The 116,898-nt window shown below is 36.1% G+C and overlaps 5 protein-coding genes and 1 long non-coding RNA gene across 7 annotated transcripts; 5 read left to right on the top strand and 1 right to left on the bottom strand.

Annotated features, from left to right (window-relative positions):
• Positions 1-5,872: 5,872 nt before the first annotated feature.
• On the bottom strand, positions 5,873-26,041 carry LOC121418897 (arylsulfatase-like). The gene is made up of 8 exons (XM_041613090.1): positions 25,953-26,041; positions 22,027-22,175; positions 21,494-21,633; positions 18,870-19,019; positions 9,219-9,331; positions 7,913-8,135; positions 7,299-7,463; positions 5,873-6,705 (listed from the first exon to the last, which is right to left on the bottom strand). Exons 2-8 carry the CDS (start codon positions 22,161-22,163, stop codon positions 6,056-6,058), a joined length of 1,578 nt encoding a protein of 525 aa, XP_041469024.1. The 5' UTR covers positions 22,164-22,175; positions 25,953-26,041; the 3' UTR covers positions 5,873-6,055.
• On the top strand, positions 10,216-18,804 carry LOC121418899. 2 transcript variants are annotated; one of them, XR_005970528.1, is made up of 3 exons: positions 10,216-10,896; positions 11,970-12,348; positions 12,543-18,804. It is a non-coding gene; the product is annotated as an uncharacterized LOC121418899 (long non-coding RNA). The 2 variants fall into 2 exon arrangements; XR_005970527.1 differs by having other exon boundaries at positions 10,219-10,858.
• Positions 26,042-26,183: 142 nt separating the features above from the next.
• Positions 26,184-27,537, top strand: LOC121418898 (tubulin-specific chaperone C-like). Its single transcript, XM_041613091.1, has one exon. It carries the CDS (start codon positions 26,394-26,396, stop codon positions 27,453-27,455), a length of 1,062 nt encoding a protein of 353 aa, XP_041469025.1. The 5' UTR covers positions 26,184-26,393; the 3' UTR covers positions 27,456-27,537.
• A 20,540-nt stretch (positions 27,538-48,077) lies between these two features.
• LOC121418091 (photoreceptor outer segment membrane glycoprotein 2-like) lies at positions 48,078-50,957 on the top strand. Its single transcript, XM_041611797.1, has 3 exons — positions 48,078-48,682; positions 48,960-49,194; positions 50,413-50,957. Exons 1-3 carry the CDS (start codon positions 48,078-48,080, stop codon positions 50,572-50,574), a joined length of 1,002 nt encoding a protein of 333 aa, XP_041467731.1. The 3' UTR covers positions 50,575-50,957.
• An 897-nt stretch (positions 50,958-51,854) lies between these two features.
• Positions 51,855-57,607, top strand: LOC121417995 (trithorax group protein osa-like). Its single transcript, XM_041611701.1, has 3 exons — positions 51,855-52,417; positions 53,218-53,452; positions 55,935-57,607. Exons 1-3 carry the CDS (start codon positions 51,855-51,857, stop codon positions 57,552-57,554), a joined length of 2,418 nt encoding a protein of 805 aa, XP_041467635.1. The 3' UTR covers positions 57,555-57,607.
• A 21,530-nt stretch (positions 57,608-79,137) lies between these two features.
• LOC121418896 (monocarboxylate transporter 9-like) lies at positions 79,138-84,483 on the top strand. The gene is made up of 4 exons (XM_041613089.1): positions 79,138-79,892; positions 81,342-81,482; positions 82,152-83,186; positions 83,781-84,483. Exons 1-4 carry the CDS (start codon positions 79,694-79,696, stop codon positions 83,918-83,920), a joined length of 1,515 nt encoding a protein of 504 aa, XP_041469023.1. The 5' UTR covers positions 79,138-79,693; the 3' UTR covers positions 83,921-84,483.
• The last annotated feature ends 32,415 nt before the right edge of the window (positions 84,484-116,898 follow it).

Raw genomic sequence — 116,898 nt, 5'->3', positions numbered from 1 at the left:
TTTATCCTGAATATTTGGGGAATGATGTGATGTGTTGGGAGTGAATCTTAATATAGGTATTTAATCACGATTTTGTAGTTTCCTTACAGAATTCAACTTTACAGTGTTTCATCTATGTGGGTAATGGATAGCACCTCTATTTCAAATTGTGTGCTCTATGTAGCTAATAAGTATTGTATTTATAGGTTTAGATAGATGATTTAGCAACTGCTTGCCAGAGCAATAGATATTACAATATTTATTTTACATATAAAATACTATTTTTTTTTTTGGAGCAGTTACAAAATAGGGAGATTGTAGGGTAAATTTTCCAATTGCTCAGTGTGTTATTTTAGTTCACTATTCACCTGAAGATGCATTTTAACATCTGACTGAGGATGTGTTTTAACATCTGATTTTTCATTGTGGGTTGGTATGTTAACATGCAATCATGCGTATCATTGTCTTCTTGTGTTTGTATGGAATCCATGGTATGGATCTTATTGTCTGCTTATGCATGTACATGTAAGTTAAATGTTTATCAATAAGTATTAAATCCTCTGTCTTCCATTCCTACATTACAGAAATTCTCTATTTTGAAAACAAGCATGTATTTCCATCTGTCCTTGTAGAAATATATATTTTCAGATAAAGTTGCTACTGCCAATTTCTGTACACTTAGAAAGTTGTTGCAGGATGTTACTCTTTAATATTGTTAGGATTTTGCTCACAAAGCTGATAAATAGTTGGCTTGAACCTGGCAAGAAGTGTGTCATTATACAAACTAGAAGAGTACTAATCAGATTTTACTTAGAAAGGAACAGGCCATGTGTCACTGTACATCATTACATGTATGTAGCCACCACAGTAATTTCTGAGCTGCATGGTTTATTTTCCAAACACACTCCTCATCAAGCAATGGGGAATGTCCAGATCAGACTGGAATGACTTCCTATTGAGTTTTGCTGAATTAGACAATATTTCCTGCTCTCATCACATCTTCTCTGCTAATATTGATGTAATATTGTATTTCTTTAGTAGAATACAGGGTTTATTACGATCATACAATCAGTCGTATAACATTTGCATCAGTAAGATATTAGTCTAGACCTATGAAGCTGTATAAATTGCATTATTTACATAGGTTAGAAGTAAAGTACATGTTCATTGTGAAAATGTACCAGTAATCTGTTTCATTGACCATTTTAGAATTACTTGCTGCTGTAGTTCTGAAGGTAATAATTGTAAGGGTCTAAACAATGAGGGTACCATATGGGCACCAGTATTCAACCTGGCATAATTCAAAGAATTTGACTTATTCCCCCAATCGTACCTTTGTTATTTCCAGTGTAATCTGTAGTCGGTATTTTCTTTATTGATCTGTCGACTGTGCGCGTGGAGGATCGAATTATGCTGCGATGGCCTTTTGCACTGAATGGCACTAGTATTCAACCTAGTGAGGATAGATAGCGAATCTTAAAATTGTTTAGATCGCTAAATTAGATCTATGTAAGTCTCTTTGATTAATTCCCTGTTTGGTCTCATCTCAATTGGTCTAGTCCATAGTCGGATGGGACAAGGGCAGATTGAGAGACAGGGCCATCTTTCATCGCTAGGTTGAATACTAGTGCCAAAAACCATTGCGGTATAATTTGATCGCCTGTGCACACAGTCGATGGGTTGTAGAAAAAATAACAGAAAAAGAATAACCAGCATTTGCTCTTGGAAATAACGTGAGTCTGAAATTCAGGTAAATTTCATATTTTCTATATATTTGAGGAAACTCTCCAAACGGGTTGAATACTAGTGCCCTTACGGTAGTTCAGGATTCATTATGCTGGCAGTAACACAATCTTGGTAGAAGACTGACGTCACTGAAGGAATACCTGAAGTAAAGAAATTTTAACCATTTAGCTTTATACAGAAGTGATATGACAAGGCTCAGCAATATTTTTACAAACCTTTCTTAGAGATTGTGAAGATGATAGTTCTCGTGAAGGAAAGATGTTTTCAGACTGCTTAAGGGTACATTTTGCTTTCACTGATATCACTGCTATAATTCCGTTACTGAACTTTGTCCTACCATTTCTTATTTTGACTTCATGACCATGTTATTGGGAGCCTTTTTTTTTTGGGGGGGGGGGGTGGTATAGTTACTTTACAATAAATGTACATAATTTTCTTATTGCCATGTAGGAATACAGTATAGTATATATAAAGTATATCTTGATCTTTTCAATTGGCAGATATATTTTATACAGATTTACTTTAGTATCTGTGTTGAAATTTGTATAGTCAGGGGATTTGGATGCCAACTTCTCATCTACTTTCTTAAACATGATTACAGAACCACTTCATGTTAATTGGCCTTGTTTCTATGGAACGCTCTCAGTGGAGTCGTACAATTTTCTACGCACAGTGCGTACTTAGCGCAAAAAAGAACGTTGGTGTCTCACTTACGACGAAAACCGGGTTAACAAGGCAAAAGCGATCTTGAAAACCACATCTCACTTTTCCAAGGAGATTTTAGAAGACTGATTTAAATCACTTCCAAGACTACTTTGAGGCCCCCATTACACAAGAAAGTGGTTGAGAATGAATCGAATGTACTTACATGTATGATCAATCATTCAAATTCACAAGCAGTGTCGCTTTAAAAACAGAAGTGTATTTTATTTATTTGCAGATACCAGGGAGATATAGGAGGTAGCATTGCATTATATTTGAGTAATGTTCAATCAGTGCGATCTTTGATTAGATAATATACATGATATTGGAAAATGCTTTAAATCAATATACAGTTTGCATTCTCAAGTAGTAATGAGTATCTTACTTAAATCACACCTACATTGATTGCTATTCGTGTAAAAATGTTGATCATGTCTTATTGTCTCTTTTGATTTTTATAATTAAATCCTTGTGCAATGAATAACTTGAATGTCTTTTCTTTCCTAGGTTTAGTTTGCAATTCAATTGATCATCAATTTTGTTTTGCATAATCCTAAATATTAATTTAAAATTACATGCAAGTATATATGACAAATTTAGGCTGTCGCCTCCATTTCAAATTAATCATAAACCACTTAAGGGTAAATGCTAATTTTGATATCAAAATGAGTTCGTACAGAATCCAATAAAATGACCACCAAAGGATTCTGGAAGAAATTGTGTAATTGCTGAAAAATAAGCACAGGATTCGGGTAGAGCGTCTAAGCAATAATTATACATTGTCCCACATGCGCTTATCTGTGTTAGGGATCTTCGGTGTGAACATTTTTCAGCTTAGATTTCAAGATTTCACAAAGTTCAGTTAATGTAACTGTTCTAGATCGATGATATACTGACAATTAAGCCTTGTTTTACAGACTTTCTCATGAAATCAGTGTTTACTGCAACTACTGGAATTTCTCTTTAAGACATGTGGGGCCCGTTTCATAAACAGTTGAAACTTTGGCATTGTGGCAACTACCATGATATTTTTGATTGGCTGCTGAGACTTATTAACATGGTAGTTGCCTTAACTTTTTACAACAGTTGCAACTCTATGAAACTGGCCTCTGGACCATTGTGGAATCTAAGAATGATGGTATTTGCTTTAACTTAATCAAACAACTTTCATAAGGCTGAAAAATCTTGAATAACATCGTTCTCAAATGATTTAACTCAAACGTGCCAAGAGAGGGCACTACACAAGTATTCTTTTCCCCCAAATCAGTACTATTTTCTGTGCCAAATATATCTTTGGCTAGAGGTCCAATTCTGGGTATCTTGATTCTCTCCACTACATCCTGAGCATATTTCAGGCTATCTCCCCCTCCAACTCATACATGCATTTTATAGTTCAATTAATTTCAAAGGACTAGGCTACAATCCTCTAGTATTAATAATTCGTCAGTGGATCTATTATGGTGATAAATTCATATAGCACCAAGGGTTACAAGGAATACAATGCCATCAGGCCTACAAGCCCGGTACTCACTAGCACATGCCACAGATTTTATTTAAAGAAAAAAAATATGGGTATAATCAAAAGACAAATGTCCCAAATCACATTTTCTAATCGCTTATGTGTCAAAAAGAGTTTTGAAATATGCCATTTACTTGAACAAATTCCAAATACACAACCTTAAACAGGTCTATTCCCTTTATTTTTGCTGTCTCTGCCTCCAAACTTTAGTTGACATGGCATATGCACCACCCATAAACTTATAATAATATAGGGTATTTATATTGCGCACATATCCACCTTGTTAGGTGCTCCTATATTACTAGGCGTTCATAGCGCACACAGCTTTTTAAGGAATAACTTCCTACCGGTACCCATTTACCCAGAGATGCCAACCTCTTGACACAAAAAATCAGACTGAATATCCTCAAAAATCATATTTTTTAGTAAAAAATCAGATTTTCACGAAAACTCAACATGACCAGTGCAAGCCTTGAATTAAGCAAGGCTTGAAAAAAAATTGCCCCGGCTCGCGGGCTTTTTACAGGAACCGGGGGCAATTTTCTGGAACCAGGGGCAATTAAAAAAAAGAATATAACTGTGAACCACACCTCAAATTTGCTTATAGTAAGCGCAGCTCCTGCAATTTTTTAATTAGTACAGAAATAGCATGCTAAGTAATAGGCTTATTCAAACAACTAAGAAATCAGATTTAAATGTTTAAGTGTGTTTTGACACCCTCACTCCACATCCCCTTTACATGGGCTTATTTACTTTTCATCTTTAATGAACCACAAACAATGAACCCCCCCAAAAAAAAATCTAAATAAATGAATAAAATAAACATAAAAAGAGAGAATTCAGATCAAATAATAAATTTAGAAAAAAAAATTTAAGGTTTTTTTTTTCATGGTTAGAATCACGGTTGTGGGTGTTTGTGTATGATTGTGACTGTGAGGTGCACTTGGATTGCATATAAATTATGTTAAAGAAATGAAGAAATTAAATCAACATCTAACTCAGTCTATTCAAATTCCAGCACATAGCCACAGGCTACATGTGATTTTTTAAATGTACATGTATTGTAGGTTCATGTACCTTAAGTTTTTCACAAGTTATTTGAAAACGCAGATCTTCACAGAAAATGCCTTTCATTCAGGGAGAGTCTAAATTCTGTGAAAATGTATTCATTAATAACTTAAATATTCATCACAATGAAGGAATCATGAAGTTTTTTGACAGTTTTCAAAAATTAACATGAAATCTAAACTCTATCTGAAACAGAAAATCACCATCACTTAGGCCATTACTGATAGAATTCTCACCCAGAGCTCAGGCAGAGAACTGGCTAGCTAACAGCATACAAGTACCACACTCAAGTGCACGGCGTCCTATTTTTTTTTAGATGGAGCCTTGTTTGTAATTTATTGTCTGATATTTACCCCTCACCAAGAAAGAAATTAAAAAGCTATAATTCACAACTATTGATTTTGGATTAATAAGGCTCCGTTTTGACAAGCAAAGTCGGCGACTGTGAGGATAAAAGACTCGAACATCCTATGTGCTGAGAACGGGGATTTATCTCCTGTGCAATTCAAATTACTATTTCACAGAATTGTGATATCCCGACTGGAAATGTGTGCATTAGAAATTGCACATGGTGAAGTAGGGAAAAACTGTTACCGCTACTGGAAGCATGCGCGTACATGTATTACAGGAAAAAAAAAAAAAGACGGACGTCGCTCACTTTTTATGGTACTGAAAAAAAGACACACTTGGCAATTTGAAACTGTGCTTATACATAGCACACATATATGGGACAAAAACAGGACAATCACAGAAAGTCAGGAAATTGTATTTTTGATGGCCAAAATCGTACTGTCGTATTTTACTTGTTTTATCGTACTAAATACAATAAAATCGTACTGGTTGGCATCTCTGATTTACCTCACCTGGGTTGAGTGCAGCACATTGTGGTTCAGTTTCTTGCAGAAGCAAATCACGCCATGGCTGGGATTCGAACCCACGACCCTGCATACACCTGTATGTAATTGATTTTCCCCTTGTATTATAAATACATATTGCAGTAAGAAAATATATATGAAACATCTCTTGATATTATAATTCATTTTATGAAAGCCCAAGTTCCTTGAGATATAAAGTTCTATCATAATTGCACATACAGTATGGAGGATTGCAACATGGATTCAACCACAAAGCTCGCTCTCGTATAAACAATGAGTCGCCTTTCACCAGAGTTTTCTGATGCTCTTCTACGATTCTTTCAACTTCACTAAGGACATCTAGATATTTCCTAGTATTCAGGGGCGACAACTCGGAAGGATCGACCCCTATGTTGTATAGTAACGGTGGTTCATGATGTACGGCACAGGGTGGGTCACATGAAAAGCAAAGGTGGTAAGGTCCTGTAGGTATCCAACCTTTCCTACACTTGGTTGCTAGTTGTTCCAAGTTCATTGCTGGTTTGGTGTAAAAATGAGCTTTGAAGACACCGTACGTGACAGCCATCAGCCTGTCACTGCAGTAGTGGAACAGGACCTTCCGATGCTCTGCTGATGTTCCGGTGAGTATGGGTAAGAAGCTGCTGCTATCCATGATGCGATCTTGGGGCAGCTTTCCTCCCGACAGATCTGCTGCAGTGGCGAATATATCCATGCTGCTTATGATGGCTTGAGAGTGGCTGCCTTGTGCTATGGTATCTGGCCATCTTGCTATAGCAGGAACACGGATACCCCCTTCCCAGGTGGAATCTTTGGAACCTGCAGCGCAGATGGGAATAAATATTGAAAGGAGTGAGATAAAAGAGGCAATAGCGAAAGATGTAAGGTCAATTCCATAAAGTAAGCACATTCAACCCCAACATGTCGGACCTACCGGTATGCACTGCTCTGACCACCCGATTCACTTCTCAACAAACTCCCAACATCTGCAACATAAATGCACACCACTAATTGCCAAGGATTGCTTGAACTCTGTAATTCTCTGTCACTTTGTTCTTTAGCTAATGGTGATCCGCTCAGCCCCTTGGCTGATAAAACTTGAAAAACCTTACTTGGACCTCTTGCCTAGTGATGACAGCAACCTGCCTCAACTGTCAATAAACCAGACATAACAGCTCCAGCACAATGAGATTTTTTTCAGTTCCATAGGTTCTCCAAAATAGAACTTTATTTTTTTGCTCTTAAGACCCTGCTCACTGGGCTTTTTAGGGTGTAAAAAACCAGAAGTTTCCACAAGTCTCAGTCCTTATGTTGCAAGTCTGACATATGCCTGCCCACATCCACAAAAGTTGAGTGCCCCCTAACCCCATGGTAATTACATCAATTAAAATAATGTCATTGCATGCACATACCTTTCAATATTCCTGATGATCCCCCTTCATTGCAGACCTCTGTCTGTGGTCCATGATCAGATAGGAAGAGAGCGAGTGTGTTCCTCTCTAGACCAGCCTCCTTGATGGCTGACAGGGTCTCACCAACAGCCCAGCTCATCTCATTCAATGAATCACCATAGCGACCTGTAAACAAATCAATGAATGGGTTTTCTGGATGAAAGCATGAATCAAAAGCCAAAAGAAATGATGTATCCCCAAGCACCGAATGAAGAACCAACAACTTCCAGTTTTCTCCATTTTTGGAAAAGTTCTCAAATTGTTATTTGATGGATGCTCTAAAGTCTTCTCTATCACTCAGATGGCACAAAAAATGCATTTTTTTCATGCATAATCAAACACTGATTTTTTTGCAGGGTGTCAAAAATAACTTGCTACAAATCAAAATGAAGGAAATGTGCACAGTGAAGCAGCCAACCATATTGAGCACTCCCAATCAAAAGCCTTTCTCTTAGAATTCATTTATGATTATGCTGTAACTGTGTGTCAACATATTATCATGAGAGATTATCTGCAGGCTTTATTATCAACAAATGAGAAAACTTTTTCAAAAATACACTGACAAATCATATTACCACGTTTAGAAGAACCACTGAACTTTGGACTGCTGAACATGTCAGTGTGGACTTGAGGGAAAGAGAAGTAGAAAAAGAAAGGCTCATCCTGATGATCAAAGATGAATGATTTAGCATCTTCTACCAGTCTCTCGGTCAGATTTCTATGGCTGAGCGGTTGCTGGATGATTGTATCATTGTAATAAAGCAGGCAGTAATATCTATCTGGTGCATCTATGTAAATCTAGGAGAGAGATAAAGGCAGGTAAAGAGAGACGGAGAGATAAAAAGAAGTGAGAAAGAAAAGTTTCATTAGACGTTAAGATTACAATGTGTCTCACGCAGTCAGGTTTTTCTGACAGGTTAATCCATATGTTCTATTACCTGAAACAGTGATCTGTTAGCACTTGCTTATCCTTTGTGTAGAGTATCAAAGACCTTTTAGAATAGGACTGAATACTCTGTCTCTACATCCTGTGCACTCATTGTTGTGAGACTAGGTGTGAATAGATGACACCTTAGCTTGCCTCCACATGCACAGGGCATCTCCCATTGATGATCCCCAAGAAGGCAGTGACTCAAAGTAACAGACGCAACATGTGTCAATACTGACAATTACTAATGTAGAAAACTATATGTACAGTGATTACTATGTTATTCAAATTTATGATTTTAAACGTTTTATTTTATCATTAATCATTTTCATGTCAAGTTTCCAGATGCAAAACAGATCTTAGCAACCATTTAAATACATCATGAACTTGAAATATACATAGCCTTGGTCAATGTATAAACGCATATAGCAAATGCTGATTTTTTCCCAGTCTCTAAATATTTGACCTACAATCAATACGACACCAACATTGAGATTATGAGTGAAGGTATTATAACATACATATCAACAGTATTTATGGTATCACAACATTCTAAAGCAGCGCTTCTCAACTTCTTTTTACTCGAGGACCACTTTGACTCAAAATTTGAGCACAAAGCTCTGAATCACATTTTAAACAAAGAGTTTGGAACTTATCAGCATTCGCAAATGTCCGGTAAATGGGTGACAATTGCATTAAAACCATCATAGTGTGCATGTGCAGGCTTTGTAATATGCATGATACCTAAGCGTGCTTTTTGTTTGACCCGCATAGACTGATCGGACAGGTCTGTGAATTATACTATAGTTTTTCTCCCATTTTTTTTTCTTCTCCTGAAGCTTCTCACAGCCCACCTGAGAGAGCTTCACAGCCCCCGTTTTAGAAGCGCTGTTCTAAAGGATACACATAAGATAAGACAAGTCAGAATTTATAAGTCAACATAACAAACTAACCTTGGTTTCATCGCACATCCAATGATTAGTGAAGGGTATAAGATGACCAACAAAATCAAAACCATGATGATGAGGTAGATGGTTACCATCATTGTGAGAGAACTCGTTGATACCTGCACAATAAGAGATCAGATTATAATTGTATAGGATGTTATTGATAAACACAATTCATATGCCTCAGTGATATATGCTTGACCATATAGTAAAAATGTTGACTAACACGCAAGAATTTCATTAACATTTTTCAATTTTTGCTTAGTTTCCCAAAATGGTGATATTCACATATCATCTACAGTATGCAAATAAAGGAGCAAATGATATCCTTTTCTATTACAAATTATCAAATATTTCATATTTGCTCCAACAATGTAAACCTGGTTTGATACCTCATTGAATGAGCAAAAATCATCATTATTATAATCTATTGTGAATCAATTAAAATCACCAAAGCTATATAAAAGCAGCATTGAAATAATACACAACTTCCACACTTTTAAAATGGCTTCGCAAGCCACTTGCGCAACCTAATTTTCAGATCTTTAGAAAAATTAAAAGTGATCACCCAAACATTATTTTTTCGTGTAGTATGAATGTTAGGTCCATGAAGAATTCATACATACAAACCTCTCCTCCCAGAATAATTATATATTTTTATTTTGCTGCAATTTCATAAGTGTATTATCTTCTGAGATATGTGGTAGAATGTGTTAATTAGTTCTTTCCGGTTAACTATAGGGGTGCAGGTATTCATACTAAATGAAGCATCCTTCCAGTTTCTTCGCTGATCCAGGAGCCCTTTTACTTTATTAAAATAAATCACAGAGGGGAAGGGCCATCTGAAGAGACAATTTTTTTTACATGATGTGTAAGGGATTGAGAAACAGGTAAAGAAGATAAAGGAAGCGGGATCACAAGAGTGCAAACATTGGGTTTAATAGAATACATTTGGTCATAATAAAGAGAAGGGGGGAGAAGGAAGTTGGCTACTACACTCTGAATAGTGGCAAGACCCATAAAGGGAGGAAGTGCAGTTTAACCTTAATCGAGACAACAACAGGATGTAGAAGACATGAACAATACATATACAATATAGTGTACAGTCAAACTGGATGGGCCAGAGGGGGATAATGGGAGGGAGGAAATCAGAAGACAAAAGAAGATGAGAGATACTTTGGAGGTGTGACCAGTGCAGGATATTGAACAAAAGAACATGGACCCATTCCAAAGAGTATGAATATTATGTAAGTGCGTCTCAGAGAGTGGGTGTGAGGGTGTGCATTCAACCAATCAAATCTTGATATATCTTAAGACACTCCCTTCTTCCAATGGTAAGACTCCTGATTGGTCATATGTCTGTAAGCTCCAGGTGCAGTATGACCAGCAAAACAATATTTGCACTTGGACGTTTGCTTTATATTCGACTCATGCCTTTTGATGTGAAGCACAATCAGAATTATCCCATTTGAATAAGGAAGCTACATGCCTGCTTGGAGATGTCCAATTTACAGGAAGAGTACTCAGAAAACTTGGACTTGAAACAGCATGCCTTTGTTTTTGCAAGAACTAGTTATTTTGTAGCAAGAAACTAGAGAATACATTACATGTATGTAATGGACAGGGCAATCTAGAGTTTGAAAATGGTAAGTGCCTATCAAGACTGACATTGGAAAAAAATAATGTAAGTTTGTTTGCCTTTGTTTTTCTTTTAAAAAAATAATTCATTAGAAAAATACATTTTGTGTGTGTGCAGCATCTATGACAAAGATATATGTCTTTTACACATGTTATTATTATCATCATCCCGGTTTTATAGAGAAAGAAAAAAGAAAGAAAAAATTGAATGCCCTAGGCAGCCTCACCTGCATTACACAATTCAATACAGTAGCAGTGTTAACATTTTAACATGATCTTTTTTTTATTACCCCAGCCACCAATGCCAATCTTTGGATGCCCTGTATAACAGACTCTATTTCAACATTAACCTTGAAACATTTGTTGCACCCACATGTATTAGTTTCACCCATTTGAGCTGTAACACTAATAAAGAATTATGTTTGCTATATCACAAAGTGGCTTTGCCCTAAAATTTAATCCAATGTCTGAAATATACTTACACTTATACCTTTGTTTCATGTAAATTGTGATATCTGATAACCATCTGACATTAATTCTTTTATAAGTTTCATCAGATTTGCTAAAATACTTTTTAAGTTGAGATGCCAATTTTCATCGAAGTAAATTGACCTGTAATCACCTATAACCTTGATCTGAAATTATACAAGTACACATCCAATTGCTGATGTACCTGATAACCATTAGATCTAAGTTTTTATAGAGTAAGGATTCTTCATTTCAACATTATCTTGGCCTTGTGACCTAAAATTACATTAACTAATTTGCTGATAATCAATGACTAAATGTATGATATCTAAGTTCTACCAAACAGGAAATAATTCAAGTTTTCAAATTAATGTTTTAATTTCACATCTTTACATTCTGTAAATTTCTGTTTAAAGTTTTTGTCTTGCTTTAATTATGTAGTGAGGCAAAACGTTGAGATTGTTTAAAAATTGTGAATACTTTGTTTGCTATGAATCCATTTTAGTGAGATCAATCACTTCAATTGTATATTCTTCAATTGGGAGCAAGTTGTGTCAGGATCTAGGATTACAAAGAGATGAATCGAAGAAGATTTGATGATTCTAAGTTTATGTATGTCTCACTTACAAAATACTGGTGTTTTTTTTGTAGATATCAGAGATGAAGCATTGCATGGAATGGATCTTGCCAACATGATATCTGGCCTTGAAACTATAACCCATCAATTAGTCCACCATAACTACATGTTTCATGGCAACCCCAACATGAGTAGAAATAAACATCAATGGATACTTGGCCAGGACAAACCAACATCAACAAGACGGACATCAATGACAGCAATGCGCATTAATCTGGCCTATCTGTGCCATGGAAGAACACAAGTACCAGTCATACTCTGAACCTTCTGTCTAGTGAGCCAAACAAGAGTAGATAACAACATCAACAGAATTACTTTCCAAGCCCAACCAATGGGGACAATAATGATAGCAAACTGGATCTCTCCATCAAATTCATGCCCTTAGAGATGGTGGTGAGTATGTCTTCTTTTTTTGTATTAACTGTAGAATGGATACAATGAATAAATACATAGTCAGAAAAGGGATTAATTAATAAATCATGAATAAAAGAAATACTTTGAAATAACATCAATTTTGCAAGGCAGATACTGTGTTTTTAAAAAACACTAAGCATTTTTGTTTATATGTTTACCCCCGTTACCTTCAGGGCCTGTCAACCGATCTACCCATCTGGTGCTGACCCATCCACTAGCCACTGTGCTTCTACCAACTTTGGCCATCTACTAGCCTTGATCCTTCCTGCAGCCATGGCCATCCACAAGCAATGGCCAATCCACCAGCTATGGCCAATCCACCGGCTACAGCTTATCCACTAGCAACATTGGAGGATCCTCTAGGAAAACACTGCCGAAACGTTTCCCACCAGAGAAGCTACACTTCCTAAGCATTTAGCATAAGGTAGAGTAAGTCAAAGACACACATAAGGAATAAAATGCCCTCATCAGGTCATACTACTGTCCCACAAAAATGTCAGCCTGGATGAAAACATTCAATTCAAGGTTCACAAAACTATGCCAGAAGGAGATAGGGATCCAACAAGTAGTCTCTTCCAGCTAGGATGTCCACCAAGAAGAGCAAATGTTTTTTTTCAATAACTATACCATACCTTTTCCCCTTTTATCTGATGGAAAAAAACTCATGCAAAGTTGGATAACACTTCAATACGAGTTGAAAAATGCTTGTATGATCAGGATAAAGAATACATACCCATAAATCAAATTGCTATAACTCATCCATGGTGTATTATGTCACCTGACTCTGCAAACTCTGTTCCATTAAGCTGACTAATGTATCAAGCCTGACTGCCTACCAACCACTCCTATACTTGTCTAGATGCATCACCTTGTACAATCCATCCCTTTTCTCTTTACGGTACAACTCCTCAGCTCCTCCAGAACCCTTCTTATTCTCTTGATCTCCCTGAATCTTACTCAAGTACTTATCCATTTCTTCTTACAATACCTCATCCATTCAAGAACAAACAAGTATCACATCAGCAACAAAAACCAATGCAAATAGTGAGCCAATGACCATAGTAAAAAAATAATAATAATCCTCAAAACAACAACAACCATTAAAAAAACAAGTATCCCAATAATGAATCACAATGACGATTAAATTTGAATTTCATTAATAGTACATTACACGCAATGAAGAAAGGATTTAATAAACAAATGGGAGAAAACGGTTTGCACCGGGTAGTATCTTAAAACAGTGTATAGTTATGTGTTCTTTCCGATGTTCCATAAAACCATGTCTTTGATGATGTCCTTTACCCTCCCCTTTTTCATGTCGACAGCTAAAAATTCAGTAGCTTCCACAATATGGCAACATCCAGTTCACAATCAAACATCATGTATGTATGAGGTAGACTAGATGAAGCTTGGAAAGAAGCACTTTATTTGCCAGTCTTTCCAGAGCTATTGGAAAAGACATCTCGTCTCGTTCCTTCCAAGACATCAGCATGCACTGAGGATGGTCAAGTTGTCCTCCGTATTCATTACTACACACTTCACGGTTCTCTGTGACCACCTCATGCATGTGAGAATTAAGGGCCCTCACTGTTATTGTGGCTGGTGCTGCAGAAAGTTGTTGAGCCATCTCTTTAGTGTCATTCTGTATATCAGTCTTCCCTCTCCTCTTCCTAAATACGACTGCATCAAACTTTCTCCAAGGCAATAGAGTTCACTTTTCATCAATGTTATCCTACTCCACCATATACATGTAAGGCTGTCATTCCTCCTCCATTCTCTCCTCTTCTAGCTGCAGTCAGTCCTCCTACTAATGTATCAGCTCCTCCTCAGCTTTAGCTGCAATTTTCCTCCCACTCCTGCACAGATTTTTCCTCAGATCTAACTGCTAGATGTCAAATTCTACCAATCTTCTGAAGTCAGATTGATTTTCTCTTAGCCCTGGAAAAATCCTGTTGTTACTTTTGTGTTTGTATAGTATCAATAAAATATGTCAAACAAAATGACAAAAAATAGGTTTTAATAAATTAATGGGAGAAAACAGGTTGCACAAGATAGTATCTTAAAACAGTATATAATCATGTGTTCTTTCCGATGTTCCTTAAAACCATGTCTTTGAAGATGTCCTTTACCCTCCCCTTTTTCATGTCGACAGCTAAAAATTCAGTAGCTTCCACAATATGGCAACATCCAGTTCACAATCAAACATCATATGTATGGGGTAGACTAGATGAAGCTTGGAAAGAAGCACTTTATTTGCCAGTCTTTCCAGAGCTATTGGAAAGAACATCTGATCTTGTTCCTTCCAAGACATCAGCATGCACTGAGGATGGTCAAGTTGTCCTCTGTATTCATTACTACACACTTCACGGTTCTCTGTGACCACCTTATGCATGTGAGAATTAAGGGCCCTCACTGTTATTGTGGCTGGTGCTGCAGAAAGTTGTTGAGCCATCTCTTTAGTGTCATTCTGTATATTACAGTCCTACCTCTCCTCCTGCCTAAATGTGACTGCATCAAACCTTTATCCAAGGCAATAGCGTTCACTTTCATCATTTCTCCACCAATCCAGGCTGCCCTTCATCTCCTCTTCCATGGCAGCCATTTCCCCCTAATCCTGCATCAGCTCCTCCTCAGTTTTAGCCACCATTTCTTCTAACTCCCCATCTTGAAGGTGAAAAACAGGTAGTTCTTGAGACACTTCCACTTGGGACACAGAATGCAACAGTTCCTCTTCATCAGATTCATTAGTGATGACCCAATCTTAACCCTCCTCTTAGTGTAGGATGCACCTGATGATGTCCATATCAACATGGCGACTTGGTGACCATGCATGTTGTCTTGGTGCCTCAGTGACAGGTGTCAGGTCGACCCTCAAATCCCATTCCATTTGAGAAACAATCTTGACATTAAATGGAGAAAAGTGGTGCCAACTTATACTAGTCTTTGCTTTTTTTTCTTTTTTACATCCACAAATATCCGCTCCCATTTCCTTTTTCAGCACTGACCTATTACTTTCCTCTATGAGTAAGGCACATTCAGCATTACTGATGCCCAGAAAATTGCTCGTCTATTTCCTACAATCTTCTAAGTCAGATTGATCCCCCTTTGCCTTGGTAAATTCTTAATGATTGATGTTTTTGTCTATGTTTAGCAACATAGCAACATATTTAACCCCACTGTATAGCAAAATAATTCCCACATAAAGTAAAAGATCTTGGCCCTGCTTCAAATTCCTGAACTTCTAACACCATGCCTCTTCCCACTCTTCCAATGACATCATCATTCATTGTGGATAACCAAGCTGCCCTCCACAGTTATGCAGCCCTTATAATTCTTGGTGACTTCTTTGTGCATGATAGAATTAAGGGCCATCAATATTATCACATTAGGTGTTGTGGGAAGTCATCAAGCCCTGTCTTCATTGTCATTCCATATCACTCCCTTTTTCCATCTCCTTCCTGCTCCTGCCCTTGTGAAATACTGACTGCATCAATCCTTTTCCTGAGGTTATGGAGTTCATTTATACCAGTCTCTTCCTTCTCCTCCATCTCAGGCTGCTTGTCATCCTCCTCCACTTTTCCCCTTCCATGGCAGCAAATTTCCTCCTAATCTTACAATACCTCTTTCTCAGATTTAGCTGCCATTCCCACCCAATCCTGCATCAGCTCTTCCCCAGTCTTAGCTGCTATTTGTCCCTATCTTGGAGGTGAACAACAGGAATTTTTTGTGACTTTTCCACTTGAAACACATCACCCTCTCCTCTTCATCAGATACACTAGTGATGACCCAATCTTAGCACTCCTCATAGTGTAGGATGCGCCTGATGGAGGTCCATATCAACATGGAGATTTGTCTGACGGTACAGTGAATGAAAAGGTGCCCATGCATTTTGTCTTGGTGCCTCGGTGGCAAGTGTCAGGTTGGCCCTCACATCTTGTTCCATTTGAGAAACAACTGCCTGAAGTTAAGATGAAGAAAGGTATTTGGTTTTTTTCTTTTTCACATCCACAAATATCTATCCTTTTTCATTATCATACACTGTGGAAGACCTAGCTACATGTCTTCAGAATTATATATGCAGTCTTCACAATTCTTGGTGACATCTTTGTGCATGATAGAATTAAGGGCCATCAATATCATCACAGCAGGTGTTGTGGGAAGTCACCAAGCCCTGTCTTCATTGTCATTCCATATCACACCCTTTCCATCTCCTTCTGCTCCTGTCCTTTTGAAATTCTGACGGCATCAATCCTTTCCCTGAGGTGATGGAGTTCATTTATACCAGTCTCTTCCTTTTCCTCCATCTCAGGCCGCCTTTCCTTCTCCATCTTCTCCTCTTCCTTGGTAGCCATTTCCTCCCAATCCTGCATCAGCTCTACCTCAGTCTTGACTGCCATTTCCTCTAACTCTCCATCTTAGAGGTGGATAATGGGGAGTTGTGACTCTACTGGAAACACATCATTCTCTAGCTCCTCATCATCAGACTCCGTACTGGTGATCCCATTCTTGTCCTCTCTGTAGTGTAGGTTGTGCCTGATTGGGTCCATATCAGCACGGCAACTCGTCTGATGCTACAGTGAATAAAAGTGGTTTCCATGTATTGCCTCAATGCATCCAAGAAAGGCATTTGATGTGGCCTACTAGGTCCATCATGCTTCTTTCACGAAACAATGTTCTGAAGTTTAGATGGAGAAAGGCAGTGTTGAATTATGCTTTGTTTTATATATCATTCAATAAAAGGTTTGTCTTTTTTTCTTACCGATATAAAAACTCACTTCCATTTTTCGTTTTCGTATCAGAGGCCCAACAATCACTTTCCTCTCTGAGATTGTGCAGCTATTACCAATGTTCCAAGGTTAAATTGATCCCCCTAATCCCTGGCAAAATGTTGATGTCTTTTCTGCGTTTGCTACTGCGGTACATACATGACCCAATGAATTTATTCCTGTGAAACGATTCCCACATTCTAGTAGATGAAATTCTTTTGAACCGGTTTTAAAATTTCATAACTGTTATGATGCCCAGCCTCTTCCAGCACCTTTCACTTTATTCCTATCAAAGTTCACATCTTCTACATGTACACAAAAAAAAATTATATACATGCACTAAATGAATTGATTCAACAATTAAAACATACTCAAAATCATGCAAGCCAAATACTCTATACTCCAAAATAAAGAAATGTAATGAGCATTTAAATTAAAAAAAAACATGTTATGGTTTTTATACACAAAATAAAAATGTTAAAATGAATAAGAGTGTTCACTGCTAAAACATATTTGGGGAAGGTCAAGAAAGCTCCTAGTGATGTGTAATCTGTCATTTTTAAGATGGCAAACCAAATAATTCATCGTCCACGGGTACTAGCTTCATAATGGAGTGTTAAGTGGTGATTCCTCTGAGATGCTTGATGGTTTTCATCCAGCCATCATGGTGTTGTAGGTTGTAGTTGGTGTTTGATTTTGTATATCTATTGTGAATACACTTTTCTTAGTATTTCAGTTTTTCTTTCTATATTCATTTATGGAAATAGCTAATTTTTAATTCTATTATTTTATATGAAATTCAAATTCTTATTTGACAGGGATGTTACAAGAAGACTCTCCACATTATTTGATCTTATCAGTACATACTATAATTGCATATTTTAGATAACATTTTTTTTTCAAAATGGAGTGCTTGATTATGACATGCATATGAATTAATGTTGATAATGAAAATGAATAAACTCTCTAGAATGTACTGAGTAGCAGAAGTAGTACCATAGTAGCAGTAGTAGTAGTAGCAGCAGCAGTAGTAGTACGTAGGTGGCTATTACACAAGTGGTACAAGTGTCCTGTTTACCTTTGCTCCTTCCCTTACATGTAGGTCGTGCAATCAATTACTGTGGTCTAATTACAAGGCAAAGAACTACAAGATCCATGCAATCTAACTGGTACACACATACACCAACAGACAGACAGACCTACAATTGAATAAAGTGCATTTCAGGAAGCTATGTGGTTGATGTACTCAGGTCTCTGTCCAAGACGGCCACTCCCTCTATCATCCAAACAAAAAGATGGGTTTCTAGATTAGTGAAGTCACCAGAACAATGCCTCACTTTTATGAATATTTGCATCCCCTTTGTTTATTGGGAGTCACCAGGATTACATGAATAAATATTTAACTCCTTTTATAGGACAATTCTATGCTGCTGCTATGAAAAAGCAAATGTATATAATGTACAAGTAAATGAGCGCTGTGATAACATCAGCTCCTTCCTTTTTTGTACAGACCTTATGTACTTATCACTGTTTCGTAAAACTAAGCAAAAATTGGAAATGATATGAAATTTCAGGTGTTATTCTTATTTGAATGATTGAATCTTCTCTATTTATCCATTTTTTTGTTGGGCTGAACTTCATCCTTAAATTAACACTTACTTGTCATTGATTTCTAGTTTCTTGAAATGCTTAATTGGTCTTGGAAAAATAAGAACCTTTATATGTTCCATGTACCTTGATGCCATTTGCCCACCATACCGGTATGATAACCCTGTTCCTTGAGCATTTCAGCTATGGTCGTCTCTGATTTGGGTAGGCCATAGCTTGTAGACATCTCAAACACCCTGGCTGGTCCGTAGAGTCCAACACGCACTGGTAAGCGTCCTGGAGAGATCAAATGAAATGGATGTTAACAGACATTCGGGTAAATCATGACTTTCAATGTACCAATTATGCATGCAGTAGTAATGCATTATTTTCTGTACTTATCAATTATCCAATATATGAAAAGATGTTGTATTTGAAAGTCAGACTGCAAAACATAAAGTCATTCATAATTTGAACAGTTGTAGCGTATTTGAAAGAGTGGGTATGTAATAAGTGGTGAAGGCAATTGAAGAAATAGAAATAGGAAGTCTACTGGACTCTCGAAAGTGAGTGTTGAGATGGTCATTATGAGTAAAGAGACAGGGGTTGGTGTGATAATGGAGTTTCTATGCCAGAGTGTTAGATTGAAATAAGAGGTATGCCGGAGGAGTGTAGTGGTACCACTTAAAGGAAAAGTGGGTGCAATGAGTTTATCCCAGAGGGGTGTGAAGTAACCGGAGCCCGGGGAAGGGGGGGGGGGGCACTTCCATTGATGAGTGGATACCTTGCGTGACCATGGGGTCTCGAAAAGCACCAAAACAAGTGTTTTCCATATTCTGAAAATGCATCCCTTAACAAGTATTGGCGTGTGAAACCATACCCTTAACAAATATTGGAAACAAAACAATACTCTTGCGAAGTATTCTCTAAACAAGTACAGCGATATTTTAATTGTTATATGTCACGGACGTCGGTTTTACCTTTACCTACATGTACATCATTGGGTTTAGTATGGCCCCAACTCCCACATTTCGTGCAAATCAGACTCTAAACATGTAGCGTTGAATGTTGGGGCAAAAAGTACATCCTTTGTATAACATTTTAGTCTTTTTATAGCCTCGCAAATTTGTCCCTAGCGAAATAGATGCTCTTTAATTTTTTTTAGTGTTTTTGACACCCTTATTACGTTACGTTCGTAACATGCCCTATCTTAAAAAAGACATCCTTTTCACATGTTTTTGGGGTCCCGCATGGTATCCACTCGTCAATGTAAGTGCCCCTCCCCCATTTGGAGAGGCAATGAGAAGTGTGGAGAAGGTATTTTGGATAAAAGTAGAAGGATGTGATGGAATTTGGTGTGTCTAGTGAAAAGAACGATAGATGCGGAGTGATGTGAGACAGCTGCAATAGCTTAACCAAGTTTTGGGTGGGTGAAGTTTAGGGAATGTGTAGAGTGCTGAATTTACATGGGATTTTTTTTCTTTGAAAATGAAAGGAATGGTGCATAAGAGTTGTATGAGTTTGGTGATGCTGTATGGGATATAGACATAGTGATTGAGGGAAGAGATGGGATTTTCAAGCAAATGCAAACAGGCAAAGTTGACATAAAAGAAAAATACACAGTGTTTGGGGAAGGGGATTTAGCTGAGGAAATGCTCAAAGAGCCCTGGAAACTAAATTGGAAATCCCTATTCATTGCAATGTCAGAGCTTATCCAATGTTACAGATTTAGGCAATAAGTTGTGAAAAGTAGCTCCCGAAAAAAAGAAAAATTGCCTGGCTGACATGGTCACGTTCTATTAGGAGGGATAACCAGCACGTTTTAAGAAGGGCTTTGAGTTTGAGATGGATGAGAAGGAGGAGACGACCACTGAAGTCACGAAAGAAAAAGTGGAGGTAGAGAGTAGGAGGGTTTGATTCAGAATGGAGGATGCACTGAATCCTGCAAAGTGGAATGAAGGGAAAAGGGTAATTGCCAAAAGAGTGAGGTGAATTTAGCCATCCCATTCTTCAGAGACAACCGGATTGAAAACTTCTTACTACGTTATGGAACACCCCTACACTTGTCTTGGGTCATAGAAAGGCTAATAAGAACCAATGTTCTTGGTTTAAAGTTCATCCAACCCCTTATATATTTCAAAATGTATACATACAATACATCTACATAATTTGATTGCATTAAGAATATATCAAATTAGGGTTCCAAAATAACTTTCAAAACATATTGTCGATATTGTGATTGTTTTGAGATTGACTTTAAAAACACAAATATTAAAAAAAATCCAAACATATTGATTGTAACAAATAAAGTTTTGGAAAGCCATAATTTGGATGTCTCATAAAAACTTATTAATTAAACAGCCAGATGGCTAATCTCTAAAGAACTATTAAAACCTGATGCTTCACAAAGGCTTGGGCTCTGGTGTTCAGAATCAATTTGAAACTAGCTCACCACTAAATGGGCCCAATAACATGAAAACATTCTATTGATAGTGTATCAGGACCTAAAAACAAGAACAAGAGTTCACTGCTTTCAAAGCCATCAAATTCACTTTGGATCAACAAAAGATGATAGGGGAACGATTGACATCTTAAAAGTATTATGTGCACAAGACTCAAGAGATTTTATATATTTCTTTTCCTTTGAGCAGACAGCCACAAACATACAATGATAGATCAACAGGAGTGAGAAGGGTCTTTTGTATCTAGTTTTGAATTGAACAATATGATAGTCGAAAGATAAAAAATGAGAATAGCACAAATGAAATCACCTGTTAGCATTGCGCCTCTACTAGGACTACACAATACATCTGGACTGTACCATCGACTGAACTTCATGCCTTCTCGGGCCATCTGGTCAATAGGACCAGATTCTTGACTGGGATGACCATAGGATTCAAGATCTCCATATCTGTAGAAAAAAAATGAATTCAAGAATTCATCACAAATTTCAATATTCAAGAAATGCTATCCACACTTGTATGGCAGTCAGCACAAATCTAATTCAAATAGCCTTAGGAGAGTTATGGTACAGTATATCATTTGTAAACATAACTTGCTGTTGCTAAAAATCTCTTCCAATGAAAGATAACAAAAAAAGAGGAGAAACATACAAGGTTAAATGCCAGAGATTCATCACATGGACCATAAAAATTGCCATGAGCACTTGGTAACTTTCTAATGCTATTTTTCTTTGTATCAATGTTCATATTTCTGCAATTTAGCATTCATTTTAAAATTCTGTCCCTTTCAACATTTTCCTAAACTGTCACATATAGATGAACAAGTAAATCTGCTTACCTACCCCATATCATCTGCAAGGAAGAGCAATATATTTGGTCTATCAAGAGGCTCTCTCACTGTATCTGCCATGATACAACATCCAGTACAAGAGATAATGACAATGGCAGAATAACATGATCTCAGAAGTGTCATCCTCATCTCAGCTCATAACTGGGAGGGGGGGGGGGTAAGGATAGAAAGAGAAAGAGAGAGATAAGGTAAAACAAGGAGAAAAGGGAGGAAGTCATTGAGAGAGAGACAGAGAAAGAAAGACAGAAAAAGAGAGCAATAGAGAGAGAACAAGTTAGAAACAGGGGGATAATAAACAATTAGATGTACAAAAAATGACTCTGTAATTTAGAGCTCCAGCACATATCAAATCAATATACGCCACACATGAGTCTGCATGAGTGGTCAATACCTTGAATCTTGAACCTCTTATTTATATTTTATTTTCTATACAGGGCAGCCTATCAGTAGTAAAATATTGTTTAACTTCAGGCCCTGTTTAACATAAAAACACTTTCAAAAATAAATGCATACAAAGGCGAACTGTCCTTGAACGTCTAAACCTTTGATAAGAATAAGGTTTCCAGTTCCAATTCTATAATAAGTGCAGTGTCCATTGAAATTTAGCCAGTAACCTGAAATCAGAACTACCAACAGGCAAACAAACATTAAAAAAATTGCTAGAAATAATAGCTTGAATTAATAATAATAATAATATAGGGTATTTATATTGCGCACATATCCACCTTGTTAGGTGCTCAAGGCGCTCCTATACACATCATACAGCTGTCAGACTAGATGGGTAATAATGATAATACTGACTGGCATTATTTTTCTGGAGATACCACATTATAGCTCCTTAAGTAGACCCAATTGCCCTTGTCAAGACTCATGGAAATGAGGCAATATGAGACTACTTTGGGAAATATATGGTAGGCCTATCTACATTAAAGCCAGTCCAGTCAATATTATACAAATATCCCCCTGAATGTGTGGAATTGGAATTATTGAACAATGTCTACTTAGCTGGTTGTACGCGAGCAAATGGGAGGCTGAATGTCAAACATTCGTACCATTGCACACAAGACGTACCATCCAAAATGTACCGTAAACACGGCTTTAGGAGGTGACATCACAATACGATTTAATTCATTGCGCTCAGTAATAATGAAGGTGCAACACGCATATAAGCCTGTTGGCTAAATGCGCAATGCTGCCCAAGGTCAGGTGCACTTGTGGGACTTTGGTTTCAATATTTTTGCTCCCTTTTCATAGATTACTGAAGGGAAAAACTCATTGTGTTTTTCATATTTTTGCTGAATTCCGAGACGTTGTACAACACAAATAGTGAATATTCTTATTCGTGCAATGGTGCGAGATTTTGCATTCGGTGAAAGAGACGCTCTATTCACCTCATGCAAAATCTAGCACCATCGCACTCATGCCTATTTGCTATTTGTAGAGAATCTACATTTTCAAATCTACCCCAAAGAAATGACATAAATTGTATTCCTCAGATAATAAATTTAAAAAAAAAATATAGGTAGCATGAACTCATTTGGATATTTATTGTGAAGCATACGCAAAATCTTAAATGTCACAATTTTCTTTGCATTTTACATCAAATTTCAATGAATTTTGAGTGTTATGATTGTTTGACTTCCAATTTAAGCACTGGAATCTCTTTCATACTTTCTAATCCAGGTAAAGCATCATTCTAAAAGAAATTAGTCAATTTTTCATGAACTCATTGAGATGAGATCTTTTATGATAAAAAATGTCAACATTCAACAAATTAAAGTAAAAATATGAGATGTGGTATCATAATTTTATTCTTCTCTTCACAATTTGATAAGTTCACATAGTCTACATGTACTACACTCTACAGATTGGACTACATTATTCAGCATTTCTAACATAAAGTGATGGACCATGCACACACCTCGAAATCTGTCATTACTTTCAAACAATTTGTGTAATATATACATATTTCTAAGAATTGCTGTCTTTCTGGCAAACATTACAGAATAAATGTGATTTTTAGACAAAGTTGCACTTAAATGGGAAGTTCATCCTGATAAAAAGTTTGTTTGTATAAATACTAGAAATACAATATATTATTGGTGAAGGTTTGAAAAAATCCATCAAAGATGAAGAAAGTTATTAGAATTTTTTAAAGTTTTTAATTTGTGACATATACAAGCAGTTGCACCATATGTTGTGTATTAAATATAAATGCAAAAATTTCTATTTTTCAATAGTTCATGATGACTATACATGTACATGTTCTTCTTAAAGGAGAGGGTGTGAAATTATTTGTCTATTGTGATATAATTCGTAATTTTCAATTTTCTGAGAAATTTCAGAATTATTTTTTTTAAATTCACAATAAATGGGAAGCTGCTAACATATGAAGTCACAACTCCAAATAAAAAGAAATACCCTTAATAACTGTTTAAATCTTTGATGAATTTCCCTCAAACCTTCACTAATTTTTTTCTTATGTTCACAATAAACCTTTCTTCAGGGAGAACTTCCCCTCGTCTTGAATTGAAAACAGAGCACATTTAGAATCCAATGTCATAATTGATTATGAGAACATGGTCCATCAATCAAGGATACTAACTGTAGAACGAGGCACCACAAACCATAATTAGAACGAGATATATCATCTACATGTACATCAATCACATCTGTTATCGATTCATGAAATAAAACTTTTCAAGCTGAATATTAATGAGAAATAATGAGAGTTCATACAATTTACAATTTTTTTTAATATAAAGTCCAGTCGAGTCTTAGACAAACAAGTTCTTCTTCTTCATCTTCTGGAAACAGTACAGTCCACCGTCTGGTATATTATCGTACTGGCCTACTGGATTCATGAAGTTCATGAAGTTAGAGATGTTATCTAGGCCTAGATAACATGTTTTGTTGGGTGTAAATTGCCGCTTATGTTGATGAGGCAAGTCAATAGTAAAAAAGATTGATGCCGACGTTACATTGACGAGTGGATACCATGCGCGACCAAAAAAACACGTAAAAAGGATGTCTTTTTCACGATAGGGCACGTTACGTACGTAACGTGATAAGGGTGCCAAAAACACAAAAATAATGAAAAAAGGGTATCTATTTCGCTAGGAAAATTACGTGTTTAGGGTCTAATTTGCGGGGATGATAAAACAAAATTAAAATGTTTTATAAAGGATGTCATTTTTGCCCCAACACTTCGTGTTTAGAGTCCGATTTGCGCGAGGTGTAGAAGTGGGGTCGTACTAAACCAAATAAGGTAAAGCCGACGACCGAAGAAACCGTAACAATAAAACATTCCTGTACTTGTTTAGGGGTTCATTTCAGGAAATATTTGCCAAGAGTATCGTTTTTGTTTCCAATACTTGTTAAGGGTAGGGTTTCACACGCCAATACTTGTTAAGGGGTTCATTTTCAGAATATGGAAATTACGTGTTTAGGGTGCTTTTCGAGACCCCTTGGTCGCGCATGGTACATGTATCCACTCGTGAATGGAAGTGGCCCCCCGGGGGCCGACGCGCAAACTAGCAGTAGTGCCATCATGGAACTGTGCTATATACGGTATACCCAAAGGACATTGGTGATTAAGAACCACATGCGTCTGTAATTAGAATGGTTAATTAGACCAGGCTGTTGATCCAATATGCAGTGGGAGGGTGTAGACTGTCTGTAGTCCACTCCACGGCCCACATCACGCAGGATCAAAATCTGAACTTTACGGTACGGTACACGAATGTTAATTGGTGGGCCCTTACATTAAATTTCTTCAAAACAAAATCAGTTCATTCGCTCTTCAAAGTACCATAAGATCCCACAAAGTCACAACACTAGTCTCGATACACGATATCTATATTCAAATTCAAATGATCACTGAAATAATAAATAAATCAAATAAATTTGGTTGTTTACCTTGGCTCCGATCCTCCCAAATCTCCGCTAACGTTAGTCTGGAACCAGAAATATCTTGCAATAATTTTAGACAAAATATAAAATATAGTCATATTCTATCTCTAAAATTCCTTATTAAAGTTTCATATTTGTAATTCAACAAAAATGATTTTAAAATTCCACTCAGGGCCGTGAAATTCGCATCTAAATGCTAAACAATGGTTTTGGAAAATCACAAAATAATGGAACAAGACTAGTTTGAGCAACCGATTTGGGGCTGGTTTCTCAAAATCATCGTAAGTGATCTGCTTGAACTGTTCTTGCAAAAATGTATTTAGTGATAACCCCCTTTCTTTCAGGATGTTGATGAACATGGACCTGTGACTTTTTGTGAAAGAGCGCTAGTTACGAGGTTGTTATTTCTAATATTTGATTTTGAATTGAGTCATTCGTATTTTTATCATGGCGACCAACGTGGAAGAAACCGACTCGGCACTGAGAGACAACCATCAAACCACTTCAGTCAACAAAAATGGCAAAGAAATCAAGAAAGATAAGATTCCTGCAGGACTTCTTCGGCGACACGAAGAAAGGTTAGCCAAAGTTGAGAAAATGAAAGAACAGCGTGAAAACGAAAAGGTGATGCAAGAGAGTGCCGAATATTTTGCAAAGACGTTCAATGCGGAGAGGTCGAGTATTGAAGAGCGGTTGGCGACTGCGAATAATGTTGGAAAACCTAAACTGCGAGATTTCTTTGATGACATTACAGAGGCAGCTGAGAAATTACTGAAGTATATGACAGACATGACCCAGTTCTTGCCCGCATATGATATTCAAAGTGCTCAACAAAGCTTAGGGAAGTTGTTTGAGAGCATCAACGAAAGGCGAGATGAGTTGTTGCCAAAGAAGAAGTTCGCTTTCAAAGTGCGGAAGAGAGGAGATGGACAGGCAACCAAGCAACAGCAGACACAGAAGATTGGTCTGGACGATGTAGATGCTTCTAAATCATCTCCAATCATCACAGTAAACGCTGTTGGATTTTCAAATCGGACATCTGAGTCATTATCATTGCCTGCGGAAGAGATTCATCAAAAAGATGTCAATCTCAGTAACCTTTCATCATGCACAATCAAACTACCTGGATCTCCAAGTGCGCTTCAAATCAGCAACCTCTCTGACTGCAAAGTCTTCTGTGGACCGATTCCTGGGTCTGTGTTTGCTGATAAGTGCATCGATAGCACCCTTGTCCTTGCATGTCAACAGCTGAGGGTCCACAACTCCAGAGATTCCAAGTTCTACCTTCATGTGACGAGTAGAGCCATCATCGAGGATACAAACAGCGTTCTCTATGCTCCGTACAACTGGGCCTATGATACCTTGGAGAAGGATTATGAGGAGAGTGGTCTTGACAAGAGCAAGAACTCTTGGAATGATGTGGATGATTTCAACTGGTTGGCTCATGACAAGCACTCACCTAACTGGGGACTGATACCTGATAATGAAAGAGTTCAAGAATGGGACTAAGATTTTAGTTTTAAATTTTGGTGCAGTTGTGATCGATGTGATATATAAATGGTAATTTGCAATAAGGTGATCAAATTGTTTCCAAATATTTCATATTTCAAATTATAACCTTCAATCTCTTAAGTCATGACAAACTATTCAAAATGTCACTCTAAATGAAATGAATTCATTTTTTGTGTTGATTGTAATTTATTTGTAAAGATACTTTATAAATCATAATTCTATATTGAGTTTATATACTTGTAATTTGTATTTGTTTTGCAGTGTTTTTATGCATTTATACTGGCAATCATTATTATACCCTTGTGTTGTTTGATATATTGTAACTTAAACTTGGCGTAGTTGCAGAATACCCTACAATTTTCTGACTAAGCTATGTGTATTTTCATGTACATATGCCATGACCTCGTTCTTGAAGTATGTCAGCTCTGTATTCTGGGCTCAATTTGTTCAAACATAACACTGAAAATTTCATCAAAATCAGATGTAAAATAAGAAAGTTATGAAATTTCAAATTTTCACTTAATTTCAGAAAATAGTTATATGCACATGTATCCTGGTCGATATGCAAATGAGGAGAATGATGATGTTATCCACTCACCATTTCTTTTTTATTTCATTATGTGAAATATGAAATATTCTAAATTTCTCCCCATTGTCAAGTGAAAGAAAGATTGATTCCTCCCTATACCTGTGGAATTAGCATCGTTTGATATCTGTTTCAGTCAAGTTTATCCTTATTGTCAAATCTGTAAAAAAATGAAATATTGTATAATTCAAACAATAAAAAACAAAAGAAATAGTGAGGGACATCATCGACTGTCTCATTTGCATGTCACTGAGTTGTGCATATCACTGTTTTGTGAAAAATAAACGAAACTTTAAAATGTCTTAACTTTCTTATTTTACATCCGATTTTGATGAAATTTTCAGAAATATTCTAGTTTGACTTTTTTCTTTTTATTCAAATCAATTTTTTGCTTGGGTGGACTTGTCCTTAAAGTTAAGAAATTGGCTGTGATAAAGTTCTACTTAGAGTACATTGTACAACGCCTACTTAGCTTGTTGTAGGCGAGCAAATGGGAGGCTGAATGTCAAACATTCGTACCGTTGCACACAAGATGTACCATCCAAAATGTACTGTTGCACGGCTTTAGGAGCTGACGTCACAATACGATTTAATTCATTGTGCTCATTAAAAATGAAGGTACAATACATACGCGTATAAGCCTGCTGGCTAAATGTCCAATGCTGCCCAAGTTCATGTGCGCTTGTGGGATTTTGCTTATTGCTTTCAATATTTTTGCTCCATTTTGATAGATTACTGCAGGGAAAAACACTTGTTTTTTCATATTTTCGCTAAATTCCGAGGTGTTGTACAACACAAATAGCGAATATTCTTATTCGTGCAATAGTGCTAGATTTCGCATTCAGTGAAAGAAAGAGACGCTCTATTCACATCATGCGAAATCTCGCACTCATGCCTATTCGCTATTTGTATACATGTATTTATTGTTCTTCCATTAATTTTATGTACATGTATATATGGTTTAACGATTACAGTGGCTTTGCACCATGTGATCCTGTGATAAAATGGTCAAGTACAAATCAGAAAGATGTAGATTTTAATCAATAAGTTTATTAAGGAATATTAAACAAGCACAACACTTCAAATTTCTTCAAAATTAGATTTTTAAAAAGTTATGACATTTTTAAATGTCGCTTGTGCACAGAGTCAGTGATATTCAAAAGAAAGAGTTGATGATCCCCCTCACTTGCTATTTATAGTTTATTGTTTGAATTATACAATATCTCATTTTTTACAAATCTATTTGACAATGAGAACCAACTTGACTGAACCACAAAATGTAAAACAATGGTAATTCCTCATATGAGGGAGGGTTAAATCTTTGTTCACATGACAATGAGAAGAAGATGAAGTAAACTATTTCATGTTAAAATATAAAAGAAATAGTGACTGTTTTGTGAAATTAAGTAAAATGTCATAGCTTTCTTGTTTTTTTGATTTTGATGAAATTTTCAGTGTTAAGCTTGTTGGATTTTTGTTTCCTTTTATTTAAATCAACTGTTTGTTGGGGTGGACTTGCCCTTAAATGTATGTACAATACATAACAAATAATGCAGTTTCTTACATGACTGGCTTACATACATGTAGGTGGAATGTATGTTTTCCACTCTTTTTACATTTCTACAACCAGGTATTGTTTTGTGATATATAATCCAGAACAGCCAAAAGTCCATAATGATTTGCTTAAAATGAATCTCAAAAATTTCGAAAGACAATTCCATGACAAAGCCCACTTACCTTATGTGATGATGATATTGACGTACATGATTAGTTTCTTAAAATCTGTAGAAGGTACTAGGAGTGATAAACGAGTACAGTAGATACGGTTGTGTAGTCCACAATTATGGCCCAGATTGTGACTGAATAAATACAAATTCATTTCCCCTACAGGTGCATGCATGTACAATTGCAATGAGAATGTTTCCTAACACAAAACTAATAAATTACAGATGTTCTCCAACATTTATTTAATTCATTCCTTTTTTTTACATTCATTCTTCCATGAAGGTTCCATGTAAATGTTTGTTATTATCCTCTACAGAGGTACATGTATAGTGGCTTTCCAATGTTATAGTTGGCCTTATGTATAGAAAGTGGCTAGATTTGTTTATATTCCGATTTACTCACTCTGATGGAAATTGTACAGTAGTTCAATGATAGAAAATATACCACAAACCAAGATAAATGATGTAACCTGTAATAAGCTACATGTGGTTTTTGTAGATTTCTTGTTCTCACAAGCCATTCAAAATTGAATTTAAGACACTGGCTTTTAATATGTCATTTTTGAAGAAAGAAAAAAAAATGCTTTAAAATCGCTTCATGATTTTTTTTTCCAATCCTTGCCTGCGTCAAGTTTTTAATACTGATTGAGTAGTATTTTTATCCAGTACTGAGAAATTTGTTTTACATTGCAATGTACATTTACTAGGCCTATTAGCTTCTAATTACTATTACAGTACACTGTACCAATCTGGGGAAAAATCATAATTTTTTTTTAGTGTCAGTGTTCAAGGCGAAGGAATGATGTTGCTCCAATTGCTCATACCATGGTACTTACATTCAAGTTTTCACTGACAAAGAGATTGTAATTTTCTTGTTAATAATTGAATGTTGGACAAGTATTAATTAGATTACAAAAAAAGCTCCGAAACATTGATTTATTTTTCATTTTGGTGTGTTGGATTTCTTATTTGTTAAGCAGAGTTGAAATCAAAAGGAAAGCAGAGAGAGAGACATGCGGAGATATGGAGGGGGGGGGGGAGTAAGGCATGGTGCCCTTGGTCTGTGCAGTGCCCCTTGTCTGATAAGGGTCTAATGAGGTGGTGGTGATCATGATGATCACTGACAGTACGGGGGGGGGGGGGAGAAAAGCCTTTTGAGAGGCACATTTACAATTTGTAATGTATTAATGCTGTTAAAACAGAAGTGTGCCCCCCACCCTTTGAAAGTGAAGACTTTTTTTTGCTCGTCAGATTTTTCCTCGGGAAAATGCTCCCCCCTTATTTGGGAAATCCTTGATCTGATCAGCCCCTAATGATGATGAAGATGATGATGATGGCAATGATGTTGGGGTTTGGGATGTTGACGTGTTTTCTTGCGCTTCCTGGGGGCTGTTTCATAAAGCTGGTCGTAAGTTAAAAGCGACTTTTTGAACGACTGGTGATCTTTTCTTACCCCCTAAAGTCCTTAACCATTGCCAATGAATGTACCATTTACCACAAGAAAGGATCACCAATCGTTCGCTCCTCACAAACAACTTTATGAAACACCCACCAAAGTGGATCCTCGTATACAATTCGTTTTTCTTTCAGTGACAATTTTCATTAAATATCGCCCCCATTTTCATCTCCTTTAACAGGCCCTGCTCATGACCATTTTAATAATCTCTCTTCTCTTCAGATCGTGTCCCGTTTATTTCTCGTTAACAAAAGTACCCTTAAATCACTTGCCACACTGCCTATTGCCCCGTTTTTCTCCTACGAAAATGCCTATTTTACCTTGTACAAGTTTATTCAATCACTGTGGACTTTCTAAATTTGTCTTCATATACCGCCCTCTATCTCGTTAGGTCATGCAGTTTCTTGCTGGCAAAGACCGGTGGCAAAGATGTTTCTCTTATTTCAGTTAAAATTTCTCTTAAATAAGCTGGATAAGGGTGACGAAGCGTCCTTCAAAATGAAAACATGAAAAAGTACACCACCCTGAAACTGTATGATACCACCGTGTTTTAAAATTACATTTTTTAATATATGTTTTCTTTACTGATTAACGCATTCATGTTTTCTTTATAGTAGAGCGGATTAGCCGAACAATTGTGCAAAATTTGACTAAAGCATGAAACTTTCACAAGTATTAGTATATGCCGTAAGATTTATTTTAAAGATGGGAGGTAAATTTAAAAATGCCATTTTCGGCCGTTGCCATGGCAACGGAATAATTTCTCAAAAATGACATACATTCCCATGTAAATGGTAAATAAACATGATATAGATGAATAAAATGATAATTTTCAAGCTTCTAATTAAATATATATAAAATTTAGAAACATTCAAAATCAACAAGATAGTTCCATTTGGTACGTTGCCATGGCAACGGCTTGTTTTTCCCCAGAAAAATAAAATTTTGATTAAAAAAACGTTGTAGAATATGATTTATCTTTAATTTCCCCTAATTTTACAGTGTTAAACAAAGATATTTTGGTTGCTAGATGTATAAATTATATCTCAAGCCATTGCCATGGCAACCAAATAACAACTGATTTACAAAAATAACATGGTTGACAAGACAATGGGCAGGTGGAAAAATCAACTGGAATTGACTTAATCTGTATGCTTTAGTTTTGACCCCCTGATTTGAACCAAAAATACAGAAAGTGTTCTGCAGGAGTTCTTTATAAATATAAAACTTCATGTTGCATTGGTAATGCTTGAATTAAATTAAAAAAAAAACAATGTTGCAAAGATCCCGTTGCCATGGCAACAGCTTATTTCCCTCTAGTAAAGTAAAAATATTGATAAAAATGTAGAATACATGTATGATCATCAGTCCATTTTCAACCATTTTTGAGGTACTAATCGGGATATGCTTGTGACTAAATTTATAAATATAACATCTTAAGTCATTGCCATGGCAACCAGATAACATCTAATTAAAAACAACAACAACAGGGATGACAAGGTTATGGAAAGGTGAAAAGTACAATAAACATTAACTTATATATACATGCATAAGGTTTGACCTACTCAATTAATTTAGGGGAAATAATACAGTGAGTGTTCTGCATGAACTAATTGGAATGATACAGATTGATGTTGCCTTGGTAATACTTGAATTAAATAAAAAGAAACAATGTTGCAAAGAACCCGTTGCCATGGCAACAGCTTATTTTCCTCTAGTAAAGTAAAAATATTGATAAAAATGTAGAATACATGTATGATCATCAGTCCATTTTCAATCATTTTTTAGGTACTAATCGGGATATGCTTGTGACTAAATTTATAAATATAACATCTTAAGTCATTGCCATGACAACCAGATAACATCTAATTAAAAACAACAACAACAGTGATGACAAGGTTATGGAAAGGTGAAAAGTACAATAAAAATTAACTTATATTTACATGCATAAGGTTTGACCTACTCAATTAATTTAGGGGAAATAATACAGTGAGTGTTCTGCATGAACTAATTGGAATGATACAGATCGATGTTGCCTTGGTAATACTTGAATCAAATAAAAAGAAACAATGTTGTAAAGAACCCGTTGCCATGGCAACAGCTTATTTCCCTCTAGAAAGGAAAAAATGATAAAAATGTAGAATACATGTATGATCATCATTCCATTTTCAATAATTTTTTAAGTACTAATCGAGATATGTTTGTGACTAAATTTATAAATATAACATCTTAAGTCATTGCCATGGCAACCAGATAACATCTAATTTAAAAAAAGAAACAACAGGGATTACTAGGTTATGGACAGGTGAAAAGTACAATAAACATTGACTTATATATACATGCGTAAAGTTTGACCTCATCAATTAATTTAGGGGAAATGATACAGTGAGTGTTCTGCATGAACTAATTGGAATGATTCAGATTGATGTTGCCTTGGTAATACTTGAATTAAATGATAAAAATCAATGTTGCAAATGGCCTGTTGCCATAGCAACGGATCATTTAGTACCAATTTTTATTAAAAAAGACTATAGAATCTTATTTTTCTTGCATTTCCCCTAATCTTAGTGTGTTAAACATCGATATGTTTGGTGCAAAATGTTTAAATAACATCTAAAGCTATTGACATGACAACCAAATAATATCTAATTTACAAAAATATTAATTTGGATGACAATATCATGGACAGGTGGAAAATACAATATAACTCAATGTGTGAAAGGTTTGGCCAGTCATTTAATTTTGGACAAAACATTTACTAAGTATTCTGCAGTTAATTAGAATAATAAATTGATGTTGCCTTGGTAATACTTGAATTTAACGATAAATATTAGTAATTCAAATGTTAGTAATTCAAATGTTCCCCTCCTCCCAGAAAAGTATAAGCAACTTTGATAAACAAAAACATGGTAAAATTTGATTTTTCTTTCATTTCACCTTTTTTTTTTTTTTTTGAAAAAAATGAATTTTTCCTCATTCTGTAAGGAACTGCAGAAATGTTCATGGTCTCAGATCCTTTCTGAAAATGATGTAAACACAGCCTACGATAATTTTCTAAATATGTATAATGATATCCTAAATAGGTTTGCACCTGTGAAACGTAAACGAATTCGTAAGAAAAGTGTTCCATGGATCAATGAACAGATTTTAACGATGATGAAGCTTCGTGATCAGTGTAAAGAAAGGGCTCGCTTATCTGGTGACCCAGATGTCTGGCGTGAATATAGACTGTTCCGCAATCGAGTCACGGCAAAGCGACGTAAATCCAAAAGGGAATATATAACAAAGAACATTCTTGAGAATTCTGGCAATAGTGCTGGGATATGGAAACTGCTAGGTAAAATCCTTCCAAACAAACGTAAAAGTCAAACTTTGAAATCTCTTGATATTGGTGGTGGTATATTGTCTGATCCTGAAGACATCGCAAATTATATGAATAATTATTTTGCTAATATAACTAAAGAACTTAAAGATGGTGCCCGGTTTACTCAGAAAACGTTTGAACCAACAGTCAAATGCTCGACTGTGTTTTCTTTTAATGAAGTTACACAGAACGATATAGTAAAGTGTTTTAATGAGATTCCAAAAAATAAGTCTCCAGGATTAGATGGTATACCTACCTGTATCTTAAAAGACTCAGTTTCACATATTATTGTACCATTGTTACACATAATAAATCTTTCTCTTAAACAGGGAATAGTTCCATTAGACTGGAAAATGGCTAAGCTCACGCCATTATTTAAAGGTGGTAACTTAAAGGATCCTACTAATTATAGGCCAATTTCCGTATTGCCTGTACTGTCAAAAATAATGGAAAAGGTTGTTTTTAAACAAGTTTATAAATATGTTTCTGATAATGATATACTTTCAAATAATCAGTTTGGATTTCGCCCCAATTATTCAACAAATACAGCCCTCTTTACAATTACAGAAAATATTCGTAAAGAATTGGATATTGGGAACGCTGTTGGCTTAGTATCGCTTGACCTTCGGAAAGCATTTGATATGGTTTCCCACGATATTCTGTTAACAAAACTTGATCTTCTGGGGTTCGATGAGTCAAGCTTACGATGGTTCCAAAGCTATTTAACTTTAAGAAAACATGTAACAGTTATCAATAATACATTTTCTTCTTATAATACAATTACCTGTGGAATTCCGCAAGGGAGTATAATTGGTCCATTGATTTTTATAATTTTCATAAATGATATTTCTACTGTTGTAAAGTTTAGCAGTATTTCAATGTACGCTGATGATACCTGTATATACTATTCCTCAGATAATGTTTCTGATTTATGTTCCTGTCTAAATGAAGATTTGGCACGGATTTCAGACTGGTTGAAATGTAATGAATTATTACTGAACCCTAAGAAATGTGAATTTATCATATTTGGATCAAGGCGTAAATTATTAGCATTTGCAAATGCACAAGTTCAAATTGACGGTGAAAAAATCAGAAGAGTGGAAGAGTGTAAATACCTTGGCGTTATGCTCAGTGCACCGCTTAACTGGAATGCACATGTTAAATTTGTTAAGACGAAAGCAACAAAAACCCTGTATTGTTTGAAACGGCTCAGGCCGTACATCAGTCTGAATACTGCTATAATGCTTTACAAAGCACTTTTTCAACCACACTTTGATTACTGCTCTATAGTATGGTTCAATGCAGGGAAAGTTTTACTTAAAGAATTAAGTGTTCTCCAAAATCGAGCACTGCGTATGGTCTTAAGAGTTGATTATAGATACAGTTCCAATCTATTGTATTCTACTCTGAACATTGATAAGTTAGAATTGCGATGGAAAAAACAGGCAGTTTCCTTTATATTTAAATTACTTCATGGACTACTTCCATCTTTCTTGTGCTCCAAAATAAGCATCAAGAAAAGTAATTATTCTCTTCAAAATTACCAGTGTAGGATTAATCTCGAAAAACCCAAAACTAATTTTATAAGGGACGGTGCTCTCTATATAGGTATTCAATTATTTAATTCTTTACCAAGTAATACCCGGCAACTGGATCAGTTCTCTTTATTTATGAAATCAGTTAATTCCATCGACTTCTAACTCATCTGCGGGGGGGGGGGGGCTAGAGAATTTCTATGATTTCTCTTCGCACTGCGGTTTTATGCAGTTTTACTTATTGTTTTTCATTTTAATTATGTATGTCTTATATTATGTGTTACTGTAATATTTAAAATATTTTCGTATTGTCTCACTATTACATGTTTTTTAATGTTCACGGACTTGCTGAAAAGCAGTCTGTTATGACTGAATGTAAGTTTTACCGTGATTAAATAAATACAATACAATACAATACAATACCTAATTTTAGGGTGCTAAGCATATGTGCTTCTTGTTAATATGTAGATAACATCTTCAGCCATTGAGATTAAGATGTAATTTATAAATACAAAAAATTACACTGTTGAAATGATAATGGTCAGGTGGAATGTAAAATAAAATTTTACTTAATCTACATAATGTTTGAACAGTCATTAAGTTTTGAACAAAAATTACAGTGAGTGTTCTGCATGAGTACAATAGCATGATAAAACTGATGCTGCCTTGGTAACGGTTGAACTTAATGATATCAATGTTTGCAAATGTGTGTTCGGTTGCCATGGCAACGGATCATTTTTCCTCCAGAAAAGACCATCTTTGATTAAAAAAATACCTAGTAGAATCTTATATTTCATTTATTTTTTACTAAAGTTAGGGTGCCAAAGATACGCGTACATTTTTGTTTATAAATAACATATTGAGTCATTAATATTGCAATAACATAACATTTAATTTACCAAAAAAAACTATAGCTGACAAAATAATGGACAGACGGAAAATACAATAAAATTAACTTAATATGCACAAGATTGGACCTGCTCTTTTACATGTAATTTTGAACAAGAGTTACATTAAGTGTTATGCATTGTTCCATTAGGTTGACAAAAATACTTATGTTTTGGTAATGCTGAACATAAAGATGAATATTAATGTTGCAAATGGCTCCAAAAAAGTACCAATTTCGATAAAAATATGTTTATTTATTTATTTTTTCCTCTTTTAGGGGGGTGCTGAACATAAAAATGCTAAATGATAAGCACAATCTTGTTTCATTATACATGGCATCGAAATAAGACCAACAAAACTTGTATCAGAGTTTTGTGGGCTCAAATAAATGCCCGAAACTCGATGCTGGACAATTTCGTTCAAAGTATTCGCAGGCGGCCATTTTGAAGAAGCGTCTTGGGGTGATATGTGTTTTAAAGCTGTTCAACATATCAATATATAAGGGGATTATAGGGGTTGATAACTCAAAATCTTAGGTCTATGTAAGGAGTCGACATGGTCTTGATATCCAAATCAAGGTAAATACAGTAAATCATCTTTTACATGGAGATCATTGAAATCATGCCTTGTCTGACTGTTTTAGCATACTTGGCTTGAAATATGATAGCAAAGCACTATTAAGCATCATCTGCCAGGATATGCCTATTTCCTGCATATAAATATCAGAAAATTGTTACTTTTTGAAAATTCCCATCATCTTTTTTTAATTCCTGAAAATTGCCAAAAATTAAAAAAAATTCCCACAAAAGTCAAATTTATTCCCATGGAAAGTTTCCATCAAGAAAATTCCCAGTAATTTAGCAACCCTTCTCCCCCCAAAAAAAAAATCATTACTAAAAAATAAAGAGAAAGTGAAAGAGAGATGGATGAAATATTATTTTACGAATAATGTACCCAAAATGAAAAACAAAATGAAATTTTTTGCTTTGTCGCTGGCTCGGTGAGAACATTTAAAGTAAATTTTGCTCGATACGTCATATCTGGCCCCCTCAAAATTACACTGCTGATTTTGACGAAGAAAATTTTGTAATACTGTGATAATTTTTAAAGTAACGTTTGAATCTATTCAACACGAAGTTTAATCTATTCACTGGTTATTTTACATGAAAAGTAGTCTGGTCAAATACGATAAAAATACCCTTACTGGTTGAAAGGTTAAAAATAATTTAAGCACTCAAGGGTGTTCCAAGATGATGCCCTCACTGGCTGCCGTGAGCTAAAAATCCACAATTTATCCATTACTTGATAAAATGGCTTTAATTTGGTTTCTATTCATTGGTTTTAAGGATCAAGTAGTACATTTGGCCAAATACAAGGACAGCCAGTGGTTTGGAATGTCCAAAAATCCAAGATGGCTTCGAAAAATTGAATCTAGAATGGTTGCTGATACCTAAAGCGTACATAGCTCATTTCATATTGGCCTAGAGGATGATATATTGGTGTCTAAATCATTGGTTTCAAGAGTCTAACAATATTAGGACAAGTTACAATGACAGGTGTGTTTGAAAATCCAATATGGCTTCCAAAAACTATTCTAAAACGGTTGCTGATACTTGAAAATGGAATAGCTCCTTTTATATTCACTTGTGAGATATGATTTTGGTGTTGAAACCATAGCTTCAAGAGTCAAATAATAAATTAGGATATAGTTTGCTCAATATCTGTCTGGGGAATATGATTTGTTATTTCAAGGGTCAATACATAAGGACAAGCTACATGGACAGTCAGTGGTCTAGTATGTCCACATTTCCAAGATGGCTTACAAAAAAAGTTTTGTAAAACCATATCTAATGTTACTTACAAATAAACATTGGTTGTTCAATATCTGTCTGGGGAATATTATGTTGCTGTCTAAACCATAGTTTAAAGGGTCGTGTAATGCATTAAGACAAGTTACAAGGACAGTCATTGGTCTGGTATGTAAAAAAACGCAAGGTGACTTACAAAAATGGGGTCTAAAATTGACTGTTTTTAATCAAATCTGACGTAGATCATTCTATATCCGCCTGTGAAATGTGATTCTGGTGTCTAAACCATAGTTACAAGAGTCAAATAATAAATTAGGACATAGTTTGTTCAATATCTGTCTGGGGAATATGATCTTGATGTCTCAACCATTATCATAAAACCATTTTTTAATGCATTAGAACAAGTTACAAGGACAATCAATGGAATGATATGTTAAAAATCCAAGATGGCCTACAAAATGGGGTCTAAATTGACTGTTGTTACTTCAAAATGGACATATAGTTCATTACTAATACACATTGGGGATATGATTTTGGTGTCTACAGAAGTGTTTCAAGGGTCAACTAATACTGTACATTGTGTCCAGTTGAACAGACAGTCAGGCGTCAATATGTGTCCAAAAATTCAAAGATTGTTTGAAAATGGGGGTTTTAATGTTACTTAAAAGTGGACATAGTACATTAAATACACATTGAGATGTTGTTTTGGTGTCTACACTAGGATTTCAAGGATCAAATGATACGTTGGGACTAATTGTCCATTTTGCCTGAAAATCCAAGATGGCTTCCATAAATAGATTCTAAAATGGCGACTGTTACTTTGAAGTGGATATGATATCCACTTGTGAGAATCTACCTTGGATTTTGGACAAAATTGAAAACTAACCATCCTTGTTACTTGTCCTAATGTAATAATGGACACTTCATACCACAGTGTAGACACCAAAATTGTTTCTTACAGGTTTTATGAACTCTGATAATTTTTGAGTGATAGAAGTCATTTTGGATGCCATTTCGGAAAACCCCTCTTGGATTTTTAGGCAAAATGGACAACTGGATATCATTGTAACAAGTCTAAACGTATCTTTTAAAACTTGAAACCAAAGTGTGAACACCAAAATCAGTTTTCCTTGGTGGATTTAAATGAACTATGTCAATTTTTAAGGAACAGGCTCCAATTCAATAGACCCCGATTGTTTGAAGCCATCTTGGATGTTGGAACATACTGGATTACTGACTGTCCTTGTGTCCTTGTAACTTGCTCCAATCATGGACCTAGAGTGGTAGGTCCATGCTCCAATGTACATGATGTATTTACTGACTTTTAAAACCATGATTTAGATATCAAAATAATATGCACTTGGCAGATATTACACGAAATATGTCCATTTGTTAGTAACAGGGGCTATTCTATATTCCATTTTTTGAAGCCACCTTGGATTTTTGGACATACTTGAACACTAACTGTTCTTGTAACTTGTCCTTATGTATAATTTGACACATTTCACTATGGCATAAACTTATTCCAGGATATTAAAGAAACTACGCTTTTTAATGCAGCAACAGCAATTTTAGACTCCATTTTCAAAGCCATCTTGGATTTCTTTTAATATACAGGACAACTGACTGTCCGTGTAACTTGTCATAATGTATTACTTGACCATTGAAACCATGGTCTAGACACGAAATCATATAATTATCCCAGACGGATATGAAGTGAGCTATGTCCATTTATATATCAACAGCCGTTTTAAACTCCATTTTTGGAAGCCGTCTCAAGGTCTTGGACACATCAGACCACTACAGTTTTTTTAATCAAAACTGGTACTTTTCTTGGGAAAATGAGCAGTTGCTATGACAACAGATCAGTTGAAACGTTGATATTTATCATTGAATTCAAGTATTACCAAGCCATCATCAATGTTTATCATTCTAATTAGTTCATGCAGAACACTCATTGTATTGTTTCCCCTAGATCATGTAGATTGAGGTCAAACCTTATGCATGCACATTAAGTGAATTTTTCACCTGTCTATAGTCTCCATACCCTTGCCATCCATGTTGTTTTTGAAAAAAATAGATGTTATCGGGTTGCCATGGCAATGGCTTAAAATGTTATATTTATAAATCTAGTCACAAACATATCTTGATCAGTACCTTAAAATAATTGAAAATGGAAAGATGATCATACATGTCTGTATTCTACATTTTTATCAATATATTTACCTTTCTATAGGGAAATAAGCTGTTGCCATGGCAACGAGCCCTTTGCAACATTTTAAAAAGAATTTAATTCAAGCGTAACCAAGGCAACATAATTTTTTATCTTTCTAAAGAACTCCTGCAGAACTCATTCTATACTTTATGTTCAAATGAGGGGTTCAAAACTTAAGCATATACAGAATAATTCTAATTGCATTTTCCACCTGTCCATTGTGTTGTCAACCATGTTTTTTTTTCAAATTCGATGTAATTTGGTTGCCATGACAATGGCTTCAGATATTATTTGTATGTTAACAGCAAACATATCAATTCTTATCACAAAATTAGGAGAAATGAAAGAAAAATCAGAGTCTATAGTCATTTTTCTAATCAAAACTGGTACTTTTCTTGTGTAAATGAGCCGTTGCTATGGCAACAGGTCATTTGCAACATTGATATTTATCGTGGAATTCAAGTATTGCTAAGGCAACATCAATGTTGGACATTCTAATGAGTTCATGCAAAACACTAACTTTATTATTTCCCCTAAATTAATTGAGTAGGTCAAACCTTATGCATAAAAGTTATTTTCATTGTATTATTCACCTATCCATAACCTTGTCATCCCTGTTTTGTTGTTTTTTAAATTGAATGTTATCTGGTTGCCATGGCAATGACTTAAGATGTTTTATATATATATATAAATTTAGTCACAAACATATCTCGATTAGTACCTAAAAATTATTGAAAATTGACTGATGATCATACATGTATTCTACATTTTTATCAATAATTTTACCTTTCTAGAGGAAAATAAGCTGTTGCCATGGCAACGGGTTCTTTGCAACATTGTTTCTTTTTATTTAATTCAAGCATTACCAATGCAACATAAAGTTTTATCTTTATAAAGAACTCCTGCAGAACACTTTCTGTATTTTTGGTTCAAATGAGGGGGTCAAAACTAAAGCATACAGATTAAGTCAATTCCAGTTGATTTTTCCACCTGCCCATTGTCTTGTCAACCATGTTATTTTTGTAAATCAGTTGTTATTTGGTTGCCATGGCAATGGCTTGAGATATAATTTATACATCTAGCAACCAAAATATCTTTGTTTAACACTGTAAAATTAGGGAAAATTAAAGAAATCATATTCTACAACATTTTTTTAATCAAAATTTTTATTTTTCTGGGGAAAAACAAGCCGTTGCCATGGCAACGGACCGATTGGAACTATCTTGTTGATTTTGAATGTTTCTAAATTTTATATATATTCAATTGGAAGCTTGAAAGTTATCATTTTATTCATCTATATCATGTTTATTTACCATTTACATGGGAATGTATGTCAGTTTTGAGAAATTATTCCGTTGCCATGGCAACGGCCGAAAATGGCATTTTAAAATTTACCTCCCATCTTTAAAATAAATCTTACGGCATATACTAATACTTGTGAAAGTTTCATGCTTTAGTCAAATTTTGCACAATTCTTGTGATTTTTGGAGCTTATCCGCTCTACTATTACTGATTAACCTATTCATGTTTTCTTTACTGATTAACGCATTCATATTTATGCTTCAGATATTAACTTTTGTCTCGTTTCTGATCATGTAGGACCCAAATGAAGAGCATGGATATCTCAAATAAATATGTCCTATCAATTTAGCTAAATTAACAAGGGAACTTTTGAAACCTTGGAGAGTACACTTATTAAAAGAAGAAATTAAAGAGAGTGAAAAGTTCAATGAGAAAGTGGACATTGTAGAAAAAAGGGAGATATTTTATGAGAGGAAAGTGAAACAGACATCTGAAAATTATGAAAGTGTAAATCCAGGGCGTAAATACGGGGGGGGGCGGGAGATTAAGGGATATAGTGCCTTACTTTCTGGAGGGGGGGGGGGTGGAATGTGCTATCATTCCTCCCTCACTTATTCAAACAAAAATAAATGAAGTCAAAGTTCTTAAATTGGCCTGATTTTGCATTTAAAAAAAAAAATCTCGCGCGGTCAATCAATTATTCTTACAAGAAATTGACCATGATAAATCCTTTTACGTTTAGCTTATTGTACATCCGCTGCATCATGCGAAGTATAAGTCCATTTATGAGACCAATGATTTTTAAATATTGTTATAACGTTGATCATAAACCAATAACAAAATATAGGCATATACCCTATACTTCAAGTAAAGTGAATGATGAAAAACGGGGGCATTTAGGTCAGCAATATTTCCCACATAACTTATCTTTACAATTTTATCAATTATTCCTTTCTGCAATGTTTTTTCCATTTCATTATTCTGCATTATTGTGCTATTTCCACGATTTTGGAAGTTTATTATTGTGGCCTCTGATCAGATAATGGCCTAGATAAGGCTTATTAATCACCATTTATTTTTATTCTCATCTCACCTACTATTCAGCTAAAGAATTTTCACTGAACAAATATGAATTGCTCAATCCTTAATTGCTCTATATATTTCATTTTCCTGTTCTAAGATTAACGCTATTAATAATTTGCACTTATTATCTTATCCTATGTAATCTTTCAAATTAACGACTGAAACAAAACAGCCTTTTCAAGGTTCGCTCACTACGCTCACTCGCGGCCTTTCTCAAATAATTACGCACCCCTTGAAAGACGATTTTGGTCATCACTCTGTATTCTAACTATTCAAATATTGCTCGCTCGCTTTTAGATATAACCTTTGATTAGTATAAGTATTTTATATATTACTACAAAACCATTACCACAGCCATTAAAAAATCTAGATAGTCCTCTATATCATTTCCAAAAGTGATAGTTGGTAATATTATGTACACGGTTATATTATTCCCGTATGTACAGCCCTTCATGTGATAATTATACACCACTTGAAGGATGTTTTCGGACTATTCTAACTACTGAAGAATAACTCGCTCGCTTCGCTTCCTCGCATATTGATTTTAACTGTAATTTATCAGATCATCTCACATCAAATTCTTCATTTCATTTCATTTATTTTTTTCCATTTCCAACAATCATTTACATTTACAATAGTTTTGTTACATACATCTTGATATAATTATAATCAATAAAACAAAGAAACTTATTATGTATAATACTCAAGATAACAGGTCGGAAACGGAGGAGGCTGCTAAAAAGCGAAGCTTGTAGGATGCAGCCTCCTATAACATACGTATGAAGAATATAAACAAAACACAAACACAACATGGTAGAAATTTGAACGTAAAACTATCTGAATGAATAGTTTAAAAGAATAAAAAGAAAGAAATAGAAATGAGAGAAAATAGCAAGATCAGTGGTCTCCAGATTCTTGCCCCAACACTCACAGCGAATTTACGGATCAACAGGAAAACGAAAAATATCATATTTCACAGCTCGTAGTGCTGAGTATATATGAAAAGTATAATGTATGAGTGATGAAGAGTTAAACAAACTAACGAGTATCTTGGAGAAACTTTTTCAACTTAAATTTAAAAGAATTTAGGCTTGGGGAATCTTTGATAGTATTATCAAGAGTGCCCCAAAGTCGAGGGCCTTCGAAAGTGAAGATGGATTTGGCAAGAATTGTCCGGGGTAGAGGAAAATGAAATTCCTCGGATTGACGTGTAGGATATTTATGAATAGTTTTGTTTTTATTAAATGAAGAATCAAAGATTGATGGTAGCATATTATTATTTAATTGATACATAAATTGACCCAAGTTATATTGATATAATGTTTTTACTTTTAAGATTTTATTGTCAATAAACAATTGGTCTGTGTGGGATCTCCAGGACATATTAAAAATAACGCGCAATGCCTTTTTCTGTAAAAGTAATATTCGTTCTAGATAAGATGTATGTGTGTTTCCCCAGACAATTATCCCGTAGTTTAGATAGGGTAAAATTAATGTTGAATAAAGCATTTTTAGGGAGGAAGTTGGAAGAAAAAACTTGACCTTATTTACAACACCAATATTGCGTGAAATTGTACGGCATATAAAATCAATGTGTGTTTTCCAAGATAAATTGTTGTCTACTATCAGACCTAAAAATTTTGTTGTAGTGACCACTTCAATGTCAGCGTTGTCCAATTTGATATCGTATGGTAATTTATCTAAAGAATTGCTGAAAAGCATACATTTCGTTTTTTTTACATTGATTGACAATTTATTAGATCTTATCCATTGTACTAGCTTCTCCAGTTCAATGTTCAATATATTGACTAAAATATCGGGATTAGGATGAGAATAAAGTACATTTGAATCATCTGCAAAAAGAATATAAGATAACATTATCGAAGAATTGTGAATGTCATTTATATAGATCGAAAATAAAAGTGGGCCCAGTATGCTGCCTTGAGGAACACCCCAATTAACCTTTAGTGGAGAAGAATTTTGTTCGTTTATGTTAACAAACTGTTTACGGTTTATTAGGTAATTCCTGAACCACTCCAAGGCCTTTCCTCTGATTCCGTAATTTTCAAGTTTGTATAGTAGTATTTCATGATTTATAGTGTCAAAGGCCTTGGAGAGGTCCAGAAAAACACCTACTGTATGTTCAAAGTTATCAATAGCTTTTGTGATTTTTTCAACAAATGAAAGAGTGGCATGAGAAGTACTATGCTTTTGGCGGAATCCAAATTGAAAATCAGAAATTATGTTATATTTATTCAAAAATTTTAATAGTCTTGTATATATCACTCTTTCTAGAATCTTTGATAGAGTAGGCAATAAAGATATCGGTCTATAGTTACATACATTATTCTTATCTCCTTTTTTGTACACTGGTATTACCTTAGATATTTTCATATTGTCGGGCACGACGCCATTAATTAAGGATAGATTAAATATGTGTACTAAAGGATCAACAATATATTCAATGACATTTTTTAATAAAATATTATCAATACCATCATGACCACAACTCTTTTTGTTTTTTAAGTTATTCACTGTATCTATTATTTCATTCCTATGTACTGGTAATAGAAAAAGAGAATTAGGATTTGGTCGGTGAGTGAAATCGGTAAATTTCTTTTGTGTTAATGGTATATTGTCGGCTAGATTTTTTCCGATCTGTGAAAAATATTGATTGAATATGTCAGCTATCCGAGCAGAATCATGAATTTCGATATCATTGTGTTTTATTGTTTTTATGTTCGATTTTACGCTATACTTATTCAAGGCATTGTTTATAGTTTGCCATGTTTTTCTTATATCATGCTTGAAATGAATTAATTGGTTTGTGAAGTATTTTCGTTTTTCGCTGCGCAAAATTTTTGTGAGGGTATTTTTATACATGGTGTATTTGCGATGCGACTTCTCTGAACGATTTATTTTGTCGGCATAGTATAAGTTGTTTTTACGATTTATTGACCGTAATATTGATTTCGATATCCAAGGAAGTCTTGGACTCTTTTTATAATTGTAGCATTTATTGACTAGTGGTACGTGTCTATCTAAGTGTGTGGTTAAATTTTTAATGAATATATTATATGCTGTATTGGTATCTTGCGAACCGAACACCTCAGACCAGTCGGTGTCTTCTAGACCTTCTTTCAACCTCGCTATATTATTTGGCGTTACTTTTCGGAACTTATGCTGCGGGGAATGATTTTTTGTTAACCTAAACGGGACTCTTGAAAATATCGGAAAATGGTCTGAGATATCAGATAAAATAATTCCCGACTCGGGTAAAGGAGTAACATTACAAAAAATATTATCAATAAGGGTTGCAGATTGGTTAGTAACCCGGGTTGGTTTTGTAATTAATGGTAAAAAAGATGAGGATATCATTATGTCCAAAAATTCTTGTGAGGCATTATGGTTAGTATTAGATATGTCTATGTTGAAATCTCCTGCTATATAACAATCTTTATTTATAAAAACTGGATTTCGTAGAAAATCTTGTAAGTATTCTAAAAAAATATGTGAGTTGGAGTTGGGAGGTCTATAAAATACCGCTATAATAATGTTTTTAGATTTTTGGATTTGAATTTCAATAACGATAGATTCAGCAAATTCATTCATACAATTAAGATCTGTATGTATGAAATATTCTATTTTTTCATTAATATAGAGACCCACCCCTCCTCCTCTCCTATTAGCTCTATTATTTTCTACAAAGGTATAACCGGGAAGTGAGTATAAAGTATTAGATTCCTGAGATAACCATGTCTCGGTTAACGCGATTACAGACAAATTCGTTTGTGGAGATGTATCCGTTAAAAGACGTAAATTATCGAAGTTGCAGCTCAGGCTCCTTATGTTCATGTGCATGATTGAAAATGTATTCGCTGACTTTTCCGGAGATTTAAATTGATTTATGGTAAAGTAATTTGAACTGTGATAATTATTGTCATTATTATCGTTTAAGTCTACAGCTAAATTCATTTCCTTGGATACAAGGTTTTCAAAATACGGCAGGTTGCAATTTTTCTGTTGGGTTTCAGTATTCGGCCTAAACAAATGGTATAACTCATCATCATTCAACATTGCAAAAGGTTGATTTTCAATGACCGGGAATTTTGTGAGAATAACACGAAATCAAATTCTTTACAATATAGCCGTCGAAAAAAAAATCGGGATAGGCCCTGAAGTGAAACTTGGTATATGAACACGGCTATTAACAATATAGATAACATTTTGGTGGGGATGTCCCCAAAATTTGAATTTTCAGGTCAATATTGCTATCACAGCCCCCCCCCCTCCCCTCACTGCACTGCATGCTCGGAGCGGATTTACGCCAGTGATGAGTAGGCTAAGCGCGCAATATATTGCGCGATAAACTTGTATAACCACGCAATGACGTAATTAAGTTGTGCCCACGTCAGGTTTTGTTAAAATTGGTCTATTTTGTCACGAGTTGTGACTTGAAATGGAGGAATAATCAGTGTAGAGTCTTGCTTCGTGATCTTACGGGGAGAACATAGTTCTGAAACGCAAGTTTTTGCACCATTTCTGTACATGAAGCTCATTTACTTAGGATCAATAACAATAAATCGCCAGCAAATCTGATTGAAAATTTCCAAGAGCCAACAGATTTTTTGTTGCTATTGTTTGGTTGACGAGATGCCATGAAGCAAGCGGTCTTACCCTGCCACATAAGTGAGGAGTGTCGGCAACGTCTCATCTCATTCCTCATAATCCAAATCATCGTCGGTATCGTCTGTGGCACCTTACTCATCGGCATCGGCTTTTACATACGAAGTCACATCCGAGCCAAAGTCAATCTCATCGAAGGTTATGACTTCGAACAACTACCAATCACCCTCATGGTCGTCGGTGGCATCACCGTGCTCATGAACCCGGTCGTTGCCAAGATTGGCCACGAGGCGTCATTCTCATGGAAGAGGGAAAAGCTCCGAAGTGCATTGCTTGCTATGGTGGTCATCCTCTGTATCGTCGACCTTGGGTTACTTATAGGAGGATCCATGACCTTCATCCACGGTCACTCGTTGAAGAAATCATTTCACAATGGTCTCACTAGCGCCATGAAGAGATACAAGGACGATATTGAAATCAAGGAGGAAATCGATTCTCTCCAATTGGATTTTGGATGTTGTGGAAACGAAAACTATGAAGATTGGTTCAGAATACAGTGGATTAATGATGATTATATCGAAGGCTCGAAGAGACCTGCTCGAGATTCCCATCATGATGATGAACACGATGATGACGGGTTGGTATAATCAAAACATAGCCCTAGCCAGAGTACCATGTTGTGAAGTTGGAATACAGATTCAAAAGATTTTTATAAACACCAACAAGAAAGGTTTTTCTGCCAACCAAAAATTCAAAGATTCAAATATTAGAAAAATCCCATGTGGTATATATGATTTACGTTTTAGACGCATTATTTTTTAGATATTTTTCTTGCTCCAAATATTGCCGATATATTCTGATTCCATTCTCTTTTCGTTAATGTGGCTTACTGACCCTTTTATATACCCTTACAGAGGAACAGAATCTACAGAATTCCTCAACGATGATACGCCTTTCTCTTGCTGCCATCCGCGCTCTATTCGACCATGTATTCACCACAACGTACTCGACAACGATGCCCACTACCTCTACAACTTCGATCTTAGTTTTACCATTCATAAGACTGGCTGTAAACATCGGCTCATGGAGTTCTTCAACAGAAAACTCAATATAATCGGTGGATGTGTGATGGGTCTTTGCGGACTACAGGTAAGATGGCGGAGGTCGTGTGTGAAGATAAAATGAAACCTTCTTATTAAGAAATATTGGCTCAATGTCACACGCTTCATAATAACACCAAAGAGGGTGGAACTTTGAAAAGGAAAACCCTAAAGATTTGCATCCGTAAGGATGCACACATAGGAGCGGGGAATACTATGCATCCTTCTGGATGCCAAAAAATCGGCACCCTTGTAGGCACCTGTGAGGTCTGCAGATAGGTCTTATTGGATCCACAGCAAACGTGCTTATCATGAACCTTTTCAAAATAGACTGCCAAAATGCATACTATCTTCCTCCACATGCCCTGCAAGCTTTCAATATTCCTCGATGAAAGGCGGTCCCAATACATGTTTGTTGTTTTTGCATACACAGTAAAAACTCACTTTAAAATTTTACACAACGCTTTTTACTATGCTATGGACCTTACAGTAGTTATTTAACAGTTGAAATAACCATGCTCAATTTATTGAGAATTATATATTAAAAAGTGAACATTGTTATTTAGGATTTTAAACACCTGTTTAAACTGATACAAAGTTGTATACACATTTTTGAATGGCGTTTTTACAGTATTAAGTTTTTTATAGTATGAAAGTAGACACCTTCCTTAGCGGTTTCGCTATTGCCTTGAGATTAAAATACAAGCCGTCACCCGTCACCAATGGCACATTCCATGCATCAAATGCCACTGAATATCAAATATTTAAACTTGGCCTCAACCGATTAGCGACAAAAACTCGGACTGCCATAAGTCTGGGTCCTGCTGCATGATTATTGCACTTACTATTAATATGATTAACGTACCTATAACTTTGACATTTCTATATCATCATCATCATCCTCATCTTCATCATCACCATCACCATCATCATCACCACCACCATCACCACCACCACCACCACCACCATCATCATTATCGTCATTATCGTCATCATGACTATCATCACCATTTGCATCGAAAACCTCATCATCTTCATCGTCATCACTATACACCATCATCATTACCATCAATAGTTTTATCACCACAGTCATCATCATCATTATTAACAATGTCTTCATCATCTTCATCATCATCCTCCTCGTCAACATCATCATCGTCACCACTAATCACCATCAACATCTTCTCTCCTCTCACCCCCACCTTTCGCCGCCTAATTGTAAATCCTTCAATATCCTTAATTTCACCCCTTCCTCTTTTTTTCTCAGTTGAGCATCCTCCTGACAGCCCAATACTTGAATTCATCAATCTGCAATGCTCTGGATCGTGGCAATCCCGAGAGAACTGCCAAGGGATGGATCTTTGAAGAATTCCCTCTTGTCACTTTGTTCAAAGCAATCACGGCAATGATCCTTGGAGCCGTGATATAAAACTTGGGAATTTACATATTGGTAATTTTGGAAAATCATCAAGATGGTAGTAATGCACCCATCCCTTGAGACGATGAGCCCCAGTGGCTGTTCCATGACATTTGCTCCTACGACAATTGCTCTGATGAAAAATCTACACACTAAGCCAAACGTGAAACCAAACCTCCAAAACTAAATAAACCCCAATGCTTATCTCCACATTATTCTGAACCAGAAACTCTAAACCCATGCCCTCTGAGATCAAGACCGGATCAAATGTCACAGGAGCATATGTCGTGTCACCCCAAGCAGTGGGCTCTGAAGATATTCTTCCTTTCAAGAGCATGGTATCCTCGTTATTGAATGAGGTTCGGATAAGATCATAGAGATATATTTGCACAGGAATGAGCTAGTGATGGGAGTGACTATGTGTGAAGGCCACATAAAATAGCATCAAACTTTCGCCGTAACTTCTTGATGTTTTTCTTATTGCTCTTGAAAACAATGTTGTCCATGCTGATTACAAGTAACTTCATTATGTCACTATGGTATGAATTAAAATTCACTTCAAAATAAACAAAATGTTCTGCTTTGTGATGATATTTCTTTTCTTTTTTTTCTCAAAGAAATCGTTGACTAATGGATTTTGTGATTCCTATAGGCTTTGTAAAGGAACAAAATAAACACTGGCTTAGGTAAAATCGGCAATGGATTAACAATTCTTGTTGCGATGTTAGTCAACTTCCAAGCATCAAAGGTAATTAATCTTACCAATCCTTTTAATTAGATATTGTTGTTTTGGAGGGAAAATGATGATTCACATTTATCAATTTAAGAAAAAAGAAAAAAAAATTGTCGAAAGAACTTGCCTATTTAAACGTGAGTAATCTAATAGGCATATTCTACCAGCTTGAAGAAGGAAATTGATAAGGACTCCCGTAATTTTTTTTTTTTACATAAGGCTTATTTCAAAAGTGAAAAAATAAGGGGAAAAACGAGGAAAGAAATAAAATAATAAAGATAAAAGCTCGCAGCGCAGCTTGCAACAGCTTTACTCGATTAATTAGCTGAAGCGCATCTCACAGTACAGGCGCGTAAAACAAAGGATGCGCCTTTCCATAGACTCCATACGCAACTTCAACATTATTTTGCGCTTAGCGCTTTCAGCCTCCTATAATATTTCGATGACGTTATCTTTGTAATAAGTTCAAGAAAGGGTTAGGATTAAGGGGTCACCAAATCAGGTGAAAATAACTTATCATTCAACAATTTAGGCTGTTGGTTGTCCTGGGACAAGAGATATGATTTTAGCAATCAATTTGAATGAAGGAGGACGGCAGACAATCGCCGTACTCCTCGTTATCCTTCACGTCATCACTCTCTTGGGCGCAGTAGGACTCTGCACAGTGGGATTCTTTCTCCGTTTCACTCTCCAGTCTAAGGTCAGTTTAGTCGAAGGATACGACGGCAACGTCCTTCCCATCGTCCTCATGGTCGTCGGAGGACTCACCGCATTGGTTAACCTCGCCGGCAGCAAGGTCGCTTTCGACGTCGGGAATCCCGCGAATAGAAAACGGCTTCGCAGTCTGCTGATGGTGATCCTTGTGCTTCTCATTGTCGTTCTCATCGCCTTGCTCACAGCGGGAAGCATGTGTTTTGCTCACCGACACCATCTCTCGAGGTCTTTTCATAATGGTCTCATCAAGGCGATGGGGAAATACCACGAAGACAGCACTCTGAAATATGACATCGACATGCTCCAAATTAAAAATACATGCTGTGGTAATAATGGATATGAAGACTGGTTCGACGTTCAGTGGATTAACAACAATTTCTTGGATATCTCCAACAGCAAAATACAGAGGTAAAATGATATGATTAATAATCACTGGCAAGACATGAATAGATTTAATAATGAAAAAATAATTGCTGCTTACATGTTTTGGAGGAAGCTATCTAACCCTATTTTTTTCATAAGATCGTTTTTAACAGTTCAAGAAATAGCTATAGGGACCGTCGACAACATTGGTTATTATTAATAATAAAGAATTCCAATTCAGGAGGTTTTCAAATTTTTATTTCAATGATTTATTTCAATTCAATTTAAACATAATACAAAGTAATTCAAATTAGTTACGAATTAACGGATTGGCAAATTTAAAGAAAGCAGAATAGAATTGCCCATCAAGTCTGGGGAATTGGACGAAATCAACACATTTTTTTAATAGTAAGGTTTATTACAAATTCTCAGGTAACACCGAGAAAAATATGGGCTAAAGCCTTTGATTTTATTCTTGATAATCAGGGGGATTTTTTAATGAAAGCAATTATCGAATGTTTTATTCGACAAAGTATTATCCGACGTATTATCCAGAAGACAATATGTGAAGAAATGGATATTAAAGGGTCCTTTGACTCCAAAGATAATTTAACTCTTTACTTGAAAAAAAAAAAGAATTATCGCTATTGATGGGCCTAGTCACTGAATACTGACGATCTTTATTTGGATATAGGCCTAGATTCCATTCCCATTCAAGCTCACATGATTTAAGGACGATTATGACTCATACAAAGTGTTGACAAAACAAACAGACAGACAAACAAAATAATTTCAATTACCTGTAATATCTAGAAGTCGTAATATATTTCTTTGGTTGATGGCAGTAAGATGACGACGGGCAAGTATCTAACCGATGATGTTCCGTTCTCGTGCTGTCGACCGAAATCACCACGCCCTTGCATCCACCATCAAGTTCAGGATAACGACATCCACTACAACTACGACTACCAGACCGACCTCACTCTCCACCCTGTTGGCTGTAAGGAACAACTGATGGAGTACTTTGGATCGAAATTCAACCAGCTGGGAGCAGCATCGTTTGGTTTGCTAGGAGTACAGGTATGTGTTGACATTATTCAACCCCTCCTGAAAAACGACGGATGGTATACTTTATAAGACAAACTAATTTAAAGTGACTTTGTGAGAGTGTCAGCTTCACGTAGGTCCAACTGTTTTTCTTCATAAATATTCAAAAAGTTACCATTCGTTACTAAAATAATAAGTATTGTTTAATAGAAAATATATATTTCAATAACTTTAATTTATATATCATTTACCGGTCAGCTGACTGGTCAGTTCAAATTGTTTGATTTAGAGTTTAACAATAATTAATGTTTCTTGAAAATAGTATATATTTCATTTTGTTGTATGAACCTTCATTGAAGTTACTGAGAAATAAAGTTGAATGAATTAAATGAGAGTCACGTTTGATGGCATCCAAGGAGGAGGAGGAGGGGGAGGGGGGCTGAGAGTGTCTGAAAATGGCGCCAATTCCTAAGTAAAAGAAGTATGGGAATATTTAATTTACCATCGTTGTAATAACATGGCCCTTACCCATAATAGCATCATGGTTTGCATGGTAATTTCCATAATCTTAAGTTTTGTGAAGAATCAGGCTCCCTGTGCTTTCTTAATGAATATACAGTGCGTATCAAAAAAAAGTTTACACTTTGAAAAAGCCATGGGAATTAACAAATATACAACATGTGGGTAATTTTTTCACATATAATTATGGGTTTGGGGCTCATCTATCCAATGAAAGTAAAAATTTTGACAGAATGTTACACTTGAGTGAGCACTGTCCATTTTTGTAAAGCTCGCAGAAATCTGTTTGCGCAGAAATGCTTGTTTTCACGCTGTGTCAAGGGGAAAGGGCGAAATCATACTTAAGCATTTCTCATAAATTTCCCTAGCACTTTTAGCCAATTGACATAAAACGGATACATTCAAGCATTTTGTAACAATTTTGCCGCCCAAATTTGAAATTTCAACACTTAGTAAGCACAACCTTTACCCTTTTTGTGCCAGCTGGATCTGAGGACATAACTGAATCTGAACAAAAGTTTATATCAGACATCTCCAGCATTTTTCACTAAGTTTTTATCATTTAAAGTTGGTTTACATTTCATTTTTCATTTAATACTTGTTTCTCCACACTTTTCCCAAGCTTGGCAATGATTAACAAAATGAAAATCAAGCCTAAGCCATTTCATGTAAATCACAGCTCAGTGTAAAGCAAATATCGTCACGATGGACTCGGTGTGTGGGGGAGTGGGGTGGGGCGCAATGCACTCTTCGAAGTGTTTGGGCAAGGAAACAAGTTTAAAAAGGTAAAAGATATCTTCAAATCAATTTTACTAACTAATTTCCACGTGTTCTTCATGATTAAGGTCTACTTTTATTCTCATAACTATTTCAAAGTTCTGCGCAAGTCATTTTTCACCAACTTTTCAAAAGTAAGTGGTGCTCACTCAAGCGGAAATATATTTCGACAGTTATATCGTCATTTGCTTAAATGGATCTGTACCAATGCTAAAAAGTGGAAAAATCGCCTGGATATTACAAATATATAATTTTAAAGGATTTTTTCTAAGTGTAAACTTTTTTTTGATACGCACTGTATACACAACAGTATCAAATAAATGAATTCACACAGTAAGTAGCACCAATAACCTAATTTTTTTTACTATTGTCAGCAATTCTCTGTTCTATAAAAGTTGGATTTGGGTTTGGTGTCAGGCACCCCTCCCCGTGTATTGCGGTTTTAGATTTCCAAAATTTTAAGGATTGAAGAACACATAAAGGAAACTCAAATTTCTTCTTTGTGAAATTATCAAAACAATTCTTCAATACCGAAATTATGATTCTTCCAATTGAATTAAATTTATATTATTCAAATCGCCTTCTTGCTCGAATTTACAACTTGTCTGAACATGCATCTTCATGTGTGCTTCTTTTTGTTATGCAATGGAAAAACGCCTTCGTTTGTCTTTCTTCAGCCGAACCACCATACTTGTGAGAGCGAAATGAAGTTGAGTAACTATAAAATGATCTGGGACCCGCTTCATAAAGGACTTGCAACTGTTGTAATTTACCATGGTAACCTTGATTCTGATTGGCTGCTGAATCCTGTAGTTGTCATTATTGCAAGTTACTGAGAAATAAAGTTGAATAAATGAGAGTCACGTTTGATGGCATCCAAGGAGGAGGGGGGGGGGGGGGGGGGCTGAGAGTGTCTTCATAAAGGACTTGCAACTGTTGTAATTTTGCTATACTTTATAAGACAAACTAATTTAAAGTGATTTTGTTAGAGGGTCAGCTTCACGTAGGTCCAACTGTTTTTCTTCATAAATATTTAAAAAAGTTACCATGATTGGCTGCAGAGTCCTGTTACCATGGTAGTTGTCATTATTGCAAAGTTACAACAGTTGCAAGTCCTTTATGAAACGGGCCTTAGAACATAACATCCACGATCGTCACATTCGGGCGGAGAAATTCGTACCCTTAACTAATCAGACGCTGTCTTTATACCCTGTTTCAGGTGTTGGCTCTCCTGCTTGCCCGTTACCTTCAGACCTCAATAGCTGGTGCCATAGCCGAGGGTGACCCGGAGGCTCCTACACCAGGATTCTTATGCCCAGGGGGAGACGGACCACCTCCACCGCCAAAAGGAGACGGCCCAAAACCGAAGAAAGGTGGCGGAGATGTTCCTTCTGGAAAAGATAAAGGTGGCCTAGGAGGATCCATGGAAGATTTTGAAGATCATGACTTGGATGCTGAAGAAGGGTACGACACTTTATTAGATGATTCGACATTTGATGAAGAATTTGATGAGCCCGTTACTGCATATGCCTCTAATCAGACAAAAAGCTACAATCCATATGAGAACGATGGTCAGTACGGGAGTGAGCCAATCTACGAAAACATTAAGCTTTACGAGAGTGAACCAATCTATGAAAACATTAATCAGTACGAAAGTGAGTCCCCTTACGAAGAACCGATTCGCCGCGACGAAGAACATATCTATGACGACATTCCAGCTTATGTCCCTACGGCAGAGGAAGATCTTTATGAGAATATTCCAGCATATGCCCCTCCACCAATAGACGACTTTTATGACAGCATGCAAGCATATGCTCCAGGGGGCATGGCGGATTTTTATGATACAGCTCCCGATGCGCCGTTGCCTCCCATGCTTCCAAGTGGTCCACCAGATGCTCCGATGCCTCCTGCACTTCCAAGTGGTCCTCCACCTAAAAGACCTGGCGGTCCTCCACCAAAGAGACCAGAAGCCCCTCCACCTCAAAGGCCCAAAGGAGCTCCTCCGTCACGCCCAGCTACAGGTCCGCCCAAAAGACCAGACGGCCCACCATCTAGCAAGAAAGCTTCTCCAAAGAAACAAGCACCGCCTAGACCCAGCAAACCGCCATCGCAATCATCTCCGGGTGGAAAAACGAAGGCAGGCAAAAAGGGTCCTCCGAGACCTGACAAACCTCCATCAAAGAAAGCTGGAAGCAATCAACCAAAAACTAGTACCCCTAAAAAGTCAGCACCAAAACAGAGCCCCAAGAAAAGTGTGAAGTCATCTCCAAAACGAGGGGGAAGTGCCAGCCCGAGCAAGAAGAAAGGAAGTGCTAAAACGAAGCAGACTAAATCAGCTTCAACGAGACAGTCCAAGGCAAGTCCTAAATCGAGGAGCCCCACCAAGTCCAAGACAAGCCCTAAATCGAAATCTGTAAAGCGAAAACCAATGAAAAGTCCAAAGAGGAGCCCCCAGAGAAGTTCTAAGAGAAGTCCCAAGAAAAGTCCTAAGAGAAGTCCTAAGAGAAGCCCGACGAAAAGCATGAAAAGTAGGCAAAAATCCATGGGAAAGACCAAAAGTGCCCCCAAATGGAAGAAAGGCTCAGCAAAGGCGGGGAAAGGTAGGTCACCTGTAAAACGAGGTGGTACCAAGATGAAACGGTCGAGGAACAGAAATAATAATATTGTTGAATCTAGTGAAAGCGAAACGTCGTATAGCGGCAGTTCAGATACCGAGGAAACCATATCGTCAACGTCATCATCGGAAAGCAGCTCTCTTGATTTGGAAACTGGTTCTATTTCCGGAGACTCGGACGAATGGGATACAAGTATATCCTCAGATACACCACTATTACGATGATAGTTAGTGCTCAAGTTTCTCATCCATGGCAAACTTTTCAGCTACAAAATGCTGGGAAGGGAGGGTAAATGTATTACCTTATTATCGGATCTGTCCTTTGACGGAGAACAGGGAATGGTGGCTATTGGTCAAGGTTTTTGATGGGAGAAGAAGTGGACATGCTTTCTTACAAGACTTCCACCTTTTCTCTTCATAATGATTATATTCCGACTGACACATTATCGACATCTTTTTTTTCTATGTATAGCTTAATGTGAGTGTGCCGGGGTGATAATTTTCCCAAAACTCCTCATCGGGGGGAACAAAAAACTCAGGGATTTTCATTTACTATTGTTATAATCTGCCGAATTCGTTGTATCTAGTTGACGCAGAGGAATTTGGTAGTGAAAATCGCTGAATATTTTGTAACGGTACATTCCCCTTGTTGCTTGTGTTGTTTTCGAAATTTGACTATTTTGAGGGGGGAAAATTATTTGCTGTTTTCTAAATGGTTACAAACCCCTTTCTCCATTCGGATGTTTTGTTCGTTTTCCCTCGATCTCGATAAAAGATACCCTCTTCAAGTGTGAAGGGGGTAATCGATAATGGTTGTGCCGTGATCTGAATAACTATAATGCCCTCAAAGTAAGTGAAATAGTTTGAGAGAAGTTACAAGAGCTTCAGACACGCATGGACTCCAACATGAGTTGGCTACATAGTGCTCATGCGCCCCCAGCGGCAGTTAATTTGAAGTGTTTTCAAGATAGACAAATTGACGTCATTCTTCAAGTCCCTCGAAAAAAGACATTTATGTGATTGGAACAAGTTTAAGGTATATCCCATTACAGCTCATTTAGCGTTAATATTTGATTTTACAACCCTAGTACCCTTCTGTTACTCTGTAGAAATTTTCATTTAGTGATAGTATATTATGTTTTATGTATTATGCACACTAAGAAATGTGGGTTTGCTTTACAATTACATCCCCACCGGTTGCTGTTGTGCATCTTGAGTTGTGTCGTTATAATAGCTACAATAAAGTTTGCACCTTTTTAATTCATGAAGTTATACGCAGACTTTTAGTTGCAATGTCGCAATTTTTAGGCTAAAAATGAACATTTTCAAGCTAAAACAAGAACAAAAATGAATTTTTACACCTTTTCACCTATTGTATAAAAATAGAATGTACCCCCATTGAAGGTGTTGCTGTAGTGTTGCATTTAGAGTGCAAACACGAACCTTAATTTCTTAGTTTGTAATACTGATTTTTATGAAAAGACTTTGATGTCATGAATTATAAGACATGTATATGTAATCATTTTCTTCATTAAGTGTTTGTAGAATCGGGCGTATGAAAATATACTTCCCATTACATTTAAATGCGTTTGTATTTTAAAGTTTGGTGGTCAATGCATGCAAGATAACATGTTATTTTCTCGTGAACTAAACGATGCCCGGCTTGCGACGCGTCCGGTTGGCGTCAAGTCTACACCACTCCAAATTTAATTAGTACCCCATGATCACTCTCACCTTGACCCGATACACATTATCGCAATGATAACCGGTAATAATCGTTTAAAAGTAGATCGCTATCCATCATGGGAGACGGGATACCCGGTGTCAAGATTTGTCACGATGTCTTAAATCTTCTACTTTCCTCAAGTATCACATTTTCAATGAGCCTCTTATTTCTGATAGAGTATAGATCGAAGCTGTGGAAAAGCCTTCCCAATCTATCAGGAGAGCAGAGTCCCAATCAACTTTTGAGTCTTACCTGAAGACCTTTCCGTTCCCTACTTCAACCTTATTGCAAGAATAACTAAATTGTAGCATTACTATAGGACAGTACTTTAACTGAATGATGATCCTAAGCACTGTTTGAAGACATTGAAATTTGTGAGATAGTTCCTATTTTTGAGCAAGCGCCATGAGCGCCCAGCTGAGGCGGATACCGGCGCTTTACAAGATCCCATCATCATTGTTTATTTCAAAAAGGAGCCCTATAGGGTAGTCCAGAGTTAAACTTCAAACAACGTTGAAAGGGGAAAATAATTCAAGCTCAAATTAGAAGGTGCTTGCAGCAAAGTAAATGGTTGTGCAACGCGGTTTAAATAGGCGAAATAATACAGTGTCAATCATTTAACTTTTAAACCGAGATACGCGTTTTATTCGATGACTCAGTTTCAGAGCAGCACAATTTGTAACTATTCAAATTTTATTATGATACATCGATGGCATTTAGCCCCCCCCCCCCATGATTTGTATGTGTTTATATGGTTTAAATCTGACATTGGTTTTTACAAATACATGCACTACCGGGATTGATTCTTTGTCCATTGTGGAAAAAAGTTAATATTTATCTTGGTATTAGAAGAAATCGCAGTAACAAAAAGGTAGTTAAAGGGATATCTAAAGACAAGACCGTAATAACTACTCCTTTGCCCTAGAAAATCAAATTTCAAAAGTCGACCGTTTGTGGATTTATTTCCTTTTTATTGTGGACCCAATCTACCTCCATCATCAACTGTCTTTGCCCACTAGAACCAAATTACTGAAACAGAGCGAGTCCTTTTCAAATAGAAACAGAGCTTGCATGAGCTTCAATATATTTTTTGTTTAGTTATACACTATGAAATTTGGTTCTTTTTGACAAAACTTATTGAATTACTGCTTTTTTCTACATATTCTAAATAATTATACAAGACCCCCCCAACTAATCTGCAAACTGGGAACATTTAAAAGAGTGTTTCGTACTTTGAATCACCCGCATGGAGAAATAACTAAAATTTGTTTTATTGGTATGATGATCTCAGGAAGAAATATCGTTTCCTCAAACATCTTTCCATACTGTCTATTATGAAAACATATATTGATTTATCCAAACACTCGAATTGTCCCGCGTGGTATCTGACAAATTACACATTAATCAAAACCTGTTTTCTACCTAAACAGTAAACGACTTTCTTTCATATAAAGAGTTAGATGATAAGGAGGCGGGGTAGCTTGGTATAATGATCACTGCATGATATCCTTAGCTCACTGGCGCCTCGGCTATTATGCGATCTAAATAAGATGGTAAACTGTCTCACCGTCAACGATAACTCCACGAGGAAGAGTGAGGGGTAAAGCTATGTGGCCAGGGTTAGAGGAACCAAGTAGGTTTTCACAGATGAATGGAGATGGTGTTAGTGATGATGATGATGGTGATGATAATGATGATGATGATGATGATGATGATGATGATGGTAATGGTGACGATGATGATGAGGATGATGATGGTGCGGATGCATGATGATGTGAGATAGAGAAAACAAAGGGAAGTTCGTAGCCTCTAATATACGACGCTTCAAGAACTTTAGAGACCCATTCTAGATCAATCCTGATTGCGTCCCTTCAAGGGTACCATTGACGCATTATGTGACTCTGCATGACATACATTCCAAATCAAACCAAAACTTTCTATTTGTGTTGAAAACGTTTGACTTCAATAAGGGATAACTAAGGACACTTCAGTTTTAATCTCGGCCATTTATGTTTTTTGAGGGGCGATCAAGGACTCACCCGCCCACCTCTCCCCTCTCTCAATATCTATCTCTATCTTAAAACATGAGGGACAAAATGGTTCCCGAGCGATTCTTCAAAGCTTGCGAGCATCTTTGATTATTATGATTTGAATTATGGCCCCAGAACACAAATTTCAATATCAATTATAATGTAATATCAAGAAAAGATGCACATGCGATTCAATAAACCTGCCAAGCATGCCATTATTAGCTCACTAAAATTCCAGTTAAAAGTCTTGCCAGATATGTGTATACTACTATTAAACATCCTTATATAATTTATATGAGGACTGGTGTTCCCCACCCCCTTTTCATTCATTCCTATGACTTTGGATAATACCCTCTTTAGGGCATACGTAGCTGTGAAGGGGATACGTAATTCGTCAAATTCGTGCTAACAGCTGTAAAGCTGTATGGGTCCTTTAGGCCATGTTAGGCTGAAATCGTTGATTAAGTTAAGCAAAGAACGGGGTTAAGTCAGAGAAGCACACAGATAATCGGCCAACGAAAAAAAACCCCACACAGTTGACTATAATAAACACCATACAGTTTAAGTTGTAAAGAATACATAGGCGATTGTTCTAATTCATCTTTATGATTCTTCATCGATTAATGTCAAATAGGCATTCATTCATACAAATTGATTTAGTCCATAGTGACCGTTGACCGCATAATTATGCAGGATTACACGGAAGCAAATAATTATATTATTATCTACAAAACGTTCAAGAAAACCCAACAAGGCAGCGAAACATCCGAGCTGAATTTAACAATTTGAGGGGCATAGTTTGGGTATAAATTTGTGAAACATGCAATAAATTTTAGATATGATTTTTATTTTTACGGAATGCAACACATACCCTCAATCCACTTTAACATTGTTTACTGACATCATGATATAGGCCCAATAGCCATGATAACAGATTTGCAAACAGAGGAACAGAAATCAATAGACCTGCCAAACTTTTACCTGATTATAATAAAGGAAATGTCATCAAACAAACATCTACGTATACATAGCTGCCACTGAATTGTGACTCAGAGAAAGTAATGCGTATACTTTATAACCACCCTCCTCTTCATACAACCCCTTAGCTCATTAGTTTAATCACATTTAATCTACTTGTAACACCACGACTGAATGTAGGTTAATGAACAAAAGATAAACAGTTCAAATCTAATCGCTTACAATAATCAGGGATGCAATACTAAAGAAGTTCGTTACACTTTTGTGACAGATACTGGTTCGATCGATGTGCCAAATGCTGTGTGAGAGAAGAAATCTATCAAGACGACGGGAAAAGCCACCGCTGGCTTTCCAAGAATATACTAGAGATTGAATTTGCGAATGGTGATAATGTAAAATCAGCATAAACTCACAACAAACGAGGATGGCGGCGCAAGTGATAGGTCATTGACGCATTGAGCCCCCCGAAAATATGAAAAAAAAATAGTTATTTATTTTTATTTATTTATTCATATATTCATATTCCACAAATGTTTAAAGTACATTTCATAATTAATAATTTACAGTATAAATATACATCACCTGCATGTGCAGTTTTGAAACGTACAAATAAAATGAAAAAAAAAAAGTGGAGCGACTAGATATTAATTGGGGCCATTGTCTACAAGCAATTTGCTTGTTTTATAGTCCGATAGCCATATTTTGTACTATTTATTGAATAATTATGTACACTGTATGATTTGTATATACATATTTTCATGGTTGAATAAATTGAATTGAATATGGCGAATTGAGCGAAAGCTCTAAAAAACACACACACTTTTACCGTTCTTAATGCAAGTGTGTTGATGGATTTAGACAAAATATTCAGAAATTATATAATATTCCACTTTTCCTCGTCATTTTTTTATTCTTAAAAAGTTTGATCAATACTGTGTGGTGTTACTGTATCAAAAGAGAGAAAAGGGAGGGAGTATTTGGTGATGTTGGGAGAAGACAGCAAGCGATGACCCAAAATTGGTTCTCGGATTTACGTCATCAGACATTTTCCATAATCCGATTCGTCTTCCCGCTCTTGGTGGATGTATAAACCTGGGACATACGACCGTCTATGACGTCATACTTCCTTCCCGTCATCAGAACCTGGTTTTCATGTCACAAAAGTCGCGCAGATAGAAGGGCCGTGAAATATGAGGCTTAAAAACGTCAGGTAGTATTGGAATACTCAGGTAGGGTATGGAGGCTGGCAGCGTGGAAGGGTAAAAGTGAAATCCAAATCAAAATTTTATTATGGTTCTTATTCAGCTCTTATTGGTGGAGGCGGAGAGACAGAGATGGGGGTGGGGAGACAGACAGAAAGAGAGAGAGAGGGGGGGGGGGGGGGGGTAATCACAATGAATATCACGTTTTTAATCAATTTCTAAACAAGAAAATAACTGGGACATTACGTAGCAAAGTTAAGATATAAAGCCACATGAATGGGACAATCTTTTAGCCATGAAATTGAGTTGATAATTTGTTTCATTTCTTTTTGGTTATGGATATTTGATGATAATTATACAAAACTAAGTGTGATTTTGCGATTTTACTTCACCTTCCGGTCCGCCTCTCATAATCCTGGAATAAAGAAATCCCTCGTATAAAGTTGGGCGAATATACTTCGATTGATACACTCGCTCCACAACACAAATCTTTTCCAAAACACCCCTATCCAGCCTACTTCCACCCCCGCCATCCTATTGGAGATCGTGTGTAACTGAGGATGTGACCTTTCATGTCAAGTATTTTCTAGTTTGTAAACCTCATTAGGGTGTCCTGACACGAACAGCTGTCCAAGACTGCTTCTCATCCTCATCTCCATCTCGATAGAATCCTGAACGCATCACTTGGAAAAAACGACAACAACAGCGGCGACAGGAGCAACATCATCATCATCCTCATCAACAGAAACGAAGGATGCATTGCTGTCTTGGAAAGCACCCCGGGAGTGTGTTAAAGGGGTATGTGATGTCTAGTCGGAGGATTTGGGGGAATTGATTACAAGGATAGTCCGGGTTTTTTTTTCACTCCTGCAGAGAATGGAGAATGATTTGTCAAAATAAATTATTTAATGTGAGCTATTTTCTTGGAGTGCCTTGACTTATGTCTTCTCAAATCCATTAAAATAACAATTTTGATTGTTTCTTCAAAGACAAAGTCAAAACCGTTAGGAATGCTTCAGCTCTCAGTGGGGTCAAATAGTTTTGACGTCGACGATGAAGTTCAACTGGAGTGTACAAGTGTGGTTTGATCGTTTATACTCTGATGAGCCCAACAGTTAATGGTCTTTGATAGAATCCTTTCTTAAAGGGATTGCTCCAATCAAATATTGAGTTGACTAAAAAATATACAATAAAGTATCAAACAAACAGTTAAAACAATGTCAATTTCGACATCATTTGAAGAGCATTTATTTTGTAAAACAGTTGTATTTGAATATATTTGGCTGGTTTTAGAATGTGTTAAGAGTGTTTTTTTCTTAACACGAGAGAATTCGTGTACACTTTTAAAATAGAAAATCAAGTGTTGCATAACATTATTCTTTCATAATGAATTGGTTTTATAGGGTGGGATGTGGGTGGTTAATTGATACATTTTATCATTATCATTCTTAGGTGTATTATTATCCCGACAATTGATAAAAATAGTTACTTTCCTTTCGACTGTTCGTCAGTTTGTATCAAACAGCACACATATTTTCTTCTCACTTCTACTCACCTAATGTATTTGAAAAGGGACAAAAAAAAACCTCAAGTAATCAGTTTATCCATGTATAATAGACTTTGTACGTCCCTGGAACAGAACATTTTAGTCTTTTTCATTTCATGTTATACGAATGAAAACGAAAAGATGGCTTGGAACATAATTTGGAAACGATGTAAAAAAAAGTATCATTTTCAAATCTAATGTCAGTGAGAAAAATTACACCTTAATTTGATCTTCGGTTTGAGTATACTTCTTTCCACGCTTGGTCATGACCTCTCATAATAGAGAAATGCAAAATGTATAAAAAAGAAGAAAAGAAGAAGAAGAAAATTATCGGCAAACACAACCTCTGGAGAGTCAGAAACAATGCACTCTTTAAGTGGCTTCCATGAAACACTTGAAAACAGTCCTTAGCAAGCATTAGCGGTCATTTTCAGCTACTCTCTCCCCTTTCCTCATCCATTATCCACCCAATACTCCACCCTATACCTCCCCCGTATGGTCCAAATGTTCCTCGCTACATTGTTTTCCATCTACCCGTAACGGCGTACATTCCGGGAAAATGGGCACCCTGGCAACCGCTAATATTGCAATGCTTTTCAGCATCTCAGTGAGGTCGAAACGGGCTAGAGTACCAACATGTATATCTGGATACTCTAGGAAAGGTACTAAAATCATCCCTTATACCGCTGACGCCTTTACTGGCTTCTCATGTTGTTCATTAAATCCATCTTTCTCGTGTTTTCTTCCCGTTTCCCCCATCTATCTTATCCCCCTTTTTGCGTCAACTGGAAATGGGGGTCCAGACACGTCTCCCCTTGCCCCTAGATACGCCAACGCCCCTCCCCACGCAAGCCCCATTCGGTTACTGTTCATTCATATGCTTCCCTTTTTCTGCCTCCCTTTCTTGAAACTCCACTCACTCTTCGCCACATTCTTTTTCTTATTTTTTTTTTACCTTTCCTCTCCCCCTCTCTGGAATATCATGCACTTTTGATCTAGGGATAAGTCAGCTTAGGCCCACGGGATAGCATGGTATACGAGTGGTAAGTTTCTGTCAAGAGAGTGAAGGAGTATATTGCCTATGGGTATACTTCAGGGGAGTAAGTAGGGTATGTCGTTGCCCCCTCCTTCATGACTTAATGTCATTCCGGATACGATGATTCAGTTCGTATATCCCCCGGCATTTCAGAATGAATGGGTCAGCGTAGTTCAACCTCAACACAAAACATAATAAATGCTCAGTGCATCCTAGTTTAAAGGACAAGTCCACCCCAACAAAAACTTGATTTGAATAAAAAGAGAAAAATTTAACAAGCATAACATTGAAAATTTCATAAAAATCGGATGTAAGATAAGAAAGTTATGACATTTTAAAGTCTCGCTTATTTTCAACAAAATAGTTATATGAACGAGCCAGTTTCATCCAAATGAGAGAGTTGATACATCACTCACTCACTATTTCTTTTGTATTTTATTATATGAAATATGAAATATCTTGATTTTCTCGTCATTGTCGTGTGAAATGAAGTTTCATCCCTCCCTGTGGCATTTCATTATTTTAACATTTTGTGCTTCAGGCAAGGAGGTCGATCCTAATCATCAATTCGTAAAAGTTGAAATATTGTATAATTCAAACAATAAAAAACAAAAGAAATAGTGAGTGAGTGACATCATCACTGAGATCAGTGGACATCATCGACTCTCTCATTTGGATGTAACTGGCTCGTTCATATAACTATTTTGTTGAAAATAAGCAAAACTTTGAAATGTCATAACTTTATTATTTTACATCCGATTTTGATGAAATTTTCAGCATTGTGCTTGTCTGATTTTTCTCTAATGATTCAAATCAACATTTTTCTGAGGTGGACTTGACCTTTAAGTATGAAAAGGCTGATGTACTGAAGAGGGGGGAGTTAGGAGTGTAGTCTGATGTGTAAACCCTTCACTCGAGTTAAGGGTCTGAATGTGCAGCCTACTCATGCCTTGTGCACTGAAGGCCCTGTGCTAGTCTTTGCGTGGAGGTGCACTTGCTGATCAAAGTTTCAATCAGGGTCTGTGCCTGCAGACTACTAGGAGGGGGGGGGGGCTGCTGGGGGATGGACCTCCCTCAATATTTTTATACTATCTGATCTTTTTTGCAAAATCATTGTTTTGTATCATCCAATGTTATAATAAAAAAACATTTCATTGTATCTTTTGGCTTGCACGCTTAGCTCAATTGAATAAAAAAAACAATACACGGTATTCAAAATTAAGACCTCTTTGCCCGTCATTTTACCTCTAACCATTGGAGTACAAAATTGATCAACAATATATATTTTTAAGGTCACCACACCAGTCTACGTGATTATTACAAAGTAAACTTTGCCATGATTTTTCTTCAAATTTTATTTTGTGAAGTGCGACATGTAAATATGAGACTCTATAAAATACCTTTTCGATAAAAATTCAAATAACTTGAGCTGTTGATGAAAGAAACGATCGGAAACATTACTCCTAAACGCTTCCAGTGAAAGAAATACGTTAATAATATCTACAATGGAGGTATTGTTTAACTTTGTGAGCAGCCGATTTAAAAAATTCTCAAACCAAGATGAAACATGTGTACAAGTGCATGTATTAGAACTAATAAACCCTGAAAACAACCATTATTGAGAATGAAAAGCTAAAACTACAAGGCAAACCCCGATTTTGTAAATAGGCGTCTTATATACACCTAAATAGTACACATAAGTGTACAGGGGCGGATCCAGCTTTCGCCAATAGGGGGGGGGGCCGAAAAATATTTTCATCAACATTTTTCTCGATTGGCCGCTATAATCTGATTTTTTTTTTTTTTTGGGGGGGGGGGTTCAGCGGGTAATCCTAACTAAAGACTGAAGTCTTAAGTATATGTTAGTTTTTATTGTTATAAACAAGATAAGGTATCTCATGTGGTCTTAATATATAATGCGAACGCGAAGGGCGAGCTAAAATTCTTTGATATTTTATGTCCTTAGAACTGAAGATTCTGAGCAGTTTTTATAATCATGAACAAAGATAAGTATCCAACTAAACAATGCGAGCGCGAGCTGAAATTTTGTTATAGTAACGTGAAAAGGGACTCAATTGTGACTGTTTTTTTTTATTAATGAAGAGGATACAAGTATCACCAATTAAATAATGATAGTGCGAAGCGCGAGCTCAAAATTTTTGATATTCCGACCTGAAAACTGGACAGTCTAAGCGCGTTTTTATTTAAATAAACAACAAGCTGTGTGTCTCAAACAATTAAATGCGAGCGCGAAGCACGAGCTTAATTTTTTTTTATACTGACATAATAAAGAAGCATTTTGACAAATTTTGGCAAGAATTTCCAAACAGGATAGGTATCTCACAAATCAAACAATGCGAGCGCGCAGCGCGAGCTGAAAATTTTGATATAACAATTTGTGTAAATCAAACAAAATAATGAAAGCTTGATGTGCGAGCTAAAATATTGTGTGCAAATTGATTTCAGAACTGGATATATGAAGTGTCATTTAATCCTCTTAAATGGAATTCATTACACAGGCAATGCGAGCGCGAAGCACGAGCGAAGCTTTTTATGTAAAGTCTATATTATTTTTCAATTCTTTCCCTCATCTTTTATTTGTTTCCTTTCGGGGTCGGGCCGGCCGTTACGACACTGTAAATTGCACATCATGGGTATAATACCTCTTTCTTACCTTTCTTTCTGATTTTCGTAGTTACAATATTAAGATAAAGAGTACTCTTTTTTCTGCAGGCTGTCAAAATATAGGGGGGGGGGGGCGGGGCCGGCTCGGCCCCCTCCTGGATCCGCGCCTGAGTGTATGGGATGAAATTAAGATGGTGTTTCTGGTCACTTTATATTTCAATTTTTGAAGCACTAAATAAATTATTTTCGAACGCAATTTTTTCTGGGCTTCATTTTTGTAACATATCGCAGACACAGGTGACAAGTGTGACCTTCTAGCTCAGATTTTTAAAAAGTCAAACCAATGTTAACCAATCACTAGAGGACTGATATGGTACACAATATGTTGGCGAATAACTCGCACGTGGCGATACGGTAACAAAGTGAATTAACAAAAATCGAACTCTGTAATCCTTTGATATACAGGCGTATATTTATATCCATTTATCAAGCATTGTTGACAGTTCTCTCAAATTTTCATATTTTCAATAAAACCATCTTAAAACCAGGGTTAACCTACTATTTAAAGCAGTGGCGTACAGATGGGGTAACTGGGAGATCTTGCCCCCCCCCAAAAAAAAATAATAATAAATCTCGACCGAGAATAAAAAAGAAAAGGAAACAGCGAAAAGGGTGAAATTGGATATCATGTTCTGAATATTATGTAAAAATATATCATAATGGAATTTTTAAAAGAAAAAGTGTCAAAATTTTGCTCGCTCGCTTCAGTCGCTCGCAACTTCTTTTTATAAATTTCGCCCGATGGGCCATATCTGCCCCCTCAAACCTTTCGGCTCATTACGCCCTATGAATACAATGACTTACAAATATCATTCCCTCGAAGCGTCTCCAAATAATGAAAATTTGTAATTATTGCAATCTAAGCTTGGGTAATGATTTCACTACTGGCTGCACTACCTATCTAAATACAATCCCAAAACCAGGGCTGTGTACCACTCATTGCCTTCTACAGTGGCGCAACTACGGGGGCACGTGCCCCCCCATCGGCTGGCCCCCAAAAAAGGGGGAAAGGAGAAAAAGAGGGAGAAAGTAAGAAAAACAGTGGGGGATAAAGAAATTATTGTATATTATATTCTATTATGTTACGTTATATATTACATTATATAATATTACAACTTTATGAAACATAAATTGCTTAGGGCCTATGTGTTCATCATTTCTGGTGCTCAAATTGTCTGTTTAATTCCTGATGTACTAAAACATTCCGTTTTCAAGTCAATATACACCAAATAGGCCTATAGTTGCAGTTATTATTTCTCATGTAGTGGCATGATATTATGCTTCTTTTTCATGATTACCTAAAGTGATTACCTCCTTTCAATATCTGAATATAAACTTTTCAAATCCGTACTATATCTCGCGTTAGTGGATAGATGAGATATGTATGATCTTCTTAAAATGTCCCCTTTTCTAGTCTGAATGTCGAAGATTTTCAGCTCGCTCTTCGCGCTCGCTTCATTTGTATAGTGAAATACTTATTGTCTTAGTCAATTCCTACGAACAAGCATTAGAATGCCCCTTTTATGTTTGCATTTCAATTTTTTTTCAGCTCGCGCTTCGCGCTCGCAATATTTGATCTGTGATATAAGTATCATGTTCATAATTACAATGACTACAAAAAGTGTTTCATGTGTTTAAATGTAATTCTAACAAAATTAGCAAGCAATTGGCGCTCGCATAAGATGGCTATGGTGAGATATGTAAGCTCTTCATGAATTTCTAAAAAAGGTCCTTAAATTGTCCCTATTTGGGGTCAATAAATGCACCAACAAAAAATTCAGCTCACGCTTCGCGCTCACATTGTTTGTTTAGTGAGTCAGATATGTATCATGATTGTAAAAAATTGCGTCTAATGTCCCCTTTTTAGTTCTGTATGTACAAAATTTTCAGCTCGCGCTTCGCACTTGCCATGCTTGCATTAATTGATTAGTGAGATACATATCCGTTTAATGGCACAATTCTTAAACTTTCTCTTTCAGGTCAGTATAGGCCTACCTAGCTGGCAAGAGCGCGCTTCGCGCTCTTACAAAGTGACTCAAAATATTTGCTGGTGCCCCCCAATGCCGTGACCCACGGTACGCCACTGGCCTACTATATTATCTTCATAATAATATTGTAAAAATTGTTAATCAAATATTTTGCCACGATATGTATATATTTCAAATTCAAATCTGTCACACTGCAAAATTGAGAAAAATTAATTCTTTGTGAAAATCGAATTACATCAACCCATATCAGTTTCGTGTTTTGCAAAAAAAGTGTCCAATCATGATAAAGATCAGTAATGAGAACAGTTTTCAATTACGAGTTTAAATTCTCAAAATTTATTTTAGATACCAGTACACAAATCTCTACTTTTTCTTCGTAAGTTATTCTTCCTATAATGTTTATATGTGACTTTTTAAAACCCTTTTTGTATCTGCATTTAACTTGTGACTGACACACCTGATATTTTTTTTCAAATTGCTCTCAACATAGTGTACCCATCATCATGTTTTTTATGTGAGTTGTAGCGTTTAAAAAAAACACACATGAAGTACATGTAAAACTGGTCACTGTATGGCCTTGGTTTGTACGCAGTGTTCAGGTGATTAGCAATGGTTTTATTAATGTGTGTAAGTTTACAATTTCCTATCATTTATCATTACGTGTTTTTGCACTTTTCGGCAATCAGGGGCCCGTAACACAAAGCTTAGCACTGATCGTAGAACAATTTTCTACTATTGATTTCATTGACTACAATGTACAACCAATCGTGAAAATCAAGCATACGATTGATCACTAACCTTTGTGTTACGGGACCCAGGTTATGAAAGATTTTTTTTTAGAGAGAGCGTATCAAGTCATTCTACTCATTACATGCACATGACGCCGATAGAGTTAAATACGTTATACAACTCTATGATGACGCCCTAAACGGATGATGTATCAATAACGCCGTCGTTCGACATGTTCGAAGAGTAACGTTTCAATTGTTGTAAGTTATTTTGGATTTTTATGCCAAAGCTCAATATTACATCATGTGCAGTGGGGAAAAGCACTTAAGGTATTTTTCCTATTTCATTTATAATCAGTATGTGGATTATATTTTGTGAAAGCGTTTTTACTATTGCTCTTCACTTTATCGATAATATCAATTTGTTTATTTGTGTTCTCCTTTACATGGATGTTGATTACATATTTAGTTATTTTTATCATATCTTGGTATATTTTTATTGCTATACTGTCACAGGAGAATGACAAGGGTGTGTCAGATTGAGGACAGTCACAATGTTCGTAGTATTCGTATGAACAGCTTAAATGTACAAAGGGATTCGTATTGTTAAGACAAAAGAATTAATTGATATGCCAAAAGACATATCAGCTTTTAATTAGCTTATATAGCTAAAAGAATATGTGGGACAATCGGCAGGTCATTCTTAATTTGTTGTAAAGCTGCTAGTATGTCTTTACGTAGTTTGACTATATGTCGGTATGCAAGAAGGAAAGGAAAAAGTCTGCCTTATTGTCATTTGAAGTTAGTTTCATTTCATGCATTTTATAATGTGTTTGTTTATACAGTATTGTGTTTAACATGCTCAAAGAGATTTCGTTTTACATGTATTTCTAGGGTTGCATACACAATATCATGATAATATACTATGTACGGTATACATTATAAAGATGTTACTCGTACACTTATACTTTATTAGCTGTTAGGGAGAAGGTGCAATGATGTGAGAAGAAAGAAAACATTTCTTTTGGAATCAGGCTGGGCAAGGCTTTGTCCACTTTTGTTTAACAGCGTTGTTTAGAAATTATGTTCACCGTAATGTGTTGTATTGTGTTATAAAGTTTATAATTTCAGTCGTGATATTCGCTAGAGATGTAGAGTTGAAGTTGTGTACCACATACACAATATACAATGGTAACGGTAATTCAGTGAGGTGGAATGCCCCAGGTATAAGAATTTTCTGGTGCTTCAGCATGTATCTCTTGAATATGAAATTATGATCGATTAACGGTGCATGTTGAGGGGAAAATGGATGACGTCACTATTTGTTATGTTTATGGTCGGCTATGTTCAAGCATTTTCAGCCTGAGTTTATAATAAAGATGGAGTGACTTTAAGTAAAGTATCCGAGGTGTTTAATTTCCTCTGCTTTGACGGTGATTGAACAAATCAAAATCATGATGATTTTATCGCGAAGTAAATGTTCAGGCCTTTCGAATAGTCAGGTTATAAAATCAACTCCAAGTGGCTTTCTTTTCACCACAATAAAAGCGGTAAAACTGAAAAATGAAATAAAACAGCCATAAACTTAAAGCCAAGGCGACCCCAACCGTAAATTCATTCGAATAAAAAGAGACAAAATCCAACAACCACACCACCGAACATTTCATCGATATCGGATGTAAAAAGAAGAAAATTTATATTTTGAAATATTGCTAAATTTCACAAAACATTTATGCACATCCTGATAATTGATATGATTATGAGGGGACTGATGACGTTACTCACTATTTCTTTGGTATTTTCTTATATAAAATATCCTAATTTTCTCCTCATTGTCCTGCGAAACAAAGTTTTGTTCTCCCTGTATATGTAGAACTACAAATGTTTTAACATTAACATGCATGGTTCAGTCACGTTGGTCCATATTGTCACATCGGTAAAAAAATGAAATATTGTATAATTTGAATAAGAAAAAAAAAGTGTTTCAGGGACATCATTGACTCTCTCATTTGCATACACTGCAAAAACTCGGTGTTAATTTAACACTAGACCGGCATCTATACATGTAAATGTTCACACCAGAGAAGTGTCGAAACAACGCCAGTTTGGAATCAAACCGATTCTCTTTTAATACTAATTAGTGTTGAGTAAACACCTTTCTGGTGTTAGACCAAAACCAAACTGGTGTTGTTTAACACTTCTCTAATGTGGACATATATACATGTACCTAGATTCCAGACTGGTGTTAAATTAATCAACACCGGAGTTTTTCCAGTGTATAATTGGATTGTGAAAATTAAACAAAATTTTGAAATATCATGACTTTCTTTATTTTATATCAATTGATGAAATTTACAGTGTTGTGATTTTTTTGGTATTTATTTAAAATCACATTTTTTGAGGGTAGACTTGACCTTTAAAAAGAATGACTATGAATTTAAATAAAAATCTACTACCCGGAGTGACCGTTAAAGGGATTTTTTCTATGCACCAGAATATACACCCTGTTATTTCTAATGCCCCCTAAATTATACTAATTATGTATAGAACTTTTGAGTGCATGCATGTTGTTATAACAATACTTGGCCAACTATGAAATACCAGAATGAAACTACGAAATATTCCCGAATGGCATATTGAAATTTAGTCTTGGGTCAAGGTAATTATTTGCAATATATATAAATACCAATGACATACTGCATGCATGCAAAATATTTAACCCAGAGAATCCAGTAAAAAGGTTTTCTATATATATCTTTAGAATATATTGTGGATAATACGAGCGCGGGACGATTTAGGCGGTCTTTAATTACACTTCGCTCAAAAGGACTATAAGTTGATTAATGTTTTTGTTTCATCTTGTGCAGCTATAAAGCATTGTTTATACAAGATGTCCGAGAGAGGGGTCTTCTGCTTTTATTTAAACAATACCGTACGCATCTAATATCCCTGTGGGATGTTGTGATGTTATTCTTCTCCTTCTATCGACCGTGAAACTATTTCATCTGCCTTAGGCTGGGTTGTGTAATTATTAGAATCCGAAATGACATTCAAGAACCGATCATGATGATAGACCGTGTCCTGGGTTAAAATCCGGAGATGACAAAGAGAGAGAGAGAGAGCATCTGACAGTCTCGGCTGCATTACGCGATTCAATATTGCAGCGGTGCTGACTTTGAAAACGACTATAGAATAATCATTCATAATGATATGATGATTAAATGATATGTTCATTGACCCTAACTTACATTTAACATTGATCGTATGACCGAAGACTTGTGAAAGATGATCAGTAATACTTGATTAACCTTACTATACTGTGCGTATCAAAAAAAAGTTTACACTTTGAAAAAATCCTGCAAAATTATACATTTGTAATATCCTGAAGATTGTTCCACATTTTAACATTGGTACAGGTCCATTAAAGCAAATGACGATATAACTGTCGAAAAATATTTCCGCTTGAGTGAGCACCACTCACTTTTGAAAAGTTAGTGAAAAATGATTTGCGCAGAAATTTGAAATAGTTATGTGAATAAAAGTAGCCCTTAATCATGAAGAACACATGGAATTTAGCTAGTAAAATTGATTTTAAGATATCTTCTACATTGTTTGACTTGTTTCCTTGCCCAAAACACTTCGAAGAGTGCATTTTGCCCCACCCCACTCCCCAACACACCGAGGCCATCGTGACGATATTTGCTTTACACTGAGCTGTGATTTACATGGAATGGCTTAAGCTTGATTTTCATTTTGTTAATCATTGCTTAGCTTGGGAAAAGTGTGGATAAACAAGTATTAAATGAAAAATGAAATGTAAACCAACTTTCAATGACAAAAACTTAGTGAAAAAATGCTGGAGATGTTTGATGTAAACTTTTGTTCGGATTCAGTTATGTCCTCAGATCCAGCTGGCACAAATAGGGTAAAGGTTGTGCTTATTGAGTGTTGAAATTTCAATTTGGGTGGCAAAATTGTCACAAAATGCTTAAATGTATCCGTTTTATTCCAATTGCCTAAAAGTGCAAGGAAAATGTATGATAAATCTTTCGTAGTGTCAGTTTGATTTCGTCCTTTCGACTTGACACAGCATGAAAACGAGCATTTCTGCGCAAACAGATTTCTGCGAGCTTTACAGAAATGGACAGTGCTCACTCAAGTGTAACATTCTGACAAAACTTTTACTTTCATTGGACAGATGAGACCCAACTGAAGATTATATGTGAAAAAATTACCCACGTGTTGTGTATTTTTTTAATTCCCAGGACTTTTTCAAAGTGTAAACTTTTTTTTGATACGCACTGTAGTTTATGCCCACATTTCATGAACTAAATCCATAAACTTTCAAAGTTATGATGGCAGCTCAACAAATAACCCCTAACACGGCCAAAGTTCATTGCCCTTGGTCATGTGTTCACTAATGCTTGATGTCCAAGTTTCATGAACTAGATCCATATACTTTTTTGAGTTTATTAAAAACAACTTAACCTTGACCCGATTTTGTTTTGATTCCCCCAACACAATCTGAGTTCACTGAGCCTAAATGACCTTTGACCATGGTCATGTGACCTGAAACTCACGAAGTATATTCAGTGATACGGCTTGATTACTCGTATGTCCAAGTTTCATGAACAAGATCACTAAACATTCCAACATGATCAAAGTTCATTGACCCTAAATGACTTTTGACCTTAGTCATGTGACCTGAAACTCTAACAGGATTACAAGTAATGCTTCATTATCCTTATGTCCATGTTTTAGAACTAGGTCCATATACTTTTTTTTAGTGATGACATTTCAAAAACCTAACCTTTGGTTAAGATTTGATGTTGACGACGCCGCCGCCGTCGTCGGAAAAGCGGCGCCAAAATTCTCGCTCTGCTATTATATGCAGGCAAGACAAAATTCCATCAAGGAAGCAACGTACATTACTGTACAACAATCTGATAATGGTCTGCCTAGTGCAGATAATAAGGAGCAAGATTATATTTTCATTCATCAGTATCTTAAAGAGATAACAAAAATATACTATATGTAATGGACCAGTTGATTTACTTGTTGGTTATTTCACAATTTAGTATCAATATCGTGTTTAGGGTTCATAGGGATTTGACATGTAATTTATTCCGGGTTTTTCTATCAAGATGGTGTTAAAAATAAGAGTTCTCTTCATTTTGAAAATCAAATTAAGAAATATAATTAACTGAAACTTAATTTTCACCTTAGTTTAAAGCTGTTCTATTTGTTGACCGATAATATATAGTGCGTTTCAAAAGAAAACATTTTTGAAAAAAAATCCTATGAAATAAGAAAAATATAATATCCCCTTTTTCATTCTATATTATTTTGGTATAGGTCTCTTTAAAGTGGGTGGGATATTTACCAACACTGTGTATTGTATCGCATTTACTGTGCTAGTTTTGAAGTTACCTTTTGAGATGAATTTTAGTAATGTATATAAAAAGAGCAAAGATAAAAAGAGCAGAGGGGTAAATGACAAGAGGTAAAAAGGGAAGATGTGACAATAGCAGAGGTAAAAGTGGCCGAGGTACACTATTAGAAATAAACAGTAGATTCTACAGAAGAAAACTAAAAAAAAAAGGTTTTACAGAAAAAACAAACAAATAATTTTGAAGATTATAATAACAGGAGGGTTTTCCACAATTTTTCTACAATTTTACAGAACAGATATGTTTTAAAAAAGGGGGAAACAGTTTTATTACAATAAATTTGTAATGGTACATGCACAACATGCCAATTTTCTGTAAGTTTATACAAATGCATGCATGTAGGATTACACAGTGCAGTAAGATTTCAGGTGTTCTCCAGACTCTGTTGCAGGATTCTTTTTATTTTTTAAATATAAATTTTCTAACAGTGTAAAAAGTGGTGGAGTTGAAAATGGCAAAGGTACAAATGGCATAAGCAAAAATGAAAGCACACCAACAGCACTTCCGCTTCCAAGGGTTATGACCATCAAGCCGTCTATATCATGCAATGGAAAAGAAGGTTTATGGTCTTCTTTTATGCAAAGAATCTGAACCAGACGGTCCCCCTCGATCGACCCCAAATTGGTTTACCAGTCAAAGCAAGATTATTATTGATTTTCATAATCAGTTACACAATAGTGCCAGGCCTGGGAACGCAGGCTTATTGTCATTCAAATATTTAAAAAGAATAGTATAGACGACAATAAAAATAAAGCTCCTTGATGATATTCAACCACAATCATTCGTGACAATTTCAAGGTCTAAGCTTTTCCCGCTATGTTCTCTATGTTTTTTCCCACCCCTAACCCTCTCTGTCTCTCCACCTCTCTAAAGGCCTTATCTCATCAACGGAGACGTCGCCGCGACAGTCTCCAACTTATCAGTCGCTGCAGTCGCGGAGGCAAAAATGGCTTGCGCTCTCACCAAGGAGACGTCTCGATGGAACGTTTGAAAGATCATACACCTGACTTGGAGCAGGAGGAGGGATATCAGCACGCGTTCAGTCACGTGGTTTCTGAAGTGGGTCAAACAGTGTGAAGAAGTGTCGCGGAGACGTCTCCGCAATGTATTATAATTTTTTTTGGTCTCCAGCAGGTCTTCGCGATGTCTCTGAGACGTCTCTGAGACATCGCGGAGACATCGCGGCGACGTCTCAGCAGTCGCGGATATCATTAGTCTCCGAGACGTCGCAGCAACTGATGGAGACTTCTCGGAGACGTCGCGGAGACTAGAAACAGTCTCCAAAAATATTAAACATGTTTAATCTTCTTGCGACTCCTCGGAGAAGCTGTAATTTTCATGAGACGTCTCAGAGATGTCGCGGAGACGTCTCTGCAACTAGCAAAATTTGTAGTCGCGAACACTGAGATACCCCCTTTGTCTACTCTTCCTCCTTTTTGTAACGGTAAACCTGGCAAAACTTTAGATATAAACTTTAGACAAAAAGAAATGTTATAAAATGATGAATGAGAATAGTGCAGTTTCATTTTGCTCCTGATGAATTGAATGAAAAAATATTTGTCGTTTGAATTCTTTTTAAAAAGCCTTCACGTTACACCTCCAACGAATTCGTAAATAGCATTGTTAGGCCGATAAAGACATAACGATATGATGAAATGCCTAACCGTGACATGCACTTCTAATTTAATCTATGTACATGGGGGGGGGGGGCTTTTGACAATTCATTGCATCGGGGTTTGAGGCTGGCCATATTTTACCTAGAGCTGTCATTTTCACCTCTCCCATTATGACCTCTGCCATTTTTACCTCTGCCATTATTACCTCTGCCATTTTTACCTCTGCCATTATTACCTCTGCCATTTTTACCTCTGCCATTATTACCTCTGCCATTTTTACCTCTGCCATTATTACCTCTGCCATTTTTACCTCTGCCATTATTATCTCTGCCATTTTTACCTCTGCCATTATTACCTCTGCCATTATTACCTCTGCCATTTTTACCTCTGCCATTTTTACCTCTGCCATTATTACCTCTGCCAATTTTACCTCTGCCATTATTACCTCTGCCATTTTTACCTCTGCCATTTTTACCTCTGCCATTATTACCTCTGCCATTTTTACCTCTGCCATTATTACCTCTGCCATTTTTACCTCTGCCATTATTACCTCTGCCATTTTTACCTCTGCCATTATTACCTCTGCCATTTTTACCTCTGCCATTATTACCTCTGCCATTTTTACCTCTGCCATTTTTACCTCTGCCATTATTACCTCTGCCATTTTTACCTCTGCCATTTTTACACCGAGCCCTCACCCTCCCCCCTGGAAAAGGCCAACCGACGCCCATGCCTTTTTCCTAATCCTTCCCTAACCATATGAGAAGCGTGATATAGCAAAATTATGGTTAATAATTAATCCACCAATGTAGTCCACATGCAACAGTCCACTGACAGGAACAGATAGCGGTGATAACAATTGGACAAAACCTGCATTAAGGCACTGATCTGACACTTTGTCGAATGTCGAAGTATTTTGATAGTTGCTTTAGAAAATTTGTCTTGTATATTTGACGATCTGTTTTCCATTATCGATGATTGGGGCCTTTTGAGGGTAGCCTCAGGTGTTAGCAAGGAAGCTCCTTGGTGTGAGCGAAAAGATCTTGTGACAGGGGGAGGATTATACCGGGCCATGGTTTGTCTTCATTTCCCACAGATTTGCAGTTCATGCGTCAAATGATAATAATAAAGAAAAGAAATATTGTGCCACCGCTACACTTGAATGGATGAGAGCTCGAGACGATACAATTTAACTATTCAAGGATCGTAAAATGGAGCACTATTCTTGTTTAGATGGAGAGTCGATGATCTGAAAACTGCTAGCTGTTTCAACTCTTGACACCCTTCCGTTCGGTTTCTTTGTTATTTTCTGTAGTATGGCGATTGAGAAGCAACTGAGCGTCCAAAACTCCGAATCATAGCTATACTTTCTGATGTGAATGATGTCGGACAATCGTTTCATAAAATGGCACTGGGGATACGTTGTTGTCATCTGCAAGTGTACAATAATGTTCCTGGACTCAGGCATCGCCAAGTCGTTTGGTGTTCTTATTCCCAGTATGGTTGAAAGATTGGATGAAAATTATGCTACCGTCGGTCTTATCTGCAGCCTTCCTGCAACACTCATGTACTTCTGCTGTAAGTTATACTTTTATCGTACGTTAATTATTTACAAAAAAGAAGAAGAAGTGTGCAAGCATGAAATTTGCAGAAAATATTTGAACTAGAAATGTGACGTGGGGTGTGACCTAATCATTATGTGCGATCTCTTCATTGCATAAATTTCCAAATTATTTTTAAACTAGGGTCTTGAAATCCTCATTCTCAGTCAAATAAGAACACACAATTGCACAATTATATTGTAAGCAATAAAACACATTGCAAGAATGACAATAAAAAGTTAATTGAGATAAATGCAGTATATACATCTGATTGTTTGTCTCCTAGTTGTGGTTTGTAACTAAGTGTACGTTTATCAATCCATTTTTTGTAATCAGACAAAAAAATCTCCCCTTGTATATGCAAATACATGTAATAGCTTTTTGCGGTGCAGCTCCCCTATCGCTCCCCTTAAAACCTTTAGCATGTTTAGGAAAGCTTTTCATTGCTCCCCTCATAATCATAAATATGAGTCCCTGTTTTATTTAGTTTTCAATAGTTATCTTTATCATGTTTACAGGCTATTTGACATTCGACCTTACACTCAACACGACTGGATTCTCTATCATGTCTATTACGGTTGAATAACATTAAATGGGCTCGACTAGTCAACTATGAATAGATTTAGAACTGGAAATGTCTAAATGTCTTCACTTCTTTTAAACCAAATGAATACATTGCTGAAGCTCTTGCCATATTTCGCGCTCGCATACTGTGCAATCAGATACCCATATCTTGCTGAATGTTATAATGTCCCGTTTTTTATGTCTAATTCGCCAAAAATTTCACCTCGCGCTTCGCGCTTGCATCAATTGTTAGGTTATACTTGATCATGGTTATACCAGTGCTTTAGGATATCAAGTTTTCAGGTCAGAATATTTAAGATTTTCAGCTCGCGTTCCGCGATTTGGATGATGATATATGTATCATCTTCAGCTGCAAAATAAAACCAGGTCCCTTTTCAGGTCAGTATGTTAAAATGTTCTGCTCGAGCTTCTTCCTCGAAGTGTTTATTTGTGATTCATCATGATTACGGAAATTTCTTATAATTTTCAGGTCCAAATACATTACATGTCGAAAAATTTGAGCTCGTGTTCGTATTATTCATTTATCTTTATGAGATACCTTATCCATGCAAGAAAAAGTTAAGATGTAATAAAAAAAATCTAGTTAGGTTTTAGCTGCCGATCGGGGAAAATGTGGATAAAATATACCTTGCCCTTCTAGCCCTGTTGGCAAAAGCTAGATCCAAATCTCTAAAATGTCTACTTTATAATTCAGACACCACTCCCCGGAAAAATAATCCTGGCTACGGGTCTGCTGTTGGCATGCTATTGTTAACGTTATGTCCAGAAGTTTTGCAGCTCATATTCACAGTGCTATTTATCTCTGATCTCAGTAATCAATTTTCTTCTGCCTCCTTTTCAGGTCCAATGATATCTTTGATTTTGAAGAGAGTAGGTCGTCGTCCATTAGCCTTGTTTGGAGGCACGATGAGTGGCATGTCTTTGGCACTCTCAGGATTCCTTCCCAACACTGTACTTACAGGCGTGTCAATGGCACTGACAGGTATGATGTAAGCTCACTCATTGCATGCATGTCTGAAATACGTGTACAAAGATATGCTATATATATTTTTTTAGAGCAATGGATAGTCAGGGGCGGATCCAGGATTTTCCCAAAGGGGGGGGGGGGCATTTTTCCGAGGAAAAAATTGACAAGAAAAAAGTCTTCACTTTCAAGGGGGGGGGGGCAAACTTCTGTTTTAACGGCACTTTTACATTACAAATCTTCATTTTGCTTTCAAGGGGGGGGGTGGCAAAGCCGGCCAGTGCCCCCCCCCCGGATCCGCCAGTGTGGATGCAGGTCACTGTATGATACAATGTCTGAAGCATAGTTAATGAATGAACATTGACTATCATTACTTTGAAATAGATGACTTATTTTCTTGACCAAAATCATGATAAGAAATAAAGACTATTTGTGGTTACGCAAACTCAGTCCTCGATATGCATAATATAATCGCGACTATTTTGAAGAAAACATAACCCAACGCGAAAAGTACTGTACGATTAACGAAATAAAAAAAATATAAATATTGCTGTCCACATTTGCTTCAAATACTTTTGTCACATTCCTACGTGGTAAATAAGTGAGCTGTATAGGCATGATATTGATAAATACCCCACAAATATCCAATATTTCATAGAAACATGTTTGATCTGACCTCCCGTACAGGTGCTGGCATAGCATGTGTGTACATGCCTTACATGCTTGTGGTCAACGACTTCTTCCCCGATCATTTCGTTGTCATAAACACCATATCTCTCTACGGTCATACTGCTGGGACAATGATTCTGCCATTCATAACTGAACGATCCTTTGAAGCCTATGGGTACTGTGGAACGTTCCTCATCTTGGGCGGACTCGCACTGCACCTGGTTGTGTGTGCTGTGGCCATACGAAAACCGATCTTGGAGAACCCTGATGAAAGTCAGCGACATGGCTCTCGCCCGTCTCACATTGAAGGTGACGAGATGTTAGTAGAGAATGACCAAGAAACTCAACAGACCTTGAAAACCCCGGAACACTCAAAATTAGACCACGAGCAGAAGAACGTCAAAGATTTCATGTCAGACCAAAGTCCGTCTGTAACTTCAGATATCGCGCGATCAGCATCACTTTCCTCTCTTGAAGAAGAAGTCGTAGGGGAATGTGGCACTGATCAAAGTTCCGCACCACTGTTTCACGACGAAATCAACCGTCCTTCTGATCTCTCACCAGACGTGAACCAAAATGAATCTTTTTATAGGTCATTTCTTCTCAAAGAACCGTTGTTCTTGTTCAATCTCCTAACTATTTACCTCTTTAGCTATGCCTACTATTCTTGGATGTATTTCCTGGTACCCCACGCGAAGCAACTTGGTATCCCTGAATCTCAGGCTGTGTTTCTCTCGACCATCGCTGGAATCGGGGGTATCCTCGGCAGGACAATATTTATCGTACTAGTAGCAAAAGGTGTCGACGCTTTTCACATCTACATAGTTTCCGGAATCACAGTCACTTTGCCGTTTCTTTTGGATTTCATCGGGTCGAAGTATTGGATTCGAGCTGGATTGGCGTTTTTGCAAGGATTGTGTTTTTTTGCAGAAGATGCTATATTTTTCACCGTCGCAAAGAACACGCTGTTTAACCCGGATCATTTAAGTCTCGCCATTGCTCTTGTTTCATTCTTCTTCGGACTTGGTGGAACATCAGCAGGTTTTATTACAGGTATTTAGTTGGGAAATGGGTAGACCGGGGGATAAAATGTGAATAACAATGTCTGTCTTAAATAAATATTATCAAAACAAGTATCACAACTCTTTTAAAACATTCTTAAAATCGGTATACAGTGAAAGGAAATTTCAGCACAGAGTAAACATAGACCAACCATTTATTTCTGCCATATACTGCAATGGAAGCCAATTTGAATAGCAAATCTAAGCATGAATGTACCCATAACTCGGGGGTGCAATAATATGAAATGTATATATATAAATATATAAGAATATATATCTGTCAGAGACTGAAGCAACATATCTGATAACGAGGACATTTTCCATTTTCTTGATATTGATAGTAAAGGATCAGATATTTTTTTCCAAGCGGGATGTGGCGAAAATTAGTATCAAAATAGTAGTACTATAATTTTGGGATGGAGTGTAACAGATTCACCACCACACCCTTCTATTTGCGGACATATTCATTTAATATTGTCCTCGTAAAAAAATCTTTCAATGAAATTATTATATAATTCGTCCTCTTTTCATCTGCACATCTCCTACCTGTTCATCAATGCTGTATTTTTGTTCTTTTGTAATGCAGGATCTCTGTTTGACTTAACACAGTCCTTCACAAAAGTCTTCATCATCATTGGGATGGTACTCGTAACCGTCGCCTTCCAAGTCATCATAACAACGGTCTGCATCAGAAGAAGAACAAATACAAGTGCCATTTCTGAATGAGACATTGTGAACCCGATGGGTACCAGGATGTATCCTAAAAAAAGGAAAAACGGAATGTCACCTTTCTCGAATAGACTATCAAAGCAGGGACATTGCTTGAAAGTAACCCTTTTTAGCGTACATAATATCTTGAATTATTTTGGGACCATGCACCAATGAACTTCACAAAAAAGAATGGTGTGATTTCCTGTGAGCACCGTCAGAAGGAAAGATTGTCACTTTCTTTAAGTCACACGCGTTATATCACGACTTTGATTCCATTTTATTTTAATCTTTGATAAAATTTTCCTCAAACCTTCAACAATATATTTTTCCAATTTACAACTATTCGTCATTGCGAACTTCCCCTTCAAAACAGGTCGATAGAATCGGGTGATAAGAAACACCCATAAATCCACTTGGACTAGCTGCCATGAGGTATTGCTCTAAAGCATTAATTGCTATAGTTGCATCATTTACATAGGTATTGTATCAATATCTATATTTGGATCCATTATGATGTGGCAATAAATTAATTTACTTTTATGACAGAATGTTTTTATTCTTATGTTATTCAAGTTATTTTTTTAATTTTATTTATTAAAATATCTTTATACAGGATAGCAGGCTCAGATTAACTGTTTTTCAGCCTGGTCCTGTTAACATGAAAATAACAGTATATACATAATAGATAAAAAAGTAACATTGGGTTCTGTAATGATTGAGTTCAATAACATTTAAAATTAGAATTAGTACAAATACAAAATTGTTCAAAGATAACATACACTACCAGTCACAATTCCCAGACTTACCACTACCTGCCTCAGCCAAAATCCAGCCGAAACAGGCAATAGTGATTCAAAAGAATGGTGACTGGTATTGTATTCATTTTTTTAATTGATGAAATGGGAAAACTATCCTGTATACAATACAATAACTGTGAAATATGATATAATATGGTATAATTGGCATAGTAAATACAAATAAAACAAAATTTATGAAGAAATCTAAGAATCTATTAACCATTGAGCATAGTATACTAGACTTAACAATAAAATTTTACAAAATAAACATCGCCAAGAAAAGTAATGGAAGCTTACTTGCTAAATGCGCTAATTATATTACATAAAAAGAATTCGTTCCAACACATTGAATATCCCAAATTATTAACACAATCAAAAAGAAAAAAAAATAAAATGAAATGGAACAATAAGCATCTAATATTAATTATTGAAATAAAATTTCTTATAAATCAATTTAAATGTTTCGATAGTTTGTGCATTTTGAATATTATGGGGTACGTCGTTCCATCGTTTGGCACCGGAAAATCTGAAAGCTTGTTTGAAAATTGAAAGGTTAACAACGGGTGAAACTACGTTAAGGCTATCATTATTTCTTGTGTGGTAATTATGTCGACCACAGACCATTTCAATGTCATTACAAAGTTGGGGAGGGGCTAATCCATGTATACATTTAAACATTTGTGTGGCAAGAAAGTATTCTTTTCGTTCATCCATGTCAGTCCAGGATGGGTTTTTTACAAGTGTTTTAAGAGAAATATTTTGATCAAAGTTTCCAGTTATGTAACGTGCGGCTCTTTTTTGCAATCTATAAATTTTGCTTTTGTTTTTATCAGTAGTATTTCCCCAAATAGGTAATCCATAATCGATGCAAGGTTGTATTGTAAATTTATAAAGAGTGTTTAATAATGAAGGACTTAAAAATTTTCTTAATTTTCCAAGAGAACGGATCTTGAATCCGATGGATTTGCATAAGTTATTGACGTGAATGTACCATTTAAGATTTTCATGTATTAAAACCCCTAATTGACTTAACTTGCTCAATTTCAGTCCCATCAATAAAAATTTTCATAGCATCATGGGAGCGTGTTTTTAAAAACATACATTTTTTTGTCGACATTTATCTTTAAATGGTTAAGTTTATACCAGTCATTAAGGGAATCCATATTTGATTGCAATTTTCTCAACATCTTTACCAGTCTCAAATATGATAACATCATCAGCATAAATTGCTATAACACCATACTTAATTGATTGTGATATATCATTTATAAACAGCAAGAAAAGCGTGGGAGCAAGAACTCCCCTTGAGGTACTCCTACAGAAAGTTCTTTCTTAGCAGAAAGCTTTCCTTGTGAAAAAACAACCTGATTTCTATTTCTAAGGTAACATGTAAACCACTTAAGCATATTTCCTACTTTACCATATTGTTGCATTTTAAAGAGTAGAATCTCATGATCTACACAATCGAAACATTTCGATATATCTAAAAAACATGCTCCTATTTTTTCTTTTTCATTAAATGCATCAAGGAATTCATCAATGACTCTGTGGAGACACGTAGTCGTTGAGTGGTGTGGTAGGAACGTATACTGTTCAGTATTGATGAGATTGTGTTTAAGGAGATATCGGAGCAATTGCTCTTGAATCTCCTTTTCTATTATTTTAGAGATATGACTAAGTACAGATATTGGGCGATAATTTGCTTCTTCATTCCTTGGGCCTTTCCCTTTATAGATTGGAGTTGTTCTTGCCAACTTCCAGTCTTCTGGTACATCACCACATTTTATACTTAAATTAAAAATTTGGGTTAAGGATTGATGAATATATGGTGCTGCTATTTGAAGTAATCTTGAATCAAATCCTAGTACATCAATATTACTTGTTTTGTCTAAATGAAGTAAATGTTTAAGGATTTTCTCCTCTTTTAAATATTCTACTTCAAATTTGTAAATACAGGAGGGATTTTTCCAATTTACACACACATTTTGAGGAAAAGATTGGGATATATTTTTTACCAACATTGACAAAATAATCATTCATTTTATCACTATCTATACAGCAGGATGATGAATTATCATTCTTTGACTTGCCTGTAATTTGTTGCATTTCTTTCCATAATTGATTAATGATTTCATCGAGTTTATCAAACAAACTTCGAACATTGAGATGCGCTACTTCCAAGAGTTTGGAGTGTTAATTGTTTTTCTTTATTTAATTTGAAAGTGTTTCTTTTGCGCATCTTTATCGGCACAGCCTTCCTGGCCAGATTTTTAGTTGTAGTTTATATTCTTACAAAATTTGCGTTTGTGACCAAGTTCATTACAGAGGTAGCATCTGATTTTTTTCCCCGTAGCGGCAGTTTTGGTACTTGTGATTTGTTTCTCCGCAGTAAAAGCATCCAGAATAGTTATGGGAGGATGTAACATGCGCATAACTCATTCTGTGATTCCATAGTTTAGGTTCATTTGATACATCTATGCAGGTTGCAGATGTGGGTTCTGCATTGTCATGGAGGTAGGATGCGGGATGCGGGGGTGATGATGGTAAGGGATGTCTAGAAGCATAGGTGGAAGATAAGGTTCTGCGATTCTCGTGCCTTTGTTGATCATCGTTTGAGATAGGCCTATCTCTTTCTGAGTTGATGTGGCGGATTAGACTGTCGGCGAATAATTTAACACCTTCAGGACTGAGATGTATGCCATCATTGCATAGATGCCGGGTTGACTCAATGCAGTCATTGTTGATGAAGCCCCATCCATGGGATAAGGTCATTGATTTTAGTCGAGCATTGGTGTCATTCAGTTTGTTTAGAAGTTCACTTTGATAAGCTCTTCTTTTGATGATGAGCTAATCGATATCGTATCTAATGAAGTGCATTCACCTTGGACTTGAAGGACCAGTGACTCTATTTTCTTTTCAATAGTAATCGAGTCATTCACTGCCATGTTATTTGATCCAACGTGTAAGATGACCTCTTTAGGCAGGGTTTTTTTCAACCATATTCCTTGTTGGTTCAAACAAATCTTCTACTTTTGCTCCTGGAAGGGTCTTACATTTAATTCTCTTTGTTGACGACATCGCAGATGGGTTGAGAGGCTTTATCATTGAATCTCCTATTATAAGAACATCACATTGGATCTTCCTTTTTTCCTTTCTCAGTTTTCTTTGTTAGCATGAAGTCACTTTCTTTCTTCTGCCTATAATCTGCCAATTGCTCACAAGAACTCTTAACAATGGCGATTGTTTCTTCTACTTCATCTTCAGTGTTATCAAGCAGTAGAGTATCGTATCTGTTGTTTACTTCGACGTTAGGGACAGGGACCTCCATGGAAGGAGATGGACTTTCATTCATTTGAGCATTCATGTTGCTTTGTGTAGGTGAGGTTAATGACTCTACTAATGACGAAATCTGGTCTTTCATCTGAATCAATTGTTTAGAAACATACTCTCTTACAGCTTTTTTGGTCCCTTGTGATATTGGTAAAGGGCTATCACTAGTAGATATCATAATGTCGAAAGCCCATAAAATTGGCAAAATGATGACAAATATTAGAGTTAAGATGAGGGTAGATCTTGCATAGGCCATCGAAGATGTGTTCGTTTTCGGACATTTCATCTTCCGTCATGTAGGATTTTAGAAGATATTCAACTGCCGATAATAAACTAGTTTTAGTATTTGGGCAGTTTATAACGAAAAGAATCATTGCCCGATGACCCAGAGCATTCGTTCATTTTCAGATTTAACATGATGAAAGATGATCGAGATTGTGTGCTATATTTGTTCCATTTGGTTTCGGCACGTGCAAGAAAATTTAGATGTACGATTTTTTAGTCAAGAACTTACGTTGTATAGATCGTGATCAATAGTTCGTAGTCCGCCTCTGATAGTATGTGGGACTACAATATTGTGGCGTCTAGTCGTAATCCATATATTTCCATGTAGTGAGTTATATATCCAACACCTTATGTTTGTTTCCTTTTGCTGAATCCAGATTGTTTCATAGTATCCATGTATATCGTCTCACTTAAAAACGTAGTTTTATAATTTACTGTACCAGTGAACCAAAGAAAATGCAAATTTGAAGTAATATTTCGTGATTCCGAGATTCCGAACTTATCTATTTCGAACTTATCTATTTCAGTGAGTTAATAGCAGTGCACATTTGGTGTTTACATTAAAAATCATTGGGTATGAATGCGAAGCGCTGTTCTACTAACGAACTGGCCAAAATAAATCCTTTCATCACTCACTAATTGAAATTTTTAAGGCAAGAAAATTGTTGAGTTTCATCATATCAATGATAAAAAATATACCTAATAATGATGAAAAACAAAACAAATAATATGTAATAATGTCAGAATTATAGCTCATTTTGTCGACAAGATTCAGTTTAAGGTCAAAAGACTCTCTCTTTTCCTTGATAATGTAGCATGTCATCTCTACCTCTGCCAATTTTAACTCCGCCATGTTTACCTCTGCCATTTTGCCTCTGTCATATTCACCTCTGTCATTTTTACCCTTGCCATTTTTACCTATGCCATGTTAACCTCTGTCATTTTTACCCGGTACCAACCAATCGACCAAAAACTATAACTACGCAAATCTCTCAATAATTTAGGGACCGGATGTAATTTTTTTTTCTTAAGTTCTGTCTTAAAAGCATGGTCCGGGCTGAAAATATTGTAATAAATATAGTAAAAATTCACGGTGCAAAATTAGAGGCGGTTCAAGGGCATTTAAACACACATGGCACAACGAACTTTAAAATTAAGCCTGATTATTATGCAGTTTATGGAATGGTTAGATGCTACATTCTTATTGGAACAGAATATATTCATATTCCTTTAACCTGTAGTAATGAAAACATATTATTACTATAACTTATTTTGGAAAGTCTCTGTCAAACTTTCTGGCCGTCAAGAACAAACTTTTTTAGAGTATGCAACCTAAAATTGAATATGTTGACATTCAAGAATATGCACTATTGTGACAAAAGAGGGCAGTGTCACCATCGCGCTTTTCGCCAACGGTAGGAACGTCATTCTTTAAATCGTTTATGACGTCAACCGAAAGGTCATGTCACAGGTCAAGGTGTATACTTCATTTCAGGTAAAGGGAAAAAAGGGCATTTCCTTGTGAACGCCTGGTTGAATTATACACCACCGATACAATCAATGTGTGCTTTTCCTCCCTTATACCCTGGTAGAACGGTTTCAAAGCTGAAGTGCCCTTCATAGGGTGAAAACAAGTATTATCATTTTGGTACTGATATTGTGACCAAAAAATTTAAACAGACGATACGAAAACTAAAAGAGGGGTAAATAAGAACTTGCCATATTCGCCGCTGCAACCTCCTTTCTCCTTTGACATGTTTGAAGTACAATTTCGAAAAAAAATGAGGAGGAAAATAAAAAAAAAACTTTAACACGAGCCATAGGCGCGCATTCATGTGGGCCTGGTCAAATAATCGAACGGACGAAATAAGATTGCACAGCGGCACCCTTCTACCCCTGATCTGTCGTAAAAGAACGCTTAATTGTAATGAAGTAACACTCGTCAGGTAATAAATTGCTCCATGATTATGTCATTAACAAGCCGTGCAGAAATTAGAATGCTTCTTCATTTTGCCCGTTCTTTGTGACAAGTTACACAGCTTGTGCATACACTATGTGTTAAATCAAGTGTTGGTTAATCACTTTGTCAGTCATTATCCAAATTTGAATAAAGTTTTCAGATGAAGATGAATATTTTATCATGAAACACATGCGATGTGAAAGGTGCGATTCAGATTACATCCCGGATTACATCCGGACTACATAGAATAGAAAAGCGTAAAGTCATATCACTTAAAATATAAGTAAAACAAATACAGAGGAGGGGGTACAATTCCTCGAACAACCTTTACGCCAGTATTGTGTATAGATGTAACCCTGACATAGTTGATTAACAAAAACCAAACGGACTGTCTTTTGTTTCTTCAGAGTGCCGTGCAATAAATATTGGAACTTAATGAAATGATAGGTTAAGAACGTTCACGTGACCTGGCATATTTGACCTGACACGCAATTTTACTTTTGACCGATCACGCTTTAAAAAAAAACCATTAAGATGTTGGTTTAATCATAGAGCTAATAGCTCTATGGTTTAATCAACCACATTCGATAATTTCGAAACAATCACCCTCGGCTATGCCTCGGACGTTCTAGAACCCTTCCGTTGGTACCTTGGGTGGACAAGTTTGCATTACTGATGCGTATTAGTACGTATTGCAAAGACAATCGGATGAAGCCGGTTAATTTCCGCGTGCCATTATATGCACGAAAGTGGTAAGCTGAAGTAGTTACGTGCATTTGCTGGCGGGAATGAAGGCTCTGATTTCTTAGTTAAGTGTTTTGCTTTTCCCTTTCTACCCTCTTGACAGGAAGGTCTTTTTTGGACGAAAAGTGTGATGTAAAAATAGAAGAGCGAGCGTGAATCATCACACATATCATGACACAAGAGGGAGAATGGATGCTGATGACGAGGGTTAGTGAGAGAGAGTCTTTGCAGGGGAGGAAGAGAGAAGGGAGAGGGGGAATGGGGGTGGTAAATATAACGCTAAAAAATGAAGAAAGACAGGGAGAAAGATGGAGAAGGAAGGAGGAAGGGAGGGAGAGGGAAAGAGAGACAGGGGAGGGGGATCCAATCCTCTCTTACCCCTACCCCTCCCTTTCTCTCTCTCCCTTTTCCCACCCATCTCTCGAGATAACAATCATTATGGATACAGACAGTCTAGCTAAATTACGTACTATATATCGTTAACATGCGTGCATGGTACCGATGCCGTTAAATTCTATTCATTCGTTTTTCCTGTTCCACAATATTGAATAAAGAGGCAAATTTACTTGACTTACTTATTATTCTGTTGTTGTTGCATTTTTGTCACTTTATTTATTCACTAATTAATGGGGTGTTGTCTTGTCATGAAACTAATGAACAATATTTAACCATCTTGTTCGATTTTCATACTTTTTTTCTAGACATTTCTTGATATACCATACTCGACATGGCGCCAGTTCTCCAGTGGCATTCCATTGTACACACCACTGGGAGGAAAGTGTGAGGTGATCAGTGGTCACTGGTTATTCTATTATATTCAGGCGATATCGCTGCTATGGCAAAGTGATTTTGTTTTGGACACTGACGAGGCTCTATCTAAAAAAAATCATATTCCAGTGCGCAGTCACTGCACAACTTAAATAGCTAGTATATACAGAGGAAGGACTTAAAATCCTCTATAAGAGAGGGATTGGGAAAGATAGCTTGGGAGAGGGATTGAGAGAGTGGGAGGGGGTTCAAGTCCATGTATGTCAACGAACAACATAAACAAAATGGAAGCCCATAATTGGGGTCAAATTTGATCCGCTTTTGGTGACACTTCGTTGCCATTCACCTTCCAATGTTTACGCAGGTCGACTTTTCAGCGAAATATGTACGAAACTCTATCCATCCCTGAAATTAATTTGTTTAAAGGAAAAGTCCATCGAATAAAAAAGTTGATTTGAACAAAAAGAGAAAAATAAAAAGCAAGCATAGATTTGAAAATTTCATCAAAATCGGATGTAACATAAGATAGTTATGACGTTTTAAACTTATGCACAATTTCACAAAACATGATGCACATCCCGTTCGGTATGCAAATTAGGGGACTGATGGCATCACCCACTCACATTTTTAAAATTTCATTATATGAAATATGAATTATTATAATGTTCTTCACATTGTACTGTGAAATAAACTTTCATTTCTCTCTGAACATGTAGAACTGCAAATGTTTTATTATTGTGTTGGTCATACAATAGGGTTCTTAATGTAAATCTGTAAAAATTGAAATATTATATAATTCAAACAATGAAGAAAACAAAAGAAATAGTGGGTGAGGGACACCATCCACTCTCTGAATTTGCATTATCATTATTATTGTGCATCTTACAGTTTCGAGTAAAATAAGCAAAATCTTAAAATATCAAAAATTCATTCATTCGATTGTACAAAATGTATAAATATACAATATTATAAAATGGGTAAGTAAAATGTGATAAATAGGAAAAATATTTTAAAGAAAAAATATGATAGTAAAAAATGAAAATAAGGTGACAGAAGTACGGGACGACATGCATGCTTAATTTAATATTGCTTGATTTTTCTGTGTTTTTTTTTTCAATTTTATTCTATATTCAAATCAACATTTTTTGTGTGGACTGGATCTTTAATGGTGTGACTTTTAGCTTGAAACTGGAAATGGGAAGATTCACGACGTACGCTGGAAGTTAGACAAGAGAACATCCGGAATTCCGCGTAAAGATTGCATGCAAATCCTTTAACTTTTGTTTAGATTGAGCATTATATTCTTGACCTTTACTGAATCTTTCGGAATGGGATACATACTGATTCTGATGTAATTCTTTTTTTTTTTTCAAATAGCCACTACTCATAAAGTCACTGAATGCATATGAAATCAGTTCTATGATTTCCTCGTATAACATTTCAATTATTTAGTGTTTGAGAAATAAAAGTGGTGTATGTGGTATACTGTCCTCCAAAGAAGTCAATATAACACAGTGGGTATATTATCCTCTAACAGACTTGATCGTGTTCTGTATAGTAATCTTGATACATATACCTTTATAGAACATTTGACAAGATTTGAAGTTTGGTATGAATTGCGATGACAATTTGATCTTTGTGGAAAAAAAGCTTTGATAGTTCTGATCCTTGATAAGTTAGCGTTGTAGAGAATAAAGGAGACATTTCTTTTATTATTGGGTATACAAGAAAATAATACACAACCAAAATGTTGCATTCTGGTTACCATAAGCGTTTGGGCTATTTGAGACTAGATTGTGGTCATGGCTAATTGCCTTTTAAATACCATGTAAGTTATTGTGGTATTATAAGAGTTAAGATAATGTCATGAATGTGGTGGTTGACATTAATGCTGAATAAACAGTTGAAGGGTTGCAGAGGACGAATAGGGTGTGAAAATCATTCGAAGATTGCAGTCATTAAATCCATAATGGAAATCAAAAAGACTCGATTGGTAGTTCAAATAAAATCAAACTTTGGAGTTTTAAGTATCATGAAACGTGAAAAGGCTGAATTAAATGAATCTACTCATGAAATTAGACTATCATTGATTAACTCTTCATCACTAGATATTCACACTCAAACACCCTCATATGGCATATATTTTACTATTACGTACACCTATGCATCATGTTAATCGTTGAGATTCGCTGTGAGTACATGGGCATGATTCTGGAGACTCAGTTTTATTCTCTCCCTTTCTCATTTTCTTATTGTCTCTTTTCTCTTTTTTCGTTCTAAATTTACATTTAACTGATTTCATGCTCAAAATGTCATCTTGTTGTACTTGTGGGTTTTTTGTTGTTGGTCTGTAATATTTATAAGAATATGTTTAATAGGAGGCTGCGGCATCTTACAAGCTCGGCTTTTTTTGCAGCCTCCTCTATTTTATTTGCTTGTGTCATAATCGATTATATGAATTTCATATTTATTTATTTATTTATTTATCTATTCAATTATTTATTTCAAATATTTAAAAGAAGGGTGTCCCAATCAGCAACAAGCTGGTTTTCGTGGAGTCCTTCGTAACAAACACAATGGTGACATATTCATTTTATTGATGTTGTCAATATGTACAGAACCATGCATTATATTAATGTTGGAAATGGAAAAAAAATGAAATCAAATGAAATTATGTACATGACCTGACGTAACAAAGTTTTGTCATAAATGAAAACTATATTTTGTATACATGAAACTTAAGTATGTAGATCAATCTATGAATGGAGATAATATTTGAACGAACGAACGAATGAAGGAAGGAAGGAATTGATACAACATTTGACTGACTGTCTGTCTGAACATGAAGGTAGAATGAATGCATGAATGAATAAATGAATGAATGAATTAATAAATAAATTAGTAAGTAAATAAAATGAATTAATGAAATAAATAAAGTATAGATGAAAAATTAAATGAATTATTAAAAATAGATAAATTTAAAGGAAGGATATAGGATGAATAAATAAATTGAAACCGACATTGTTTGATTTCACATATCTAATCGTGTTTTTAAATGAATTTATGCTTTCAATAAACTGTTTCATTTCTATTGGCCTCTAAAGTTCTGCTCGATTACAGATATAATTAGGTGCAAGGTGAAAACCTGAAAAGTAACATTATTCATCAAGATCGTGATTAAGTAGGCAATCATTATTGAGGAACTGCGACAAGTTTTGTTATTCGTTAGTACACTCAACCGTGAGCTTTCGTGTAATGGATTTCATTAGGCCCCCATTAAATTGATGCGATTGTATTCCTATCTGGAGATGTAGAACTTTCTATCTTATGTCAACTTCTAACATTCATACTCAGTCATGTCCGCCTCGTTTCCATGGTAACGGTTCCTCCAGCACGTATACAAGCCGGGCAGGACGATGGCAAATATTTATTGAGTATCATTCTGCAACATACTCTTATCTCATACCTAATGGGTATATCAATCTTTATTTGAGTATTATACAAATACTTTCGAAGGAAGTGCCTGATATACTAGTAGTTGTCTTATATCCCTCTTTAACTTGAAGACCTAGTGCTTGCTGATGTGTAAAACATTTAGACCAATTTCTAACGTTGCCGAACCTAGTCTTGCTCCCAGGCCTGTTGAGCTAATGCTAGCCAGTTGCTGCATGGGTAGGCTGCGCGCGGCTTTTACCCGATCCAGTTAATGAGAGGTCCGCTGCGCTACGCGCTGTGGAGGCCACTGCAGTTTAACTCGAGATAAAACGCTCAGTGACAGAATAACTTTACTTATTATATAGTAATGGATCTTGACTCACCTTGTTTGGTATTCTAGTAATAATTTATAAATCTTGTATGAATGGCCGTCATGGAATTATATTTTTCGCATGATAATCTACAACCAATGGATTTTCGGTTAGTTATTTGAGCGAGAGCTTGTGTTTCATATTACCGTACGGATCTGGATCCGGTCAAGACAGGGAGCATGCGTAGTTCAACGTTGAGAGAACATATCGAGCATAAGCATGCGCAGTTGTGCCCATGAAAGTATACCGAAAAATATACGGAACTAGAAGAAAAGGGAGCTATTTGCAGCGATGTGCTTTACTATACTTTGTCACATGATCGCAAATTGACGAATCGTTTGTCTCGAAAACTCATGAAAATTCAAAAGAGGGATATAATAAAGTATATATCACAAGCAAGGAAGTTATCGGGGGTGGCGGGGGGGGGGGGCAGTTACACATTCTGTACATATGATACCCCATGAAATTTAATAAGAATGACAATGGATAAAGAAATAATGAAAATTAGAAGAAAGAAGAAACAATGGTTCAGTTGGGAAAGGGGACTATGAATAAATTCTAGAAATTAGTGATGATTATGAATATTTCTTCTCTCATTTAGAACTCAATCAAATTCTTTGCGAGTCGATTGACCCCTCCCCCCTTGAATCGGTTTATTTCTAATTCGTCTAATGCAAGTTCATCCAATGCCAACTCGTCTATTATCATTTGGTCTACCATCAGTTCGTCCACTATCCACATGGTCTACTTGCCAATTTATCCACTTACCATTTCGTCTAATAACCAGTTGGTCCAATAGCCATTTAGTCTATATACTATTTTGTCTAATTGGACTAAGTGTTAATGGGCAAAATGAATGAAAATGAATTGGATATTAGGCCAACTGGTTATGAGACGAAATGGACATAGACGAACTGGTTATTAGAAGAAGATATTATTAGACTAAATGGTTATTGGACCAAATGGCTGTTAGACGAAATGTTAATGGACGGAATGACATTAGACAAAATGAAAGTAGGCCATGAGGTGAGTGGACAGATTGACAGTAGACGAATTGGTAATTTACCCTTAATTGAATCTCAATACCCTGTCGTTACCCTTATAATTAACCAGCGTCCCATTCTCTCCCGTAAACGTCGCGCGTGGTGCCATATAACAAGAGACAAATCGTCTAATAAGGTTCAATACTTGAAAATGATAGGTTGATTGATTGGTTGGTTGATTTTATTTTATTTCTGCACTCAGCATAAATATGCAACATAACATTTAGGTGATACAATTAAGTTTTACAAAACAATTTAAGCCATAGTCATAGCAAAGCAATGAAAAATTCATATTAAAAAGTAGCGATATTTAATGAAAAGAAAATAGCAGTTTAAACGAATGCAGGAGATGAAAGGCACCGATGAAATATTTATTAATTGTGGATGTGTGGCAAAACTGTTCTCATCATGTATATCAGGTTCCCGCTGAAATGTAACAAATCCCGATTGATGTTCTCGCTTGTAAAGTAAATCATTCTTTCTTTTTAAAAGAATGTCACTATACTGTTGATTGTAAGCATGGTGATGGCATACACTAAAGACTGAAACTATTGAGTTTTGGGCACCATCAGTACTGATGGAGTAATAACAAACGGTCTTCATAATTAAAAGCATATGGAAGCATAATATTTACACCAATGTCTTCATCCAATAAGTAAAATTCGTATATACAGATATTCGGACTATACAGGTCGATTTAGGCGTTTTGTATAATGGAGAAATAATACCAGAAAATATCACTGATAAATAGGATATCGTGATGAAAATGTTGTTCTAATTGTTCTTATGTTACCAATGAGGTAACATAGTGATATCGTATTGTATGAAAGAGAGATCATATTTTGAATTGGAAAATTATTTCAGTTCGACCCAATTTCATCCCTGAGATGTCTTGGGATAATGGTCTTGTTTATTTCACATCATTCGATATTTTCTTATTTTATCAATATTATTCATTTACAAAAATAGAAGGGGTGTAGGTATATACCATCAGAATACTTTTGAGAATAAAGGTACTTGATCTTTTGCCTGGTGGAAAATGTCATCGTGGGTATATCTTCAATATACAACTTGTTTTTAGCCGAGAGGATTTAAGGTCAAAAGTAAGTGATTTTTTCTTTCGTGTAACTGTTAAAAGTAAGGCAATGTCGCGTTAGTGACGGACGGCAGGATCTAAAATTCAAACGGAATTGAAATCTTCAAGATATCTGGTAATCGTAAATTTATTAACATAAGACAATAAACTATGCTTAGACGGATTCAGCGGGCCCAGGCTCTCCCCCCCCAAAAAAAAAAAAGGGGGGAGAAGAAACAAAACCAAAAAAAAGGGGGAGGAAAGGAGAAAAGAGAAGAGGAAAAAGAAGGAGGAAAATGAGTGAATAAAATAGGTAGGGGAAAGGCTTGGAAAATAAAAAATATCTTTCATGTCACTTTTAGCTCGCGCTTCGCGCTCGCACTATATAATCAGGGCATATATAAAATTACACTGTTCATAAGAATAAAGCTACTAATAAATGTCTTAACAGTCTTAAAAGACTAATCCTTCAAATAAAAAAAAAATCAGCTTTAAGATGCCGACAGGGGAAAATGTGGATGAATATTCCCCCGCCCCTGCTATGGTTGGATTGGAAATGAGGATATTCGTTTTTTTCTTGGTCGTGATATTTTATGGCCCCTTAAGCCCCCATTTGTACGCCAGTGGGGTGCATGGAGTAACAGAGAGAGGGATAGAGAGAGAGAGGGGGGGGGGAGAGGGGGAGGGGAGACAGTAACAAACATAAAGGCATGGAGAGACACACAGTCGTGATTCACATCTATTAATCTCTGGGCCTATCAATACTATTATGGCATAGACACAACTGAAAATCATTTAATTAATCATTTCCAATTGATCTACATCGCATGCGATGAGAAATGCGCATATTTTTGCGTATACTTTTTTCTAGATATGAATAATCCATCATATTCTGTGTGGTGTCTCCTGATGTAATACAAACATAGTGCGTGGAGCACGTGTTATTTGACACTCTCATTTCCAGCTGATGAGTCATACATCTATGTAAATGAATGTATTGGTCTGCCCCCCCCCCCCCTGCAGTATAGGTCAGGGAAACTAACCTGTCATCTTGTATCAAGACGTTCCATAAATCCATTCTACCCTTTTCAACCTCTTGAAAAGTTCGCAAGGGTTCGCAGGATTTCTTTGAAAACCGAATTTTCAAATTGACATTGTTTTGTTGTCATTTTGAGAGTGGTGAAAATGGTCTGAAGACATGTCCCCAAGAGCGACAGATTTTTAACATTTCAGTGATCATAATAACTGTAGTTTACCTGATGTTTTAATGATAAATTTGGCCCTAATAATCGAGTTTTGGGACAGTAAGTTTGACTATATTACATTTCAAATTAAGGTCAACACCTATATCAACGATAATGTGGTCCCAAATTAATGTAATCTGAAATAAAGATTGTTTTATCCATTTGTTACAATCATTAAAGTGATTGATTTTTCCGATATGCTTTGGTGTTAAAGTAAAATATTATCCTGAAGAGAACCATATAAGAACAGGGGCGGCACAATATGGTGAATTAAAAAGGGGTCAAGACCTATCAAAGGAGAAGTCATTTTATGTGTGAATTGAAATTTAGAAGTACTGAATAACTTTACCACTCACTCCTCTCTTAGCATCATTTATAACATACATTTTCTGATTTCTCCTCTTTCTTCCCTCTCTCTCTTTTTAAATACATCTTATGACTTGAATAAAGGGCAGTCATCCCTTGCCTCCATGTAGTGCCGTTCCGTTAGCGGAACAATATCCACATCCGATCTCTAACAATGAATCTCATTTGAATAGAATATAGTCGAAAATGGAAGTCTGGATTTGATTTATCCTGTATATCTCTTCCTTTCTCATCTAATCGCTAAAATGGCTATACCGGTACTTGTTTCGATCAATGTGGTGGATATAATCGAAAGGTTAAACACAGAGTGGAATTAACTGAGAACAATGGCAACACCTCCGGTAAAACATCAACAAAAGAGCAACAACAAAAATGTGGCATAATCAAAGAAACAAAGAAACATTTAGACACAAAATTACAAAAAAATGAAGAAAACCAATCAAAAGGTGTACGCTTCAATTTCATCTACAACATTTCATTCTATGAATAGGTTCTAAGAAATACGTTAGTCATATCTCCTACGGAACTTTGTATTTGTATTCTTGCCATGTCCGTAGGTACGATTTGGGAGGTTGGGAGGGGGTGGGGATTAATGTGTAATCTATTTCAAGGAAGTGAAACAACCAGGCAAAATAGAAAGGTGAACATTTTGAATCTGGTGAAAATTCGCAGTCAAAAGAATATGACAGTTGCGTCTGATACTTCATCTACATATACACACGCACCCTACTCATCCTCGTTCTCTCCATCGTCATTATAAACCTTTGTCTCTTTATATTCCCTCGTATATACCTTTAGATTAGCCTCTTAATGAACCCTTCACCACACTGTGCTCTTTAAAACGACAATGTAAACATCATACCCTTGGTGAGAGAAAAAACAGATGCAGATGACAAAGTTAATTTGCTTTTGCCCTCTGCTTGTGAGTATATGTCCTACGGCCTGCCATCAGTAGGCGAAACATCATCTCTTGGCTATCTCCCCTCGTGCAAGAATTGAACCCGAAATATGTATTTTTTACGTTCATAAATACCATTCTGTTTATTGTCATCATTATCTTTATTATTCCCGTTATCATTTTTATTTTTTGTAACATTTGTTTTGTTGTTTCTACAAAGACCTGAAATACGTTCATCTCGTTATTGATGTGTTTCTCCTGGTACTGTAATGCACAACGTTCTCCATGTCGCACAGTTGCGCAATATATATTATTATCATTGTCATCATCATCATCATCATCATTTGTTATTATCATTATTATTATTATTACTATTATTATTATCATTATCATTATCGTTATTATTATTATTATTATTATCATTATTGTTATATTATCTTCATTATTTTTATGCAAAAACACCGGTGTAAAATAACTGGTGTGGTCCTGTACACCGGTTAACACCACAGTTTTCGCTGTGTATTATCATTATTGTTATTATCTTCATTATTATTATGCAAAAATACCGGTGTATAACACCGGCGTTTCAACACCTTTCTGGTGTGGGCCGATATAGATGCCGGGCTGGTGTTAAATCAGCACCGGTGTTTTTGCAGTGAATTGTTATTGTTTTATCATCGTTATTACAATGTTTTTAGTTATTAACAGGGATGATTGATTCAGAGCTAACAAAGTTTAATCTCAAAACAAAACAAAACATTCATGGACGGCAATGGGGCATGGGAGCATCTGACCCGTTTATCGGAAAAGGTGAAGATTTCTCTATTTGTCAACATAATATCGGCCCTTTCTGATTGAATTATGTGTAATTACGCGGCACTAACTGAAGATGTCGCATAACATACAAATCAAGAGACGTGCTTTAAATCTGGAATACATTTGCGTCGAAACTAAACTTGGTTGTGCACTTTTGTAAATACCCACAAAGGAGTGATAATGGTAATGGATGCTTGGGTGTATTGGGTTAACTCAGTACATTAGCCAAGGACTCTTGGAGACGAGATATAAATATACATGAGCAAGTGCAATACTAACTCCAAATAGAATAGAATGCTTTACTTTAGTCAGATTTCAGGGAGAATTATACAGCAAAGGCGGTCATTTTCTGATGATTTACCTAAATATTTTCCAACATACACTTTATTTAAGAGGATTAATAAGAATGAACCTGTGCGTGTACATTATTTTTTTTCACCTAGTTGAATAGTCGTTTACAGGGTCATATTTAATTAATAACAGCAATGATATCTGTCTAATATTTTTCAAAACCTCGCCCGATGTACTTCCCCTTGTCACGATGCGCGCCACGATTAGATCTATGGTCGTACTCGTGGAGTAATCGTACTGATCATGTCGGATTGGATTAGGTCGTATAAGATCGTATGAAATTATTCGTGGAGATCGTGTTAATAGTAGAAAACGTTTGAATGGTAAAAAAAAAATGCGATCAATATACAGAGGGCAAATCGTGGCGTTCGCAACGGATCGCACGACAATGCGAGCGTTGCATTAATAAAACATTTGAGGATAGATAGATCATTGTGTCGAAAATGATCTTCTATAGTCCTCATCGTGTATTATTCAAATTGTAGCAATATATTCATCACTGAAAATGTTATCTCCATCCTTCCCCCCCTTTCCCACTCCCTCTATAGTAATGCCCCTAGCATGTACCCATTTTTACATCCCCACTTTAAAGGACACCGGCCGACCCCGGCAACTCCTTTGCACTCTCAGGTGAAAACAAAAAATCGATACAAATTTCCACACGGACGGAGGGGGTGGTTTGATCACCCTAGACAGACACGATAACTCTTTTCTAGAAAGTCAAACTGGAACCGTCCGGGAAATCACATTTACAAAAGTTCAAGAATAGGGGCATCCTACTCATCCCGGCATAACACGGGCGGTGAAAGCAAATTGGCAATTATTCTACATGTCTGTTCTAGTTTGTCTCAAGGTGTGTAACGGAATGTTTCTATCAAGACTGCCCTTAGAAGACGGACATATCGCATGTTATGCAGGTGCGTTGGATATTTAAAGTCAAAGCGCCACTCTCATGCTGTATATATATACTATAGCTAAAGTCCAAGTAATCAGCATCTTGGATAATTGTAAAAAAAAATTATAACAAATTTGGACAAGGAGCATAAAGATTTTACTAGTACGATTGCAAAGATTTTTTTTTCAATAAAGATCAATGACTTGTTTTTAAAAAAATACCTGAAATGTTTTTCCATTCATTTATGAAAATGCTTATCAAGACCATCAATAAAGCATATGCCGGGCGTATATGAACCCATCTGTGCCACTGCACCCCCTTGGGGACAGTTCCCCCATTAAAGGGTTATTCCGCTCTATGCAAATTGAAATCATAGAATAAAATTAAGCACAAGATTGAAATTCCATTCAAATCTATCATTAATGAAGTTAGGTTTTGTATTATTTCGATGAAAATATTTCACGAATATCGCCATGAAAATGCAATGAGCGGGCTGATGATTTTATATAATGTCATATCCCCATTTTTTCAATTTGTAATTCTTATTACGCATCGGAGAGTTAAATACTTTTATAAGTTAATGTAAATTTCAGTCTCTTGAACTTATCTGATGATTGAAACATTCGCCTTAATGGAAAGTTTTCACTCTCTTGATCCCATAACTTCAACCACGTTTATATTTACTGATAGGAATTTCAATATCTAGCCTGGCAGTAAAGGGGTGGGGTTATTTTCCCAATCGTCATGCCCATGATAAGATTGTGCTTTGAATTGAAAAACCGCGGGAAAACATTAATAATAAAAAAAACACGTGATAAAAGGCTTTTGATCGGTCATCGTTCAACGAAATGTAGCATCGCCAAAACACTCAAACAAATAGAATAAACATAGAGATTTTTGCATATACATTCAGGTAAGAAGTAGAATGAACGCAACATCTATTGATATTCTTTGCATTGGCATGATTGGCAATCGTAAAAATAAACGAAGCATATGACGCCACAAGATGATATCATCCAAGCATATAGCTTTTGATATCGGGTAACAAAAGGCAACATTATTCAGAATGATCCCTAATTTCAAGTTTTATGTGATTTTATGATACGCCTTTGGTCATCGTAAAAACAAATGAACCATTGAATGAACGGCCTCCTTGAGCGTTTTGTATTAAACCTAAATAATTACGTGTTTTATTTTACTTGGCATAAAATTAGAAAAAACGTGTTCCCCGAGAGTTCTATAAAGTACAAAAGAGTGATTCATTGCACCTCATTGACGATGATGGGTGAAAAATATTTTTTTGACTTCATGATCATGGCAAATGATAGCGTCGATGACAAAGCTTTATACAATAGACAAGAGTCTTTCACATATTTCTTTCATTTCGATCATCGACAATTGCTCAACAACCCTGTCACTGCTTTGGGGGACATTATCTGCTATTCGCCAGAATATACCTTAACAATTTATTCCAGTTATCAGAATAATCCCCCCTTAAAAAAAAGAATGATAATGTTTTGGATAGGTGACCCTAATTTGATGAAGGAAATTAATTTAGGATCACAAAGGTATTTATGTACAAGAAAATGAACCTATATATCATTCAATAAAAAGGCACTGGAAAATGTTCTCATATAATGCGTAGGCCAATAGGCATGATAGAGCTAGACCCATGACGGCAAGATGTACGGCAAATATGTCGTATAATAGCAGGAAGAATATCACGCGATAGCAATCTAAAAGCTGTAAAACATAATTCATCCTTCCTATAAAAAGTGATCTTTTCTTTCATTGCTTTACTGTCTTCTCTTTAAGCAAGATTGATAAAAATATACTTTGTGATCATAAATCACAAGTCACTTTTCTTCAAGAAACAACTTAAGAACCATTCTTTATAACATGTTCGTTTATACAAGAACAAATGGGTGTCAAGTACTTATGTTAAAGAAGACAAAAATCGTTTTCTGTCTGTTTTCTGTGCCCATCGTTTTTACCCATATCTAAAAGTGAATTTGATCTTAATTTACTTCATGGAATAATAATTTGTCTGACTGGTGGGTCATTTTAGATCTGATATTCAACACTGGTGTCAGTGTAACCCTGTGTTTAATGAAGGAGTCAGATTTATTAAATATTTTATAAGTCGAAGATCTTTTTCGAAAGCCTGGGTGACATAACCGAGCCACACTGAGGACTTCAAATCAGCTCATTATCCCAAATCAAGAACCATGAGAGAGTTCTGAATGTCACTTAATTGACATTCAGTATGACTACCTCGTAAATTCTACCAAAATGATGCCCTTGAGGCGGTATGATTGCGTCTCTGAGGATGCTTATGAACGCAATTAAAATTCACCACGAGTTTCGATCATTTTCCCCGTCACCGAAAAATCATGACGTAATTAGTGGTCGAAGAATATTGAGGGCCCAGCTTTTCCCTGCTCATACTGATAAATGCAAGTATACCCACCAAAATATTGGCAAACGCTATATACTGTACGTATTTTGACTTGTTACTATTCTACTTAGAGCTTTATCTTGTCTTGCTGAAGAAGTTTTCGAGTTTGGGTTGATAAATTTAGTTTTTGTGTCTTTCTACGAAGCTATCCGCCCGCAATAATTAGTGTTCAAGTTAATATACACACAAAAAGGCAAAAGCCCCCCCCCAAAAAAAAAAGCAAAAAAAAGCAAATCCATCAAACAGAATCACACATGGCAGATATTTCAATAATGAATTCAATATTGATACTGTGTAGAGTAAAATATATACAACACTTCTTGTAAAGCATTCATCCTCAAAGTTGCAATTTTATTTCTCCCTTTTTTTTACTCATGAAGAATAAAATCATTATGTATATATCTCAATTTATATTGCTTATGATTAGGAAATGTCATTGTATTTTTCGTTGGAAATTAAATAACTTGCATAAATATGAATTTATTTTTTTTATCTTATTTTCTTTTCAGTTCACCGCATAAAATTTAGATATTAATTTTCCATTAAAATTCCAACACCAATATGTTTATTCCATATGGCATATACAGTCTATTTCAAGTTGTGATTATTATTCTTTTAAGAATATGACACATTTCCTTTAAAATTAATTTGATCATGTAAATAGTGGCTTTTGCATTCTACTTATCAAATCTTGCTGAAGAATGTAGTATGCTATTCCTTTAATGTTTTGTGATAATGGAATACAGATTCATTCAATCAATCACGATAAACCTATTATCACAGAAAGATCAATGTTTGTATAGTAATTAAATATTGACAAATAATATTGTTTTATTTCAACTATGCACCATGAAGGTGATGAACATCCCTATTCATTCACAAAGGAGAGCTGGGTAGAGATAGAAGGAAAGAAAGAAAGAAATAAAAAATACAGAGTGAGAGAGAACGACAGAAAGGGAAAGAGGGGGGGGGGGGGGCAATAATAGGGCAATTTTTCCCCAATTTTTAAAAAATCAGATTTCATTTTTTACATTATTTATTGTTTAAATGCCCTTCCAATCTTCATTCCACCTTTTCTGTCTAATTCCTCATCTCTAATTATGATAGCAAAGGGCTGCGCTTCAGGAGGCAAAGGCGATCGCCTCATATAATTCTCAAAAAGTGAAGGAAAAATGTAAAGAGGAAGAAAAAATGGGTATCAATAAGAGAGTTCTAAGTTGTGTGACTTTATTTTACCCACGTTATTCAAATAAAGAAATACAATGACATTACCCGCCGGTAATCTTGCCCCCATTCCCCCAGTAAAATATTCTGACACCTCCCCTGGTAATATAAGCCAAAGCCATGTCTCTGTATCAACTGAATGCAATTTTTTTTACAAACCCATGGAATATGTGCAGTCAAACATTAAACACCTTAGAGTTTAAATCTGCTTTAATTTCATTCAACAAGTTGAATCAGAGTTCAAAGTTTTGTGTGTGTTTTTTTACACCAGTGATATACGATTTATCATGTTTTTTTCAAACATCAGCATTACAAAATACGTTCGGACGGTGGTATTTGAATGGAGGCTTTGTGCGGCGGATGTGAAGAGGAGGGATTGGTGAAAAAGTACATTCAACTTTGCCAAGATTACAAAGAAAGAGATTACTCTGCATGCAATCCCTAAAGTAGATCATCAATTGTTCATTTTGATTATAACCATGTAGTGGCATAAGTCATACCCATTTTGCTGAAATGTCATCCTCGAAATGGCACCTCTATTGAAAAGAGTAATAATACGGAAAGGCATGCCTATATACATGTATGTTATTATACATTGTTTGGAACAAATAGCATTGTTCCCTATAGTTTCCCCCCATTTTTTCTACGTTCCATTTCATCCCATGGTCTCAATCCTCGTCTACTAATCATTTGATCTAAACATTATTTAGCCCATTTACCATTTTATTTAGTTTTCAGCTAGGCTACACTGTTTACAAGAAAAAAATACATACGTATTGCAAGCACTTACACAATTTGCATGTATAGGTGTCATAGAAATTTTATAGATGAACAAATCAGTGGGGGTGCAAGGGGCTGCGGCCCTTGCCCCAATTTAAGGTACCGAAATGGTTCGAGGCCTGTCATGTATCGTATATTCACTGATTGAGTGATTTTTTTTCCATTGCGAGATTATGATGATTAACATTCTTTTGTGTACAGGTACATGTATGTAGGTCTGCATATTTTTCATTTTCGATTTCATTTAGAATTTTTGATAGAAACTATTAATATTCGAAAAAAGGATGTCTCAGATGCCTGTATCTGCTTTACGCTCGTAATCTACACTTATGTTCCATGGAAATATTAATTCAAGGAACATGCAATTCTAGTTAGAGAAATTAAAGCGACATTGGGTTAAGGGCAGTTAACTCTCGGTAACGAATACTCTGTTAGAAGGATTTGCTTTGTTTGTAGTACGTTATAGGTCACGTACATGCGGCGGAGGAGTTGCCTTGGATGTAAACTACAGACGGATGATAAATCAACACTCAACAATCACGGACTGACAAATATTTTAAAGGATCTAACAGATTGTACAATCTCGTAGAGATTTGAAATAAGTTCAAGTAGATTTGATATATTTTCTAAAATTCAGATTTACTGAGCAAATGTCAACTCGATCAAATACCTTATCAAGTGACGATGTCAATTCTTTAATTTCATAAACTGAATTATAATGCGGTCTGAGGGAAAATTAGATTTACACCTTTTTACTAGTATACACCTCATGGAGTACTTCAAACCTAACCACTTATAATGTTAGTCTGACTTTCAGTAATTACAGAAAAGTATATACTGTGATTGTTTGTAAGCATTGCTCAATCATTTTTGAATGCAGAAATAAAGTCAAACAAACAATACTTGGGTATATGAGTCCACATTTTCACGCTCAATTCACTTCTTAATAGTGAACAGTTTCACTCTTTATTTTCATGAATTGGTATCACTACCAAGATTGGGCAAATAAAGCCCAATTTTAACCATCACTGGGCAACATACTGTCCACACAACTATTAGTTAAAATCTGTCCAAATCGGGTAATGAATTTGCGTAATTGGATAATAATTGCCTAGAATATGTATTTTTTTTACCAACATACATTACCCATCACAGTGGACAGTATGTTGCCCAACAATTTACTGTAAAAATATTGGGTAAAATGTTAACCAGTACGAGGGTAATTATGTGTCCAACCAATTTGGGGCAGTATTTTACCCAATGAGGGAAGCAAGTTGTCCAGTAAGGTTAAAATCTAAGCAGCAATTACTTCAGAACGGGCAAAATTTTCATCAAACTGGATAAATAGAAATGTCCAAAAGAAATGCCCATTGTTGGTTGGATACATAATTACCCTCATGGTGCAATTTTACAAAATTGTTTTTTAGAGTGCATGGTTATCGTCACTATACGCATTTTTTTTTTTCATTTCGAAAGTTTTAATTATCATTATGAACAAATATGAATTTGAAATTTTTCACTTGGATTTCCCAAATTTTAAAGGAAATTTTATCAGATGGCCTTCCAATTCACGGTTAATTCTCCAAAGAATGTTCATATTCGAGTTATCCCTAAATAAAGTCAAATTAAAGAACATTACAACAACATAAATTTGTTAACATATTGATGAAGTCATTTATTTGAATGTTTTATAGAGAACTTTGTATCATTCGTTAATCTGAGTGCATATTTTTTTACGTGCTTTGGGGTGCATGGCTACAGAAGAATACGCCCCCACGACGAAGGGGAATCTCACATTTTATCAACATAAAACATTGAGTAAAATTTTACCCAATATTGGGTAGAATGGGCACATGCATGTTTGCTGAGTATATTTTTTTAACCCACATTGGGCTATAATATTATTATCTCAACGCAACATCGCGTAAAATTTACAAAATATTAGGTATCTTTTTAACCAACCAACATGCATGTTCCCTTTTTACCCAATATTGGGTAACTCGAGTGTAAATTTTAACAGCAAATTCTGGATCGTGGAGGGGGAATCATTACCCCCCTTTTCATTATTTCAGATCCCAAGTCATCAAGTCATGCGATGCTAAAAGTATTGCCGTATTAACTTGTTATGGTGAATATAGTATATCTCTACATTTTTGACTGCTTAATCGATCAACATCAATTGACAGTCGATAACGACAGATGATAAAATCACTCAAAACTTCCATTTTAGAACACAGTTTTGATGGATTATACACGTTCAATTTACTGCGTTCATAATTTGACATTTTATCAGGTTCACTAAATCATCCCACCGTCTGCAATATATAAAAAAACGTTGCTTACAATTTTTTTTCTTACACCACATCAGTAATATGCACCATAGCATTGCCCATTCTGAAATAATGAATAATTCTCTCAATTTGCAGTACAAACTTGTCTCGCTCATCATGATATTCATATAATGCTAGTCTGCCCCCCTCTCATCTTCCGAGTGAAACAATTAACAAATGACAGAGTTAAACTATTGCACACAATAAGGGGTAATATACGGGGTAGACGTATATACGAGACGAATAAAATATCTCCACACACTAATTCTATTTCCAAACTCGATTGATTCGTATAACTATAGAGTAAAAACACACACAACATTTATACTTCACAAAAAGCAAACTACCCGACAAATAGATGTGAAAGTGTAAAGTAGGAAAATGCGCTGGGGTAAATACCCTCAGTGTACGGTATATTAATTGATATTTTAATAGAAATGAATTTTACAAATTAAACACCTCAAAGCAGGATTAACACGTGTATTCAAAACTCTTCATTATTATTAACACCATGATAAGGGATTGTCACACATTTTAAATAATTTTCCATTGCTATTTCATTGCACTAAACTTAAACTTACAGCCTTTTCTCCTTCAGATTCTATAATTCATAATTCTGCTTTTCAAATCATGTCATTGTCTGAGATATCAGCTAAGAAACAAACGCGTGGGGATATGATAAAACACAAAACGTGATGATTTTTTTAAAGCAATGTGACCATCGACTACACCACGAGACACCCGTTTTTCCTTGAGATGTTACATACATATTTTTCAAATATAATAACTCTGATATAAATTCATATCATTTATATACTTTAAAGGGTTTTAAACAAATCAAGCTCGCGGTTTCTTTTGCTTTCCTTTCATTTTCATAACTCCGAACTTGTGAATCTTTATTACACGTAACCATTAGGTGCAAAAAGTGCTTTTCTAAAAGCCACACCAATGTCACCGACAAACACATGTAAATTATTCATCACCATTTCATAACGCCGATCGGGTAATGCCATGTAATTACGACTGATAATTTATTTTAAGAAATTGACACAATGCTTAAAAAGTAGTTTGCAGTTTTTCTGTCGCACAAAGTAGTGCTATATTTTCAATAAATGATATACGTATCCTTCTACGTTATTTCATGCAGGGTGCATATTTTCTGAATTGTAATGTAACAAATGCCCTCTTTAACTTGTCATACCGAGGTTTTACCTGACTGATAAGAAAGCACGAATGCCTGTGAGCAAGCAACCAGGGGACCGACGGCTTAAGGTCCTCTCCGAGGGACCTGGTAATGAGGATAAATGCCTTACCAAAGGGCACTAGCGCACCACTTGGGAATCGAACCCGGGTCACCGGAATCCGAAACCTACTTCTTACATGTAACATTAAAAAATGAATGTCTTCTGTTCAGTGCAGTTATTTTGAAGAGGTCATTTATTTCGTGTAGATAAGGTTATATACACTGTAAAAAGAATTGATAATTTAGCACTTACAGTGCTTGTATAGTGACTGCACTACTGGTGCTGATTTTCTAATTCAAAATTAAACTAGAAAATCAGCACTCGTAGTGCAGTCACTATACAAACACTGTAAGAAAAGTGCTAAATTAGCACTTCATTTTTTACAGTGAATAGATTGCTATTTTTCTTACTCGTAGTTGGTTTTGTAAACACTTTTTCGCCCCAGAAGTTCAAAAATTTTCCATTCATACAATTACAACAAAGAACACTCTCCTCTTTATCAGTGGGTACTCTTTCCCGCCAAAATGACCTTTACAAATGGGTAGGGGCATCAGAGACAGACACCCTATGGCAACCAAACACCACGCTATCCCGAAGGCCAGTATGGACAGCTGCAATCAAGTTCGTGTAACAACAGTCATGACAGTGCATTTAACATGTCCAATTTATCAATTTACAATCAAGATTGTCTGAATTCGAATTCACTTTCATTCGTGTTTAAAATAGATTGACAGAGAAAGTTTTTTTTTTTTTTTTTTTTTTTTTTTTGGGGGGGGGGAGGGGGACCTGAAATGAAAGACGGTGGATATTTATTTTTTGTTGCTTGAAGGCCCTATAATGAAGACCTAGTTCCCACTGTCACGATTCGCACCACGAGTAAAACGGTGGTCTCAATCGTGGAGTAATCGTAGTGATCGAACCAGGTCGTATCAGATCATGATATCAGTCGTGGCAATCGTTCTGATAGTAAAAAAATTTGAATGGTCCTCAAATTGTCGCGATCAGTTAAGGAAGGCCAATCGTGGCGTTCGTAATGGATCGCACGACAGTGGGAATGAGGTATAAACGCTACCGCACACCTTACGACTGGTCATCCATCTGACTGATTTTTGGAATAAATCGCATTTTGCCCATTTTCTGAAAATGTGAATGAAAGAATCTTTTTATTTAAGGCTCCAGTTAAATGAAAGAAAACTAATGTAACATTTTTGGATGATTACCAGACTTTATTTTGGAGAGAAGGCCAATTTAGTTTCAAATCGCAGCCAATCGTACGATTGCTATGCCGTCATTACGACCAGATATTAAATTCGCTTTTTTCTAATAAGGATGATAGCATAGTCACATTATATGAACATAGGTATTCGTATGATGATCTAGTACATTACACGGTAAGATATTCCATGTCTCAGTATTTCCAGTTTGCGAATTCTACTACGTTTTATTCCAAACTTGGATCGCAGACCAATCGTAAGATGTACGGTGACCTTAAAAATTAGCTTTGAATACTATGGTGGTGAAAGTAGTCCATAAAGTATATGCTTTTGGCGTGATACTCCTCTCATATCTTGAATCCATTTTCAATCAAGATTTTCTAAGTTATCAATTTTCACATCACACAAAAATATAAAAACACATTGATATTCCTATCTCGAACACAAACGAAGAACAATTTATTAAACTATCTTTGAATTATAAGTTTCAAATGTTTGCAGAAAAAAAATACCCAGAGTAAACTTACATGGCGAATCGAGGTTAGCAAAATTAACCAAACATTGAACTCTTGTTTATTCGATTTTGTTTAGATTTTTTTGTTAAACGTTTGTAATACAGAGAATAACAACAACATCGGTATTCAGGTTGTTAAAAGAGCAAAAGCCCGTATTCCTTTTAAATTTGATTATCTTCAAATGAGAACGTAGCACATGGATTTTTTATGAAGCAAATGTGACTATTTCATACGGGTACGGCGGGCTCACTCGTCGTATTTGTGTCATGTGTTCCCTTTCACCACTTTCCCCCGAAACATTCGATCTATGGAACCTTTTAACACACATTAATGATTAACTAGAATGTGATACTGACGATAAATTGCACTCAGTTAATGCAGTGTTTTCTTGTTGCTTGTCTGTGTTGTTTTCTACCGAGTCTTGAGTAGTGATACATTGGTCGTCATTTCCACAATCTATTGGACATTTCTGACTTTCCTTGTCATCATTGAAAACCTCATTCTTGTTCCTATCTTGAGTATTTTTCGAGATCTCTGCATGATCAATACTTTGGATACTTTCGGATGTCTCTTTTGTAAGTGATACATACTGCGCAACAGCGGCTCTCCAGAGAACTGATGCACCACGCGAGATGAATTCCTTGGTCCAGTCAAGGAATCTTTCCCATAACACAATGCCTCGGAAGATGAAGCCATACTTATCAAGAAACACCTTGTCCTGAATATGTCTTCTCATCTCAGCGGAAAGCATATCGATCGTGGCGTTATCCTTAGCTAGATCCACAGGCATGTCACCGTCGTGATTGAACTGAAACATGTCCGCACCAAAGATGATGAGTAAACTAGCAGCCTGCCTGAATCCTGCGGCAGCCGCAGAATGAAGAGCTGTGTTGCCATTGATGTCTTGGAGGGTGACATCGGCATCGGAGCAGAGCATGATCTTGACAGTGTCCAAGTTTCTGTTGGCAGTAGCCTGTTGGAGAAGGCTCATCCCCGAATGGTTGGTGGCATTGACATCTAACCGAGCCCCATGCTGATCTAGGAGTCTCACCAATTCTGCATTGTCCTGTTGCTGAACAGCACATTGGAAGCTCACCTGTGCGGGAAACGTGATACGTCGTCTGCTGCGGTACGACGTAGGACCGTCTAAGACACCGTCGTCCGATTCGGAACCACTTTTCATTGCTGAGGCCACCACCTCTGCAATGTCGTCGTCGGTGACGTCTGAAGCACTTGCCGCTCGCGGAGGGTATGTCCGACATCTTTGACGTCGTTGTGGCAGTGGTATCGTGAGCTGATTAGAAGCCACGATGGTAGATAAACAGACGATGCGGTATTCCAATAAGAAAAATCCCAGGGATTCCTACATGTGATCTCCTTTACTCTAAAGTTTGAGCTGTGGGAGTATAGTGTTCTGAAATCGCACTTAAATTGCAGTCAAATAAAAATACTCTTTTTCATCGCGCATCATTGTTTTCCTCACTAAGATCCAAGGACACAATTCGTCTCAACCAAAGCTTCAATTTAGTTGTCACAAATGAATCATACAAACGAGTGTAGTTATAGAGTTTCTATTCCATGATCGGCCTTGTTTTGTGTGTAAACACTAAACTTTCCAGGCAAACATTCCGCAGTCCTTCGAAGAAACTGCGGGAACCAAAACTATAGTGAAAATCGTTCAAACGATACCCCTATTACAAATTCAAATTGGAACATCCGCTCAGTAGAAGCGTCCTGAGTAGTCTGAGAACGCTTGTACTCTTCGAAAAAGAGCACGGGTGTTTTGGCTCTTCACCAGGGACGTCGAGGTAAATTTATTCCGTCTGCTCTTTGTCGAGAGGCTCGTTCAAATAACTCACCCGGTCGGGATATATCGGACAGCGCACTTCCGTAGATCATGTGTGGTGCGAGCTTTCGGCATGTCAGAGCACAGACAGTCAAGTTCAGTAGAGAGAGAAAAAAAATCGTTTGCTCCCCTTATTCTCCCATTACTTCAATAAATGCAGTGTACAGGCCGATTTCTGTGAACCAGCCCACACGTTAGAGGAAAACAGGTTTATCAAACAATTCGTATCGATTGTTACGATGACGTCCATATTTCTTATCATTGTTATTAGAATACCTAAAATATGTATTTCCCCTTGAATTACGTTGCTTTTTCCATTCATGGTTCCATGAATTAATCCCATATTCATTCAAAAAGCAGCTTTTACACCAATAAGCTTCAATGTCGTTATTATCCAAACTCGCTACTTTTCACGGTTTTTTTGTTGCTGTTATTTCCGCTTCTCTTTCGTGAAATCGTATTACGACGCTTTTATGGCAAATCCGGGTCACGGTCACATTTCTCTGTGATCGATAGCCTACCTCATGTACACCGACAGCCGAAAGGGGTAAGACACGCATTGTATGAACTCACGGTGGTATTACCACAGGATTTATGGTTTCATGAAAAATATTTATGAAATATGAGTTTGGATGTGTGTTGATTTTCGGGTTTATGATAGGGAAGGGGCGGTGTGACCCAAGTTTACAGTGTTTGTTGCTAACCTGAATGATGATAAAATAATTTGAAATTTTCTCTCTGTCCATGGGCGTCACACAAGAGACAAGCCCCCCCCCCACGCACACACACAAAAGGATAAAAATTAGGGTATTCATATGAAAAGCGGAAACGGGTGAATTTTAATTAACAAACTTCCCTACTCATCCGACCTTAACTGACGTCATATCAACTTATATTAATGTATTTTGTAATTCAGGCATTAATTGAAAAATATAAGTAGGCCCAATTGCAATATGATTTCAAAGTAATAATTGATTTTTAGTAATATATATTTTTTATTTGAGTTAAGTTTCTGTCTGATTGAAGCAATTTAAAATTAGGCTTCTTGAAAATCCTATAAATGGCGTGTAAAGTCAAATGCACACATTTTCAGGGTGAAAAACTTTATTCAAATGCGTAGCGGAAATTCTGCATTCTAAGTAAAATCTACAAAAGAACATCAAGGCGAATCGTGAAGGAGCAGTCTGTTGTGACATTGCATGCGAATGTCCATGAATAGTTTTCAAAAGCTTTGTTAGATTACCAGCATATGGATATCTTATGGCGCTAATCGAAGAAAGGAAACACCGCTTTTATTCAGATAAAAAGAGGACGTACAATCATTTCGATCTACATATTCCTTCGTTTACAATAAAAACAATCCAATGAAGGAATGAATAAACAGGCGTACACATAAGTGAATAAAATGAATGTTATACCTAAATCAAAAAATGTAAATGAATACAAATCACGTCAAATCGTTTGTCAAAACGAATATTTCTTGTAGATTTATTGGCTTTGTACGATGAGACGAACATGTAGGGGCCTAAGTGGTATCAAACGTTTTCATCTGAAAGTATCAGTTTGAAACTGGGAATTGTGTCCTATCATACATTTTCAGGTGCAAGCAAGAGGGGGAGAACACAATCATAAGCACAATGATGGCGCTATTTAAATTACGCAGCAAACCCCATCAACCCTATTCTACTTTAAACAAGCTCACGAAATACATTGTGAAAAGTTAATAACTCACTTATGTAAAAAACCCATGCGGCTGAAGGATATATTACCCACTTTTCAGACGGGAGAGGGGGCTGTACAAATGTCTCCCCATTTTTCAAGGAATATATTGAGCAAATTTTAGCATATTTTGTCCCCGAATGATTCCTATGTAAAGACTTGTTGCGTAGATCGATATTCACTGAATCACGAGCATGGGTGTCGATTCCGGGGGTGGGGGATGCCCTGTACAATCACCCTGTTACACCCACAAATGTAATAATCGCCCACAAATGTAATAACGCCCACAAAATAATGTAATAACACTTTACCCACAAATGTAATAACGCCCACAAATGTAATAACACTTTACCCACAAATGTAATAATTTTTGATCGCCCACAAATGTAATAACACTTTACCCACAAATGTAATAACGCCCACAAATGTAATAACACTTTACCCACAAATGTAATAATGCACTTTACCCACAAATGTAATAATGACTTTACCTACAAATGTAATAAATTTGAAGTGATTTTTGGCGAATTCGTTCTAAACTAATATCCTATAGTAATGCGTTCATATAGCACAAAAGTTCAAAGTCTTTTTTCCAGACCCGGTTAATGAAATATTACAGTACAAGTCCAAGTCTTTTTCCAGACCCGATTTTTCAAAATTATGATATACGTCCAAAGTCTTTTTACCAGACCCGGTTGTTTCAAAATTATAATATACGTCCAAAGTCTTTTTTCCAGACCCGGTTAATTCAAAAATTATAATGCAAGTCCAAAGTCTTTCTTTCAGACCCGGTCGTTTCAAAAGTTATAATATACGTCGGTGAGGGGTAAAGACAACACTCTAAGCCCAAGCATTTTAAGTGGGTTTAATTTTGAAGATTGAACTCAGCTGTCATTTTTTTCGATATTTCTTTATCTTTTAAATAACAGGGTCCAGACGAAAGACTAAGCATAATACTCGTGTTATTCCACAAGAATAAGAATATGAGTCTTTTGTTTTTAGGATTGTTTAATTCATTTTTAAATCACCGGGTCTGGAATAAAGACAACGCTCTAAACGTGTGCTTTTCTACATGCATGGTCTTAATTTGGAAGATTGTCGGTTCTTAGATTCGTTGTTGGGGGTTGAGTTTTTATATATTTTTTATTCCTGAAATAATTGTGTCTGGAGGAAAGTCGATCTTCGACAATCGGTCTTCATGTTGTTCCAAAGTAATTAGATTATTGGGTATTCGTTTTAGAATATTTGTAAAAACTATTTTATTTTTCAAATAGTAACCAAGTCT

This window comes from Lytechinus variegatus, chromosome 7 (assembly GCF_018143015.1).
Source record: "Lytechinus variegatus isolate NC3 chromosome 7, Lvar_3.0, whole genome shotgun sequence".
Taxonomy (NCBI): Eukaryota; Metazoa; Echinodermata; class Echinoidea; order Temnopleuroida; family Toxopneustidae; genus Lytechinus; species Lytechinus variegatus.
This window is presented reverse-complemented; position numbering and strand designations above follow the sequence as displayed.

Coding starts and splice junctions, on each gene's coding strand:
- LOC121418898 (XM_041613091.1), top strand. CDS start 26,394: ATGGCGACCAACGTGGAAGAAACCGACTCGGCACTGAGAGACAACCAT.
- LOC121418896 (XM_041613089.1), top strand. CDS start 79,694: ATGATGTCGGACAATCGTTTCATAAAATGGCACTGGGGATACGTTGTT. Junction 81,483..82,151: donor CGTGTCAATGGCACTGACAG/GTATGATGTAAG, acceptor CCTCCCGTACAG/GTGCTGGCATAGCATGTGTG. Junction 83,187..83,780: donor ATCAGCAGGTTTTATTACAG/GTATTTAGTTGG, acceptor TTTGTAATGCAG/GATCTCTGTTTGACTTAACA.
- LOC121418091 (XM_041611797.1), top strand. CDS start 48,078: ATGAAGCAAGCGGTCTTACCCTGCCACATAAGTGAGGAGTGTCGGCAA. Junction 48,683..48,959: donor GATGAACACGATGATGACGG/GTTGGTATAATC, acceptor ATACCCTTACAG/AGGAACAGAATCTACAGAAT. Junction 49,195..50,412: donor TGGGTCTTTGCGGACTACAG/GTAAGATGGCGG, acceptor TTTTTTTCTCAG/TTGAGCATCCTCCTGACAGC.
- LOC121418897 (XM_041613090.1), bottom strand. CDS start 22,163: ATGAGGATGACACTTCTGAGATCATGTTATTCTGCCATTGTCATTATC. Junction 21,634..22,026: donor TTCCTTGCAGATGATATGGG/GTAGGTAAGCAG, acceptor TTTTTTCTACAG/ATATGGAGATCTTGAATCCT. Junction 8,136..9,218: donor GGATGTGCGATGAAACCAAG/GTTAGTTTGTTA, acceptor TCTCTCTCCTAG/ATTTACATAGATGCACCAGA.
- LOC121417995 (XM_041611701.1), top strand. CDS start 51,855: ATGATTTTAGCAATCAATTTGAATGAAGGAGGACGGCAGACAATCGCC. Junction 52,418..53,217: donor TCCAACAGCAAAATACAGAG/GTAAAATGATAT, acceptor GGTTGATGGCAG/TAAGATGACGACGGGCAAGT. Junction 53,453..55,934: donor TTGGTTTGCTAGGAGTACAG/GTATGTGTTGAC, acceptor ACCCTGTTTCAG/GTGTTGGCTCTCCTGCTTGC.